At 41.5% G+C, this 144,179-nt stretch overlaps 3 protein-coding genes across 4 annotated transcripts in view; 2 read left to right on the top strand and 1 right to left on the bottom strand.

Moving 5' to 3' along the window:
- KALRN (kalirin RhoGEF kinase) overlaps positions 1–20,325 on the top strand; it is a gene marked incomplete at its 5' end in the record, with an annotated part of 302,460 nt that extends 282,135 nt beyond the window's left edge. Inside the window, 7 exon segments of the mRNA XM_032209049.1 lie at positions 1,169–1,219; positions 1,222–1,311; positions 6,888–7,052; positions 9,024–9,102; positions 11,416–11,616; positions 13,482–13,620; positions 15,000–20,325. Coding sequence (XP_032064940.1) covers positions 1,169–1,219; positions 1,222–1,311; positions 6,888–7,052; positions 9,024–9,102; positions 11,416–11,616; positions 13,482–13,620; positions 15,000–15,545 — 1,271 coding nt within the window.
- Positions 20,326–24,829: 4,504 nt separating this feature from the next.
- Positions 24,830–37,567, top strand: UMPS (uridine monophosphate synthetase). Its single transcript, XM_032232230.1, has 6 exons — positions 24,830–25,501; positions 27,116–27,269; positions 27,756–28,424; positions 34,364–34,539; positions 35,355–35,469; positions 36,622–37,567. The coding sequence occupies exons 1-6, from the start codon at positions 25,088–25,090 to the stop codon at positions 36,801–36,803; spliced, it is 1,710 nt and encodes a 569-aa protein (XP_032088121.1). The 5' UTR covers positions 24,830–25,087; the 3' UTR covers positions 36,804–37,567.
- Positions 37,568–43,239: 5,672 nt separating this feature from the next.
- On the bottom strand, positions 43,240–134,484 carry ITGB5 (integrin subunit beta 5). Of its 2 annotated transcripts, XM_032222232.1 has the most exons (16): positions 133,999–134,071; positions 128,876–129,049; positions 118,848–118,933; positions 114,871–115,075; positions 109,942–110,191; positions 102,871–103,039; positions 100,510–100,671; positions 98,330–98,425; positions 97,692–97,781; positions 93,558–93,692; positions 91,689–92,118; positions 62,349–62,571; positions 60,030–60,133; positions 48,570–48,686; positions 45,229–45,395; positions 43,240–43,870 (listed from the first exon to the last, which is right to left on the bottom strand). In XM_032222232.1, exons 2-16 carry the CDS (start codon positions 128,964–128,966, stop codon positions 43,775–43,777), a joined length of 2,421 nt encoding a protein of 806 aa, XP_032078123.1. In that variant the 5' UTR covers positions 128,967–129,049; positions 133,999–134,071; the 3' UTR covers positions 43,240–43,774. The 2 variants fall into 2 exon arrangements, with proteins under 2 accessions (XP_032078123.1, XP_032078134.1); XM_032222243.1 differs by lacking the exon at positions 128,876–129,049 and having other exon boundaries at positions 43,243–43,870; positions 133,999–134,484.
- Positions 134,485–144,179: the final 9,695 nt, after the last annotated feature.

The following is a 144,179-nucleotide window of genomic DNA, read 5'->3' as shown; positions in this document are numbered from 1 at the left end:
CTCAAATCCATGAATACAGTCATCAGAAGTCACATTCAGGGAGTGAACCTATAGTGAATTTAGAACAGGGGTGTCAAACTTGTGTCGTCACATGACGGATTGCAACTTTTTCCCCATTCACTAAACCGGGCTTGGGCATGGCCAGTGCATGATACATCCAAGTTTGACAACCCTGCTTCTTCAGCACATGCCATTTGAAATGTTATCAACTGCATGTTTAAATTCTTCCTTTTCATGAAAAAAAATCCCTACTTTGAAAGGCTGACATGCCAGTTTTTACATGTAAACCTGTTTTGAAGTAAATTTACACAAATTATTGTCACTGAAAATTGATAGTACTTTATTTTCTACGATGTTTTAGCATTAGTAAATAGAGGACACGTTTAATCCTCTCCTCGCCTGCTAATTTCAGTAAAACTCCACCTTTCCACACCCATACAACTCTACATTAGCAATTTCTCTCTCTCTTTGTATTCTTCTGCCAAAAAAAGAACATCTGAGAAGCAAAACAATCAGGGGAAAATAAAGTCATGGGAAAGAATTAATTTCTCCCCTAAAAGTGTTGCTTTATTCCATTTAAAAAAAAAAAGAAATTTAACCCACAGGACAGATTAAGTTTCTTATTTAGCACAATCCAATTTTAAAATGCATTATTTTTGGTGCAGTTTAACATAATTGCTGATTGTAACTAATAATCTCTGTCAACCTAAATATTGGAAAGGTATAACTTTTAAAGGGTATTTGAAAATTCAGAAAACAAAGAAAGTGGAAGGAGGCAGGCAAGCCTCCAGGAAACTCCCAGCGCTGGTATGGTTTCCTGCTATATATTTACCGTATGTTACTGTGCCAAGTTATTACAGTCATTAGGCATTTTGTTGATTACCTTTTTATTTAGAAGTATAGCATACATGGAGGGGCTGATCCAATTATTTGGAGGAAAAAGTGATTAATCCTTTAGTGCAGTCTAATCTCAACAAATTTATGATGTGTGGTCTCCCAGATCGGGAGAATTCTGGAAGTTGAAGTCCACACACCTTAAATTGCTGAGGGTGAGAAAGGAAAAAGATTTGATAGTAATCTGTTTGCTGTTTGCCCCTTAACTGGGACTCCAAGTTCTTCTCTAATCCTCTGCTAATTTGCTTCTTTCTTCTCTCTTTCCTCATCCCAGGGGTTCCAGCTGCCCCAAATCGCCCTATTGCTCAGGAAAGAAGTTGCACTTCAGGATTCTCCGCTGGCTGCCTCCATCCAGCACAGGCAACTGTACCATTTCAGGCTACACAGTAGAGTACAGAGAAGAAGGGTGCAAACATTGTGAGGCTTTTGCGTGGGAAAACCTGAATTGTGTACCTGTCATATGTTTATTTTGCCACTGATTTTGTAGTTAACACAGTCACACTTTCCCCCTGCACTGTAGTGATAGGCAAATTTTCATGGCCTTACATGTTGACTATTTTACTAGCACCATCTAGCACTGTTGGTAAGGCCAGAGAAAGACAAGCTGCCATATAGCTATACAGGTAGTTCTGAACTTACAAATATAATTGGGACTGGAATTTCAGTCGCAAGTAGAGTCATCATGGGACCAGACCCATTTTGCAACCATTTTTTACAATGACTGTAAAACAAGTCTCCGTGGTCATTAAGTGAATCACATGGTTGTTTAAAATAATACAACTTCCACAATTGACATTTTTTTGCTGGCAAAACATTGCAAAATTATCTTCCTGTGACTGCAGTATATTGCAAACCAGTCATAAATATGAGCTGGTTACCAAGTGCCCAAATGGCAAGATGGACAAGGAGGTGGTACAAACAATTTGTACCACCACCACATGTTTATAATGCAATACAAGTCGTAAGTCCCTTTTTCCAAGGTAATCGTAACTTTGGACCATTGTTGAACAAATGATGGTAAGCTGAGGACTATATGTACTGCTAGCTTTTACTCTACCTATTCTTTCTTTCTGCTGTGGCTGCAAGCAGGAACAAATGGTATCTAAAGCAGGCAAAGGTGATGAGAGCTTACTCTAGGTTTTAAACCTCTGGATGTATCTTAGAGGGAAAAGAAGGCAATCAAGTAGAATAGTTGGCAGCACTAACTGCTCATCCTCCCCTTTCCTACCTTTTGCTCTCAATCCCCTAATGAAAGAATAGAAATATCTATATAATAAAAAGTAAATGTTCTATTGTTCAAAATCTTAAATCTCCTAAAGTTCTTCATGATTGCTTTGAAATTTTGACACAACGTTGCATTCGAATACACACGTGTTTTTATATACCTATATTAATAGATGTCACATCTGTGACAGGTGAAAACATGCTTTTTCGAAAACCAGTGCCATCTGTTGGATGTAAAGCAACACAAGCTATACTAAATATTTCACGATTCCATTTCAATGTTTCCGATTGCATTGTTATATTGAATTGTCATGGATTCGATTTATTTCATTTTGATTTAATTATTTCATGTGACATTGCATTGGAATTGAGCTGTGTCGTTTACCATAGTGTTCATTTCATGAGTATAGTATATTCGGAACAGTTCAGCCTCTCTCCAGCTTCATCCCGATGGTCCCTTTATATGTGTGGCTGGGCTGTGGCCACACCTGCCCCTCCTCCAATGAGCTTCGGCCATTTCCGCCAAGGGGAGCCGAAGCCCTTTGGCCTCCTTCTCCGCTCTTTCCCCTCCCCTCCCGCTGGGTCTTTGCTGTCTACGACGAGGCAGTGCCTGCGCCATCCTCGTCCACTTCCCCCCACCCTTAAGCCAGCTTCCCCATGCCCAGCCCAGCGGAGCTCCAGAGGAGGCGAGGCAGAGCATCTCTTCAGCCCGCCCAGCCACACACACTCTCCACCCCCACTCACAGCGAGCCAGCTACGCCCTTGCCAAGGCAGCTCTGATGGGGGCAGCGGACGGGTGTCAGCCTGAAGTGCAGTGGGGCTGGGGTGGCCGCTGGGTGCCCCATGAGGAGGCGGCTGCAGTGGCGGCAGAGTCTCTGGATGTGGGCCGTAGCTGCCATGGCTGCCTCACGTCCAGGTCACCAGAGGCAGCTCCTTCCTCCTCCTCCTGCTCCTCAGGGGACGCCAGCCTCCTTCTCTGGCTGCCGCTGCTGAGGAAAACCGGATCAGGGGCGGTGGCCACCTCCTCGTCCTCTCCTCCTCAGCCCGGCTGGGCCAGCACCTGAGGGAGGCGGCATAGGTGACGGCATTGGGCCTTCCTTCTGCCAGCCCCAATGCAGCAGCAGCTACAGCAGCAGCAGCAGAAGCCTGACTCAGCAACGGAGGCGTGGGAGAGGAAGAAGATGGTGCAACCCGCAATGCTGCCTCGGCGGGCCAGCAGCAGCAGCAGCACCAGCTTGGAGGACTTCCCGCCCAGCCTGCTGGCCCAGTTGACACCGGATCCCCCGGCCTCCGCCGCCACCTTCATCTCAGTCTCCTCCTGCCCTCCTGGGTCACCTCCACCGCAGAGCCTGGCGCTGCTCTCGCAGGGAGGAGGAGGCGTCGGGGGTCTGGTGGGCGCCCAGTTGAAGAAGAAGGGCAGCTTCCAAATCACCAGCATGACCCCAGCGCAGATCTCGGCCAGCCTCAACTCCAACAACAGCATCACCGAAGACATGGAGAGCTACGACAAACTGGACGAGTTGCACACCGAGAACTTCTCCTCCTCTGAGATCCTGGATGTCTCGCTCTCCCGGGCCACCGACTTGGGGGAGCCCAAGCGGAGCTCCTCCGAGATCAACAACTTCCACGATGCCAACAGCCCCGGCGCCATCTCCCCCAACCAGCCTCGCCTGGCCCAGCAGCCCCAAGGCCTGACCAATGGCAGTGCCCACCCGCCACCACCCCACTATGCCCATGGGGGGACACCCCCAGCCTCCCTCCCACTCTGGGGTCCCCCGCCCATTCCAGAGGGGCCCCATCCAGCCCTTCATTCTGGAGGCTGCCCGTTGTGAGGAGCTTGGAGGGTGCCAGGCCGGGGCCTGTGGGAGCATCCTCCGTGGCTGCTCTTGCAGGGGCCACTGTGGCTCACTTCCATGCAGGGGCCGCCTCTGCCCGGGGAGCCGTGGCCAGTGCAGTGAGTGGCAGGGCCCGCCATGTGGGCAAGACCCTCACGAACCTTGCCACTGCTGGCAACAGCATGACCCTGCCCGGAGGTAACCACCCTGGGAATGTTTCTTTCTTTGCATGCTGTTGGTAAATGTGCCTGGTCCAACATCTTTCCAGCAATTGAAGATTGTTTCTCACATACATTGCGTGTTCTAGAGTCGACAAACCAGACAATCTCTATATCTGCACAGACAATGGAACAACAAAAAAACTTGCACTTTCTCTTTTCTTTCTTCTCCATTTAACCAGACTGCGCCACAGCAACGCGTGGCTGGATACAGCTAGTAATAATAATAAAAGAACAATTGCAGGACCATAAAGTCAGCAATGATTTCTAGTGCTAGGCTCAGAACTCCAAGGAAGCTTCATTAATGTTCTCTGTTCCTCAGTGGTGTATTAACCATTAAGCAAACTAAGTGCTTAATGCTTAGGGTACTAGGCCCAAAGGGGGCACCACAAAGTTGAGAAACGGAAAAAAAACCAATGAAGATGTATACAGTATATACAAAGGAGGGAGAGGCACCAAGATTTGTCAGTGCTTAGGGCACCAGTGAGCCTTAATCCGTCACTGCTGTTCCTGATGAAACGCTAAGCACCTAGATCAGGGGTGTCAAAGTTGTGACGACCTATTGTCACGTGACGTATCACAACTTTTTTCCCCTTTGGTAAACCAGGGGTGGGCGTGGCCAGCATGTGATGTATCTGGTCCATGGCCTACAAGTTTGACACCCCTGAGCTAGATTAAATCTAGCATCCTCATTTCCAATTGTTATTCCCCTCTTGCAGGTGTGCAAAAACATCTGATGAGCTTTGTCATTAGTGTCTAATCTGACAATATCTAAGGCTGATTGCTTGATTTCAGCCCATTGATATAACTAGAAAGAAATGAGGATGAGGTTGTGTGGGGAGATCTTCTACCCAAAACATCTTGCACCTTTACATCTTACAATTTAGTAACTGGAGAATTGCTACCTTACTGTAGCCTCTTTATTTAAGGAACAGTTGCCCTGCATTCTTGTGTTTCTTTCATCTACTTTCCATTTTGTTATATTTCCAATTTGTGGCATGTGTGCACCATACATCAAAAGTCCTGAAAAGTCCTTTGTAACTAGAAAATATCTGATGAGTTTCAATAAATTGCAAGCATTGTTCAAGCTGCATTGTCTAATATCATTCCTATCACTATTCAGCTTTCTATACTAAAATTTTGTCAGAAGGGTCTCGGCAAAACTGGAGATGAAATTACAATAGTCCCCTTAGTATCACTAAGGACATGGATTTCAATTGACTCCATGTCTCCCTTCATCGCAGAATTATCACAGCCTATCTTCTCAGTCCTTGCCTTCCGTGCTCTTTCATCCATATCACTCCAAGTCTAACATATTCATGTTTCTGTTAGAAGAAAGTTCTATTCTATTCTATTCTATTCTATTCTATTCTATTCTATTCTATTCTACTCTACTCTACTCTACTCCTGTTCTGTCATGTGCTGTTCTGTTCTGTTATCTTTTCCTATGCTTCATTCACTAAAATGTTGGATGTGGTTCCCAAATTACCATTATTTCTGTAGTATTATCAGTGTGACACAAATGCCAGATGCTCCACATATACCTGGACAGCTTCTTTTTCTCTTGTTCCCCCTCACTTTCTACGCAGGGCTCTTCCACCCTCTTTCCTAACCAAGCAAAGTCACTGAAACATTTGATATTTACCTAAGTTTTAAAGGGGCTTAGGTATCCTGCAGAGCAGAGCTTCAGATGCATTTGGCATCCTGTTTCTTAAAGAGAATGAGGGAGTGGGAAAATAAATAGACTGTCATGACAACAAATGGGCACTCCCAAGGTTGTATGGCTCCATGGCTGGGCCTATAATCTACTCTTAAGACACACCACTAATAAAAGACTGGAAGCACCACTTCTTCTGTTTAATCAGGGGTTTCAAACTTTTTCATAAAACCAAATCCCCAAACCCCTGATCAAGGGGCCAAAAAGAGTTCTCTGCTACCCATTTGAGAGTTTGTTGAGGTAGTGGCTATTATTTGTTGCCTTAACCTTTTCACACATCTCAGTTAACTTCTCACAGAAGAAAAACTTCTATAGCAGTGATGGTGAACCTTTTTGTCCTCGCGTGCTGAAAGTACACACACGTGCACACACCCATAATACAGTGTGTACCCCCCGCCCCCCTGCACATGTGACCCTCCCATGCCCCATTTTGGGCCTAGCAGGCCTCGTGTTCCCCCTGCCCCCTCTGCATGCCTACACTCTTTCAGGTGTTATATCAGCCTTGTATGCCGCTTTATTCCTCTCTAGCATTCATCTCCATTGTTCAGTGATGCATATCCTGCCTCTCTAGGATTTACCTCTATCTGCTCCTATGAAGAACTTCCTGTTCCTGTTGGATGTACATATAGTTATATTCTCGATGGCTTGAAAATCAGCTGGCCGGTGGGAGGCACATGCACATGCTTGGTGGAGCTCAGCTTGGCGACTGCTCGCATGCCGGCATACGTTTGCCATCATGGTTCTATAGAACATCCTTTTAAAAACCCTAAATTGATGAATGTTTCGGTTCTATTGAAACCAGGCTGAATACCGAGGTGAAAATCCCTCTACTCTTCCTTAGATCAATTTGTAGGAACATTTTTTAACTGGAGTGCTTTCTTTCTAACCTTCTGTGATTGACGGCTAGTCGCCTATGTCACTAAGAAGGGAATGTGCAATTGCATTTCAATGTTGGTTATTTTCTCTCTTTTGCCTTTTGTCTTTCTTCATACCACACAGGCTCCCAGGTCTGGCAGCAGTCTGTTGCCTCAACTTTGGACACCTACCTCGTTATTGAAGACCTCATGCCTGGCTGTCAGTACCAGTTCCGGGTCAGTGCCAGCAATCCCTGGGGAATTAGTTTACCCAGCGAGGCCTCTGAATTTGTGAAACTCCCGGAATATGGTGAGCCTATATTCACAAAGGAGAGTTGACTTTCAGAATGGAAAACTTCCCTAATGTCACACTTTAGAGTTCTAGGCTTTGTTGAGAATAAACATTTCCTGGGAGTTCAAGCGTCACATGGTTCATATTTTGTTGCCCGCTATGAAAAATTGGAAAGCGGTGTATGCTAACAAGTCTTCCTACGTTCAGATCATTTTATGTTGGTGCAGCTGGTCTTCTGAGAGGAGGGCAGCACAGGGTTTATAATACTTACTTTGCTTGCAGCCATCCTGTGAATAACTGAAGAGTTTCAAAAGAATGCTTTGATTTGGCAAAACTTTGATTGACAGCTCCCCCCAAAGAGAAACAACATCCTTGATCAAATTGGCCCGGGCCCATTCATCTGCAGACTTTTCTCCAGACTAAAGCTATGGGTTGTCTTGAATCAAACTCCACCCTCACGCCCCCATGGATTGAAATGTCACAGTGGAGCAATTTGCTTTTTTGAATGGAGGCATTGCTTTGAATCAGATTACTTCAATGACCCAACCTGAAGCGATACTTCAATTAGATCATAGCCAATCTGTACTCTTTTAGATCTGAAACCCAGAATTTTCATTTGAAAAGGTCTCAGGAGGGCTGGTTTCACCATTAAGCAGAGTGAACCAGCCACCTTAGGCAATAGATGTTTAGCAGAGCGAAGAACTGTTCCTTGCAGGTATTTCTGGAGAGGATTTTTTTTTTAAAAAAACCTCAAAATAACCTGACTTTGGTAAATGATGGCATCAGGATAGGGAGCCAAGTATCTTGGGCCACTGCCGGCTCAATCAAGAACTGTTGCCAGTCAAAACAAGATCTACGGTTTGAATCGGAACAATAGTATAACATGGTATCTGAATTCAATTTTATTTAATAGCAATAGCCCTTAGACTTATATACCGCTTCACAGTGCTTTACAACCCTCTCTAAGTGGTTTATAGAGTCAGCATATTGCTCCCAACAATCTGGCTGCCTCATTTTACTGACCTCAGAAGGATGGAAGGCTGAGTCAACCTTGAGCCTGATGAACAGTGATTTACTGATCTTACAGAAACACAGTCATTGGTCAGATAGTCTTGGTCCATACTAATATTAATTTTAATCACTATAAAGCATTCCATCCCATCTTAGGCATGTAGTTCTTAATACAACAATTTGCAGTTATGGAAAGGAAACTTTCTAACAAAACCCTGGTCTAAAGTTGAGACAAGGTGTTCTTTGCTTTATTCATCTATGGATATACCACCTCAATCCAAAAATTAGGTGGTTTACAACTCATATTAAGTTACAGTAATATCAATATAGTAATAACAAACAGCATGTAATTATAATCAAAACTAAACTAGCCCTTCTCACCCCTACAGAGGGTACCTTTCCTTTGGCCTTCCTTGCACTGCACCTCCAGGACTCTGAGAAGGTAATCTCTGACTGTCTAGGTTAGAGGAACAGATTTGATCATAGAAAGGTAGTGTCCTAGAGAGAACTGATTAAATTTTAGAAGCCTTGTGATCTTCCTGAGCCTTGCTAAGACACAAGAGCAACAGGCAAACACTGCATTCACTCTTTAATGTATTTGCATGATTAAATCAACACTCACTGCCATCATTATGAACGACCGTGGCGCTGTTATTAAGAGTGTAGTACTGCAGGCTACTTCTGCTGCCTGCCGGCTGCCTGCAATTTGACAGTTCAAATCTCACCAGGCTCAAGGTTAACTCAGCCTTCCATCCTTCTGAGGAGGGTAAAATGAGGACCCGGATTGCTGGAGGCAATAGGCTGACTCTGTAAACCACTTAGAGAGGGCTGTAAAAGCACTGTGAAATGGTATATAAGTCTAAGTGCCATTGCTATTGTAGTTTGTTATAGCTGTTGTTGCTGCTGCTAAAATAATTACCTAACATTGACTGTATCTGTTTTATAATTCTATTTCCCAACCCATCTGGTTCCACCAAGACTCTGCAGCGGATGGTGCTACCATTACTTGGAAAGAGAATTTTGATTTTGCCTATACAGAGCTGAATGAAATTGGACGGTAAGGAAGTAATTTCACAAAAGCCAAAAGGCATCAGAAAATGTAGAGAAAGTATAATTGCACCTTTTAAATCATATTATCATTGCAATGGGAGTCTCTCCATAGCAACCACACAATCTCTGAAAAAGTCAAGGCTGCTTTAATCAATCACGGAGAGTCACCGCATTCACACTTTCATGGGTTGCAAAAACATATCTTCCCAGCTGAGTTAGAAGCACTGCATTGCACAACATTGTGCACACAGACACACACACATAGTATCTTCTCTCTATGTATCCCAATTCATTTATTAAATTGCTTAAAATCTTTGTGGGCTTGGATCTAGTTCCCAATATGATGAGCTCCATTCACCAGAATTCACTTTTCTTTTCTTCCTTCTCTTACTAAGCCCCATCACTACTGTACATGCTATCATTTGCAACAGAAACCAGTCTTTTTTTAAACCATGACTAACTCACAAGTGGATAGTTTAGTACATTGCTCTAAGCTATTAATCAAATGTTTACAAACCACAGTGGTAGGTTTAGTGAAGGAAAACATGATGATCTAGCATGATATATAAATGCAGGCTCTGTGTTACTGCTTTTTCTAAGCTCACCTTAGAAACCTTTTAATGCTAAAGTCAAATGAAGAAATAATCACCTGGAGATATAGAACCACTAGAAAGTTACAAAAGTGCTTTTCCAAAAGGCAACTGGACTTTTGGGGATTTTTCTTTGAAAATGTTTCCCTCCTCATCCAAGAAGCTTCCGAGCCCTAGTGGTATAGTGGTTAGAATGCAGTATTGTGGGCAAACTCTGCCCACAACCTGGAGTTTAATCCTGACAGGCTCAAGGCGGACTCAGCCTTTTATCTTTCCAAGTTTGGTAAAACGAGGACCAGGATTGTTGGGGGCAATATGCTGACGTTTGTAAACCGCCAAGAGTGCTGTAAAGCTCTATGGAATCATATATAAGTCTAAGTGTTATTGCTATTCTTCAGTTCTAAATGGATAATTGAAGAAGCTTCTTGAATGAGAAGTAAAACGTTCTTAAAGAAAACCCTCCTAAAAAGTCCTGTTGCCTTTTAGAAAAAGAAACGTTGGACATTCATGGCTTGGATGATTAAGAATCTCTATGGACAACCACTAGAAAGAAAACAGTGCTGACTAAATCTGGGCACAGGATTTATCTATGTAAAAATATGGAGAGAAAGATTTGCCCTTTCTGATGAGCAAATTGTGTTCATGATTTGTGACTGGCATATATATTGGCATCCTTCAGTCTCAAAAGACTATGGTATCGTGCTCTGGAAAGAGGTCATAAAGCAGCATCTGGTGTGGCTAAAAAGGCCAATTCGAAAGTGGCAATCCCTTCCATACTGAGGGCAGATATATTTTGTCCCCTGCCCAGCCCCTAGATTTCGCTGGTTCCAGGACTGCCTCTTTGCCTCAGCCTGCCAAACAAGTGTCTCTTCAAATTGAAGAAGGTCATGCTGCATCTTTAGCCTCCAAGCTGAACGATCAGAGGTCAAGGTTTCCCAGCTGTTAATGTCCGTTCCCAAGGCCTTTAGATTCCTCTTGCAGATATCCTTATATTGCAGCTCCCTCTGGGGCACTTTCCCTGCACTAATTCTCCATACAGGAAATCTTTCAGAATCCGACCATCAGCCATTCTCACAACTTGCCCAAGCCAGCGTAGACATCGCTGTTTCAATAGTGTATACATGCTAGACATTCCAACATGTTCCAATACTGTGCTATTTGGAAGTTTGTCATACCAGGGATGCCAAGGATATGTTGGAGACAGCGCATATGAAAGGTGTTCAACTTTCTCTCCTGCCGTGTGTAAAGGGTCCATGATTTGGGACTGGCATATAGTTCAGTAGAAACTATGTATGTCCACCTGTCTCCTGGCTATGGAGGATACAAAGTTATCTTGAGGTTTATGATAGAGGGCTTGAGTATTCTTATAGAACCTTATCCATGGTATACATTTGTGAGGATATGTGTATGGAGATGGACAAAAATGTTAACTTTAAATTTTTACAATTTAATTTTGGGAAGAGGGAGTTCTTCCCACACAAAGCTACTCAGAATTCAGCTTCTAATTCATAGTTAGAATCTCTTATAATAGATTCATTGGGAAAAAAAATGAATATAGTTGTATTAGTTTTACTTTTCCCAAAAGAATATATTGCCAGGGCAAAAAACAATAAATTACATGTAAAGTTAATAACTCAATGACTTTAGAAAGCTCTTAAAATTTATTGATATTGAACCAAAATGGATTCATCCTTTATTCACAAGGTATCTTAATGGTCTTAATTTTCCAGGGGGCGATTTGCTGTCGTAAAGAAATGTATTCACAAAGCCACAAGGAAGGATGTTGCAGTGAAGTTTGTCAATAAAAAAATGAAAAAGAAAGAGCAGGCAGCACATGAAGCAGCCATGTTGCAGCACCTACAACATCCTCAGTATATCACCATTCATGACACTTATGAGTCGCCATCTTCCTATATATTAGTTTTAGAACTGTAAGTCCTACATGGAAGCTAAACTTCTTATTTCTTGAAACAAGTCACTTACCGTATTTTTCAGAGTCTTAGACACACCGGAGTATAAGACACACCAAGATTTTGAAGAGGCAAATAAAAAAAAAGTTTTTGCACTCTGCAGACCTCCCAAAAACGGCCGTTTTTTTGCAAAAAAAGGCCCATTTTTGTCAAAAAAAAAGGGCATGCATAGCCTTTAGGAGGCTTCCAGAGTGCTCCTGGGGGCTGGAGGAGCAAAAATGAGCAAAAAAACAGCCCATTTTTCGCTCATTTCTGCCCTCCCCAGCCCCCAGGAGCACTCTGGAAGCCTCCTAAAGGCTATGCATGGCCATTTTGGTGAAGCGGGTGGAGTTTCAGAAGGCAAAAAAATTCAGTGTATAAGACGCACCCAGATTTTCAGCCTCTTTTTTGAGGGGAAAAAGGGGCATCTTACTCTGAAAAATATTTGTTTTTTTTTGTTTTGTTTTATTTAGCATTTATAGGCCGCCCTTTTCCCTGAGGGGACTCAGGGCGGCTTACAATAGTAAGGGAAGGGGAGTGAAAGACAAAATACAGAGAAAAAAAAAAGTGAGATAACTAAAAGGTACTAAAACACAACATTCACTCAACATTCGGGAGGCGCAAGAAAATTTATCCCCAGGCCTGACGGGCTAGCCAGATCTTGAGGGCTGTGCGGAAGGCCTGGACTGTGGTCAGGGTACGAATCTCCACGGGGAGATTGTTCCATAGCGTCGGAGCAGCAACTGAGAAGGCTCTCCTCCGGGTGGTCACCAGTCGGCACTGACTGGCAGATGGAATATGGAGGAGGCCCGCTCTATGCGATCTGATGGGACGCAGGGAGGTTATTGGCAGGAGGTGGTCTCTCAAATAGTCAGATCCACTACCATGGAGCGCTTTATGGGTGGTAAGTAAGACCTTGAATTGCACCCGGAGATCTACAGGCAGCCAGCGCAGCTCGCGGAGGATAGGTGTTATGTGGGCAAACCGAGGTGCGCCCACAATCACTCGCGCGGCCGCGTTCTGTACTAGCTGAAGTCTCCGGGTGCTCTTCAAGGGCAGCCCCATGTAGAGCACATTGCAGTATTCCAGCTTAGAGATCACAAGGGCTCGAGTGGCTGTCGTGAGAGCCTCCCGATTCAGGTAGGGCCGCAACTGGCGCACCAGGCGAACCTGGGCAAATGCCCCCCTGGTCACAGCTGATAGATGGTGATCAAAACTCAGCTGTGGATCCAGGAGGACTCCCAAGTTGCGGACCCTATCTGAGGGGTATAAGTTTTGTCCCCCCAGCCTGATTGATGGAACGGTGGTCAAATATGGTATTTATCTGTTCTATCATATTGTACATCTGACTATTTTCACAAAAGCCATTTCATTTCCTTACAGGAAGGAAATGAACATTTTGTATATGTCTGGTTCCAAAGATGCATTTTTAAAGTTTCTATGAAATGCATGGTCTAAATGTAGAGTTCCTTATATTAAGTTGGATTTATGAAAATGTAGTATCACAAGCCTTTACTGTAGTATTTTTTTAAAATAATTGTCCACCTTTTTTCTTTTTAAAAATACCACTCTATTTAGGGAGATATCCCAGTATTTATGATTGATTGATTTCCCACCTTTATTATTCTTATAAATAATTCAAAGTGGTGAACATACTTAATATTCCTTCCTCTTCCTATTTTCCCCAAAACAATAGCCCTGTGAGGTGAGTTGGGCTGAAAGAGAATGACTGGCCCAACCCACTGACTTTACCCAGCTGTCTTTCATGCCTAAAATGGGACTGGAATTCACAGTCCGCTTAGATTTCATGAGACTTATTTTTGTAATGGAACATTTTTGGATTTTAGGATGGACGATGGCCGCCTCTTGGATTATCTTATGAATCATGATGAACTGATGGAGGAAAAAATAGCTTTTTATATAAGAGATACGATGGAAGCTTTACAATATCTTCACAATTGTCGAGTTGCTCATCTGGATATAAAGGTAAGGAGGAGAAAAGAAGAAAATATTAACTTGTGCCTCTACAGTCTTACCGTATATACTCGAGTATAGGCCGACCCGAATATAAGCCGAGGCACCTAATTTTACCACAAAAAACTGGAAAAGTTATTGACTCGAGTATAAGCCTAGGGTGGGAAATGCAGCAGCTACCGGTAAATTTCAAAAATAAAAATAGATACCAATAATGTTTTTGAATATTTATTTCAAAGAAAAACAGTAAACTAGCGGTGTATTCAATGAAATACTTCACTCACCTCATGATGCTGATGTCCCGCTGTGATGATGATGTCCCGTGCAGCCGCGGGAGCGATGTCCCGCCTCCTATGACACACGGCACAGTGATTCCTATCATTGGATCACTGTACCAGAGGAGGTGGGACATCGCTATGTGGCTGCTTGCCATAACAAGGAGGAGGTGGGACATCGTTGCAGAGCGGCAGGAGGGGGAGGAAGGGGAATCGTAAGACAGCCCTGCATTACATTAGAACGTGAGGAGGGGGGATGGTGCGGTGCGCGCTGCGCGGCAAACTGACACAGAGGGAGGGGAAACTCATAGGGGCACTGGGCCATTCACGAGTGTCACCCAGCGGCATGGCCCCGCCCCTTTTTCTCCTCCATTTCTGGCAAATTTTTCACTGACTCGAGTATAAGCCGAGGCGGCTTTTTTCAGCCCAAAAAGTGGGCTGAAAAACTAGGCTTATACTCGAGTATATACAGTAAGTACCCATTTTTGCTTGTTCATCTTCACAGCAAACCCAACTACCAGTATGCAAAGTTGCTTCCCAGCTTTAACTATTTGAAATTAAGTTAGTGTCCACATACATTTGAGCCATTCTGCAGGATGTATTTAACTGAAATCTTTGTAGATGAAGATACTAACCATCACACAACCTGTTAAGTATTTTCCATCTGCCAGTCCCAAATTGTCTTTCTATATTATGTTTGCTTTAAATAAATCTATCCTAATAAAGACAACGTTTTTAACTGTCTCAGCACCCATCACATTCACCTCAGTTCATAACTGTTTAAACATATTAAAATTTTTATATTCTGTTGGTGCCTTGTGATTTTTAATTACCTGTGACAATTGGGTTAGCAATATGGTCTGATAAATCATATTTCAGTAATGTGAGGATTCATGCTAGATGCCCTCTTGAATGTAATGGGCCACAAACCTACCAGACAATACTTTTGTGGATTTATTTTCTATAAAAAAGATATTTGTTTGAGGAGTAACCCCAGATATAGGCATGTTTCTCTTAGCATATTGGCTATACCAGTATTGACTGAAACCTGTTTTTATCACAACAGAAATATACGATACACCTTTTAAAATGTGATTTAATTTTCAATTTCCACAGCCAGAAAATTTGCTGATTGATTTACGGATCCCAGTGCCACGTGTTAAGTTAATTGACCTTGAAGATGCTGTTCAAATCACAGGCCATTACCATGTCCATCATCTGCTTGGAAACCCGGAATTTGCTGCTCCAGAAGTTCTCCAAGGGGCTCCAGTGTCCCTGGGCACTGATATCTGGAGTCTGGGAGTGCTCACCTACGTCATGTTGAGTGGCGTTTCCCCCTTTCTGGATGAAAGCAGGGAGGAGACATGCATCAATGTGTGCCGAGTAGATTTCAGCTTTCCCCACGAGTACTTTTGCGATGTAAGCCATGCTGCCAAAGATTTCATCCACGTGATCCTTCAGGAAGATTTCAGGAGGAGACCTACTGCTGCCACTTGCTTGCAACACCCGTGGCTGCAGTTTCACAATGGCAGCTATTCCAAAATACCTCTGGATACCTCACGCCTGGCGACTTTCATTGAACGCCGCAAACACCAGTTTGATGTGCGCCCCGTTCCCAACGTGAAGAGCTTCATTATGAGCAGAATGAACCCAGGAACGTAACACAATACAACTGTGGTAACAATGACGGAGCGCTACAGCGGGTGAAAATGGAGAAAGCAGATTCACTGCAACTTTTCCTCTATGTACAGAGTATTACATTTGATGTGATTGTTGAGGAAAGTGTGTACTGTTTCAGCAGTTACATTATCTAAGTAGTTAGAATTAGACGCTTTCTCAGGTTGCCTCAGCTGCAACGTCTTGAGGGGGATTTGTTGTAATTACATGGTCATGTTCAATAAGATGGCATCAGTCAAAAACGGGAATCAAAACACAGTTATCTTATTTCTGAAAGATTTGAAGATCTTCAACCATCTGAAAGATCTAGGCAGTTTTGCTAATTATATGAATAGTTGAGTGATGTATCTGAAATTCAATCAAAAATTGGAAAAAACAAAACTAAGTGACTATTTATAGTCAACAATTCTTAAACTGGAGTGGATAAATATTGGCTTCTGTGAAAATTGCTATCCTTGTGTTAATTAAGGATCAGAGCTTTCCTGTAAGGCAGATTTCATTAATCTTGAACTAGAATTAAGCTTGTGGTAAGTGTGCTATACTTGAGATTCACAGTAATACTGAAGTGATAGATAAGTGGCATTGATCAAGATATCAGCAGATCATTGCCAATAAGTCCTCTTGGGATGCCACACTTTGTTTTGTTCAACATTAACTTACTAGAAGGTAGCAGTGTGCTACTAACAAGATGGTAAAGTAATTGAGACATCAAAAACATTTAGATGAAGCACAAAAAGGTGATTTTTTTAAAAATTAAAGTTTTATAGCTCTTGTACAGAAAACTTTTGTTGAGAAAAAGCTATCTTAAAATAAGTGCTGTATCTGTAAACTAGATGTCAAAGACTTTTTCTATTTGAAGAATGTTTGTTGAATCCTCATATTCTCTGTAACCTAAAAAGGATCTTATTTCCCTTCCACTTATAAAAGTTGCTCAGTTGTGAATTCAAGCCAAAGTTGGCCAAAGTGTGGTAAACATAGTCGGTCCATCATTATGCTTATGGCTCTGAAATTGGTCTTAGTACATAAGGCTAATAGTTTACTATGACTGTATGCATTTACCTTCTTTGCTCCATTTCTCAAATATGTTTTTTTTGTTTAATCCCAAAGCATAGTATGAAGCAACTCAATGATAATATTAAAAATCATTGCAATCAATATTACTTTCTGATTAGCCAAGGAGCCCACAGTGTGACAGCCCTTTAACAACCATGTCAAATTAAGTGTTTTTGAAATAATAGTTCCAGGCTGAAGTGTTCTTTCATTATCTTTGTAAAACCATTCCAACACTGAACACCCCAAGAGTATTTTAATACAGTTAATGAATTATTCATGGCCTTGCTGTATGACATTCTTTAGAAGTCAAATCAATCAAAACATCCATCTGGTTTTCCCCACTCCTTTTCCCACTTCCCCAACAATTAATGTCCTGCATGCCTTAGGGTAGGCTGATTTATTTAGTGATTATCAGCAGATATGATGGTTGCTACTTCTTACATGCAGAGATAATGGGCTCCTCTTGTTGGATCACAAAGTGTCAATGATTTGAGGGTGTCCTTTCACTACTTGTGATATAAAAAGCTCCTGGTACAATACTTTCAAGGCCAAATGTATTGTTTAGCTAAAAGATAAAATAAATCTCATCATTCTGGGAAAAAGCAAGGAATAATTTAAGCTTTCATCCTTGGCAAGACGATACAGATAACTGGTTTTCCAAATAAATGCATAACTCCATGACAAGCTGACATTTGGTAACTATTTGTATTCTGTCAGTGGTGCCAGAGCCCACAAGATAGAGTACTCTTGTACAATTGAAAGTTGGGGGTGGGGGAGGAAAAAAGAACTGGCAACAGTTCTTGCAATTTTATCATGAATACTGTGAAAGAGAATTGTGGAAGACAGACTCAATTCCTAAAGAAAATGTGGGGCAAAGATAATACAGAGTGAGATTTCTGTTCTGCAATGAGCACTGCTACTTTTCTCCTTATTCTTTTCCAGGAGTGATTAAGTATCAATATATTTTTTTTGGCTTAAAAGGATTGGGCCTGGGGTCAAGAATACCAAAACAGGAAGAACTCTAAAACTTTAACATGTTAGATTTCATGGGTTGGATTAATATATTTTTTTAAATTGTACCAGCGGATTAGTGAGCAAAGTTCTATCTCAAAGGTTTCTGCCACAGAAAGGTGTGTGACTCTTGCTGATTCCACACTTTGTCTAGGGCAAAGCTTATAGTGTTGTTTCTTTAACACTACTATTGTTTTTTTCCAGGGGTTTCCGCCATCTTGTGAAATAGGATTTTTTTTTTTCAGGGGAGAAATGGAATTGGGGGGAAATGGGGATAGATTTTCTTCCCTACTCTTCTGATAGAAACTCTTTAGTGGGTTCAAAGTCTCCTCTTTAATTAAGGAATTTATAAATTCAAACAAAGACCCTATCATCTATTTCAGACAGAAGAATCTCAGTCTATTAACATTTTGAACCAAGATCCTAGTCCGATCCCATTTTATCTATTTTATTTTTTAGAGAGCCTACTTCATTTTTTTCAGACATTGGGAAATAATATGCCTTAAGAACCAAGAACACATTCTCCAAATGAAGAAAGGGAAATTAGAAGGATTAAATTCCCAGGCACACAGGCCATCTTGTCTGAACTGGCAGAATATTGGGGCTATGATAGCCTCCATCCCAAAGGCATTTGCAGTTTTTCTTGGAGATTCCCTCTCTTGCATCTTGTTTTACTTGGTGCATGCTCTTTACAATTAACAGAAATAATGGTTTTGTAAGACTCATGTCATGCTTAATAATAATTCTAAATCAAATTAACAGGGCTATTTCCCTAATATTTTCCCTTTTCCTACCAAACTTCTCCAAACAAGTGCTACAAATGTTTTTTCCACCTTGCTTCACTAGATAAGTAATAATCAATACAGGAAAGCAGAACAAACAGTACAGAAAATGATGTTAGGAGGTGGGGCTATTAAGTATATATATAGAGTGCCTTTGCTAGGAAAAAAAAGGCAAAGCCCTTTTCCTTTAAATACAAGATGTTCATTTTTTTCATAATTCATTACACACACACACACACACACACACGAACCTTGTTGTACTTAATATCAAAGCAACCATCATATGTTGCAATGCTGCCATAATATGGAATGTAAGATAAGATCAATTCCTTGTTGCCTTTAGCAACTATTTCTAAAAGGCACTGACAATCATCTAAAAGTGTGGCACGTGGGGCTCAGGTAAAAACGAAAGCCACGATTCAACTGAAGTTGGATCCTAAAATCACACCTATTCCTTTTCTTAAGATCTATGCTGCACTGCTAATATATTTACTAATGAGTAAGTCTAGCTGAAAACAATGCCACATATTTCCAAGTAAAGGTATATTTAAAAATGTGGCACATTATGGGGAATTTTTACTAGACCTGAAACAATTTAACAAAAGCCCCACCATTTTATTTATGGATGCAATTTGTTTAAATCTCCTTTCTTCAAGCTGTGGTAGCCATTAGATTCACAATTGCGAACCTGCGTATCCAATTCTGCTACTCTATATTTACATCGATCAGATGTTCACAAATGCTCCCAATTTGAGTCTTTAATGTGTGATTCTTTTAAAAAAAAGTACAGCTTTTATACAGAGTAGTTTGCTATGATTTTTTGCTGAAATCACTGCAAGCAAACGTTGGGATAAACCCTGGTGATATTGTGACTGGTGTTTCATAGAATAAGCATAAATTGTGACACAAATCAGACAGTTGACTAAGATATTAAAAAAACTGTTACTTCAAAGGGCTCTGTAATGTGGATGTAAAACCTATCTAGTCCAAATACCTTTTTTTTTGCATCAGATGCTACACAAATAAAAGAGGCGGGGAGGTTTTTTTTTAAAGCCCATCTGTCAAAATATGAAAATCTCATTTTGTGAGACAATGTTAGCAAAGTAGTTTGAGACTGGCTGCGAATGGATGTGTTATTCTGGCCCTTATTCAGTGTCTTGGATCTGCCTGGCACAGCTACATGTTCTTTCTTAAAGAACCTCTGATTGATTGCATGTGGTCAAGTGGGGCTAGTAATGATTTGGGTCCTTTAGAATAAAGCTCAAAACGGCTGTACACCATTGGAATCTCAAAATATTCTGAAAGTGCCATTTCCATGGACCTTTTTTTCTTTCCTATTCATTTCGAGCATCTATGATTCATCAGATGATGGTGCTTTCTCAGCAAAATTAAATCAGACGCACCCCTTTTCCTCCTAAATACTTGTTCTAAAATCATTATATTAATGATTATCAACATAATGTCAGGATTAGTTGGGTTATTTATACTTTCAAAATAGCAAAACTCTTGTTCTATTTAAGCCATATTTTACATTCTATTTTTATGTGCTAGTGTTTTAATCAGCTCTTTGTATTTTGCTAGCAAATTATTCTGATTTTGTCCACGTGACTCCACAATAGACATATATTCTGTCATGTGAAGAACATTACATGACATTTCCATATTTACTTAGTAGTAAGCCCCAATGAATTCAAAGATGAACAGTATGAGTACAGTCCTACAAACATTCTGGTGTATGACTCATTCAACTCAGTGGGACTTGTTCATAAAGAGATATACATTGGATTACACTATTACTACAATGGACTTGAAGCTGCTGTGTAAGGTCCCACCAAGTGAGAACTGTAGGAAAGGTAGTATAATAATGGGTTTTTTGTTTTTTTTTGATTGAGATAACTACTATATACTCGAGTATAGGCCGACCCGAATATAAGCCGAGGCACCTAATTTTACCACAAAAAAACTGGAAAAGTTATTGACTCGAGTATAAGCCTAGGGTGGGAAATGCAGCAGCTACCGGTAAATTTCAAAAATAAAAATAGATACCAATAATGTTTTTGAATATTTATTTCAAAGAAAAACAGTAAACTAGCGGTGTATTCAATGAAATACTTCACTTACCTCATGATGCTGATGTCCCGCTGTGATGATGATGTCCCGTGCAGCCGCGGGAGCGATGTCCCGCCTCCTATGACACACGGCACAGTGATTCCTATCATTGGATCACTGTACCAGAGGAGGTGGGACATCGCTATGTGGCTGCTTGCCATAACAAGGAGGAGGTGGGACATCGTTGCAGAGCGGCAGGAGGGGGAGGAAGGGGAATCATAAGACAGCCCTGCATTACATTAGAACGTGAGGAGGGGGGATGGTGCGGTGCGCGCTGCGCGGCAAACTGACACAGAGGGAGGGGAAACTCACAGGGGCGCCGGGCCATTCACGAGCCTCACCCAGCGGCATGGCCCCACCCCTTTTTCTCCTCCATTTCGGGCAAATTTTTTCACTGACTCGAGTATAAGCCGAGTCGGCTTTTTTCAGCACAAAAAGTGGGCTGAAAAACTAGGCTTATACTTGAGTATATACAGTATATATCTGAGATGCTGTCAGGATTTCCACAAAGGAAATAATCAGACTAAATAATCCCTATTCCCATCCTTTCAAAGGTCAAAGTGCGAACTTATTTCACAGCCTTAAACAAATTTCAGTCTTTTGCTGGTCTGCCTTAAGTGGTATTATTTTATTGTTAATTTCATTTTGTATGCATATGTGTTTTGTAAAGAAGCATTTTGTAAATATTTTATTTATACCTCTTCATATGTAATGTTGTAATGTTCCTATTCTTTGGCAACGTATGTTCTCTATGGATAAAAAAAGTACATTTTAGGCTACTACCTTCCTTATAAATGCAATATATATAAAAAGAGTTAGCACTGGATTGTTTTAGAATATATAATTAATTGTTCTGATAAAATCGACTAAGCCATATATAATGCATTCGGTGAGTAGAAGTGTTTATTTTGGCCTGTATCGATGATCCTCAACTTGTGATCTAGGACCCATTAGTGGTCTGCGAGAATATAACAGGTGTCCATGACACTGACAGAAAAAGAATAAAAATGCCCAAAATCTCATGATCACTCAATATTGCAATATTTTGTATTCTCAAGATCTGACGGCTTTTTAAATTAAAAATAGTTTATTGAATGTAGGATCCTATAGACCCCAGCAGAGTGTGGTATTTATCCATCATGTAGTGGTCATTAAAAGCTTTGAATGATGGTCTACATACAGTAGGGATGTCAAACTGGCAGCCCGCAGGCAGGATGTGTCACACACAGGCCACACCCACCCCAGCTCCGCGAATGGGGAAAACGTCACGAAACATCACGTGATGGCAACATGATGCGGCGAGTTTGAATCCTGTGATATAGAGCAATACATTTGGAATCACTAGTACATCGCAATACAGGTTGCTCTCTTGCCTACACTTCCTTAGAAGTAAAGTCAATTCAGTATAACGGAAATTATTTCCGAGTAAACATGTATAAGATTAGACTAGCAACATACTGACGGCATACGTATTTCAATAGAATTGTTTTAAATTCCAGCATGTTAAGTTTAATATACCATGATTTATTCTTTGCAGCTGAAAGAGGACAGCTGCATTACTGTCCCCAACTTTGTCTCAGAATTACTTACCTACAGGTACTGCAAAAAAACACAAAATTGTGTACAACAAAGCAGCTCTTTCAAAAGAGTATGTTACAAAGTTTCAGAGATGCAAACTGCCACATTTAAAATACAAATGTCTGACACTTCCCTCTTCTGAAGTTTCTTTAATTTCTACAATTCCGTGAACTACAGTAAAAATACATTTTGCCATATAATGAGTTAGGAAGTTATAGCTCTACTATATTTGGGCAAACAAAAAGTGTACTAATTGACCTTCACAATATATTAAAATAAGTTGTCCCAAAGGTGTTTTTCTCAAGAGGCAACTGAACTGGATCCTAGGGACTGTGAGCTCGGCCACCTGTGGTTTGGACTCGTGCTCCTCCTCTTTGTGAAGGACTCCCAGGAAATATCATGCGATTGGGTCCAAGAGGAAGTTAATGCCTCAGTGTGGGAGTGGGAGGTGTCCTTAAAAGAAGCAGCTTTATCATTGTTGTTAGACACCGCAAGATGGGTGGCCATATAAATGTAATAAATAAACAAATTATCCTATATAATGTAATTGGAATACACCAGAAGTGGGATTTAGCCCGTTCTCTCAGGTTTGGGGGAACTGCTAGCAGCGGCTGTGGAAGGCTCTGCCCACCTACCCTGACGCACTGGTGCATGCTCACATTTGCAAACCGGTAGGGAAAGTAAGTGAATCCCACCTCTGGAATACACCACCTCAAAGCATTTTCACAAAAGTACTATTAAATATAATATTAATGCTGTTATAATTATATTTTCTATAATTATTATATAAATTTATAATATTATAAATATAAAATATAATAATATTATGTAACCAGTTTGTTCTAGTGTTAAGGTGGAACTCACAGACTAGAGACTATGAGTTCTACCTTAGGCATGAAAGCCAGCTGGATAATCTTGGGTTATCTTGGGTAATCACTTTCTCCGTGCCATGAAATAGGGCTCAAGTGATAAACTGGCCAGTCAATTTATATTGCGATCATATGGATCAACATTCAATTGATCTAAAGACAGCGGACTCTGCACTTGAAGAAAAACTCTAGGAACAAAAAAAAGATCCTTCCATTCCCCCCCCCCCCCCAATCCAGTGGATGAGAAGCGAAACGTCTTCAAAGAAAAACCAGAAAGTCCAGTTGGCTCTTGAAAAAAAGCACATTTGGGTCTAGGTACAAAAGAATAATCCACACTAAGTGTAGATCAATGAGAGAAAAAATGAATTTCAACAACTGTAGAATAAGGCTGCAGCACAAAAAAATTGACAAAAGTTAAGGCGGTCTGAAGCCTTTCTGAATGCCTATATCAAGGCCAAGATAAGCTGCTGAGAGAATGAGGGAGCAGCAGAGATGGAAGAACAAGCAGAGGAAGCACCATAGCAAGATAATGCCCTGCATGGGAGGTATCATTGATGAAAGCCGAGGTGGGAGACATTGGGAAATCTTACCAATCCCTGGACGAAAAGGTGGAACTGATTACAGTCAGGGGTGGGCTTCAAAAATTTCAGCAACAGGTTCTCTGCCTGGTTGCTGGGTGGGTTTGGCCATGGTGGGCATGGCCTAGTCGGCCTCCTGCACCACAGCAGGTGGACCATTTTTCCTTCCCTAGGCTCTGGACACTTTCCTTGAGCCTCTCGGAGGGCAAAAACTGCCTTCCCCAGGCTCCAGAGGCCTTCTGGAGGCTGGAAATGGGCCTGTTTCTGGCCTTCAGAACTTCCCAGAGGCCCGTTTTTTCCCCCTTGCTGAGCCTCCGCATGGGCCCTGCACTTACCTCACATCCAAAAAATGGAGACTTCTGGGAGGGGAGGGGCGGCAGGGGTGGGTGGGGCCAGCCAGGGGTGGGATTTGGAGGTTCTTCGAACCGGCCATAATGTTAGCTACGGGTTCTCCCTAACCTGGGCGAACCTGGAGCAGCCCATCCCTGATCACAACTCTATTCTACATCAGATGAACTTGTATCCAGTGACACAGTGCATTGACTGGCAAGAGAGGACCCTGACTTCACAAAGGCAATTAGGGATTAGATAAAAAACAGCCCTGAGTTTACAGATTTTTTTCCCCACTTACCTGGACTTTGTACCAGATTATTGTATCTTTAGTACATTAATCTTACCCAGCTGTATACTGAAACTTTAGACTTAAAGCTTAGGTACATGTTTTATCAATTGTAACTAAACTTGGGGCGGGGAGGGGAGTTAGTATTATAAGGTGCGGCTATCTTAAGTGGCAATGTGTAAGACTATGTCACAGTTCATTCTCAACAAAAAGAAATGCTTAAAATACCTTGTACAAATACAATCAGATTTGCAATACTATCTCAACATTGACTCAGAAGGAAAGATGCACTGACAGCAATGATTTTGAAGCATAGAGCTTCAAGGCTCAGAGCAGTGTTTCTGAATCTTGGTATTTTTAAGATGCATTGACTTCAATTCCCAGAATTCCCCAGGCAGTATTTGCTGTGGAATTCTGGGAGTCAAAGTCCACACATCTTTAAAAATGCCACGGTTCAGAAACACTGGCTTAGAACGAACTTTCCTTGAACTAAATTTTGTGCATTTCCCATTCACATGTGCACTTATGATACAAACCCACTTTTCTAAATTTGGTTCTCTCCTATTTTGCTGTTTATCAATACCAGTTGGGAATTATGAGCCCCAAGTCTCAATTGGTTGTGGCTGCCCATGTGTTATTTTTAATATAATGATAATTATTATTTCTGCTTCCGATGAATGCAGTCTCTACATTTACTGTAAATAAATTGACATTTAAAAGTCATCATGTTAGGACAGTTCGGACTCTTTAAGAGAACACCAAAGCGGATGTACAAAAGGCAACATACGCAAATCATGTCTGATTTTCATCCTCACAAGAGTTTGAGATAAACATTATCCAGAACTGAGAGCACAGTCAAAGGGGAATTTGAACTGAGATCTCCCCATGACGACCATTTTCCAAATCTTGGCGTGTTCGGGGTAAAACTATGATTTGTGAACTGAAACCCGTAGCAACACACTTAGACTCTCTTGTTTTACCAAAGCCTCTTCGGCAATGCGAAACTCTCCAGCCACGCCCATCATCGGCTCCTCCACGCCGGCAGAGAGCGCAAACGCAATTTTCTGCCCCGGTGCTACGTCACTTGCCACTTCCGAGTCCCAACTCGACCGCTTTGAGATCGTCATTGGTTCGGCGACAAGGTCCGGGACGCACGCGACGTCTTCTCTGTCTCTTGCGCGCGGTAACGGAGAAAGCGCAAAGCGCTATGGAGTCGCTGGCGTCTGAGCTGTACGGAGTTCAGGCTCTGCGCTTCGGGGAGTTCGCCCTGAAGAGCGGCCTGGTTTCCCCGGTCTATGTCGACCTCCGCGTCATCGTGTCGTATCCGGCGCTGCTAAATAAGGTATCCGTCCAGCCCGCGAAGCTCGACCGGCGTGAGCGGTAAAGCGGTTATTGTGAGGGGGCGGGTCTAAGAGAGATTAAAAGAAAAGGAGGCGGGGCCTGTGAATGACTTGCAGCATTTTCCCTGTGGTCACGTGATTTACGTTTGGATGCTTGACAACTGATTCACATTTACAAAGTTTGCAGTGTTGGGGGTTATGTGATCACCTTTTCTGATCTTCCGGCAAGCAAAGTCAATGGGGAAACCAGATTCACTTAACAAGAGCCTTATTAATTCAACAGCTGCAGTGATTTTACTCACCAAATGTGACAAGAAGAGTCATAAAATGGGACAAGCCCACTTAAATGTTTCACTTGGCAACATAAATGTTGGGCTCAATTGTCGTAACTCGAAGACTACCCGTATTTGCATCCCAAATAATAGCAGCTGTAATTAAATGTAATTTAAGCTAAAGTTAACGTAGGAATGGCCGCATATTGTTTGCTGGGCAACAATATATAAGTGGGTAGGATTTTTAGATCAGTCAGGCTTAGGCAGGCCCTTTTGCTCTGAGAAGTTTCTAATTTTGTTGCTTCGACTGTAAGCATTGCTCACAGCCAAGATTATGAAGAAATTCTTCTCCAAAGATCACAAAGACTAGTATTTGTAGACTTTGTAGGAGTTTTTCAGCAAAGTTTGGATTTGAAGAGATCGCCTGGACAGTCCCTGGGGAATAGTTACAGCTGTGTCTTGTTTTCCATGCCGCTTAGTCCTTTTAAGAAACAGCAATATTTATACTAGGTAAAAGTTCCAAACCATCTCCACAGGGTAATAAGTTAAAACAGCACAGATGTGTTACTAAAATATGAATAACTCTGACCAGACTATCCTAGTCCAGGAAAGGTCACAATTTATGTATTGGCTAAAGCCGAAAGTACAAAATAGATTTTTTAGCAATATGGTCCACCTGGTCCTTGGAATAAATTGAAGTTAGTTCTCAGCTACATAGCTGACTTTTTAAGAAAAGCAGGCATCTCACTATTTCCCAGACACAATTGTGACATGCTGATGATGTATATGTTAGAGTAGTGTGTGAACCCACTGAATTGCTAGAAGTCAAAATGCTTACTTTTCCTTGACTGATTGGTTTGGTTTGTTCTTGAAAGTCTGTAGAAAATACTTAGAAGTTAAGGGTAGATACTATTATGAAGTTGGGTGCTTTGGAAATGATTGTCCAAGGTAAGGAAGCTTTACTTCAGAAATTAAAATCTGAAGAGTAAATGGTAAACACAAATTAAGGATTGGGAACAAGGGAAAGCTATATGTGAGGTGAATAATTTTTGCCCATACAAATCAAAGACATATTTCAGATGATTATTTATTGAATATTTGATAAAGGAGTGATTGCTTCTTTGGTCTCCATTGTGCTTTAAATGATGCTAAAGAAACAACTAATATAACACGGTCTTAATTATCCAGTTGTTTAAGCTGATGAATAAGTGATCATTCTTTCAACTAGCAGCTGAGATCAAACTTTTATGTTGCCCCAGGAAAATTTGGAAAACTCCTTAAACTTTCACTTATTGGTAAATATATTGTGTGCTAATAAAATAAATTTTAAAACCATTCTCTCAGGTAGCAGATCTCCTTTTCTGTTCAGCGAAGGATGCCACACTCAAGTATGATTCTGTCTGTGGAGTTCCATACACAGCTTTGCCCTTGGCGACAATAATCTGCTCAACCAACAAGATTCCAATGCTTATACGGAGAAAAGAAGGCAAAGATTATGGTAAAAAGAATAACATTTAATTTAAATTTTACATATTGATAGTATAGGTCAGTGGTTCTCAACTGTTTTCTTCACCACCGACCGCCTTTAAATATCTTTTGTGACCATGGGGCATGGGCATGAACCCCAAAGACTTAGCTGAAGATTTAAATCATAACATTTCTTCAAGCCTTTGCAGACTTCCTGTGATGACATCCCCCCCCCCCCCAAAAAAAAGAGGTCCGCAGACCGCAGGTTGAGAATCAGGAGTATATTAATAGTAAATAAGCAAGATGTGACTGACAGTGAATTGCTATCAGCTTATTCTCTTTTGGTAGAAAAGAGTTTTGAGGTAAATTTTGTGCCCACAATTAATAAATATGCATGCAAATGTGTTGAACTGAAATGATTTTTTAAATGATTGATGTGTTACCATATATATTTATTAATGACAATAATATTTTAGGGTTTTATAATAATGTTCGATCCTTTCTATTCCTCTTAAAGGAACCAAACGCCTTGTGGAGGGCACAATTAATTCAGGAGAGACTTGTCTGATCATTGAGGACGTAGTAACCAGTGGTTCAAGTGTCTTGGAAACGGCAGAGGTCCTTTGGAAAGAGGGACTCAAGGTTACTGATGCCATTGTGCTGTTGGACAGAGAACAAGGAGGGAAAGCCATGTTGGAAAAACATGGAATTAGGCTGCACTCCGTGTGCAGCTTGTCTCAAATTCTCAAAATCCTTGAACAGCAGGAAAAAATTACCTCTGAAACGGTGGTAAGAGTGGAAAAATTCATTCAAGACAATATTTTTAAACCATCTGAGCAAAATGGTACCGCTCTTGTGAAAAGGGTATACAAAGAAATAAGTTACGCTTCTCGGGCTGAGCTACCTGACACTCATCCTCTGGCTGCTCGACTTCTTAGGCTCATGGAGAAAAAACAGTCTAACTTGTGCCTTTCTGCTGATGTGAACAGTTCCAAAGAATTGCTCCAACTGGCTGACACTCTGGGACCATCCATCTGCATATTGAAAACTCACATTGATATTCTGGATGATTTTACTCAGGAAGTAGTGAAAGAGCTGTGTGTTCTTGCTGCTCGGCACGAATTCTTGATTTTTGAAGACCGAAAATTTGCAGACATTGGAAATACAGTGAAACATCAGTACAAAGGTAAATTTGACTTCCCCGACTACACTGTAACCTCTCCAGGGCTTTTTCACTTGTTGGGATATTTTGAATTTCAAACAATTGCTATGTATTTGATTGAGCACTAATTTGCTTTTTATTTTCCAACCTCCTGAATTTCTCTTAACATAAATTTTATTCTAAGTTTTGACCATTATCAAAACTTAGTGCTGAGCATGTAGAATTAGAATAAATTAGAATAAGTTTATTTATAGGCCGCCCTTTTCCCTGAGGGGACTCAGGGCGGCTAACAACTTATATGGGAGGGAATACATACAATGACATATAACATAACATGTAATTAAAAAATAAGCAACATTCATTCAGCATTCGGGTGGGGGCCAATTATAATCTTTACCCCCAGGCCTGACGGGATAGCCAGATCTTGAGGGCTGCGCGGAAGGTCTGGAGGGTGGTGAGGGTACGAATCTCCACGGGGAGATTGTTCCAAAGGGTCGGAGCTGCTACTGAAAAGGCTCTCCTCCGCGTAGTGGCCAGCCGGCACTGGCTGGCGGATGGCACTCGGAGGAGGCCTAATCTATGAGATCTAATGGGTCTCGAGGAGGTAATTGGCATGTATGCTTTTCATTTCTTTATTTTTACTATTCCACACCTATGTCATGGGAAATGCTTTTGTGACAAAGTGTTTGGACATTGAAATGTATTTATCCAACTGAGCCTTTCCGCACTGGCGCTAACTCTAGCGTAAACACATCTCAGTAATCTTTTTTTGTGCCAGATCTTCATAGCATTGCTTTCTGGTCTACAGCCAATAATAGACTTCAATGATTTAGATGCTTTATTTTTAAATCAGGTTTCCCCTCTTGTATGGTCTGGTTTCTGCTATTCTTGGCTGACTATTCTCTTCTTGATACAGTTAGCTGACACCCAGGTGCTGGGATCTATTGGTTTTAGGCTGAAGAGGGATCTTTCCCCTCCAGCCCATAGGATTGTCTTTCAGGGCTATTTTGATCCAGATAGCCAGACAGATTTTTTTTTTTAATTGTCATTTATAGGCCGCCCTTTTCCCTGAGGGGACTCAGGGCGGCATACAATTCGTGGGGAAGGAGTGCAAGACAAAACATGAAATAATATGTGAATAAAATAAAACAATAAAACACAACATTCATTCAGCATTCGGGTGGGGCGGATGAAAATCTTATCCCCAGGCCTGACGGGATAGCCAGATCTTAAGGGCTGCGCGGAAGGTCTGGACGGTAGTGAGGGTATGAATCTCTACGGGGAGATCGTTCCAAAGGGTCGGAGCTGCTACTGAGAAGGCTCTCCTCCGCGTAGTCGCCAGTCGGCACTGACTGGCGGATGGAACTCGGAGGAGGCCCAATCTGTGCGATCTGATGGGTCGAAGGGAGGTAATCGGCAGAAGGCGGTCTCTCAAGTAATCAGACCCACTACCATGGAGGGCTTTATGGATGGTGAGTAGCACCTTGAAGCGCACCCGGAGATCAACAGGTAGCCAGTGCAGCTCGCGGAGGATAGGTGTTATGTGGGCGAACCGAGGTGCGCCCACTATCACTCGCGCGGCCGCATTCTGGACTAGCTGAAGTCGCCGGATGCTCTTCAAGGGCAGCCCCATGTAGAGCACATTGCAGTATTCCAGCCTAGAGATCACAAGGGCTCGAGTGACTGTTGTGAGGGCCTCCCGATTCAGGTAGGGTCGCAACTGGCGCACCAGGCGAACCTGGGCAAATGCCCCCCTGGTCACAGCCGACAGATGATGGTCAAAGGTCAGCTGTGGGTCCAGGAGGACTCCCAAGTTGCGAACCCTATCTGAGGGGTATAGAATTTGACCCCCCAGCCTGAGTGGTGGAACACTAGCCAAATTATTGGGAGGGAAACACAACAGCCACTCGGTCTTGTCCGGGTTGAGTACCAGTTTGTTAGCTCTCATCCAGTTCTTAACAGTCTCAAGACCCTGGCTCATCACGTCCACCGCTTCATTGAGTTGGCACGGGGCGGACAGATACAACTGCGTGTCGTCCGCATATTGATGGTATTTTATCCCATGCCTCCGAATGATCTCGCCCAGCGGTTTCATGTATATGTTAAACAGTAGGGGGGATAAGACCGAGCCCTGCGGCACCCCATAAGTTAGGGGCCTCGGGGACGATCTCTGCCCCCCAACCAACACCGACTGCGACCTGTCCGAGAGGTAGGAGGAGAACCACCGTAATACGGTGCCTCCCACTCCCACCTCCCGCAGTCGTCGCAGAAGGATACCATGGTCGATGGTATCGAAAGCCGCTGAGAGGTCAAGGAGAACCAGGATGGACGCATGGCCTCCATCCCTGGCTCTCCAGAGATCATCGGTCAATGCGACCAAAGCGGTTTCTGTGCTGTAACCAGGTCTGAAGCCGGACTGGAAGGGGTCAAGATAACTAGCTTCCTCCAAGGACCATTGAAGCTGGAAGGCCACCACCTTCTCAACAACCTTCCCAACAAAGGGAAGGTTGGAGACTGGACGGTAGTTGTTAAAAGCGGCTGGATCCAAGGATGGTTTCTTCAGGAGGGGTCTCACCACCGCCGCTTTAAGTGTGGCGGGGAAGTGCCCCTCCCGAAGGGAGGCTGTTATGACCGCCTGGATCCAGCCTCGTGTCACCTCACTGCTGTTGGCAACCAGCCAGGAGGGACACGAGTCCAGTATACAGGTGGAGGCACTCACAGCTCGTATGGCCTTGTCCACATCCCCAGAGGCAACATCCTGAAACTCAACCCAGAGATGGTCTGCCAAGCTATCCCCTTGTGTCTCGGCTGGATCTGCAGAGATGGAGTCCAGGTCCGACCGAAACCAAGCAACTTTGTCCGCCAAGAACTGGACATACTCCTCAGCCTTACCCTGTAGGGGTTCCCCCGCATCCCTCCTATTTAGGAGGGAGCGGGTTATCCTAAACAGGGCGGCTGGGCGGGACTCAGCGGACGCAACCAAGGTGGCAATATATGTTCTTTTAGCTGTCCTCAATGCCCTGATATATTCCTTGGTGCATGTTGTCAGAAGTGCTCGGTTCGATTCGGACTTATTGGACCTCCATAGGTGCTCTAGGCGTCTCCTCCAGCGCTTCCTCTCCCGGAGCTCCTCGGTGAACCAAGGAGGTCTCCGGGATCCGCCGACCCGGAGGGGCCGTAGTGGCGCAATCCGGTCAAGGGACTCCGACGACGCCGAGTGCCAGGCAGCAGCCAGAGTCTCCGCCAAACTGTGGGTGAGAGTATCAGGAATTACCCCAAGCTCTGGAACCTTAAAGGGTCCATAAGACGCCTGGGGCGGAACCACCTGGTCGGTTCCTCCTCCCTACAGTGGGGGTTTGGCCTCCGGAAGTCCAGCCTCAGTAGGCAGTGGTCTGACCACGACAGGGGTATGATCTCATTACCCCTCAGACCAAGATCACAAGTCCACTGCTCCGAGAGGAATAAGAGGTCGAGCATGTGACCCGCTGAATGAGTTGGGCCCCGAATTACCTGGGTCAAGCCCATGGCTGTCATGGAAGCCATGAACTCCTGCGCTCCATCAGAGTGTTCACCGAGCGAAGGCAGATTGAAGTCCCCCAGAACCATAAGCCTGGGGAACTCAATTGCTAGCTCGGCTACTGACTCGAGGAGCGAGGGGAGGACTGCTGCAACGCTGTTGGGAGGCAGGTACGTTAGCAGCAGACCCACTTGACCCTTGAGGTCCAACTTCACCAGTAGGGACTCACACCCGACAAGCTCCGGAGCAGGGATCCTACGAGGTGCTAAGGACTCCGGGATAACAATAGCCACACCGCCACCCCTTCCCTGGGCTCTCGGCTGATGAAGCACCTGAAATCCGTCTGGGCACATCTCTACGAGGGGGACTCCTCCCTCCGTGCCCAGCCATGTCTCAGTAATACATGCCAGGTCTGCCCTCTCGTCTAAAATTAAGTCCCGGACGAGGGGAGACTTGTGAACAACAGACCTGGCATTTAGCGACAACAGCCTGAGACCAGGGTCCTGATTACTCGCACCATCTGACCTCGGAGTGGGACTCATAGGGCCGGAAGGAGGGATCTCTGTGATGTAGCAAGCCCTCCTTCCCCGGTAATGGCCAGCCCTAAAGTCCCCGCCGTATCTGCCCCTCCCTGTTATGATCGCAATGCTCCGACCCTCTCCCGTGGCCGTAGTCCCCCCAACCGCCCCACTGACCCCCGCATTCCCCGGCAGGTCCTCCGAGTCAAACATACTCAGGCACTCACACAAACAGTCCCCACGCAGTAGTTAAAAACACAAAAAATACAACAATAATAGTAATAATAAAAGTGGGGTCATTCACACTCTCACATGCAATCTCATACACTCAACATACCAGATTAAAAAAATTGATTAGAATTGCGCGGGCACACAAAGTCCGTACTTGGCTTATGTTAGCTACCAAAGCCGGTAGAGAGTCCAATATAGCAAAGATGGAAAATATAAGTCCAGAGGTGTCTTCCGCCCTCTCCTAAGGGAGGGCCACACCTTGAGAAAGGCTGAATTGAATGGAGCAAAAGAAGGGGGGAATCTAGGCAGGTCGCAGCAGTGGTGAACCAACTTCCAGATCTCATCGGGCGACCTGTCATACCGATCACCCCTTCTAAAAAGTTCAGTACAATCCAAGGGGGGGGGATGGCTGAGGAATGAGGTAGGTCCGAATGTCAGTTGCAACAGCAGGGGCCGGGAGGTCAACCATGATGAACAAGGCCTGATGCGTGGGTTCATTCCCAACAACCCCCCTTAGTATCTTTTCCAAGATCGAAAACAAAAGGAAAAAAAAAACTCGTCTCAGATGGGAAAAGGAGGGGGGGCTAATGGTCTCAGAGGGCCCCAACGAGCCAAGGAGTTAGACGTGGGCCCAGAAGTAAGCTCCCCTCAAGGCCACCAAATCGTGTAGTCTTCCGACTCGCCAAGCTCGCCCGGCGCGGCGTGCCCACAACGTTCCACAGACAATGAGCCAACAAGCCAGCAAACGACGGGGCGCAGCAGCAGGAAATAGGGGGAGATCGAAAATCCCCTGATAGTTCGGCCACAAGTCCTAAGAGCCGAATAAAGCTGTGGCGTCCACAAGTTGCGGCGTTTTTTCGGCCGACGGTAGCAGCCAACAGCCCAGCGGCAGCGGGCGGCGATAAACACAAAGGGGAGGTCGGGCTGTAATATTTGGGCGGTGTAATAGCCAGCAATGTCGGCGTCCTTCAGGGCTGGCAGCTCGGAGAGTTGAAATTTTACCGGTCCGCTGCCAGCTCTAAGTCACAGGACGTTCGCATCACCCCCTAACTCCCTCGGCTCAGTCCCAGGGGCCAATTCCTCCTCTCAACAGCTTTTCTTTTGTTTTTTCCGTCTCCGTGGGTTTTTTCCAATCTCTCTGTTCAAACCGCGGTGTTAGGCGGCGTCCGCAACCAACAATGCCGGCGTCTTTCGGGGCTGGCAGCTCGGAGGGATCGAATTTTTCCGATTCACTACCAGCTCCGGGACCGCTAGACATTCGGATGGCCTCACCTCTCTTGGGTCAGCTCCAGAAACACCAATCTCCTCCTCTCTACGGGATTTTCTTTCAGTACAGAAGCCGAGCGGCGAACCCGGCAGCCATCTTTCTCGCCCATGCGCACAATCCAGGTTTCAAGACAGACAGGTTCTTTCAAACTAGGTTTTATCTGAGTACCTGAGATGATCCCCAGCTTCAACACAGTCATCATTCACTTATGGTAGAGGGCGGAATAGCACGATGAAGCAGAAAAGAGCCACTCCCTCTCTGTAGGTGACTATTGTAGTTTGGACTGTTTTGGAACATGGATTTTTGATCTCAATCCTTGGCAACATTTCCATTAAAATAAGAAAGGTGAAAGAAGGTTTTGGTCAGTTTGCATAGCTTTTTCAGCCACACCTATTCTCGTAATGGTTAACTTCCCTATTCTTTCTTTCAGGTGGTGTTTTCAAAATAGCATCCTGGTCAGATATGGTTAATGCCCATGCAGTTCCTGGCCCAGGAGTTCTTAAGGGGCTGAAAGAAGTAGGACATCCTTTACAACGCGGGTGTCTCTTGATTGGTGAGATGAGCTCCAGCGAGTCCCTGGCCACTGGGGACTATACGAAAGCCGTCGTAAGTTGGAACTTTCATCTGAATAGAATTGAAAGATAAAAGCATCTCAAGTACCTAAATGCATCCATCTTTCCCCCCATTCTCCAACAGTGTGAAAAAGCTGCTTAGAATGGAAATGTAGCTTCATTTCAGTACATTAGAGAAATCCTTGCCAGAAAAGGACAGTGAAAACTAAAATAATTTTAGGAAGCTTGGGAGTTTGTAGGCAAGAATGGAAGGGGATTGTGAAAAGATTCTGACACGAAGAAAGGATGATTATATAAGAGCTAGTGCAGTTTTGTGATTGAGATATTCTTTCTTTTACGAGATAAATACAGGTAGTCCTCAACTTAACAACTATCTATTTAGTGACCATTCAAAATTTCCGTCGCATTGAAAAAAGTGACCCATGACCATTTTTTACAACACTTATGACTGTTGCAGCATCCCCATAGTCGCATGATCAAAATTCAATTGCTTGACAACTGTTTCATATTTATGATGGTTGCAGTGTCCTGGGGTCATGTCATCACTTTTGTGGCTTCTGACAAGCAAACTCAAAGGGGAAGCCAGATTCACTTCACAACAGTGTTACTAACTTAACAACTGTAGTGATTCACTTAACAACTGTGGCAAGAAAGATCATAAAATGGGGCAAATCTCATTTAACAACTACTTGTCAAATCAAGGATTACATGTATTATTGTTATTATTATTTTTTTGCAAATAGGGAAATGTGCATAATAGCATCACAGTTTAGTATTCTTCCATTTTATAATATGTCAAAGCAAATTTACTGGGTTGAGTGACAGGCCTTGTGTCTGCATGTTTTTTAGGTCAAAATGGCTGAAGATCACTCAGATTTTGTTCTGGGATTTATTTCTGGGTGCAGAATTACTGAAAAGCCTGAATTTCTTCACTTAACTCCAGGTGTCCAGATGCAACCTGGAGGTGAGTATTGTAATCACAGTGGGTCATTTCAAATAGATATATAAATAATTTTTTAACAGGACAAAGTATTTTAGAATGTGTACTTAACTGGAGTAAAAATTGTCTAGATTCCAAAATTGTCTAGATTAACAAATACAAAAGTTTAGTATTTACAATAGAATTTAATTGGAGAACAATCACTGTAACATGGATTTCAAAAGTGGAGCACATTTGTGTGATATAAATATTCCTTTTTTGATTAAAAGAAAATATTAAAAGCTTTTTTGCTACGGGTATTTCTCCTTTTGTGGAGTGAGTTTTTTTCTTTAACGTTGGTGGTAAGAAAAGTCTGTTAATGACCCCATTACCATGGAAAGTAATAAACAGCTCCTTACCAGATGTATTCATGCAGAGATTGGAGTTCCATCTATTGGCTATGCTTTTCAAGATCTAAATGGCATGGGGCAACAAGAAGATCTTTAGATGGTTATGTTCTGTTGCTACTCTCCTGCTTTAAAGGGGTACTTATGAAGTATTTTTATTTTGCCTGTTAATTTCAAAAGGCAATCATTTTTAAAAACATAATAGGAAGTCTAAGCAATGGAAACTGTTCCTTTTGTCAGCCTATATTTGAAAAGAAAAAATTCAAAATGTTTTATTGGAGAAAGGAGTATTAGTTCACTGTCTTGAATTATTTATAAAAATAAAGGCTGGGTTAAAAAAAAATTCTTGTAACTTCAGAATATTTCTGATATTCTGTCTTTTTTTCAGCATAAGCCAGAACTGATTTTATTATAAATGTAGATACATAAAAGAGTTGTGTAAGGATTTTTTTCCATGCATTTTCTAATTGTTGTCTTGAAATTTATTTTTCCCCTGGTGATGGACTTTGTCTGAGAAATTATTTTTTGCCATCTCTTGCATTATTTTATACTTATATTAAACCTATATTGGCATTTTATTACCTATGCAATAAGGAAAGGGATTCTTTGAAATAATTTCCCCCAATTCTTTTATGGTTTTATAGTTTTCCCTTGTACTTAAGCAGTATCAGGATGGATCTATTCATTTTTATAAAGAATTATTTTTGTCTGAATTTTTCTGTCATTTTTTTTAAACTTTACCAAAATGAAAATAGCTGAAAACAATAAAAATATATGTTGTTCTTTGCAGGTGATAGCCTCGGGCAGAAGTACCTAAGTCCACAAGAGGTGATCAGAAAACGAAATTCAGACATCATCATTGTAGGACGGGGCATTTTATCTGCATCAGACCGCCGAGCTGAAGCAGAGGCATATAGGAAATTAGCCTGGGAAAGTTACTTGCAGAGGATTGGTGTTTGTACCCAAAATTAGCCAAGTTGGTTTCTACTAAACAAGCCCTTCCAAGAAGCTAGCCCAATTAAAATGAATGTGTTTTGTCCACCAAATGTTTTTGTATGTTAAAACAAATTTGCCACTGAGGGATTTGCAAGCTGTCACACAAATAACAGCTATGGCACCTCTTGACACTGAAATCAAGCAATCGGTTTTTATATTGAGATGATTTTGGAATTGTGTCCTTGTTTTTAGAGTAAAATAGAAAACCATTCACAAGTCTTTAAAACACCACCATTAGGTTTGAAAACATCAGTAATATAAAAATGGAGAGAAGTCAGAAAACAAGATATATCTTTATATAGCTTATGCACTTCTGGTTATCAGTTCTTAATTGTTTTCTGTATTAAAATAAGAAAAGGAGAGAGAGAGGGCATTTCAGTCACATCTGGAATATGCTTGAAAGCCTTGTACTGACAAAAGAGCTGCCTTTTCAGTATAATTAATACACTTAAATGTTTTAGCAAATGCTTTGCTAATGTAGAGATAACTTAATGTTACATACAGAAAACGCATTTCTCCTCTTGATAATTATCTGGAATGTGAGATGTATGAACATCATTTACAATATTAATTTTAAATATGAACATATGAATATATCAGTGATTTGGTATGGGAATAGTAGAATAATATGTACATTGTCTTACATAAAACATTACATTTATAAATGTTAGGGGTCTTATGAAAGATTTGCGGCATAAATGAGATATTAGTACAGATGTAATGTTTCTTGTTCTGAAATGGTCCAGAATTCTCAAGAACTTGTCTTAACCAGCCACAGGGTTTTTTTTCCCCCTTATTCAGTTGAGTCATCAAATTCTTTCTTAAAAGTCCTTACATATTTCAAATGAGAAGAAAGTTGATTCTGATGTATAAGAAGCCGCCTATAATGTTATGATTCCTATTTCACCATGTTTTAAACTCACAGTTTACAAAGTATGTGAATAAAATAATGTTTCTTTCATAAATGTGTGTCATTTTCTTTTCGGAAGTTTCTACCATCTTAGACTTCAATTTTAAACTTTTCTGAGGTTCTAAGTTATTACAAATTTATTTATTTATATGTGTTCAAAAAGAAGGCAATTATTCAAAACAACAGCAGAAAAACAAGATGGATGTGTCACAATCTGCGCAAGAAAGTGCCTGGTAGTAACAAATAAAATAAAACTTAGTTCAATAAAGTCGACTGTTGCTGTGTTTTATTGCAACCAGCAAATATTTGCCTTTCCTCCTTGTATCTTGATATCTTAAGAAGTTTAGTGTGCGTGACTTCTCCCCAAGAATTGGTGGAAGATAGGTGTTAAAATTTATGACAGTCTCTAAAAATTGTGATATACTAGATATAAAAAATTCTAGGATTCCCGGATGTTGGAGAATTACATCTTCAGAATGACACAGACCTATATGCTCAGGTACAGGGGTTTTATTATATCTTACTTAAAAGGGTTGAGGGTTAAGACATGCCAGTTTTGAAAAAAAAACATTTCCCCAAACAGAGATGATTATTTTTTTGGTCTAAAATGTATTTTGTCTTTGTCTTTTAATGACCCCGTAATCTCTTGCATCGGGGTCAGGGCAACTGAATGTAGCTGAGTGTTTACTGGCCAGATGCCCTTCCTATTGCCAATGCAGAGTTTGCAGCAGATAAAGTATATTCTCATTGTGCCCAGAGAGAGAAATATCTCTTGCTACCTAGGATCAAACTCACAGCCACCTGATTGTGGGACGAGAGCTCCACCTCTAGGCCACCACACCACTAAACTCTGAGAAATTAATGTGTTCAGGTAATTCACAGGTTTCCACAAATTCCTACTAATGAGCACTGCAGGGCTCCATATTAAGAAGCCAATTTTAGTTTAAAGTTCTGTCATCTCCAGCCTTTGATAAATAATCCTTTTGGCCTGATCATAGCCAACCAAAAGAAGGCAATTTTTGGGTAATTAAAAAAAGTTAAGTTTTAGCCGGTATAACATTAACTTTCAAACTCAATATTCAATCCCGAGCCTCTTTCTCTCAAGACCAACAGCTGTATTGATGTTTTTAGAAAGAGAGATTGTGATCCTATAGAATTAGTTGATGTGATCTCTTAAGGGATTTCTTTTGACCTGTGCTACATATCAAATCAGGGTCAGGATTTCGGCCTCAAAACGTTTTAAGAGCTACAGATACAAACTCCTGTTGTTTCAAAAGAATCTCAAGGATTTAGGCACTGTTTCCTTGAGGTATTCACAGTGAACTTTCCAAGATGGCAGCATAAAATGTCATTCCAGAGTATAGGTGATCCTTGACTTACGACTAAAATGGAGCTGAAAATTTCCATGGCTGAGCAAAACAGTTGTTGACTTTCGTCCCATTTTATGACCTTGCCACAATTGTTAAGTGAACCACTGTAGTTGTTAATAATAACTTGGTTACTTGAATTTTGTTTGATTTTGCTTGTCAAAAGGTCATAAAAGGAGGAGCCTGTGACCCAAAGGACATGGCAACCATCATAAATATGAATCAGTTGCCAAGTGTTTGAATTTTGATCACATGACCCTGGGGAGGCTGCAACAGTTGTGCGAAAACCACGGGTCTCTTCAGTGCCATAATTTCAAATGGTCACTAAATGAATAGTTGTAAGCCGAGGACTACCTGTATTTAAAGTAAGAGTCTTATATGCTATTTCCATCCACAATATTGAGCTGCTTTGGTTTCTGGAAAAAATACCATTCTCTTGCATTTTTGATTTAAACTATCTTAAAACAGTTCCAATGGGACATGATTTATTGAGATTTTAGGATGAAAGAGGGATATATCACAATTTTTGGATGACACCGCTTACTTAAAGGTAAAGGTAAAGGTTCCCCTTGCACATATGTGCTAGTCGTTTCCGACTCTAGGGGGCAGTGCTCATCTCTGTTTCAAAGCCGAAGAGCCAGCGTTGTCTGAAGACAACGTGGTCATGTGGCCGGCATCTCCGTGGTCATGTGGCCGGCATGACTAAATGTGATCCCTTTTGTGGCCTTCTGACAAGCAAAGTCAAAGGGGAAGCCAGATTCACTTCACAACAGTATTACTAACTTAACAATTGTAGTGATTCACTTAACAACCATGGCAAGGAAGATCGTAAAATGGGGCAAATCTCATTTAACAACTACTTGTCAATTCAAGGGTTACATCTATTATTGTTATTATTATTTTTTTGCAAATAGGGAGATGTGCATAATAGCATCACAGTTTAGTATTCTTCCATTTTATAGTATGTCAAAGTTAATTTACCAGGTTGAGTGACAGGCCTTGTGTCTGCATGTTTTTCAGGTCAAAATGGCTTGGGCAGCTCAGTGTCTTAGCCACTGAGCCACCGCGTTTTACCTTCCATCAAATTCTGCTTCAGACTTTGTAAAAAAAAAAAAAAAAACACATGCTGCTGTGGTCCACTTAATGGAAGACCTGTACTGGATAGAAATGTGAACGTTCTCCCAGCCTGTTCTCCGCACCTCTCAGCAATTTTCAGAATCATCACAGTGGTTAGTCTTTGAAACCCCTTCCTTACATTTGGACTAACAGTAATGAGTAGCTTTTTTTTTTTAGAATACAGGATAACGAAGTTGGAAGGGATCTTGGAGGTCTTCTAGTCCACCCCCACCCCACCCCTGCTCAAGCAGTGGACCCTATTTTTTTCTTGTAGGGATTAATTCAAAAGCTTGTGTCAGATTGGCCTTGAAGCCATTGTTTTATAGCAATGATGGCTAACCTTTTCCAGACCGAGTGGCCAAAGGGTGCCCCAAAAGCCCAAAATGCAATGTACATGTGCCCCCCCCCCCACATGCCCCCTGCATGCATGGCAGAGACCTAAAGGCCAGTTGGCTGGTGGGCGGCTTGGTTGCCCACAAGGAGGCTTGCTGCATGCCACCTCTGGCACAGGTGCCATAGGATCTCCATCACAGTTCTATACTGTTCCTAATGGTCCATCTGGTTTCTTTTGCTGTTCAAGGCAAGAGTTCTAGAGTTGGTGCCTTTAGAATGTTAGCATCCTTCTATTTCTCTTTCCCTTCAAAATCAAAAGAAGCTATTCCATATCTCAATTTGTGTCTGATGTTTGTAATGGGAGTGAGCTAAATCCAGACATCCTGGATAGAAAGATTAATGAATAAGGATTAAGGGTTAATGTACACAGAAATACTTGACCTAGTGGCTCAAATTTGCATGCTGGCTTTTTTTCAGGACCTAGTGCAAAAATCAGGAGACTCATCGTCAAGCATGTCTTTGCAGAGTTAAGCTTTGTCTGCTCGCTGTGTCTGTTTCCAGAATTATCAGAATAGATTGCTGTGACATCTCATCTGGACTGTGATAGCTGATGCTGCCTTTGTAAATGTTTGGACATCTCTTTTGGTTTAGATCACTGCTGTCAGTCTGTTTGAATAGAACCTTATAGTATGCTTTAGGTTTGCTCTGTGGATATTGCGAGGCCTGCCATTAATGGATGACACACAATTATGTGCATGCAATCAATCAAAAATAAAATAGTGAAAAAGTTGATTACAGTTTTTCTGCCTATAATAAGTATTCCTTACAAGAATACTTACAAAAGAATGATTACAACTTAGTAGCATCTTTTGGAGAGAGCTGGAAAGCCACACCGAAAGCACAACCAGACACGGCATCCCAGGTTGTCTTCTCTGGAGCTACAGTGTATTAAATTAAACATGCTACTTATGATCTTTGAAGTAGATTACACATAGACCTGTTTATTCCATTATGTTTCGTCTGGGTTTCGGATCTACTGCAAAGTCCTTCTCTTAGTTCAGCTAACCTCTGATGCTTTTGGAATTTGCCAAAAATTGAACTAGCTCCTTCCTCTGCATCAATCTGCAAGCAGGAAAAATATGCAAATCTCAGCAAATTAAGTTTGGCTTGACTGCTGGTTTAGGGAGGGAGATTTTTGACACTGAAAACATTTTTCCTGAAGTTCTTATCAGTCTGTAAAAATTTCTGGCCAAAGATGTAACTGTGTTTTACTAAGATATGAAAAACATTACAAACAGTACATATCCTTTGGAGTTTGAAAAAAATGTCTTGAAAGTATGAAAATGTGTACCTCTGTAAACTTTGTTTTCCAAAAGTACAATTTCACAAAACCATTATTTTATCCTCAGCCCTACTGAAGGCAAAGCAATTAATTCAAGGTTTAGAAGTTAAGAAGAAATTTTCCTTGAATCCTATTGGGGAACTAGATTTTGAAAAGTCATGTCTGGTTACTTTCTAAAATCACTGATAGGCAGGACTACTGAATCTGGGCTGCAAAGATCCGGATAATGAATAATGGTAACAAAGAAAAATAAGGACTCTTAATTCTTGGCTACTAGATAGATTATCCAGATTTTGCAGCCTGGATCCTAATGAGGATTGGCTCCAAGCTACAGCACCCTAATTTTTTATTGCCTATTCCCATATTTATTAGTTAAATTTCCTCCAGAAGCTCTAAATGGCAGTCATATAATTTGAAATGGATTCAGGGTTGTAATGAAAGGATTACATCATACCGCAATAAGTCCCAGTAAGATTCGGATTTGTCTTACCAGGTTGGGAAGAAAAATAAAGGAATCATCATCATCATCATCACCACCACCACCACCACCACCACCACCACCATCATCATCATCATCAGTCTTCTCTGTAATGCTATTTCATTTTGAAATAAAGCAGAACCTGGAAATTGCCATTATGTTACTGAGATTATTCATATCTTCAAGTGATTTGTTTTATTTCTGCTGCTTCTGAACTGGTCCTAATATGCAACAGTAGTTTTGAGAAATCCCAGCTGGGCCATGCATGAAAATTCATTACAGCTCATTACAGTAACAACTTGCCATTTCTATTAATTGCAGCTAAGCTTCAAAGACAACACTAAATCTATGCATGTTTATTTGGAAGTGCGCAAATCATAAAGGCTACTTCCATGTAAGCATTTTTTAAATGACAAGTTTTAATTTTGTAACTCTATTTTCAAGTCTGGGGCAACTACATTATTGTGTTCAGGCTCAAAATAATTCTCTAGGCCAATGGGTCTCAACCTTCCTAATGCCGCAACCCTTTAATACAGTTCCTCATGTTGTGGTGATCCCCAACCATAAAATTATTTTATGTTTTCTGTATTTTTTCAAAAATATGTGTTTTCCGATGGTCTTAGGCGACCCCTGTGAAAGGGTCGTTCGACCCACAAAGGGGTCCCGATCCACAGGTTGAGAACCACCGCTCTAGGCAAACAAGCAGCTTATTTTGGCATTCATCTATTATTTGATGCTTTTTTAAAAACGTTCTTGGCTGCTTAGAGTAATAATTTAAATTCAGGGAATGTTTATTACAATCATTTAAAGTCCTAATTGTCCATGGAATTTGTAAATAGTACATGTGACATTCCACAGTACGTGTGCTCAGGGGGAAATAAATGTCTAAATGACACTGCATATTTGTATATGCAATTGTTTTATTTTTTTTATAAAAATTACTCTAAAGACTGCATAACACAGGGATCTTTTAAAAAAGTTTTTACCACCAAGATCTCCATTGCTCGATTCCCTCCCCCAACCCAGAGAAATTGTCAGTAACACAGCATCCCAGTGAATTGGGGGCTGCACATCGTCGACCACAGAATATGGATGAAACTGTTCAGCGGTATATTCAGTCTGAAGGCGCTTCCCAAGAGTCCACATCAGAAGAGTCTCAAATCAGCAACGCCTGGTTCTGAGTACATCAGAATGGCTTTGAGTTAGGAATCTGAAGAGCAAGTTGGCTGCTGGCCATTTGTCCTTAGCATGCAACTAGAAGCTGTCTCCTGCTATTTGTGGCATTTTCAGGGTTTGTGCAGCTGCCAAGGGCTCCCTCTTCCCTTTGGCAAGTACGGAAGAAGGAAGCCAAGCAGTTCTCAAGCTTTCCATTTTTTTCCCATCCAGACCTGAGTAATCCCATCAGTCAATGGTACCATTATAGGACCTGTTGAGCTTGTTGAATGTGAAGTCTAAACTATGTGAGGATATGGGCTTGCGGTAAAGAGGATTTGTAGCCTTAAAAGGAAAGGAAAAGAAAATTATGAAACAGAATGCCTTCTTGGTAAAATTAAACTGTACACACACACCAGTAAACATTATTTTTTTTTTATTTTTTGTGACGCTTTAACCCCTTTAGTCAGGGTGGAGTCAGGGCGACTGAATGGAGCTGAGCATTTACTGGCCGAATGCCCTTCCTGACGCCTATGTTGAGTTCATAGCATATATTTTCTCTCTGTACCCTGATAAACATCTGCCTCTGCCTAGGATTGAACTCTCAACCTTCCAAGTGTCTTCACCTTTAGGCATTGCACCTGCTCACACCAGTAAATATGATTAAAGATAGGCTAATCTGTTAGCCGTTCACACTGGTCTCCTGTAATATTCAAGAGCCTTGCTTTATTGATTAATAGTTTAATGATTCTTAAAAATCCTGTCCTTTAATGCCACTAAATTTGCACAAAGTAGCCAGACTACAAAAATTGATTTTGTCTAGTTTGCACTGGAAGACATTTCTAATTTTATTGCTATATAAAGTGTTAATTGAAGAACGTTAATGTTTGAGGGATTATGGAAGGATCTTGCTTTCTATCTTACAGTGATACATACAGTATAAACAACCTCACCAATCAGTAAAAGAGCATTGTGAATGTACAGTGAAAAACATTATGGTTAAATATCAATAAAAATGAAATGGAATATTCTTTATAATGCTCAACTTAGTTCCACATAAAAACAAGTTATGAAAGATGGAATAATATAGTTTCTCATTCAAAGCAGGAAACAGAAACATGGTATGTTATCTAACTATTTAGTCATGCAATGCACTTTCAGAGGTGTTTCATTTTAGTAACAATTCTGGTGGAAATATCATATATGTGCACTCATCTGCCCAGTTCATACTGGGTGAACTTTGAAGTGCTGGGGTGAAGATATGAGAGAATGTAATCCTTCAAAATTTTGAGCAAAATATTTTTGTTTGGCTTCACTTGCTTTGCTAAATACCTTTTTAAATAATCCACACAACCCTAATTTCTACCATCTTTCATCACAGTATCTTGAATTCAGGTATATCCAGGTAAAAAGATCTTGACAACAGACTGATATACATTGTTATAATCAAAGTTAGGAGCTACTGTATATGTTAAAGAGGCCACTATAAAATACAATTCTCAAAAAGGGCCTGAATAATAAAATCTAATATATTTTCTAAATACATTCTTTCCCTTTCAAGAAGTAGGACTTCTTGATTTGAGGTCATTCCCGAACAGCAAAACTTTCCTTCACAGTCTCCGTATTCTCAGCATCCTTTTGTATTTCTTCAAACCACTGTAACTTTTTCTATCTCCTCTTTGTTTTCTTAATTTAATACTTACCATTTCGTATCTTGCCCGGGAACGCTCACTCTGGAATTTGGCAAATTCCCGTCTGTCGTGAATAGTAACCAACAGCTTCCAGATTGCCAAAAGGACAATGCCCAGAAGCACAATGCTGCCTACTACAGCGAGTAATATCGTCATGACATCAGGAGTGGTAGTACACTCTAAGAAGAAGAAAGAGGGGAACATGATTCATCATTGTTGACAAGGTCAGTATCTTCAAAACAGGCCTCATCACATAACAACAGAATACATTGCTCCCAAAGTATGTATGAATCAAATTGGAAAATAATTGAATGTAACTGTTTTCAAATGTTATTGTCCATTTTTAACATCAAAAGTAGGCCTGAGATTTAAGCAATGTCTATTGCTTAAATTCAGTACCATGGATTATTTTGACGCAAATTGAGTTCATATGATTCATGTGGAGGTGCTGGCTGTGCAAACGCCATTAAGCAGATGGGAAACTGTTTTTATCAGCAGTTCCCAAGTATGATCCTAAATCAGAGCAGCCCATGGAACTTTAAAATGAAATGTTTATGCTGAGAGCTTTATGGGCACACAGTGCATGACTGATGGATGTAGCCACATTCTTTTGTGTCAGAGACATCTCTTTGTAGGGAAGGTTATATGCATAAGATAAATTTCTGGGAATTATCAGCTAGATTTTAATGTACACATTTTCATTTAGAGAGCCAGCTAGCATTGGATTAAGTGTAAGTGTTATTTATCTACAGGATTGCTCTATGTAACCAAATTGGCCTCTGCAGAAAATTCTAGCAATGCAAAAGGGACTCCTTAGATGGGTATTAAAGGAAAAGCTTTTTCAGTGCCAGGAATCTTGGGTGCCAGGTGCACTTTATATATTATTTATTTATCTGTTTATTAATAACATTTGTATTAATTACTTCGTATATTTCTCAAGCTGTATTTTTTATTTTATTGCTAAGCATTTGTGAGATAATTTTTCACAGCAGATGGCAGCATTTAGCCAACTTTCACCTTGAAAAAGCTAAGCAGGATCAGATTGGGTTAATTCTTGGATGGGAACCACCAGAAACACTCCCCACTGTAGACTAGATGTGAAGTAAAGGTCACAAGGTGTCACTTCTATATTATTGCAAAGAAGACAAGACAGACTCATCTATATTCATCTATACAGCCATCTTGAATCAAGTTTGACCCAAGGGAACATTTACTGCTTACGTTTTGCTGTTCAAAATATGGAAAATGAGAAAATAGTTTCTCATAGTTTCTTACTCCTGGTTGGAAATCCAGCTTACATCTGATTACACCTGATTTAACCAAAATGAATATTCAATTACAAATGGGGTTTCTCCAATGTTTTCCATTTAAACTGCTATTTTATACATTGGATTATCTAGATTCTTTTCTATCTGGTGATAATTATATTTAGCCTAGCTAGTATATGGAATGGGTGGGGATTTCTATCCAGTTGGTCAGATCTTGTCCCAAATGTTTTTTCTGGCAATAGTGCTTCCAAACTGGACTGAGCTTATTTCAACAATCCATCTCAACAAATATAGTCTTTTCCCATTACTGGCATGTTGAAAATTCACAAGAGACCAATTTTATATAACCTGGAAGGTGTGAAAAAATATCCTCCTCATAAATCATTTTCAAATAGAGAACTAATTTCACCATGCTATGTGTTAAAATAAGGTGGTGCAGTAGCTCAGCGGTTGCTGGGTTTGCTGGCTGGAAAGCTGGCAGCCTAGGTTTGAGACTCCAACCTGATGGAGCGAGCTCCAATCCTCACCCCAGCTTCTGCCAACCTAGCAGTTCAAAAGCATGCAAGTGTGAGTAGATAAATAGGTGCCTTGGTGGCACAGTGGTTAGAATGTAGTACTGCAGCTACTTCTGCTGACTGCTGGCTGCCTGCAATTTGGCAGTTAAAATCGCACCAGGTTCAAGGTTAACTCAGCCTTCCATCCTTCCGAGGTGAGTAAAATGAGGACCCAGATTGTTGGGGGCAATATGCTGTCTCTGCAAACCACTTAGAGAGGGTTATACAGCACTGTAAAGCGGTATACAAGTCTAAGTGCTATTACTATTGCTACCACTTTGGTGGGAAGTTAACAGTGCTCTGTGATGTCATGCTGGCCACATGACCATGGAAATGTCTTTGGACAGCCCTGGCTTAATGATCTTAAAATGGAGATGAGCACCACCCTCTCAAGTCGGCAATGGCTAGTGGAGCAAAATCTGTAGGGATTCCTTTATACTTTAGCCGTTACCCTTTACAAGAGTAAAGAGCTAAACTAATTCAGATTTTAATGTTTCAATCTATAAAATGGGAAAATATATTCATGGGAGGGAAAGCCTTAAACGAAAAAAACCACATAATTCCAATAAAGGAAGAAGACAACAAATATATGGAACTCTGATTGGAAAAAAACTGATATTTTATCAGTAGTTTGGATAAACGTGCCTTTCTGTCTAGAACTAATGGCTGAAATCCAAAGACACAACATACTAAGATACTCTTATTCAACAATAAATTAAAATGTAGATATAACTTGTAGTGTCATGTTAAGAATTTATTTTAGGTAGGTAAAAATAGATAATGGTTGATTCTGCTCTGTGCCACCGTACTATTGACTGAAATTACTTAGAATCTGTACTTTTCTTTATTATTTATCTACATATAAAAAGTACAAATCTTTATGGACCTTTTTTGTAGCATAGTCAGTACTAAGAAATGAGTTTGCTAACAAATACGTATGCAAAAAGCTCAAACTAATTGGGTGCAACAGTTAGACAATAAAGTTTGAGCCATAATGTTTGCCCTAGAAGCACTTGACTAATTAAATGAGCAGATTTCCATTGCTAATTTATATTTGATGATGAAGTCCTATGCCTTCATTTTAAGTCTAAATCAGTTTATTACTTCCAGACTGAAATCTTCCTGAAAGTAACACAAGAATGCTAAGAAGTATGATATGCCTTTGAAATTATCTTGTCATCCCAGGTACACATGACCTGGTGATGGACACCAGCTTTTCAAATGCTGGAATTAATAACCCCACTTTTTCAATAAAGTTTCTGAATTTTATCTTATGGATCTGTGGATCTGGGTTTTTCAAATGCCCTCTGTGTTACCAATAACCATCTTTCTCTTCAATATTTATATATCACCCACACTCTGTAAAAAAAATGGAGTAGAATTGATCCACATATATTTTTCTACATAAAAACTGTGTCCAAATCTGTGTCCTGCACCATTCTAAGACATTTTGTTTGTTTTAAATTCTCAATACCTTGATGGTCTGAAGAGTTTACATCAATAAGAAAAAAGCAAGCAGATAAATAAATACCTGCTTCCTTCAGAACGCTGATATTTGTCTTTCCATTGGTGAGTTCTGAGTACGTGAATTTCATCACACAATCCTTCACGGGATAAGCACATAAGATTGAATTAGTGTCATCGGTTTCTGAAATAAGATTAAAAAAAAAACTCAAGTGGAATAAAGGGCATCAATGCAATACATTCAAATGCAAAACTCATGTTCCGTGTTTGCGTTGTTGGCATATATTCAGCACATCGCGATGTGTTTAAAATACCTGTTATTTTGGCCTCTGCAATTGAAGGATACCCTGGGATTCTCACGAGACTGGATTCCTTCAATATGAGAGGCTTCTTATTAGTACATATGGAGCACATTATGGAAGTGTTCGCATGTCTAAAATTATACAAACTATTAACATAGAGAGTGTGCTGGATGAGATGTCCAACCCAATTGCTTTACTTCATAACTAATTGTTTATAAATCTATGGGTAGACATCACTCAAGGAACACAGAGGAAATGTTGACGTGGTTGTACTCTACTAAAACCGTAATTATTATGAGGTCCTGAAAGAAGGCCAAGGAAACCTGGCCTTTTGGAGTAATTTCTTTGGAGGAGGAAGTTTCATTTCCTTCTACAAATCTGCATAAAGGAAGTAATTGTCTAGAAATGGGTTTAATTTTACAGCCTATTTCTGGGCGTAGGGAGTTGGAAGTGAGGAGAAGTACAATATGGAATGATATGCATTACAGAAATATATGATGCGAAAATGCTATGGAGGGAACAGACAGCATTAAACTAATCTGTTAATTAAAGCTTTTCAGAGATATGAGGTAGGTTGAGACAGGCAAGTGATATGTTTTCAGGTAGGTCTTTTTTTTTTTTGTACTTGTACAGACTTCAATCCTTTTAAAAACTATTTAGCCCTTTGGGAAATAAAGACACCTGGCAGCTGTTTCTAGTTCTGACAAGAAAACATTAAGCACTGCTATTACTAAGTATATTATTATCTTAAAAATAAGATACACACTAGGCAGGTTCCAAAAAAGAAAACTAAAATTATTTTTTTTAAAAAATCTAAAAAGCCAACACAAAAAATTGCTCTGACCCCCACAGAGGTGGTATTCAGCAGGTTCTGACCAGTTCTGGAGAACCAGTAGCAGAAATTTTGAGTAGTTCGGAGAACCGGTAAATACCACCTCTGACTGACCCTGCCCCCATCTATTCTCTGCCTCCTGAGTCTCAGCTGATCTGGAGGGAATGGGGATTTTGCAGTAATCGTCCACTGGAGTGGGGAGGGAATGGAGATTTTACAGTATTCTTCCCCTGCCATGCCCACCAAGCCACGCCCACAGAACCAGTAGTAAAAAATGTTGAATCCCACCACTGAACCCCAACCAAACTATATAAAGGCGGGGATCTTGCTTCAATTGCAGTTGCAGTTTATTTGCTAGCCCTCTAAACCAGGGGTGTCAAACTCACGTCATCACATTGTTGTCATGTGATGTATCGCGACTCCCCCTTTGCTAAAATGGGGGTGGGCGTGGCCAGTGCGTGACGCATCCAGCTTGCGGCCCGTGAGGTTGAAACCCCGATTTAAACAAAAAAAGCAGAATTGAGGATATTAAAAGTACCTATAATGAGATTGTGAACAAATCCAGTAACAGTGCTCAAAGCATGGAGCAGACTCAAGGAGGCATCAGTTCTACAGGTAAAGTAGGGCTTAGCCTATATGGCTTGAATTGGATGACAAATAGTTGATAATGCCATTATTTTACCACACTTCCACAGAGTACCACTTGTCTGCAAATCTGGGCAATCTTTATATAAATAAAGAGGTCATTTAAATATTCTTCAGTATGTTGTGTCTGTTCCTATAGTGACCCCATGTTGAGGACTCAATTTTTTCTCTGCTCATCTATACACTGGGTGAGCCCTTGCTACTTGACAAATAGGAGCTGGCAAGCAGACTGAGCACATAGAGATCCAAACATCTCAATGAAATTATAAATTGATTGCTCCCATGGCACTTGGCACCGAACTCACTGCCTTTGAAGCTCAGTGGATCTTTGGCAAGTTCTCATCGTTTTCCTAAAGGAATCCTGCAGGATTCTAAGAGTTCTTGCAAAACAAACACGGAACTTTATGAACAATAGTGGATTCCCATTCAGTCTTAGTTCGTACAAACTCAAACTGCAATGGAAATGCCATTGGGAAAAGTTGTATTTTAGGAAGGCAGAGAACAAAACAACTGTATTTATGGAAGAGAACATTTTTTAGCTCAGGATTTAACTGTGGGGTCCTTGGTGTTTTCTGAGCTTGCTTGTTTACCTGCAGATGTTTCATTACCGAACTAGGTAACATCATCAATTGAGTAATGAAACATCTGCAAGAAAACAATCAAGAGCATCAAGGACCACTCACTGTCAGGAGAGGAAATATGTACCATGTGGTTCTCAATATAGTACCTAATAAATCAAGCCCTTTGAAACCACTGCAACTCTCCCCCACAAAAGCGGGTTCATTATTATGTGAACATTTGCCAACAGATATAAGAAGCTACTCTATTCTTTATTAAATGTATTGTTATTTGTTATATAAAATAATACATTTTTCTACACAGGCAGATATAAATTTAACCAGCAGTGGCTCTTTAGTCTTACTACCAAGGATGTTTTAAGAGCAGTATGTGGACAATGCACACGTAGTATTCAACTATCTACTTATAACCACTGATTATCTTCAGAAGGAGATTGGTGAACAAGTCCCACTTCATTCTCTGTATGTTTTTTTTTAAATGCATAAAATTTATAGAGTGGGATACACAATAAAAGAATGTGGCATGGGTGGTTCAAATTCTATAAATTCTTGCAGGTAATTTAAGATCATTTTCCTCCTTTATAATACCCTGAAACAAGATTAGCTGTACAAAACATGAAAAATTAGATGGTAGGTATTTGATAAATTCAGCAAAGATTTTATCACAGGGCAAAAGCACTTTCCTAGCCTAGATTCTGTTTATTCATATACTCTCTGGGCACTATTGCATTCCCTTTGGTTTATGCAGAACTCTTGTTGCCTATAAAATCAAAAGTTTTGGGTGCATTATTCTAGAAATGTGCATTTAAAATACAATTGATATAGCATGTAGACTTAATATACCACTTCCTAGTGCTTTACAGCCTTCTCTAAGTGGTTTACAGATTACCTCCAACAATCTGGGTCGTCATTTTACTGACTTCGGAGGAATGGAAGACCGAGTCAAACTTTGAGCCATTCAGGATCGAATTGCTGGCAGTGAGTAGAGTCAGCCTAAAATACTAAATTTTAACCACTATACCACCGCAATTCAAATGAAACAATAATGAACTGGGCAGAGTTTTGGCCAAACATCCCAAGCACTGTGTATCTTTCTTTGTAATGTTAACTGTGCTTCTCTTGTGGAATGCTATTACAAGTACCATTCCAAATTAAACTGCGATTCATTGATTGTAATTATCCTATTTTTTCTTCTCTTATTTCTTCATATAGCTCATCCAACTACAATTGTCTTCCAAAAGCTGGTGCTTCCATCTCCAAGGACCAAACCAAATGTGAAAAATATGTTATATTTAGTATTCTGCCAGTAGGGCAGATAAGGAAATAATTCTGTAGATTTGGCCTTTGAACGATTTGCAATTTTCTTCTTGTACTGGAAGGCCTTTCTGTGCAAGCCAGCACAATATTTAGCTAGGTTATTTTTGCAGAGCTTAAACATGTGAATTTAGAAAACAGCCTTAATCTAAAGGCTATCATTTAGGGTTATCTACATTCAGCTATTGGAAATGAAGTTTAAAACTTGTTCACTTTTATATTTACAGAAAAAGGAAGATTTCAGCTAGATGTTCCAGGTAAAGTCATTATTAAAATATGCTGCCGCAAAATCTCTACTGCACTTCTGGATGAAGAACGATATTTTCTTCAAAAGACTGAAAGCAGAATTGATATTAAAACCCTGTGCAAATAGCCAAAGGAATGTCAAATTCACCCTTGCCCTCAAGAGCGATAGAAACATGTCTATTGTAGATTAAAGAAAGAAAAGAGTATTGCAAAACATTTACATTAGCAAATACTGTTGCTTGTGTCAATGGAAGAGTGAAGAATGAGTCGAAGAAACAGAAGTCATGCATGTATGAAGAGCAACACCAGAATTGTCTGAACAAACAATAGGTAAGAAAAAAAAAGATGAGGCCATTCTTTTTAAAGACAACTGAGTTGACCTTTGAACATTCTCAAACATGAAAATATTTAAACTCAATATTGGAATAGACCAAAAATGTCATCTAGCCTCACCTCTGTTTGGATATTATCTGTGCACATCCACAAATATCACCTAAACCTGTGATGGCAAACCTATGGGACGCGTGCCAGAGGTGGCATGCAGAGCCCTTTATGTGGCCAAACATGCCATCGCCAGCTGCTCTTCTGGTTTCCAGCACACACATGTGCGCAAGCCAGCTGGGCTTTGTTCAGGTACTGGAGTGCTGGAAAATGGCCTGAAAAGAAGCCAGAAAAAATGGCCGAAAACAGTCCGAAAAACAGCAAAAAATGGCCAAAAAACACCCAGCCAGCTGGTGTTTGGGTTTTTGGTGCTCTGCTGTGTACACATGTGCACATGCATGTCTGCACGTTCCAGTTTGGGCACTTGGTGCTGAAAAGGTCTGTCATCACTGAGTCCTAAACAATCCAGAAAGGTGCTGGATTGAGGCAGTGGAACATAAATGAGCACTAAGGGCCGTTCAATGCAGAACTCTCTGCTTCGACAGTCTATAGCTGTGATGGTGAACCTATGGGGCACGTGCCAGAGTTGGCACACAGAGCCCTCTCTGTGGGCATGCGTGCCATCGCCAGCTGCTCTTCTGTTTTTCAGTGTGCACATGCGCACTAGCCAGCTGGTATCAGCCTCTGTTTTGCTGCTTGCTTTTTCGGCTGCCATTGAAACGGGGAGGGAGGGCATGGTATTTGGGTGAGGGAAGTAATCTGTACAGGACTGTTAATTGGGAGTTGTTCTCTCCGTTCGTTTGCGCATGTGGAAGGAGAGGAGTTTCTCGCCAAGGCCAACTGTCCGGCATACCAACCTGATGATGATTTTTGAAGATGTCTCCATCTGACAGTTGTGGAGATATATGATTGGACTATGGACTGGGGTACCAAGGGGAGGGGAATGAATCATGTATTGATATCTAATGCTTTCACGCTCTTTTGCTCAGATCCAGCTTTATGTCACGGCTCCTTCACTTAATAACCAAGAAAGAAATCACTCAACTACATTTTGCAGAATTAAGTGTACTTTTACTGATTATAAGTAATGAGAAGCTAAGCAAAGCTGGATCTGAGGAAAAGAGCATGAAAGCATTAGATATCAATACATGATTCATTCCCCTCCCTTTGGTACCTCAGTCCATAGTCCAATCAAGACATTAAGCTGGATCTCACCTCGCACCCATCCCGGAGCTGACACCTTCCGAGGGGGGTGCACCCAAACGCTGAAGAATGTCCCACCAGGGCAGTGATCAAGAAGAAGATATGGGAGCAGCTGCAGGCCCTTCGGTGGTGGAGCAGATGGCTGGCCTGCAGTTGGAAGAACGATCTGTTCGACCCAGGTGGACTTGGGGAGTGGGACAGAAAGAGGATCCTGAAGAACCTTTGACTGGGATTACTATGAGGAGACCCAGAAAACCAGCAGCTGACTAGCGGGATCCTAAGGAGGAAAATCTTATGATGTCCCAAGCCATGAAACTTCTCGAAGGGGCGTGGGAGAGATGCCGGACTCGTGAGAGTGGAATGGAGAGAGAAATTGAGGCAGAGACAGTGAGAAAATATATCTTGCCTGACCTGAGAGAGACTGGAGGGGTCGAAGGGGGAGTTGAACAAGATGACCTAGCGCCAACCCCAATCACCGCGGCTAGAAACATTCCAAGAGGGGGGGGGGCTTGCAGACGCCGGATGGCTAAGGTTCTTCCTTTAAGTGTAAAATATGGAGGAGAACCAAAAGAGTTAGGTCTTTTTCTTGTTCAACTGTGAAACTACATGCAGATGTATGGCGATGAACTGGGTTCTGATGAAGCCAAGGTAAGAGTTATATTGATGGCTTTGGAGAAATAAGCGGCAGATTGGATGGTGCGGTTGCACAATGCCGACTCCCCACTTTTGAGAGACTTTAATGGGTTTATGACCGCTTTGAGGAAACGCTTTGATGAGTCCCTCACAGAGCGAAGAGCCAGAATTAAATTTACAACTCTTACCCAGGGGAAACGGCCAGTAGCTGATTATGTACAAGAATTTCGGGAGCTGTCAGCTTATATGAGGGGGTGGTCTGAAGAAGCATTGTTAGACCATTTCGCTGATGGGTTAAACAAAGAGATTTACCAGCATTGTGTGAACAGGAGACCTCCCCGTAGATTGCAACCCTGGTATGAAGCAGCTGCTGATATGGAAATTGACTTGGCCAGGCTGAATTACAAAGGGGAAGGTGAGGGCAAAGAATCCCCCCTGCCAACCCCCCCCCAAGAGTTCCGAAAGGGGGGAAAGGTGGATTTGCAAGCAAGCCCAAACCCTTCGTGTGCTTCTGCTGTGGGAAGGAGGGGCATTGTGCCATGAATTGCCGGGTCAAGATGAACCAAAAAACCCCACCCCCTCGGAAAGAGAAGAGGCTGGAGAAACCTCCCAGCAAGAGGAAAGAATCTGCCTTGAAAGGGGAGGAACCTTCTTAGCATTTCAACCCTGTGGAAGGAGGAGGCGAAACCCCCAGCTCTTCGGAAGGAAGTGACTCTGATGATGAGGAATGCTGGGTAAGTTCCCATTCAGGACCCATGACTATTCCAGTTGAGCTTAGAGTGCCCTCTTCTGGCGCACGGGAGAAAATTCTAGCTCTTTTAGATTCCGGTTGTACACGATGCATTATGAGCCTGGAAATAGTAGAGAAATTGGGATTGAAGCTAAAAACTTTAAAAATCCCAATTGCATTTTGCCAATTGGATGGCTCTATTGCGGGAGGGAGCCCTGCTCATTTTGTTACTGAGCCTATTGAGATGTGGATGGGAACCCACCAAGAAACATTAAGATTTATTGTAGCTCCAGGAATGGACCAATCCCTTATATTGGGATTGCCCTGGCTGCGTAAGTGGAACCCACACATAAATTGGAGAAAAGGTTGGTTACGCATCCGGTCTGCTACGCCCCCTGAAAGGGAAGAAGGGGTTCCTGAACTGAATAAGCCAGACCCCAACCTAGCAGCCAGGGGACAAGAAAAAATTGAAGGGGAGGAAAAAATCCCAAAAGAATACTGGGACCTGAGAGATGTTTTCAGTGAGAAATCTTCAGATAAATTACTCTCACACAGACCCACTGATTGCAGCATTGACATTCTCCCTGGTGTAAAACTCCCTAAGCCTCAAATTTACTCAATGACCCCTAGAGAAATGGCCGAACTGAGGAAATTCATTGACAAAAATTTGGAAAGGGGTTTCATTGAATCAGCTAGACCCCGAGTGGCTGCTCCGGTCTTATTCAGAGAAAAGAAAGATGGCTCCTTTCGTCTATGTGTGAATTTTAAAAACCTGAACGGAGTATGTGTCCAAAATCTCTACCCTTTACCACTGATGAAGGACATGCTGGGTAAAGGGAGGATTTTCACAAAGTTAGATCTATGAGAGGCCTACTACCGTGTCAGAATGAAGGAGGGGGATGAGTGGAAAACTGCATTTAATTGCCCTCTTGGTTGTTTTCAATTTCGAGTTATGCCATTTGGACTGCAGGGGGTGCTGGCTGTTTTCATGCAATTAATTAATGAGGTTTTACATGACCACCTTTACAAAGGTGTGATGGTCTATCTGGATGATATCCTTATTTACACGGAAACACGTGAAGAACACGTGAAACTTGTTCGCACAGTACTCAAAAAGCTTTGTGCAGCAGAACTATATGCTAAATTATCTAAATGCGAATTTCATCAGGAGAAAGTAGATTACCTGGGGTATCGCATCTCTCACGAGGGAATAGAAATGGACCCAGCAAAGGTTCAAGCAGTCACAGAATGGGCGGCCCCCCGCACAGGCAAACAATTGCAAAGTTTCTTAGGTTTTGCTAATTTCTATTGTCAATTTATTCCTTCTTTTGCCAAGATTGCCTTGCCAATTACAAACCTCCTGAAATCAAAGGGGGAGGCAAGACCCAAACCGGGTAAACCCTTGAACTGGACTATGGAATGCCAAGCTGCGTTCAAGAAATTAAAAAGCCTGTTTGCAGCTGAACCAGTCCTGAAACACCCGGACATGGATTCACCTTTTGTAGTCCAGGCGGATGCTAGTGATGTTGCAGTAGGGGCAGTGCTACTTCAGACAAATGCACATGGGAAGTTGCAACCCTGCGCTTATACTTCTCGAAAGCTAACAGAGACTGAGAGACGATGGGCTATTTGGGAAAAGGAAGCTTTTGCTGACAGGTGGACTTTGATGACCTAGCGTCATTTTTTTGGAGGGGGCAAAACACCCTTTTGAGGTATGGACTGATCACAAAAACTTGGAGGCTTTGAAAAAACCCCGAAAACTATCCCCCAAACAAATGAGATGGGCACAACACTTCAATAGATTCAATTTCACTTTGAAATATATCCCAGGAGGGAAAAATTTTATGGCTGATGCTTTGTCCAGACTTCCTCAATATAACAGTTCAAAGCTTAGTCTTGTCCAACCTGTCATGCCAACGAGAAGCCTCACCGCTCTGGTTGTCACCAGAAGCAAAACCACTTCCAATTTAGAAGTCACACAAGACCTTATTGCAAAACTTAAGAAAGCCCTTGAAGTTGATGAGTGGTTTCACCAACATACAGATGAATGCACCATGAAAGATGGCATGGCTTGGATCGGAGCTAAATTGTATGTTCCTGCGACTATTAGAGCCATGGTCCTTCAACGTGCTCACGACTCACGCATGGCTGGACATTTTGGTTTTGTGAAAACCCTGCATCTCATCAAGAGACAGTTTTTGTGACCCTCATTAAAAAAAGACATTGAGTCTTATGTAGCTAGTTGCCCTACTTGTGCTGCGGCAAAACAACCATCAGGGAAGCCTCAAGGATTGCTCCAGGTAGTGGCCCGTCCTGAGGCACCATGGAAGGAGATCTCTATGGATTTCATTGTTGAATTACCAGAGAGTCAAGGAAATACAGTGATTTGGGTGGTTACTGACTTGTTCTCCAAGCAGGTTCATTTTGTTCCTTGTTCCAAGATCCCTTCCGCTAAGTCCCTAGCTAAGTTGTTCATTACACATGTCTATCGACTGCATGGAGTACTGGTTCGCATCATCTCGGATAGGGGGGTGCAATTTACCTCCTTGTTTTGGAAAGTTTTTGAAGTTGATAGGCTCCGCCCAAGGGTTAAGCTCCACCCACCACCCTCAGACTAATGGGGCCTGTGAAAGGACTAATTCGGTACTGGAACAGTATCTCTGATGTTTCATCAATTACCAGCAGGATAATTGGGTGGAATTGTTGCCTCATGCTGAGGTGGCGTATAACAACTCGGCACACAGTAGCACGGGATTTACGCCCTTCAACATGGTGTACGGACATGATTTTGTGCCTATCCCGAGATACCTCGAGAAAAACCGCAAGTGCTGTCCCTTTCCGAGTGGAGTGACCAGCTCCGGGAGATATGGCCTTTGGCGTACCAAGCGCTGGATGCGGCACATCAAGCACATAAGAAGCAGGCGGATAAAAAGAGGGAGAAGGCAAGGGAGTATAAGGTTGGTGATCGTGTATATTTATCCACCAAATTTCTCCGAACCTCTCAAAAGTCTAAGAAATTAGACTAACTAGTATGTTGGCCCGTTCCCGATTATAAAGGTCATCAACCCTGTGTCCGTACATCTGGAACTGCCTAAATATCTCAACCGTGTTTACCCGGTGTTTCATGTCAATCTCTTGAAGCCTTCTCCACTTCTCCATTGTGGGGTCCTTTGGTGGCTCCGCCCGCACCGCTCCTGATTGAGGGTGAACAGCATTTTGATATTAAAGAAATTTTGGACTCTAAGAAGCTTAGAAACCGCGTTCAATGTGACCTGGAAGCATTTCCCTCCCTCTCATGCTGAATGGGTCGATAAGTCCCATGTGCAGGCTCCTCGACTTCTTCGTAAATTCTACTCTGCCTACCCGGACGAGCCTTAACCTCGATTGATTTCTCTTTTCTTTCCCCATCCCTTTGTTGTTCGTCCATTTGTCTGTGTTCTTTCGTTTCTACAGGGGTGATCATCCTTTTTCTGGAGGAGGGCCAGATGTCAGCCTCTGTTTTGCTGCTTGCTTTTTCGGCTGCCATTGAAACGGGGAGGAAGAGCATGGTATTTGGGTGAGGGAAGTAATCTGTACAGGAGGACTGTTAATTGGGAGTTGTTCTCTCCATTCGTTTGCTCATGTGGAAGGAGGGGAGTTTCCCGCCAAGGCCAACTATCCGGCATACCAACCTGATAATGATTTTTGAAGATGTCTCCACCTGACAGTTGTGGAGATATATGATTGGACTATGGACTGGGGTACCAAGGGGAGGGGAATGAATCATGTATTGATATCTAATGCTTTTGCACTCTTTTGCTCAGATCCAGCTTTACGTAGCTTCTCATTACTTATAATCAGTAAAAGTACACTTAATTCTGCAAAATGGAGTTGAGTGGTTTCTTTCTTGGTTATTAAGTGAAGGAGTCGTGACAGCTGGCCTTTGAGCTTCTGGGGCTCCGGGGCGCGCACATGCGCAGGCATACATGCACATTCCAGTTTGGGCACTCAGTGCCGAAAACGTTCGCCATCACTGGTTTATGGCAAACAAAAATCTCTCAACATTCTGCGGTCCAATATTCAATTAGGTGGAAACATAAGAGACATCAGCCTTTACTTGACTCTCCCATCTGTCCTATGTGATCTGGCAAGAGGGTACCGTCAGCCAAGGAGTGTTAGTTGGCCAAGCCCCATAAGAGTCCCTTCTGCCACTGTATCCACCTTCTGGAACATAATCTCTCCAGAGATTAGGCTGCCCCAACCTTGCTGGCCTTCTGCAGGGTCCTGAAGACTTGGTTCTGTGCTAGATCTTATGCTACAGGTATGCCATACAGGGGCACGTTTCTTGGCTTAAGGGCTTTTTAATGATTTGTGTGCCTTATTCCTTGTTTGTTTTGTATCAAATAGATGGCTATATAAATAGATTTAATAAACAATGAATGCAGTGTTTACTTCTGTTATTGTCACGCAAAGGACTCTAAATACTTCAGGAAGCTTCCTCCAGTTACTGAACAGCACAAAAGGCTAAAAAAAAATCCCATTTAAATGAGCCAAGAATTTACGGCATTAAAAACAAATTATGGCAGCTTTGCTCAAGTGTTCTCCCTGTTGTCAGAAATGCACCTATGATTCACACATTTTATATGTGCAATGTTTCCATTGTTTTCACTTTGGTGGTACTTACTGAGAAAATCTACTCGCGTTATTATTTCATCCCGGCAGTTTTTTTGGCAGGTTTGGTTATCAGCCAACCTTCCTGAGTTGAACAGGATACACTCAATGCAGTCTCTGGGAAGGAAGAATTGTTGATAAGCGTGATCTTCAAATCACATTTAAAACATGATAACGAGGCTTTTTTGGAAAATAAAATCTCTTTTGATATAGACTACATATTACAGCATTCGCAGATAAATTTACCCCTGTGGCTGTTACAAAATGCAAAGAGAAGAATGGGCTTCAAATATTCCAACTCAAAATAGGTTTTTATTACAATTATATCAATATTACAAATTCAAGTGAATATTCCCTTGAGTTCAACATCTAACACAGGGGTCTCCAACTTGGCAATTTTAAGACTTGTGGACTTCAACTCCCAAAATTCCTCAGCCATCCATCCTGGCTGGGGAATTCTGAGAGTTGAAGTCTATATTGAAGTTGCCAAGTTTAGAGAGCCCTAATTCAACACATGATGGAGAATAAAGGAGAAATGAGTCTTGATATTCTAACTGTAGCACCAGGACTCTGAATGAGTCCCTTCTTTAAAGTAATAATGGCCCTGATACAGGTGGTATTCAGCTGGTTCTCTCCGGTTCAGGCAAACCGGTAGTGGCAGCTGTGGGAGGCTCCACCCACCCACCCCAATGTAATGCGTGAGCACTGAGCAGGTGTAGAAGGCGGTGCGCATGTGCAGACATGGCACGTGCGCTCACATTTGCGAACAGGTAGGGAAGGTAAGTGAATTCCACCACTGCCCTGACAAACTATTGCTCTAGAACAGGGGTGGAGAATTATGGTCCTTTTATGACTTGTGGACTTCAACTCCCAGAATTCCTGAGCCAGCAAATCAGGAATTTTGGGATTTGAAATCCATAAGTCATAAAGGGACCATCGTTCCCTACTGCTGTTCTAGAGTCGGTTCAAATTTAGATTCAGCTTTGTGACAGGACTATGCTTCTACAGAAGACCCACCAGATTGTAACATTTGTGTTCTTTTGAACATCTTCCATCGGATAAAACGGGCCAGCTGCTGATGTGTGGGTCAAGAACATTCTTAACATATAGTATAATGTGTACCACAATATTATCTCAAACAAAGCTGTTTTGATGTTTTTAATTCTGCTTAATCTACATAAATTATGTATTATTTGACTGTTAAATCTTTCCAGGAAGTGATTTCAGCTTGGTTAGCCTCCCTTTAAGAATATTCATAAAAAGGATAAAGGCACTTCAAAGAGAAATCATTCAAGAGAGGACTTGCTTTAAGGAACAATTCCTTGGAATAGTCCCAAACTGGAGTTTTGTTTTGTTTTTAATAATTTGAGGCTGAATAAAATTGGAACTAAGGATAGAAATGCAGGGTAGGGGTTGTATTAAGCAAAATAGAACATAGTATACTAGTGACTTATCATATCTTCATTCATTACTTGGTTTTCTCAGCTGTGCAGAGCTAAACAAACTGGGATTTCTGACAAGGTTCAATGTATGAACACTATGCTGTTTCCAACTTGGATAAAGGGTTACAGATCTGAAGCAAAGTTAGTCAATCAGATTCCATTACGTGGATCTTGAACTATTGGAGCAGAATGAGAGAAGATAAGCAAATGACAAACATATGAGCCCCGGGGAAAGTTCTATTCCATGTTCTATTGTTAAGAGGTTTTTTTAATTGAAAAGCCAAGCCCCAACATTCACCCTACGAAGCACTTTAGAAATGATCTCCTTTACAGTAACCTCTGTCATGCTTTGATAATCAGCACATTTTTTTGTACTTGCAGAAGTAGAGGTAGTCCTCAACTTACGACCATAATTGAGCCCAACATTTCCGTTGCAAAGTAAAATATTTGTTAAGTGAGTTTTGGCCCATTTTACAATCTATCCTGCCACAGTTGTTAAGTGAATTGCTGCAGTTGTTAAGTTAGTGACATAGTTGTTAAGTGAATCTGGCTTCCCCATTGACTTTGCTTGTCAGAAGGTTGCAAAAGGTAATCACATGACCCCAAGACACTGTAATTGTCATAAATATGAGCCAGGTGCCAAGCGTCTGAATTTTAATCACATGACCATGGGGATGCTTCAATGGTCGTAAGGGTAAAAATGGTCATAAGTCACTTTTTTCAGCGTCTTTGTAACTTTCACTAACAGTCACTAAATGAATAGTTGTAAATTGAGGATTACCCGTGTTCAGATTGGAAAGGCAGTAATGCAGCCAAGAAACCAAAAAAACCCCACCCCATGTTATGACGTTGCTCTTTGAGTGATTTTGAATCTAGATATTGGCACATACCTTTTAGTACTGCAGACACCTGGGCAGGTGGGACATTTCTCACAAGTCTCCCCAAAAGCTCCAGGTTCAGTGCATTGGCATTTTCCACAGATGCAGTTGCCTCGGCCACTGCACATTTGGCCATCTTTAGAAAGACACCGGCCTGTGTCCGTTGAGCAGTTGCAGTTATCCCCAATATAGCCGTTGTGGCACTTACATTCCCCACAGTGGCATTCTCCGTGACCTAAATATGAGTTACACAAAGGAAAAACAATCATTTGCATTGCCAATGCAATGGGCCACAGTTCCAGATGCTCTCTTAAAATCTGATTCAGAAATAGAAAGAGACATATTCAATCATCAACATAACCCCTCATCCAATGATCTTGTATTTGTATTGGTTAAAGTTCATTTAATTGTTATGGAATTATTCGGTGCTTTGGGGCACACTTTGCTACTTCATCTATACCAGGGGTGTCAAGCTCAAGGCTTGGGGGCTAGATCCAGCCCGCAGGGTGCTTAAATCTGGCCCTTGGGACCGGCCCATGGTGCTTTTGCCAGTGAAAATGGAGCTTGTAAGGGCCATGTGAATCCCTCACAAGCTCCCTTTTCACTGGCAGAGGGTTGCACGAGGCAGTAGCAGCTGAAAACGGAGCTTGGGAGCCCATTTTCGCTGACAGAGCACTCGGGCCACCACAGGTGCTCCTGACACAAGTGATGTCGAGCTGGCCATGCCCCCTGCGGTCAAACATAACCATAATGAGGCCCTCAATGAAATCAAGTTTGACACACCTGATCTATAACTTCTTCTAAGATCATTATCTTATGAGATAAAAAAGACATAATATACTTTATACATTCATGTTGTTGTAGTAGTAATATTGAGAGCCAGTTTGGTTTAGTAGTTAAGAGCATCTGACTAAAAACCAGGAGATTGTCGCGTCTTAGGTCCAAAGTCAACTGGTTGACTTTGGACCCATCTCTTTCTCTTTCTCTCTCTCAGTCCTAGAACAGAGTTAAAGGAAAAGTACTTCTGAAAACATTGCCAAGAAAACTGCATAGAGTTATCCAGTGGGTTGCTAGGAGACAAAACTGGCTCAAAGATACACACAAAAAGAAAAAAAAGAAAAATAGTGGTGGCAGCAGAAGACATTAACTGGATTAGAAACAGAGATGACTAAGCACAAAACTGAGCATGAAAACAAACTGAAGGCAACTAAACGGGGGGGGGGGATATATGGTTGGTATCTACATTTCATAACAGACAGACTTGTTTCTCCACTATTGCTTCAGGTGGCAAGTGGTCAATTATTTTATTCAACCTTTCCCTCAGAAACAAGAGAATAACATGTCCCCCGAAAGATCCATGTAGATCATTTTTAAAATATATGTATTATCCACAGTGCTTTAAAAAGTTGATGGTAGTTTTTAGGTTTCCAAACCAAGAAATTACTTGAATAATCAGAATGTGGTTCTGTAGAAAGAAAGCCTACAGAGGTCTTCTCTTTCAAATAATACAATTCTATCTACATTGTAAAAGATTGAAGGATGGACGAGACGTGAGGTGGCTGAAGTAAGTTGAACAGTGGTTATTGCAAACAGAGCAAGAACTATGTACAAACGGAATTCAGCACCTCACCCTGCTTGACAGCTATTTATACGGAGCTGTCAAGCAGGGCGACCAATGGGAGTGCTTCTGGGAGCCCATGCTCTTACATGTAAAGCCGTGCTTTAGCCAATCAGGCGCAGCTTGGCTGTTTCCGGCTGTCAGTCGTAAGTTGAGGATCTGCAGCTGGTCATAAGTCGAGGACTTTAGGATCGGTCGCAGGTCGAGGACTTAGCATAAATCTACTCAGAACTCCCACTGAATTCAGTGTGGATATACTCCAAAATTATGGGCCTAGAACAGTGGTGTAAAAGAACTTACCCAACATAAACCTTTGGAAGAAGACAATGGGCCAAGTCATCATGTTTTCAGCCCTGAGGAAAACGCTTTTCCAGTTATTTTATCTATCAAATCAGAGGTGGTATTTCGGGGCCTACGAGATGGGTGCCAGCCACTGTGACTGCCCTGACTGGCCCGTGTTCTTTTAGAGTCGGACTGGCTGACGGATCCCAATGGAGGCGTCACCTGGATCAATTGAGGAGACGCCTTCCACCGCCAGCCGGCAGCCCAGGCCCAACCGAAGCCGGCACCGACTGCCCGGAAACCCAGCGTGAGGCCTTCGCCGCTCCAGGCCTCTCCTGCCAACAACCGAGAGCTCAATCCGGAGAGAACACACCACGGGCCTTCGCCACACCAGGCCCAACCTGCCCGAGCGCCCCGTGCCGGGAACGCCCACAATCAGCTCAAGCCGCCGCAGAACAATTCCCACCTAGGCCTTGGTTCCTCCCTCCCGACACGCCTCCTAAACACAACACTATCACAGTGGACACGCCACCTCGCCCCTATTCACCAGGACAGTTGAGCCCTCCTTCTGGGCCATCACAAGAAGGCGTGCCTTGGAGCTACACCCCCTTCCGGGAGGAGCTACCACAAGGAGGTCCTCCTCCGCCGCCGACTAGTGGAGAACTGCGTAGATCAGGGCGGGTCCGGCACCGCCCCGCCTACCTGCAAGACTACGCATGCTCCACCCGCGGAGCATGCGCAGAACTGGGGGGAAGGGGTGTTAAGTATTCATAAGTTCATGAATATGTATGAGCCATGCAAATGGCCTCACTGTCTTGTACTTCAGCACCTTTGTGCTGGCCAGCAACAGCCTCCTGCGTCTGGATTGGATAGGACGCGAGGGAGGCTGTTGCCGGCTGAATGTTTGTTTCTGATTGGTTGAAGCCCGTGTATATAAGGTTTTGGCGGGCTGGTTATGAGGGGAATCGCTGTTATACTTAGCTTGGAATAAAGCCTGTTCCGTTGTTCACCCTGTGGTCGCGTCCCTCATTCCGAACCTCTAAACAGGTGACGCCTCCATTGGGATCCGTCAGCCAGTCCGACTCTAAAAGAACACGGGCCAGTCAGGGCAGTCACAGTGGCTGGCACCCATCTCGTAGGCCCCGAAAATGCCCGGGCCCATACCGCGTCCCCTAATTTAAATGAACGGGAAGGGATAACCCCCAGGTTGCTCGGCTGATCCCCTGAATACAACGGATGTAGCCGGTCCAGGGGAGTCCGCAGGCGCCTGCCCATCAAGAGCTCCGCGGGGCTTCGGTTGGTCGTTGGGCAGGGAGTGGAATGTTGGCTTAGCAGGTAAGCCGCCACTTTCTCCTGCCAGTCGCCCCGGTCCATGCGGCCCAGTGCCTCCTTTGCTGAGCGGACCGCCCGCTCCGCCCGGCCATTGCTGGCCGGGTGGTACGGGGCTATGGGCGCATGTCGAATCCCTTGCATGGCCAGGAACTCCTGGAACGTGGTGGACATAAATTGAGGCCCATTATCAGAAACTATCAGGTCCGGCAACCCATGGGTCGCGAACAGCCTTCTCAAGGCCCGGACCGTACTCTCAGCTGTGGTGGAGCCCATGAGGACCAGCTCCACCCAGCGGGAGTAAGCGTCCACCACTACCAAGAAGTTCTGGCCGTGAAAGGGACCGGCAAAATCTAGGTGGAGGCGCGACCATGGGCCTCTCGGAGCCTCCCACTCACGAGCCGGCCCGGCTGGGGGATTAGGCCTAGATTGCTGACAGGGGTGGCAGCGGCCAACATAGGCCGCTATCTCTGAGTCCAGTAAGGGCCACCAAACATAGCTACGGGCTAATGCCTTCATTCGTGCTATGCCCGGATGATCCTTATGGAGCAGGGACAGGACTTGTGGCCGCAGCGCGGTGGGGATCACCACTCGATCCCCCCAAATAAGGCACCCCCCGTGGAGGGAGAGCTCCGCCTGCCGGGTTTTAAAGGGCTTGAAGCCCTCTGCCACTTTGTCCACTGGCCATCCCCTCGAGACCCAGGAAGCGACCTGGGAGAGGATCGGATCGGCCTTGGTGCAGGCCGCGACATCCGCGGCCGAAATCGGGAAACCGGAAGACGCAATAGACAGGACTGAGAGACAGGGCACTAGGGCGGTGTCGGTCTCCGGTAACGGGCAGCGGCTTAAGGCATCGGCATGCCCCAGCTGCTTGCCTGGACGGTACTGCAGCGTATAAGAATACGCTGCCAGGAACTCCGTCCATCTAGTCATTCGGGGGGAGAGGATGGGGGGGGTCGGCTTGTCACCTGCCAGAAGCCCAAGGAGTGGCTTGTGGTCAGTGACAAGGGTGAAAGGCCGACCATAGAGGTAGTCGTGGAACCTCTTAATCCCGGACACTGCAGCCAGAGCCTCCTTGTCTATCTGGCTGTAATTACGCTCCGCCGAGGAGAGTGTCCGGGAGTAATAGGCCACAGGGGCCTCTAAGCCATTTGGGAGGACATGGCTTAGAACGGCCCCGACTCCATAGGGGGAGGCGTCACAAGCTAACGTCAGTGGCATCCTGTCATTGTACTGGACCAGGACTGCCGCTGACGTCAGAGCTTCTTTGACAGCCACGAACGCATGCGCTTCGCGGCTCCCCCAGCGCCAGGCCGCAGATCGGTCGAGCAACCGATGCAGCGGCTCGGCTAGTGACGCCTTGTGCGGAATAAAAGGGGCGTAAAAATTCAGGAGCCCTAGGAACGCCTGCAGCTCCGCCTTGGAGGTGGGTGCAGGGGCGTTCCTAATGGCAGCGACTTTAGAAGGTGTGGGGTGGATGCCTTGGGCGTCAATCATGAAGCCCAAGAATTCCACCCTCGGAACAGCAAATGAACATTTGCTGCGTTTCAGTTTTAAGCCCGCGCCCCTGAAACGACTGAGGACCTTCCGCAGTACTTCGATGAGTTCTGAGCGGCTGGAAGCAGCGATCAGGACGTCATCGAAATACGGAACTACGCCCGGCAGCCCGTGGAGCAGCCGCTCCATCAGGCTTTGGAAGATCCCCGGGGCTACGGAAACACCAAATTGCAGGCGGCGACAACGGAAAGCCCCACGATGGGTGACGATGGTCTGGGCAGCCGCCGCATCGTCATCCACCGGGAGCTGTTGATAGGCCTGCGCCATATCCAGTTTGGCAAATGTGCAACCCTGCCCCAGGGAATGGAGCAGGTGTTGCACTACAGGGACTGGATAGGGGTTTGCCTGAAGGGCCAAGTTGATCGTCGACTTGTAGTCGGCGCAGATCCTCACCGACCCGTCTGGTTTGATTGGGAGAACAATGGGGGTCTCCCAAGGGGAGTGATCTACGGGCTCGATGACTCCCTGCGCCAACAACTTGTCAAGTTCGGCGTCAACCTTGGCCCTTAAGGCAAAAGGCACCCTGCGGGCTTTCAGCCTAATGGGAGCAACCTGAGGGTCTAAACTTAAAGATATGGGGGTCCCCTTATAACAGCCCAACTGGCCGTCGAAAATGTCCGAAAATTCCCTTAAGGTGTCCTCGAGTGTGCTAGGAACCACCCGGTGGACCCCCCCAATGGATAATCCCAGGGCTGGGAACCAGTCCAGGCCCAGGAGGGCCGGCAGGTCATCCCTGACTATGAGGATGGGTAGCTTCCCCTGGAAGTGGCCATAAGATACAGAGATAGGGAAGGATCCTAGAGTAGGGATCAACCTCCCCTGGTAATCCCTTAGGGAGACCTCAGATTGCTTTAGGCGTTTCTGGGGCACTTTAGGGCATAGCTTGGCGAAAAGTGACCAGGGCAGGAGGGACCGGGAAGAGCCAGAGTCCACCTCCATCCGGCACGGCTGACCTTCCAGCTGGACGGAGGTCGAGACCTTCCGGGCCCCTGCAACGGCGTGGCTCGCCGTACTGTCAAAATTAGCGGGTTGGCTGGTGGACTGGTAACAATCTTCCGCTCTCTTCGGTGGCCGCTGCTGCTGGCGGCGCGGTTGCGCCTGGGGACGGCTGGGCGATTGAAGAAACGAGGGTGCCGGCAATAGGGCCCTGCAGACCTTGGCCAGGTGGCCTTCGCCCTTGCACCGGTTACAGATGGCATTTAAAAATGGGCAAGCCTGGCGCTTATGACGGCCTCCGCAACCCCGGCAGGGCACTGCGGACGCCTGTTGGGCTGCAGGTTGCGGCTTTGGCTTTCTCTTAGGCACAGTCCTCATTTGGGCCACTACTTCTTCTTCTGGATCCTCATAAGCCAGGTCGTCCTCGACCATGTGGGCTTGTGGAGATGCGTCCGACGAGGCTCGCTCTGGTGTGGCAATCTGCAATCGTTCAATGTCGGCCGTGGACTGCTCCGACAGTTCAGCGGCTCGGGCAGTTTCCACGGCCTGCAGCAGTGTAATTCGGTGATTTCGGAACATGCGGCTCCGCAGGTTGACATCGCGGACCCCGCACACAAACTGTTCCACCAAATTTTCTTCAAGGTTGGAGAACTCGCACTGGGCAGCCACCATCCGCAGAGCCTCCAAAAATTGGCTGATTGATTCATTCTGTTTTTGGACTCGTCTGCGGAAGGCAAAACGGCGGGCAATGACTGACGGAGTGGGTGCATAGTGGTTCTTCAATCTGGCCATGAGTTCGTCCCACCCAAGCTTGTATGCTGGCCGTGGGGCTGCCAAGGCTCTTGCTGAGGCGAACATAGATGGCTCGCAGCATGAGAGGAAAAAACTGCATTTTTCCTCTTCGGTTTGCGCCTGATTTTTGGAAGCGATCAGGTAACATTCGAACCTTTCCATAAACCCCTCCCATGATTCCCCGGCGGAACCAAAAGGGGCGAATGGAGGCAAAGCAGATGTCATCCTGAGGGAGAGATATCAAGAGGCCACAAAAAAAAATTTTTTTTTCCTCTTCAGGCAGCGTTCGTTGCCGGTCTGGAAACGGCAGCTAACTGTCTGTCTCTCTCTTTTCACCCTAGTGTCGCGGAATCGACAATCCCACCTTCGTCGCCAGTTTAGAGGTTCGGAATGAGGGACGCGACCACAGGGTGAACAACGGAACAGGCTTTATTCCAAGCTAAGTATAACAGCGATTCCCCTCATAACCAGCCCGCCAAAACCTTATATACACGGGCTTCAACCAATCAGAAACAAACATTCAGCCGGCAACAGCCTCCCTCGCGTCCTATCCAATCCAGACGCAGGAGGCTGTTGCTGGCCAGCACAAAGGTGCTGAAGTACAAGACAGTGAGGCCATTTGCATGGCTCATACATATTCATGAACTTATGAATACTTAACAGTTCTGACCAGTTCTGGAGAATGGGTAGTGGAAATTTTGAGTAGTTTGGAGAACCGGTAAATACCACCTCTGACTGGCCCTGCCCCCATCTATTCTCTGCCTCCCGAGTCCCAGCTAATTGGGAGGAAATGGGGATTTTGCAGTAACCTTTTCCTGCCACGCCCACCAAGCCATGCCACGCCCATCAAGGCACACCCACAGAACCAGTAGTAAAATTTTTTGAATCCCACCAGTGTACCAAATGTATATAAAAAGGTTTATGTTGGGTAAGTTCTTTTACACCACTTTTCTTTCAGGATTGGTGTGTAGACAGAGATGTTCCATTTAAGCTGGGAGAACATAAATTGCTCAAGGCCGCCCAGTGAATGTTTAGGCTGAGTTGTTTTCAACCAAAGCCTTACTGGTTCAAATCCAAATCTAATTTCACATGGGTTATTGGAGAAATCTCTTTGTCATCCTAGGCTGGGGTTGATATTAGGGCTGCCCTTTCCGATATCCCAAGGAAAAGCATGTTTTGCTGAAAAAGGGAGACACTTTTTCAAATGGTTAGCATCTTACATGTAAAGCTTATATTCAAAGTTTAAGGTCTACTTTTGCAAGAACAAGGAATTATAAGGGAGTTAAGTGCAATATCAAAACAGAACAATAAGTTTCTTAGTTGTTCTGGTCGTAATAGAAAAAAAACATAACCAGATGTTTTCTTTTCAATTCTGGATTATTTTCTGAGTCTGCTTATAGTCAAATCAGAGCAGTGCCAATGTCTCGTTTGTTGCCTTCTGTCTTGCACTAACAAATACTTCGTGGTAAATATTTTCATCTCTAGTATCTTTTTGCTGGTTGGAAAGAAATTTTACTTTCCGCCAAAAAGAACAAAAAGTAAATAGCTACTGCAAAACTTGCAGGATTGCCACTAACAATATTTTGCAACAATTTATCCCCAGAGGAATCACTTCCTAGAGCTTTGTAATACAAGCCATGTGATGAAGGCTTGATATCAAGGGCACTTGGAAGTAACAGAGTCTTTAAAATGATGCGTTCTTGTCAAACTACTTGATGTGACGGAACATGTTTGCAGAGTAAAGGTCATCAGTTCCCTTTCCTTATATTTGCAGAAAAAGCTGCAGTCAATTCTAAATGGTAATCCAGTAAGGTTCCATCTAAAAGGAACCGTAGGAAATATAAAGGATTTAATTGAATTAATTTCGTCCTAACCTTTCCTTAAAACATAAAATTTGTTATACCATAGTTTATTCTCAAAACAATTTTTATCAGGAGTTTTAGGCCAAAATGACTCACCCGTGAGGTTTTATTGGCTAAACCCAAGTCTTGCATTCCGTTTCTTCCATATAAACCTACTGTAGCTATTACCTGCCTTCCTAAGGTTACACACCAAGCTTGGTCTTTTTGGTGTGATGGGGTATTGCCAGTTTTGACTCCTGGACAAATTCCTGCAGTTTTCCTGGCAAGATTTCTGAAGTAATTTGCCTTCTTTGTAGGGCTGAGAGAGAGTGACTGGCGCAACTGTTAACTTTTGCCTGCCTTTTTTATTGTCATAGATACTATAAGGCAGCGATGGAGAACCTTTTTGGCACCGAGTGCCCAAAACGGAAGGCATGTGCATGCATGTGCATGTGCGCCGGAGTGCCGGAAACCTGAAGACCAGCTGGGCAGCACACATATGCCTGTTTTTGGCTGGGTTTTTTGGCTGTTTTCAGGTCATTTTTGAGCCCTTTTTCAGGCTGGTTTAGGCCCAGAAACCAGCCCAGAAAATGACCTGTTTTGGGACTTTTTGGGGGGTTGTTTTCCGGCACTCTAGCACCCGTGAAGACTAGCATGCATGTCAGAAACCAGAAGAGCAGCTGGCAACAGTACACGTGCTTCTGCACCTGCGCACAGCATGCATAGCGCCTGTGCGATGCTCCACTGAGCAGATGGAGCTTTGTGGAGGCTCTCAGAAGCACCAAGACACATGCGCGTGCTGCGCGCGTCCATGTCGATGCCGGCAAGCCCGTTCCCACCCTACTGGTGGGAACGGAATCTGCAACCCACCACTGCATGTAATGCTCAACCAACTAGGTGTATGCTGCTCTTCTTTTCCAGACTAATTATCTGGAAAATGTACAGAAACTGTGGGTCTTCATGGGACTGGCCAAATAGTTAATCTGGGTATGAAAATGAGATTTATAATCCAACATATTTGGGAAAGTCCACACTGGCAAAAGCTCCTATTATCTTTGGATATGTTACTAATTTGAACAACTTTTAGAGTTCAAGAAAGGCAGAAATTCCCAAACCTAGGTAATATTGCTTGATATTCTTATGAATCAATAGGCCTTTTGTGTTTATACGATACTTTCAGGCACTAAAAATTAAAGTATTTTAGCATTATTCAGTTGGAACAGGATATAAAGCACAATGTAGACTCCCCTCTCCAAATATTAAATGAAAGTATGTTTTCAAAATGAGGATCAGTTAGCATGCAATTTAGTTCTGTAATATAGCAAGGTTTCAAAAACTTGGATTTGTCACAACAGCAGCTCTTTTCTACTCTTAATTAAAGCAACCCCAGCCCCATTTTTTTCTCATTACTCTGCAAATATGAAAAAAGGTGCACGGCTTTAAGAGCTAAATTGGGTTTAATTAGCAAATCTGGATCATCTTCACATAGAAAGCTGGAAAAGATCAGGCTGTTTTAATGAACACCAGAGAAGTGTCGCACTCACACTAAATATAAAACAGTTCTCCCCAAACATTTAAGTGCGTGCAGCAGCCCTACTACTAACGATAGCCCAAGCAGTTTCCAGAACTGCTATTTTGGTTTTGGATCATATTTACTAAGTAATGTTTGGTGGATATTTCATTCACTTTCCAACATCATTACAAAAACACTTCTTCTATTCCAACAAAACATTAGCTATTTCCAGCTGTTCAACTACAAAGAAAAAACCTCGTCATTTGCTTAAAAGCATTTATTTTATTAACTTTTTTTTAAAAAAAAAATCAGATTGTTAAATGTTATACACCCATACAGTATTTTCAGAAGCCCTTTGATAGATGAGCTTTATGCTTTATTGATGACTGACAAGTATCAAAGAAATCCCAACAAGTAATTTCTAATTGCTCTGATTTAGAAAGGGTTAAGCAGACAGAGAAATAGGCAATTATTTATATTATAGAATGGATAATAACAAAGTTGGAAGGGACCTTGGAAGTCTTCTAGTCCAAGCAGGAAACCCTATGCTATTCTGGACAAATGGCTGTCCAATCTCTTCTTAAAAACCTCCAGTGATGGAGCACCTCTAAAACTTCTGGAAGGAAACCGGTTCTCAGTGTCAGGAAATTTCTCCTTATAAAGGAGAATACTTGTAGCTCAGGGTTGACATGAGGGGTCCTTGGTGCTCTCTGAGCTTTCTTTCTTTTTTCTTGCAGATGTTTCATTACCCAAACTAGGTAACGTCATCAGTGCTAGTAAGGGGCACAAATTGAGAGATATAAACTTTGAGGAATGTGCTTGGCTTAAAGAAACACAGGGCACAATAATTACACTGAACAGCTCAGCTGGACAGCCATTTATCTGAAATGGTGTAGGGCAGGGCTGTCAAACTCCTGGCCTGGCCACGCCCACACTGGTTTAGTGAAGAGGGAAAAGTCCCAAAACGTGATGATGTGAGTTTGACACCACTGATTTAGGGTCTCCTTCTTGAGCAGGGGTTTGACTCAGTGGTGGGTTCCTGCAGCTGCTAATGCCGGTTCGCTTAGTGATGCGCTGCATGTGCATGCATGCTTGATATGCACTGTGTGCGCATGCACAGAGCAAAAATCAAGATGGCACTGCCTACGGCGCCGCCAGGAAAACCAGTTTGGAGGTGTGGCAGGCCTGGGTCAGAGCTGGTTTCAGTGACCCAGGCTGCCAAGCTACTACCGGTTCGGTCAAACCTGTAGGAACCCACCACTGGTTGGACTAGAAGACCTCCAAGGCCTTTTCAACTCTGATGTTCTATGAAATCGTTTGCTGTCAGCCTTATTCAAGAGTGACAGTGTCACTCTTATTATTCAAGACACATACAGACAGGCATACAGACACCCCAATTTATATTTGCAATGAACTATTTAGGAGGGAATTAAATTATTAGAAGGTGTTTGCTGATCCTGTCACACTACACACCACAGGAAAGAATGGTAACCAACTACCGTTGCAAGTCGTAGCAAGAATCTAAGGACACCTGTTAACTAATTCTTTTTTAGAAAAGTTAGAAAGCCTTAATTAAGAATTGGTGACCATTGTGCATCAAGAATAAAACAATATTCATATTCTTTTGTAACATTTTCTTATTCTGGCACAATGCAATGGAGGAGGGGCTAATGGATGGATCATCTTTCTAACAAAGATGTTGCAAGCACAATTACAAAAAATTAAATGTGGAAAAAAGTGAAGTAGTCAAGCACAAAAAGCTTCGAGAAGATGCGGTTGTGGTGGGAGAGAGTTTAGAGATCTTAGGGGGGAAAATATTGCATTTATCGAAATTACACCCTGCTTCTACTAAACTAAATGAAACATCCAAATTCTCACCATCGATGCTGGCAGTCTGCTACTATGAACACCAGCAAAGAGCAAATAGAAACTGGAAATATATTATCCTGTCTTGTTGTCCTTCAAGAGCCTGGCAGGATATTGTCTTGGCCTCCTGTGCCCCTTTTATGCATTCATGCTTATTAAAATGCACAAAGCACCACAAAAAGGCCCACTCCCTTCATCTCCTCCAACTCTGGCTACATCCCAAAAACGTCAAATGTACAATTCAAATTAAGCGATTTTGGCACACAGCTAAGATGGCAACCTTCATGCTGCGGTTTTCTGCAATTTGTTCACACGGGCACATACTGTTGACATCTTAATTCAAATTTTGTTTAAACTATCAGGTAAAACTTGGCCAAATAAATATTTTTCTTATATTTTGCACAGAGGAAACAACTACAAAAGTATCCCATTCTGTTTATATACATTAATTACAGATTTAATATTCTCACTTCACTCCATAGACTAGTTTGCTAATTGGCATAAAAGATGCTAATTAGTCATCCAACTATGTAACATAGGTCAAGGACAGTAGAACATCAACAATACGTAAGTGTTATAAAGTGAACCCTAATACATACGTACAGTCACTCTTTTATTTTTAAAAAAATGTGATATGGATAGATAACAAATCATTTGTGATATGATATATTCTCAATATACTCTTAAAATATTAGGATTGTAATAAGGGAAGGTTCATTATTGGTACCTTTAAAAGTAAAATTAATATCTATGGCCAGGTAGGAAATCAAGAATGAGAACGCAGGGCAACTTCTGAGGAAAAATAAAAACTTTGGCTCAAAATACTACAGGTAGTCCTCGACCTACGACCACATTTGAGGCCAGCATTTCTGTTGCTAAGTGAGACATTTGTTAAGAGAATGTTGTCCCATTTTATGACCTTTCTTGCAACAACTGTTAAGTGAATCACTGCAGTTATTAAGATAGTAACTGTTGTTAAGTGAATCATGTTTCCCCATTGATTTAGCTTGTCAGAAGGGGATCACATGATCCTGGGACCCCCATAAATGTGAGCCAATTGCCAAGCACCCAAATTTTGACCATATGACCCCAGGGATGCTGCAATGGTTGTGAAAAATTGCCTTTTTTTCAGTGCTGTTGTAACTTAAAAGTGTCAGTAAATGAACTGTTTGGAAATCAAGGACTACCTGTAGAATTTAATTCATAGAAAGATTTTTTTTATCCTTTCATGTGCTTTTTTTAACATTCAAGTGCTGTTGAAGGCCTAAATAATCTTCATGCAGATTGATCTTTGTCTAGCCTGATGTTTTAAATGCTTTGTGTAATCAGATATGGGGAATTCAAACACAAAAATAATTTTGTGTAAATGTAAGTTTTCTTAAACTTTGAAGGTAAAGAAAAAGCTTGGAAGGCCTTGAATGGTGGGGTTTCTATTTCTCAGATGAAACATGAATATAACCCTAACCTAGGGGTGGGCTTCAAAATTTTTAGCAAGGGGATCTCTGCTCGGTTGCTGGGTGGGTGTGGCCATTTTGTTGTGGCCTAGTTGGCCTCCTGCATCACGATGGGTGGGACCTTTTTTCCCTCCCCGAGCTCCAGGGGCTTTCTTCAAGCCTCTGGGAAGGCAAAAACGGCCTCCCCAGGCTCCAGAGGCCTACTAAACTTCTGGTAGGCCTGTTTTTCACACTCCCCAAGTCTTCACACATGCCCTGCACTTACCTGCATCCAAAATGGGTCATGTGGGGACTCCTGGGAGGGGAGGGGTGGGCAGGGCCAACCAGGAGTGGGATTTGGGGGTTCTCCGAACTGCACAAAATCTTAGCTAGAAGTTCTCCAGAACCCCTGCGAACCCCCAGCAGCCCACCCCTGCGGCCTAACCCTAACCCTGGCAAAGATTAAGCACGAAGGCTTTCTGGGATAGGGTTAATCAGTTTTTCCCTGCAGGGACAAATAATCAATGTTTTCAAATATTTGGTCAAATGTTAAAAGTATTCTGCAATTTCTATTTCTCAGTTTCTATTTTAGTCTTAATTGCAATACTTCACAATAGAAGTGCTATTTAAGAATGACTTATTATATGCGTGTTTAAACATCAGGTTATCTGGAGGCAAGGATGACATTTCTCTTCTCATTTCACCATGTCAATTTAATTCAACTAGGCGTGCTTCTATCTCAATCCAGCATACAAACCATCTTTTTCATTCCACTTCATCTCATATTAAAGGATCACTGATTTCAAATATTACTGTACTTGTGTTAACAGCCCATTTAAACTGTTACAAAGGAGCACAAAAGTAACAATGTATTTGCCCTCTTCTTTCATTATCTCTGGAATGAATTCAAAGGTTCCAGAATAAGCACAATGGAGAACGATTAAAAAAAATATCATTAACTGGAAAAAGAAACTCACATTTTTCTCAGTTCTCTCCCTCGCATCTACACCTACACATTCTTCCACTTCATTATTTTCCATCTCCAGCATAAACAATGCAATGGAAAAATACAAAAACAGAAACAAAGGGCCCCTTGGTTATATAGGTTTGACACAGAAGAAATAGTGAAAAGTTGATTCACTTATTTCTTTGTTCAATAACAACTTGTTCACAGAATTATCCATACTTTGCACGCATTGTACAATGAGGCTGACTGCGCCTTGTCAGATCTGGAACACATGAGCGTGCCAATACAGAATCAGGATTGCAGAAATCCCTATATGCTGAGAAGGCCAAAGAACTGGTGATTATTAATTAATTAAGAACGCTTTTTTTCCTTTGTAAAGAAACCAAGCCTGTTGGGTCCTCTAGAATACACTGCTCCAATCCCCTCAAAGGTTCAGAGCATGGTAGCCATTCCATAAACAGATATAAATGGCCGCTCCTGTGGTAATTTTAAATACTAAAATCTATCCTCTAGTCTGCTTATGCAAAACAGGGTTGAAAGAAAAGTTGGAACAAGAAGATGGTCATCAGCCCTTGCAAACATCAGGGCCTTAAGAACGTCCTTTTCCGATCTCTCATTGGCACATTCTTGGATCTGTAATTGGATAAGCCAACAACAGCCAAGTTGTTTGCACAAGAAGACAGAGTTTAGTACTCCTTGGAGTAACAATGACGCTTATTGAATAATCAGCGTAGGGGTAGGCTTCTGGGGGTTCGCAGGGGTTCAGGAGAACTTCTAGCTAAGACTCTGTGCAGTTTGGAGAACCCCCAAATCCCACTCCTGGCTGGCCCTGCCAACCCCACTCCTCCCCTCCCAGGAGTTTCCACGTGGCTCATTTTAGATGCAGGTAAGTGCAGGATGCACATGGAGGCTTGGGGAGGGCAAAAAATGGCCCTAACGGAATTTCAGGAAGGCTAGAAATGGGCCCATTTCCAGCCTCCAGAGGGCCTCCGAAGCTTGGGAAGGTGGTTTTCGCCCTCCTGGAGGCTCAAGAAAAGCTTCTGGAGCCCGGGGAGGGCAAACCCCCACACACCGTGTTGCAAGAGGCCGACTAGGCCACACTCACCATGGCCACACCCACCGAACAATTAGGCAGAGAACCCCTTGCTAAAACTTTTGAAACCCACCCCTGAATGAGAGGTACCAGTAGAGGGCACAGCTAAGAGACTCAGAATATCTGCTTTTGACACTTTGCTATGTAGTCCCAGGGAAGAGTCATTTACTTAAAACATAGTATAACTGCACATGATCCTCAGTTACAAAAGATGCTACGATGTCTTAGTAGAAAATGTACTGCTCAACCACCATCAATATTTTAGTTGTTTCCCCCCCGCATTCCAGGAGAAATCAGCAAAGAGGTTAATGCTGGGAGGGATCAGGTAGCTTTCCAAAGATTGCTGGGCTCACTCATCAGCCTGGCTGGTCTAGCCAATGCTCAGGGACAATAGCTAACAAACATCTGGAGGCCATATGTTGCTCACTTTTCTTTGGAACCTCAGCACAGAGTTCCAAATTCTTGTGCCTCGGCTTTACCAGTAGAAGTCATCCGTTGCCCAAAACAATAAGGAGAAATCAGCCAACAAAGCACAAAGAATCATCTTAGGTTATCTTTCGGTTTAACCTGAATGCTCATATATCCTGTGCTTAATTTAATAAATTTGCACATGAGAATGGGTTTAAGAGTGATGCTGATATTCTTGTAAGGAGTCAGCATATCTGTGGGAAGGCAAAAGTGATGGGCGGTAGGAATGAAGTGACAAATCTTGGTGAATTTTTGTTGCCTTATATAACTCAAGAATTAACTCAATTGCCTGGCAAGCTGCATGCTGTGCATTAGCTGACTGGATTTAAATAACCCAAAGTAGATGGTTAAGTTGGAAGCATCACGTAATGCACTCAGAGAATAACCTTGGAAGATGGGAAGAGGAGCCACAGCTGAGACAACAGTCTAATAAATAAAATCTGAGTCCAAAGGAGGGAGGGATGGGGTCAAGGAAACAGTCTCAAGAGACCCTCCCTAGTTCCCGCAAAGTAAAGGCGGGGGAGGGGGCTTGCAAGGCTTGAATATTACTGCAATTTTACAATAAAGGTTGTGTTAGTACTCATGGTTTTGTATCCCATCTGAACTACCTTGAAAAGATGACACATTGTGAACGGAAGCAGAGGGTGCCTTCCTACCTCTCTGCGCCTGCCATCATTGTAATTGCCATCTCCTTCTGGAGCCTCATCAATGAAACGGCTACAGGATCAATTGTGTCATGATTTTACTGGGAAGGATTTTTCCCCCCCTCTTGGGATTGGATCTCAAAGATTTTGATGTTCCAGAGATATACTGTATTTTAATGTGCTCAAACAATATTTCTTGTCAGGCACAAAGAATCAGGACCATGCTTAACTTCCAATTAAGCTGATTTATTGCTCATGCCTATATACAAGAATCTCATTGAACTGACAGTCAGCACTAAATTGGTGCTAGATAAAAATTAACAGAAGTCAAGAGGGGCTGGATGCGGATCGCTTGTGAGAATGTAATGTTTCCAGGCTGATTCCTCTCTTGACTCTGCCCTCAGGCTCTGCCTCTTCTTCTCTTATATTTCTAGACTGATGTAATCATCTGGGCAAACAACCTATTTGGGACCAGCCATATTAAAGTAAATTAAAAGCAGAACAAAACCATGACCACCCAAAGATTTGAAGGCAAAATGTCCAGTTGACATTTATCTTTTGAGGAAATTGGATTTTAAAAACAAATAAGCAGAGCCTGATGCAAATTCAACATGTCCGTTTTGTTTGTTATTGTTTTTTAAAGTTCTACCCTAACAAGCTGCTGCATTTCCTCATTTGCTTCCAAACATTGAAGATTAAATCTGGGGCAACTCCACGGGTTGCCAAAAATGATTTGGCTATGTTATGTGCTGCCATTCCTGCATCCTATTATCATTTCCACAGATGGCTTTCTAATTATCCACAGATAAAGACCAGTCATTTAAAAGATTCTGTATATACAGAATCTGTATATATACAACTCATGCGTGATGTTGACAGATTCATCCAGATGCTAGACAGTTGCTTCTCCTTTGAAAATGAGCCCTTTGTTTCCTGGATAGTGCTTTGGTACCTTTTTCATCTTTTTTTTTTTAAAAAAGCTGTCCGAGATTTAATTCTTCCTGCTATATTCATGCGAGCTTCAGTTAGATCCCTTCTCACACAACAAATGGGGAAATACTTCTCTGCTATTTTTATCACTCTTTACAAACAGACCTACGATGAAGAGTAAGCATTATTGTATTAGCTTAGAAAGCATCCAGCATATTTTAACACATTTCTTTTAAAGAGTGAATTTACAGTAAAGGTTTCTGAAAAGTTATGGTAATACTACAGAAAATGTTAATTTGGTGATTTTTTATTTTATTTTACAGCCAAACAGAATAAATCTATTGAGAGCCCTTTGGCCAATGAAACTTGTGTAAAATGCAGTATTAATTAGGAAAAGATTTATTAGCTTCAATCATGACAATATTAAAAAAAACATGCCTTAAATTCATAGGTATGCAAGGGACAAAGTTCTTTATTATATATGTCAGGTTTTATAGGTATGGAAATGAGGTACAAGTTGCATTGCATTTGATACAAATACAATTTGCTTTAACTTTGAAGATTATTTAAATTAAGAGACGAAGTGGAATTTGAGAAACATATTTAGCGATGGAGTTGATGTTATTGTAAGATATTAGAAATTAAGGGTGATTAGTGATATTGTTTATGTATTAAGAAGAAAATAAGTTTAAGATATGGGAAGAGAATAATATAGCTGAAATTGGAAACAGAGATATGATGTAAAATGGATTATGTATATGAGAAAATGTAAAAGAAAACATTTGGGCAACACTTTGTTCATAAAATATGTAAAAAAATTACAATAAAAAACCTTGGGGGAAAAAAACAAATAGTGTTTGTTTTGAGTGGAAATGTTCCCAAGTTTCTACAGAATAGAAAATTCTGAATTTTGCATAGCCCAGATCTGATGAAATTAGCCACGCCCTCAGTGTTCCTGGAGCTTCATGGGCATGATATCCATCAACATGATGTCTTGCTGGGCAGGAAAATATGAGAAGGGAGAAAGCAGGAGGTTTCTGCACTGAAGAAAGAAAAGGAATCCCAAAAGGGTGCATAGTAACTTAATATTTTTATTTATTAAGCATAGCGGGAGGGGGAGGCAAGATAGGCAAAAGAAAAGAAACAAGAAAGAAAAATAAAACTTGGAAGTAAAGAGACCAGAAATTTATCAGCAACATAGAATTAGGTTCTTTTTTCCCCCCAGTGTTTTATTAATTGGTTTTAAAGAGAACTTTAACAGGCTGCTTTAGGGCAGCGATAACTCCAGACAGTTCTCTTCTCTGCTCTTCACTCTGAAGAAGACGGGGAGATACGCGAGTGAGCAACTTGGAGTGAGAAAGAGATATTTGCCAGATTGGGATGCTAACAAATTGTTTGCAAGAACCCAAGAGCCAAATCACACTGACAATCTCAAGACAGACACACACACAGAGCATTTTCTTAAAAAAAAAAAAAAAAGGAGAAGGACATAACTCAACAATATTGAAACTCCAAGCATGGTAGTATTCCCTTCAATCTAATGCATACAATAAAAGCCTCCTTGCTATAAGTAAAAACCAAAAAGAGTATGCCACTTCCTGCTGTTTATGTCAATGCTCATTATAACTGAGTGGTCTAAACTTCTCATATTTCACGATGTTAACCTCCTTAGCAATATGAATAGAAGCACGCCATGTCTAACCCCTTTTCAGAACCCCTGAAGTGAAATTATGTTAAAACAGACTAACACACCTCACTTTTGCTCACAGTTTTTAAATAGTTTTTAAACAGAAATCATAAATAGTTTGCCAGAAGTGTCATGAATTAGAAATATCCCAAGCATAAGAAAGAACTGATAATATCTAGATATGTTAGCTATACAGATCTTCACAAAGAGTTTATTTTTCTAAGAAGCCAATAAAAGTAGATATTTTTCCCTATTTCCTTCTTATAGCAGCGCTGGAATACTTGAGATAAAGCAATTCATAGATCAAGGCAGGGATTTAAAACTACTACTTGGTTTCATTGATTCAGAAATGAAAAAAACTAAAATCAATATGGACCTATACAAGAACAAACTTACTGAGTGATGTTATCAAATCACCGAATCAATGCAGCAGATAAACTTAACTGAATTATATAAAACTTCCTTTTTACAACTCTGTAGTCCCTATTTGGGTTATGGAGCTGAGCATTTTATTGGGCAGATATCCTTCCTGACATCTACATGGAGTTCACAGCAGATATTTTCTTTTTGCGTCTTAGGAGAGAATATCTGCCACTACCTAAGATTGAACTCTCAACCTTCTGAGTGGGAAGCAAGTGTCTTCACCACTAGACCACCATGACACTCAATTTAACTGATTTCTATAGTTGAACAAAATGATCAGAATCAGAATTTTTAATTAAGTGCCACCGAATCAAATACATTTCCTGATGGCTGCATGGACAAATAGAGGTGCTTGCCATCTCATTGTGCTTTAGTGACTATCTATCTGCAGCTCTTCCAGGGACATTCATGAAATCTCTTTGATTCCATTCAACCAATTTATCCATCATCTTCATCTCCTATTTGCCCCACAGAGTCATTTGTAATAGTCTGTCATCCACTGGCATTGAATACCCAAAGTATGGCAGTTTCTGCTCGCTCACCATCCCGTTCAAGATAGGAGTCAGTGCTTATTTGGTCCATGATTATTGGGTTCCTCTTGCAATTCACAGCATTCTTTGTAACCAACTTCAGATCTATACTTTGAAGGCACCTTCTCAGTCTTTCTCAGTGTCCTGGATTCCCAAACATACATTACATACATACAAGAAATACTATTGTTTTAATCACTCTGTTTACCACTTTGTCTTCTTCATTGTTAACCATAAGACAACAAGGATATTACCTTCAACCTGTTAATATTTAACATTTACATGAATTTTTCATTTTCTATTTTACTTTCTGAATATGTTCCTACAGATTTCTTTATTATTGACTACAGTAAGTACACAATTCTGATTATGTACGTCCAACTGTTGTCACTTCAGCATCATAATTTGATTCCAACTATCATCAATTCCAATTCTGCTATTATTATATTTGTTGTCCAGGAGGAAAACATGCAACCTTATTCTCCTTTTCCTATTCTGAATCATTCTGTATCAATTCGATTTTCATTGTAGATTCTTGTTCATTGTGCTGGTTCTTCCAAACAGTAATCATGTGTTTTTGTGTGCTTATGAACTTTAATATATTCCACAATCCAAGATAATCAATTCCACAATCCAAGATAATCAATGCAGTATTATTAGGTTCAGAAAGTTTTAGAGAATGAGAAAGTCAAGATCTTGTGGGACTTCAGAATCCAGACATACAGGCACTTGGCCCACAACACACCTGACATAACAATAGTTGAAAAGAAAAAAATATGGTTCATTGACATTGCAATACCTGGAGATGTACGAATTGAAGATAAACAGCAAGAAAAAATCATAAAGTAGCGGGACTTGCAAATTGAAGTTGAGCGACTGTGGAAAAAGAAATCGTGTGTTGTCTCGATTGTAATTGGAACCCTTGGAGCAATACCTAAAGGGCTACCTCGCTATTTGGAAATTTTAAATTTATCAGACTTGAACATTCTGATTCTACAAAAAAACCACCCTACTTGGAACAGCTTATATCCTCCGACATTACCTTAACAGTTCCTAGGTCCTTGGCTAGGACTCGAGCTGTTGAGCTACCAACCAGCCCCAAAGGCTGTGAATCTCACCAAAAATTAACAACATAATAATAAATTAAAGCTAACCCTCCTGTTTACATTCTCCATAACTATCTGGTTTTGTGTTTAACTGAGATTATGGGGGGTGGGAGTGGGAGAGAGAAAGAGAAAGGAAGGGAGGGAGGAGGGAGAAATTATTGAAATAGGATGATAGATTGCACATTCCTTGACATCTCTGATCTTTTTTTCAGTCTCTAGACTGTACTGTTTAGTTCACTATGTGTTGATGCTTTATCTTATCTCCAGCAACTTTAAACAATTTAAGGTTTACTTCATTTTCACCTGATGCTTTCCTATATGATAGCTGGTCTATTGCTGTCATACCTCATCTTTTGTGTTTATTATGTCTCTTTTGGGATTATTCCTGAGTATGCCAAGCTTCAGAGCCAGTTTGGTGTAGTTAGTTAAGTATCTGGTTAAGAAAGCTGGTGAGTGTGAGTTCTAGTCCCACTTTAGACATGAAGCCAGGAGGGTAACCAGTCACTCTTTCTGGAAGGAGGCAAGTCAAACCACTTCTGAAAAATCTTGCCAAGAAAACTTCAGTGATTTGTCCAGGCAATCTCCAAATTGGACATGATTGAATGGCCAAAAACAAAATCCAAGTTTCACTCTAATTTCCCCCCCTGTGATTTCTTTGAACTTTTTAAAAGGGGCTCTCATTTTCACTGTCTTGTTATTTTCCTATGTGGATCTTCTTGATTAAGTCATTTTTCCTATTGCCCTCTTGCTTCAAATTAAAAACTGGTGTGCATCGTGCCTTTTTTATTGCACAGTGCTTTCATTTTCTGCCTTTATTTATGATATTTTTCTCTGTAAACCACTGGATCTTCTCCTTTATGAAATTATGAGACTATTCTTTCTTGCTCACTTTTCAAAATAACCCTAATCTCTTCTTATAATTTTTCAGGTTCTCTTCTGAATAATTTAATCAATTCCTGATAAAGGCCTATGATTTGACTGTATGTCTTCCAGGTCAATTCTTGCTGACACAGGTACTTTTTAATTTGCTAAGTTTAAACTGTGTACTTCACACCTGTAATTTGTGGTCTGTTCTATAGGTAGGATTAATTTATGTTGACATAATATCTACAGAATTCCCTGCAGTATAAGATATGGGTAACATTTGCTAACAGTAGATATTATTATTATACAATTGTATCATAGCGGCCAGTTGTTTCACCGGATTTGGCATTGGTTACTAGTCGAGCCCACCCAGGGGCCTAGGACGTCGTAACGTATTTTCGTAATATGCGTGCAGATCCAAGCAGTGCGGCTTTTTGCATTTGACTGATGGTGATTTTGTCAATTTTTAACTGTTTTAAATGTAATTCCAGTGCTTTTGGTATAGCACCCAGTGTGCCAATTACCACTGGAATTACCACTGCTGGTTTGTGCCATAGTCGTTGAATTTCGATTTTTAAGTCCTGGTATTTTGCGATTTTTTCATGTTCCTTCTCGGCGATCCTGCTATCACCTGGTATTGCGATGTCTATGATTGTGACCTTATTTTTCTCAACCAGTGTGATTTCTGGTGTATTATGCGCCAGTATTTTGTCCGTTTGTATACGGAAATCCCACAAGATCTTGACCATCTGATTTTCGGTGACTTTTTCAGGCTGATGTTCCCACCAGTTTGTTGCTGTTTTAATATTATAATTTTTGCACAAATTCCAATGGATCATTTGTGCTACTGAATTGTGCCGCAATTTATGATCAGTCTACGCAATTTTTTTACAGCAGCTGAGTATGTGATGAACAGTTTCATCAGCTTCTTTGCAAAGTCTGCATTTGGCATCATCAAAGGATTTTTCGATTTTGGCCTTAATGACATTTGTGCGGATAGCTTGTTCTTGCGCAGCCAGGATTAGTGACTCTGTTTCTTTCTTTAATGTACCTGTTGTTAACCATAACCAAGTTTGTTCACTGTCCACTTTATCTTTTATTTTTTCCAGAAATTGGCCATGCAGTGCTTTGTTCTGCCAACTCTCCATTCTTGATTTTATCACATCTTTTCTGTATTCTTGTTTCGTCTGTTGGGCCTTCAGTAGATTTTTGTTCTTTACTTCGATTAATAGATGTTCTTGACTTTCTTTTAAATAATCAGCCAGTGCATGTTTTTCTTCTTCAACTGTTTGCTTCACTTGTAATAATCCTCTGCCACCTGATTTTCGGGGCAGGTATAATCTATCAGTATCACCACGTGGATGTAAAGTGCATTGTCATTAGTTTCCTGGGTTTCCGGTCCAAAATGTCCAAATCAGCTTTTGTCCAGTTAACTATAACAGCTGTGTATCTTACAACTGGTATTGGCCAGGTATTTATGGCCTTGATTGTATTTCCACCATTCAATTTAGATTTCAAAATTTTCCTAACTCTGTTGGTGTACTCTCGCCTGACAATAGTTTTTACTTCTCCATGCTTGATGTTATCCAACTGCAGAATGCCTAAGTATTTGTAGGCTTCATTTTCATAGCATTTAATTAGCTGGCCATTGGGCATTTCAATTCCCTCACATGCAGTGATTTTGCCCCTTTTTATGGATACAGTGGCGCATTTTTCCATGCCAAACTGCATTGAAAATATCAGTGCTGAATACTCGGACTGTGTTTGTCAAGGATTGGATTTCTATTTCTGACTTTCCATAGAGTTTCAAATCATCCATATATAGTAAATGCGAAATTTTTTCAGCTTCTTTGGCTGTTTGGTAGCCTAATTTCATTTTTTTTAAGATTACTGATAGTGGGATCATTGCGATGATGAAGAGAAGAGGTGAAAGTGAATCACCCTGGAAAATTCCTCGCTTGATATTAACCATTCCGTAGATCTCATTCTCTACTGCCAACTCAGTTCTCCATTGTTTCATCGCCTTTTCAGTAAAGGATGTAATATTTTTGCTAATGCCAGTTGTTTCTAAGCATTTTATGATCCAACTATATGGCAGTGAGTCAAATGCCTTTTTGTAATCAATCCAGACCATATTCAAGTTCGTTTTTCTGTTCTTACAATTTTCTAATATCATTTTATCAATTAGGAGCTGATCTTTTGTGCCCCTGCTCCTTCTTTTGTTGCCTTTTTGCTCTACTGGCAAGATGTTGTTTGTTTCCAAATAATCCATCATGTTATCTGCAATAATGCCTGTGAGTAATTTGAAGGTTGTTGGCAAGCATGTTATTGGTCTGTAGTTTTCAGGTGTTGTTCCTTTAGTTGCATCTTTCTGAATCAAATATGTTTTTCCAGTTGTCAAACATTCATCAATTTGGCCCTTTTGTAAAATTTCATTCAGTTGCCTGGCCAATATTGCATGTAAACTGGTTTAGTGGTTTAGTGGTTTAGTGGTTTATTAGCATTTGTAGGCCGCCCTTTTCCCTGAGGGGACTCAGGGCGGCTCACAGAAAACCAGGGAGAGGGGAATACAATATTAAGACAACAACATATAATAAAAATAGTAAGCAACATTCATTCATCATTCGGGCGGGGTAGCAACTGGTCAGATATTTGAGCCAGAAACCATGTAATTGGTCCTTTCCAGGTGATGTCCAATTCTTTACCTTTTTTACTCGATTTTTGACCATCTTAGTTGTTATTTCTAATACTTGCATTTGTTTGTTGCCAATGCTTTTCTCAAAGTCATGTATCCACTTTGCTTCCTTATTGTAGTCCTTTGCATTTTCCCACAATTCTTTCCAGAATTCAACTGTGGCCTGCTTTTCTGGTTTTTCACTTTTGGTGTCACCATTCACATTAAGACTTTGAAAAAAACGCTGTTGGTCTGATCGAAAGTGCTGATTTTGTTTATATTGGATGATTCATGCCTCATATCTTTCAATTTTTCTAGCTGTTGCTGTTATCCGCTGTTTTACAATCTCTATAGCTTCATTGATGTTTCTTGTATCCAATCTATATCTTCTGATTAGCCGATCTATGGTTTTGTTGTTTTTAAGCTGTTGCTCATGCATGTTCTTTAAGTTACTAGCATCTGCCCTTAATTTTTTGACTTTTTGTTCTAATCGGATTTTCCACTTTGGCTTTGATGCTTTTTCTATTGTGTGACTAGGTACTTTGATTTTAATGCCTAGTTCATTAGTGACTATTACAGCTGCGCTGTACATTAACTGGTTCGTTTCCAAGATGGATCTCGATTCAATTGTTGAAAACACTGCATTAATCATTTTCATGATAGGGGCCAAAATTTTCTTAGGCACAGTTTTTAGTGATGGTAAATGTTGCCTTTCCTCATTAAACAGAAAATGCTCCATGATCTTATCCTTCAATTCTTTTTGTTTTTGAGTTAGTTCATCAGTTGGTTCAGTGATAACTGGTTCTAGTGGTGGTGGTGTTATTCCCCCCCCCCCCGAGCTTCTTCTGGGGGTTCTACTATAATGTCTTTAGTTGTGTCTTGAATATCAGTTATTTCTGCTTGTGATATTGTTTTTTTGGTTTTGCAATTTGCCTGAATTTCCTCAAGTTCAACTTCACTAAACACTTTATTCCGTATAATAAATCGCCTTTGATCTGGTAGTCATTGTTCACTAACATTTGAATCTGGATATTGTTCTTTCCATAATTTATACATTCGTTTTAAATAACCTCTTTTTTGTGGCTCTGAGTTGTAGTAACAGGCCATTATGGCACGGTTTTCATCTGCACTATATTTTTGTCGTTTTGTTGGCTGGTCCACTTGTAGCCCACTTGTTGACGGATGTCCAGGGACCCCAACATCAGCCGCAGCCCTTGTTAACCCGCACGACGACCGATGCAGTATAAAATTTTTATTCGTTTCTTTCACCATATTGTATGGGTTGGCGGGGTTTTTTTATGGGGCCAGTTGCCAACCTGACCCCAACCCTCCTCCTTTCTCATCCGGGCTTGGGACCGGCAATGGCGGAGTTGTTGTTGTTGTTATTATTATTATTTAATGTGTTCTGACCTAGGCTTCCCAAGAGCATGAAGCAAACTCCTTGCCCGACAAAAAGCCCTTTTATTAATTTACTGTGAATTCTGCTCATTCACATCCAGCAAAGGGAAGATTTAGCTATTCCCTTCATCTGGCAACTCTGTGCATGCGCACACTGGGAACAAGCTCTAGCTGTTCGTCTGCCTCACTGATGTCAGACTTGAAGGCAGCTGATAACTGGCATACAGCTCTGGCCCCTTCTCTGCCACCAACACAGTTCCTCCCCAACCTACTCACTGTCCGAATCTGCTGCCAGCTCCGCTGGCTGCTGGCGGGCCACAATGGCACTGGTAATAGAGTACTATAGCATCCAGTACTCCATTCCATTGCTAACATTTGGCAATGCATAAATTGGTTCAACTTCTCCCATTTTTGTTGCTCCACCAATGATCTTCACTTTTTCTACTCAGCATATGAATATTTTTATTTTATTTGCATGACTGAATATGCCATGTGTTGGAGGATTTATTCTACCCATGTAGACTGTTTTCATCTATAAACCACAAGGTCTCATGTTGTCTTGCATGGCATTTGAAGTTCTACTGAATCACTCTGGGAATGTTTCCAGACAGCCAAGTCATCAAACTATAAAACATATTTTCCCCCAAACCAAAAAACAAAACAAAAAATCCACCCTTAAACAATACTGTACAATTTACAGTCCAAACCTCCAGACAAGAACATACAAGCTTCTACCATCAAGTACTGAGGGGAACTTCTTTATCGTTCTATTATTAATATTATTTTGTGCAGAACAATGCACTCATTACCATGTTCTCTTCATTGTGTCTAATTATTCTACTGCTTCACTGTCACTGATTGCTTTTACAAACCCTTTCTTTCCCTCAGGGAAGTCTTGTTTTCCTGTGTTTGAATGCCACTGAATGTAATCAGAGCCAGATTTGATGCTTCTAAAACTAAGCGGATTTTATCAACTTCGTCTGTCATTTGTAAAAAATAAAATAAGTAAAAGGAGAACCCTAGGAAAAGGAAGGATTCCTAACCTGTAGCTCTCTAGATGTCCTATGATGTTTGGATATGGTAAAACGTTTTTATCCAGCTAATTTGGAGAAGCTTAGTTGGCTTTAAATTATAGTCTAATAAGTGCAGAACTGTTGATTCATTCCTTTCCCTACTTTAACAATTTACTTCTCCTATCCCCCATACTAGTTTAAAGTATGCTATTATTTCCATGTTTATTTGAGAACAGAGGGTGGTGAGAGCAACTTTTAATAAACGAAACAAACCAACAAATCAACAAATGGTGATCCTTCCTATCAAACAAGGCTTTGGTGACTTAGGAACATCTATTCTTGTGCAGTTTATCTCACATTCAATAGGTCACTTTTTATGGGGTTTGCCAAAGAGATTTGTCTGATACGAATAAGTGTTTCTTACACCAGTGTTACTAGAACTGAATCAAATTTTTTTCTTTTCTACTTGCTAGGAACAGGCTCACCATATAATTATTAAATAAAGCAGTAGTGTCCAACCACGGCAACTATAAGACTTGAGGACTTTAAACCCCAGAATTCCCCAGGTAGCTATGTCTTAAGGTTCCAATATTGGGCACCCATGCTTTAAGGGTTATTGTTTGAACTTTTCTGTTCTATGTCTCTCTCCTTCTTTTCCAACTTCCTCAGCAGGAATTCTTGAAAATACATCTAAGCTTTCACTGTAAATAAAGGTTAGCATCCCATAAGGCCTTCTGAATGAGGGTGGTGAGGAGGAGGAAAAGCGGAAACTGAGTCATCAAAGAATCTTTTTGCATTTCCTCTCAGTTTTCTCCGCAGCCATTGCTATAGTTTTCAAATCTTTTTTTTTCTCCTTTCATTTAAACTTTGAACTGTGTCTTTACAGGAATCATGTGTGGGCAGCATGACTCAGGCTCAGCTGATGATATAAATCTATTTTTGTACGGTTCATAAAAACCGTGTGCAAGTCCATTTTCCTGTATGATATTTTGTTCTTTGACCTTAATAGTCAGCAAGATTGAATAAAGTCCCAAAAGCCCTGGAATCAGGCCACTACATCTTACTCAAATTCATAGAAGCCCTTCCAACCTGCCTCTTTTCATGTCCATTATTTCTGGGAATTTTCATGTCCCAGAACTGTAGACACAACATCCTCTGCACAATATTTCCATGCATTTCACACAAAGTGTCTTTGCCAAAGGAAAAGCATGCTCATAAAATCTGCAGCTTGCATTCCCTTCTTGCATATAAAGCCAGTCTAAGACTATAACCTCAGGCAAGCGAAAACATTGTATACAGCATTCTCCCTCATATTGTTGTGTGGGTTCCCTTTCCCTTTCATGTATCTCTTAATCTCATTACCTATCAGGTAATACTTATTTCCAGGGAAGAAAAAAACCCATCTAATTTCTCCTTGATTAATGATAAATTTTCTCGCCCAATGGAAAATATTACACTTATTTCGTGTAGTGAACATTAAATTTAAGTCTGACTCCACTTGATGACAATGCACTGTAGGTACCAATGTAGTAAGTAAAAATGCATTAACTTATAACTTTAGGAAACAATCCCGTTGTGTGGCTCCCAAATGAATATACGTTTAACATAGCAAAGAGAAAGGATAAGAGAAACGTAAAGTCTCAATCTTTTATTCTTATGATGAACTAGCACCTTTCGTAAGATGTATTTGAGTGGTGGTCAATAAATCAACTAAATTAGCACAATGAATTTTAGGAGGGGCTGCCCTTGAAGACCATTCAGAAGTGGTCCCAAATGCAATGGCTCAAAAGGTAATGGAATCATCTTGATTTGTAACACCTCCACTGAGATAATACCTCCACTGAGAGAAATAGGCTTCCAATATAATTCAAGGTGATCTTATACGGTCTTTTATAGCTTAGGATCTAGGCATCTTTGAGACTGCAATGCCCATTTGTAAGATCTGGTGGGGAAGGCTTGTTGTAGATCCCAACCCGTAGGGAATGGTACCATTATGGACCTTGAGGATTACTCTTCTTTATAGCCGAGTCTACCTAGAACTGCTTACTTACTCTTGGATATAAAGATGTCTCTATCTCTTTCTAGTGTCTTTTAGAGGGGCTTTGGAAAGGACTTGTACAACTGGATTGCACTGGATGACACATCCCCAAGTGATTCCTAATTATTGTGTGTGATTACTATGATTGTAAAGTCATAGTATGTTATGATATCTATTTTAGCCCTGTTGTTATGTCATGCCATGCCATCGCACACTATGCTACACTATGAAGTATAAGATGCTCAAAGTCATATTGAATTGTAGCAGCATTAGCAAGCAAGCAAACAAACAAAAATAACTGAGGTGCCCCCTGCTTACCCAAATGAACTTTGAGAAAATCTAACACATACCTGAGCAGAGAATGCCTTTATATCTTGGACAGGAGAAGTCGTCACACTCACAAAAGAGCCCGTAGATCCTGCCAAATTCACTTTTGTAGCACACGCAGCGGTGGCAGGAGCACTCCCCACGGCCACTGCAGATACGTTTCCCTTCAGCTTCTCGGCACATGTTGTGGTACATGGCCCCACTCTCTCCTTCCTCGCATTCACACTTGGCTCCTACATGGCCTGGGTTACAGTCACATAATCCACACACGTGTGTGCCATTTCCACTACATTTACTGCTGTTGTGCTCTATCTGTTTGGTACATCCACATGTGCAGTTGTAAGAAACAGTCACCTCTACAGTGTCCCGAAACCAATCTGGTTTGATAGTGAAGGTGTGTGAGATGCTCTCAGCTGGGCATGTCCGAGCCTCTACTGATATCTCAAAGGAAACCTAAATAGGAATAGTAAGAAGCAAGAGTGAAAAGGCAACAGAAACCTGAAAATTTACTTATGTGTAGATAGTGTCAAAGACATTATTAGCATAATTGTAAGCACCTATAATTCTGGTTAATAGTGCAAGGTAAATCTTTTTATACACATCTCTTAGCATGCTGGCTTCTATATTTGTGTGTGTGTGTGTGTGTGTGTATGTGTAACCACACATATATACACATGTGTGTGTACTAACTAGAATATAGAAGCTAGCATGCTAAGGGATTTGTTGAATTTAAAAATGTATTCTTAAAAATTTTCATATTCTATAAAGAGTTATGTAGAATGTTGTTCTTTAAAACAAAAATTGAGGAGATGATACTATATGTTCAGTGCCATTCCACTGTTAATAAATCCAAATCAGTGAATTTATTTCTGCATAGACATGCATGGGACTGGGATGGCATTAAAGAAAACTCATCAGACAATTAAAATATTTTATTAACTGAGAGAGGAAAAATACATATGGTCTTTTATAAGCGAGTAGCTGCTTAGTTTTGTAATTGTCAAATTCTACAAACAGCTAAATAGTATTTATCTCAATATTATTTAAAGACCCCTGGCTTAGACTACAAATAAGTGCTGCCTTTTCTTTTTTTCTACAGGAATACAAATTTGCAAGCTGCTTGGAGAATGCAGAACTGTTGCTAAAAAAATAAGGGAGAAACTTGGTTAAAAAAAAATCTGCTGCTATAGCCCGTCCTTGCCCAATAGAATGAAGGAAGAGATTCTAGCAACTGAAAAGAAAGTGCTTTATGTATGCGGGTATAAGCACTGCCCCAGGTTTATTCAAAAGCCTGTTTCTGGGCCTTTCTCATAATGGGTTTTGTTTGAAAAAGATGAGGGCAAGGGAGAACTCATTGTTCTTTTGGAGCCCTTATGATTCTGTGCTTTTCTGGATAGCAGCCTGCTCTATTTCCACATGCCAAATGGCAACATACAGATGGCACTTGCAGCACATTCAGCTACAAATAATACCAACCACGCCATTCCCTGATTTAGCACAGAATCAGCCCCCCTTAACTAGAGAGTAGAGGGGATTCCTCCTAATAATTTAATACTCATTATTAAATATTTGCAATACTACTACAATGCTAAACAATGTGGCCCAGGCTGGCTCGAACAGGGTAGCCCCCACCTGCAATTCCTTGAGATCTTGAGACAACCTTAGAAGACACCAGAGGAGCAATCTCCCCAACGAACAGAGAAAAAAATATGTATCAAAAAGTCAAAGAGAAAAAGACTATCAAAAAATTTACAACTGATAAGAGATTCCCCTTCACTACCACCATTGAATTACAATAAAATAATGTTACAATGGCCAGTTTCTTCTTCTTTAAAAGAAAGATCATAGAAAATACCCACTTTTCCCAAAATGACAAATGGAGGTAAACTCACCGTGTCTCCCATCTGTAGGTCTCCACACTTCCTAACTCTAGGATGTGGTAAACCATCTTGACATGTGGCTGTGAAAGCCAGGTTAATGTCATCAGGACTATCCCAGACAGTTAACTCTACTTTTGATCTAATACTCTAGGAAAGAAAAATTAATTAATTGAACTGATTTTTAAAGCACATCTATCACTTTGTGAACATAAAGCTGTTTTGATTTCTAGCACTTATTCAGAGATTAAGTAAAAGCGTATAAACATTGTAAATTAACAAAGAAGATGAGCTGTTTTCTGAGAATTTATTTGGGGAAGAGAATATAGTTTCCAGCTATTCAGAAGCTTCCTCAGTATGAAAATATTAGAAACTGTTTTCTTCATGAAGGCACCACATCAATATATCAGGGAAAGTTGCAATGTTTAACATAATTTTCATAAAATTTAAAGCATGCAAATTCTATTTTCAATATTATGCAGCTATGAAGCATCTCCTCCACATAACTTCTACACAAGCTTAATCAAAATAAATTGAATACATCTACTATGATAAACATCTGCTAAAATTGTCTGTTCTTGCAGACTAAAGAATCTCAGAGAATCCTCCATTATTCTGGGGGACTGTCTATGCAGGGGTGTCAAACTGGGGAGGCCAGATGCATCGCACGCAAGCCATGCCCACCCCAGCTTTACAAGTGGGAGAAATGCCGTGAAATGTCACAGCAATGAGACGTGGTGAGTTTGACACTCGTGGTCTACAGTATCAAATAAAGTTGGGAATGCTATTGGAACCCTGGTTGTTCTGTAGACTGTAGAGATATGATCCAGATGATACACACAATTATTTATATGAATTATATTCAATCACACAGAATCCAGATATTTGAGATGCTTGGCTCAAGGAAATGCTAGAGAAAATGGCTAGATTAATGCTGGAAAACAAGAAGAACTCAAACATAGATACAGTGGTTTATTCCATGACAATGAAGAAACAGTTCTTCTCTGCTGTCATTTCATCAGTATATCTTTCAGAGTAATCTCAAGCAACTAAAATCCTAAGGGTAAATTGCTTGCAGCCAAATCAACTAGGTCTCGGCATTTTAAGTGATGTGGAGGTGCAGCTGATTGTCCTGTTTTTATAGTCAATTGGAAAATAGGGACAAGTTATTTGGAAAGGTGAAGCCAACTATTTGGCTAATAAAAGCTGCCAGAATGAGATTGGCTAATTAATGAAAATTAATCAATTACCGTAATTCTTATTAGTGGTAGGGCCGTATGTTTGTGATTTACAGGAGGCTATTTAAGGGGAAACGTAATCAATCAATCAATTAATTTATTCTCTCTCCCTGTTTGTCAGTGCTCCTTTACTGAGTAAAGTCCAAGAATGTACATCAGCAAATCAATTCAAGATTTCTTGGATAATGTAGGTATTGGAAACTGCTACATATAGACATGGTTCTGTAGCCGAAATCATTGAAGGCAGGCACCTTGAAAGAAGCTGGGAAGTATGATCCAAGCATATTTTCTTTCAGGACTCTCTTGTGACCTTTCATAGCATTACCCATGTATCAGGTGCAAGCAACTAGATCCATACATGAAAGGTTCAAGTTGATTACTTTACTGTATTGTACCTATAGTATAAGAATCACCTCAGACTGCTTGCCTTTTCTTGAGAAGAGAGAAACTTCCATGGAACTGGGGGGAGGGGAGCTGCCAGGCATTTTATTTTATGCTATTGTGTGGGTTTTTTACTTTATTATTTTATTTATTATTTTTATTTATTTCCCATTTCTGAACAGCCCATCTCCCATAAAGAGGGACTCTGAGCGATGTACAATAAAGTATGACTAAAGCAGCTATGCAGGGATTCAAAGCTAGTTCCCTGCTTGATCCCTCTTCCCTGCCTGGCTTGGAGTTTCCCAACACCACAGAATTATTCTGGGGCATTGGCTGTTTAAATCTGGGAGCCACATTCTAATTCTATGGGACTGAAAATGTTACTCGCTTTATCAGTCATTATCTATAATACATATGTTGGTCTTATTGCTGTTACTGCTGTTGCTCTATCAAGATGAGATAGCTTTGGCTTCCCAAGCCATAGCAGCTGCAGAGCTTTAGATGTTAACTGTATGAAATCTCAGTACTGCTATTCTGGCATTCATGAATGGAAAGGAAGTAATAAACTTTCTGGCATAACACTTATCTGTCTTAAAACAATATAGAGAAAGCATTCTAAAACAAGCCAAGCAATGAGCAGCCAGTAAAAATTCAATCCTCACTATACAATTACCACTGCTACTGTAGTAGGTTATTCCGATATATTCAGCACTCCCTAATGTCATAAAGTGGTACCCTCTCATCAATTTTTTAAAAAAATATTCAAAGAATCATGATTGTGATCAACACAATTAATGGTACAGGCACAAGCTAGTATGACCACAAAAGGAATAGTTTTATATGTCATCACGGTTTTCTGGTTTTAGTCCTTCCAAAGTAAACCATTCAAAATAGCTGATTTAGCAGCGCCACACAACATTAAGAACACACAAGGCTTGAGAAGGCCCAACCTTAACTATCTCTTACACAAGCAAAAAGTTGGATGAAATCATAAAAACTTTGAATTATTGAATGAACTGGGAATTGTTTTGTTGAACAGCAGAGCGATACACTAATCTTTTCTTAGGAAAACTGAATGTGGGGCGCAGCCAAGAATGTGCAGCTCCAAGTTAATGAAGAATGTGTGAAGTATGAAGTAACAAATGGTCTGTCAAGAGGAATTGCACACAAAATAGAGAGAATCCATAGTAGTAGGAAATATAAGTGATTTTTTTCAGTCTCCCATTGTCTAGTTTCTTACCATCTGGATGACATTCTCAAATTCTTTAGTCTTTCTTCATTATTAGAACTTAGCTGCTAATTTGAAAATTGTTATAGCAACATTGTTTCAGACTAATTTCAACCTGGTTGAAGACTGCTGTTTGTGGTTATGATTGCCACCCAAACCAGTTTCTGCAAAATTGGATTTTTAAAATAAATATAATTAAACTAATCTAGCATCAAGGTAGAATTGTGAGAACCTTCCTGTAACTATTGCTTACACATATACTGAAAGGAAGACAAAACAGAGAAAACCTGTTTTGGTAGCTCTTAACAAGTTGAGAATTTAAAAGCCCAGTCTGGTGCCAACTACTGTCTCACAGTTTGTTGTTATGTAGCAGGGATTTTTACTAAAAGTGTACATTGCTTTGTGAGGTACATGTGATCATTAGATTACAGTCTTTGAATGAATCTAAGTTCTATATACCACGGAAACTCTCATGTCTGTTTGTTTGTAACCTTTAGTTGGACGAAACTGGAAGGTATATAGGGTCACAATTATTGAACTAAGGTAACTCCAATGGGTGAATTTACAAAAATGCCAGGATCCTTGACTCCTGTGGCAATGAAAGCCATTTCAAAAGGTCTAGACTATGTACAATGATACGAACAGTATTCTAAAACAAGCACCAGGTAAAAATCAAAGAAAAAAGTAGAGCTCAATAATTTATTTATGTTTAATTTTTTTTAATATTTCACTTGGAATGTTTATGATTCTATATTTTGAATAATGTAAACATCCCACTTGGGGCTTTGGGAACTGGGTAGCCATAAATGACTTTATATGCAAATACTGGGTGACTGTAAACTCTAATATACTTCGAAGCCTGGTAATATTTCAACTAAGAATTTAAGAGAAAAGATACACAAGAGAAAATGCGTAAGAGCTTTCTAGAAGAATTTTGTTCAGGAAAAAAAAACTACCACTGGTTATATTCTGATACTAATGGCTTGAGTTATGATAAGAAAATACTATCAGGTTTGGAAGACTGAATCTAAAAAAGCAGGAGACTAAAAGAATCCCATGAAGTGTGTAATTGACAAGAACAAATAAAAGAAATATAATATATACCCTACGCAGAAAGCTGATTAGCTCTACTCTCTCAAAAGAAATATATGTCACACATACACACTCAAGTTAATCCCACGAATCAAGTTTGAAAAAGAAATGCAAATGAAGAGTACACAAATGATAAGAAATGAAATATAATCTTTCTAAGTATGCCTTTCATTGATCATTCACAGTTGAATTAAAAAGTATGAAACTTACATTGTAGGCTTTGACTATAAGCTGGATGATATTTCGGGAGTCTTGATACAAAATCTCTACCGTTGTTCCAGGAATTAGGGCCGTGAGATTCTTTTTAAAACAGAGCATACAAGAAAATTGAAATCTAAACCAAAAAAACCTCCAATGCTCAAAAGTTCATCCATTTTAATAGTTCTTTCAGTCTTTTTCATGTTAATTGTTATTAAAGAATGAGTAATAAAAGGGAATAATGCCACTGAGAAATTACTTTGCAGACATTAACTTTCATGTAATATAATTAAGTAATAGTAGATTGAGTTATACAGAGTTCAGAAGGATTAAATCCACAGCTATTTTTGGTGCTATTGTGGTCAATGTTTGTCCATTTGCTTTAGAAAACTTAAGTTCTTTGAAGGAAAGCTTCAGCTTGAAATTAATAAAAGAATCAAATAGGAAAAGAAGGGGCTATACGAGCAGTTAAATTTCACGCAATTAGTTCTGGTTGCAAAATCCAATCATAATATTATTCTCAAATGCTTTTTAATTTAATGCTGCTATTCTTTGCAAAAAAAACCTAGCCTTTTTTCACGTTCAGAAAAAAAAATTCTGACACTTTGACAAATGTTCTAAAAAAAGACATTGATTGATTTAGCATTTACCTTATAAAGCATATAATGATTTTTGGTCACTGCAAAAATTACATGAATGTTGTTCTCAGCTAATTTTTCTCCAAGAAGTGCAAGTGAAGGATAATCCTAAGAGGGAAAAGGAAAGCAAAGTAAGAATATGATAATGTAACATTATTTATTATGCAGCTTTTAGCCCACAAATCTGTAGATTACCTTTATTACATTGACTTGAATGAGATTTACTAATGAATAGACTTTAAAATTCTATTCACTGTATGTAATCAAGAATTCTTTTTGATTGTGGAATTATTCTCTAATCATTTGCCAAATAGTTGAACTCAACTATGAATATGAACCAAAATATGTTTCCTACTATCAGCAAAGAAAAGGATGGATCATCACCTGTAAAATTATGACACTTCATAGGTCTGTTGGAATAGGTTACAAAGGTGTTCCACATTGTAGAAGACAAAAGCATTTCAGTGTACATAAGAATGTAGCTCTTTAGGGAGAGATCAACCGCTAAATAGCTATCATTTTCTACATGCTAACGTTTTTCTAGCAATTTTTCAAAGAAATTTATCTGTATCTTTCTTTGGAAAGGAAACTGATGTTCTCCTAAGCCTGTCTGCCATACTTTTGAGCACCAACTTTTCACTGCATTCCAGACTAGTATATTAATTGCAGCAATGGTCAACTAAGATGTATATTTTTTTGTTTACTTGGGAAACAAAGGATTGTTCTGTTCAAGCGCTCCGGGAGGCTACCATAGGACAACTAGTCAGAAAAGCTTTCCAGCAAGGAGGAGGGGCACGTTACAGGCTCATTAAAGGGCCAAAAAATCAGTGTGAGTTGGCATTTTGCTTGGCCTACAGAAAGGCGGCCACGGTTATGGAAAACAAAGCAGTGCTTCATTCGGAAAGCTGAAGCACTCTCTGTTGATGTTTCATCAGGAGCTATTTGTCCTTTGATATTATTATTACTAATTTGTCAATGAGAATATTTACATTGTCATTATCTGAGATAACTGAGGCTGATATAAGCTATTGCATAATTAAACCATGTTAATTTAGAAATCAAAATCCCTCTCAGTCAAGCTTGATTTTGGGTAACTAGCCAGATCTAACCATACTGTTGGCTGGGGAATTCTGGAAACTGAAGTCTACACATCCTAACGTTGCTGAGACTGAGAAACATTGGTCTAATTATAACCATGGATCTTCTAGTAGGCTTTCATCCAAGCACTGAGCGGCCTCAACTTCACTTAGCTTTCCTGAGATCAGTCAAGATTGGAAAAGGGATTTTGCATCCAAATCAGGCATATTAACTTGCATTAATCATAAAATAATAAGCATTGTTTAGAGTGTCATAATATCCTTTCCAATACTGGGGGGGGGGGGGGAGGAAGGATTGTAGGAAATGCAGGAATCCAATGTGCACCATGTATTTCTATTATGTCCAGAAGGAATGAAAAGTTTTTATTTATTTATTTATTTATTTATTTATTTATTTTGTCAAGTGTGTATAAGATAATAGATATAAGTATATACCAGATTATGAATACATGAAATGGATACAAATAAATGGAGGTGTTAGGACAGGTACATTGGTGCACTTATGCACGCTTCTTTACAGACCTCTTAGGAATGAGGTCAACAGTAGACAGTCTGAGGTTAAAGTTTTGGGGGGTTTGCGAAGAAACCACAGAGACAGGTAGAACATTCCAGGCATTGATCACTGTTGCTGAAGTTGTATTTTCTGCAATCGAGTTTGGTACGGCTCACTTAAGTTTGTACCTATTGTGCGTTTGTGTATTGTTGTGGTTGAAGCCGAAGTAGTCATTGACAGGTAGAACAGTGTAGCGGATAATTTTATGTGCTATGCTTAGGTCAGACTGAAGAAGGAGGAGTTCTAAGTTGTCTAAGCCCAAAATTTCAAGTCTGGTGGCATAAGGTATTCTGTTGCGAGCAGTGGAGTGGAATTCAGATATTTAAAATATCAATGCAAGACAATTTTCTTACACATTTTCTTTCTTTTTTGTTTAAACAGCACTATATTTTAGAGTGCATAACTACGTAGACAGAAAGATATTTTGGGTCTTGAATATGTGTCCAAGCTCTGCAATGGACAAATGCACACAGAAGTAAACCGCAATTCTGAAACATCTTAGTAAAGGGAAAAAGAAAGAATATCTGGCTGTGCATTCTCACCAGCTGATTGGAAGCTGTGTATTCGTTGGCTTCATTCAAATGACACAGCCCATCATGTGGTTGCACCAAACCACCCAGCTTTCCATCCAGCGCAATGTGTGGGACATCATCAGTAGTGAAGACCAGCAAGTGCGAAGCCTCCTTCCGCCACCCAATCTCTTTCTGTATCAAAGTCAAGGTAAGAAATAGAAGTTCTGTCACACTCTTTAAAAGCTTATGCAGAAAAGGGAATGTAAGTAGACAACCCCCTCCTCCTCCTCCCCAGCGAGAACAAAATAGGTTATAAACCCAAGTCTTTAAATTCTGCAATCAGATATTCTGCACTGAAATAAAAAGGGACAGTACCAAACAAGTAAATTCATTAGCAGGATATAATTTTGAAACACTTTTGAAAAGACGAACAGCTCAATGTAATGATGCCCAGCATACCATTGCAACAAAAGAGGTCAATTATATTTCAAGAGTTCAATTCAGTGAAACCGCGAATGGTCTTCTTATTCTCTTACACCAGGGGTCTCCCAACTTGGCCACTTTAAGGCTTGTGGAATACCTCAGCCAGCATAAGGGATCCTGGGAGTTGAAGTCCACAAGTCCTAAAGCTGCCAAATTTTGAGACCCCTGTCTTAGACATTATCAGAGGCCAATGCCTGCACAGTGGGAATAATCGATGGTGGATTTTTATCCTGTACTAGTAGAACCCAGCAATTTTTTTAACAGCTAAATATCTGTTCTAAATAAACTACCGAATGTTCATCAAACAAAATGCCACAATGGATGTGAGGCTGACAGAAAAAAAGTGAAGCATGGTGTGCAAGAATCAGCCAACAGTATTGGGTTAACACAGGATAAAGAATAATGTCTCTTCACTTCAGCTAAGATGAGGAGAAATAAAGGAGGCTGGGAACTGTAGTTCAGCAACAATCGGTGAACCAAAGTTCCTACCCTGTAACAGAAAAAAACAGGCTGGGATAACTACTGGCCGGCATTTTTTCAAGGGGACTGTTGATTCAGAGCCAAACTGTTTATTTTGAAGTTAATATGGGCTGAACATACGGGAAATAAATGCTCAGCCTATATTTTCATTGGCCATTCTCAGACTGAAACCGCAGTAGATGTTAAACTATTACCGATCCCACCCAGCTCTGGAACAAAAACTGAGTACTTTATATTTTTACTTCGCAATTTTTTGGAGAGCGATATAAATGTGAAGAGAATATCAAAAAGAGGCATGAAAAACATTATTAGTAGAAAGTGCAAAAACACAGTTCAGTCTTTAGTTTCTCCTAAAAAAATCATGCACCTTCCAAGAAAGTGATAGATATATTATCATTTGATTTTACAAGCAGCAGTTTAAATTGTAATGGTCATTTTGCCAGCCAAGGAATCTCTGCCGAGCCAGCTAACAAGAGACAACTGTTCCTGAGCATTTCAGAAGCAGACCCTGTTTTGCTCAATGCAGAGGTTTTTAAAAAAAACATGAAGGGACAGCAGGCAACAGAAACAAAAACACAAGTCAAAGACATCCAACGTTACAACAGGTCCTTCACAATTAAGTCCTAATGCTACACAGCTCAGCAAAAGGCAAAGGCAAAAAGAATGCACATTTTATCAAAACCCTTGTGTGCAACCACTGTTTGAAGAAAGAGGCAAGAAGAATAACTGGTACCCAGTGCATTTTGCTTTTCTTTCATTTTATTCATTTGATTAATGTAGCTGCACAACTCACATAAGTTACTCTAGGCAGCACACAATAGGATAAATTGAAGAACAGAAAATTCGTAATATGAGATAAAAAGAACAGAATTCATAATATGAGATAAAAAATAAAAACATAGGAGCAGAGCTTCATAAACGACAAAGCTAAGACATATATCACACTCCTCGTGCCCCAAGCCCCAAACCATTTTTTTCGGCCAGTAGGGTTGGATTTACCCTAATCTCAGATGGAATTATCTTCCATATGGTGGGTGCCTTGGCAGAAAAATTCCTTCTCCCAGGCCCTGCCAGCCTTCACTCCTTAGCTGACAGCACTTGGAGCATGTCCATCCTTCAAGATGGGATAGGTAAAACAATTGTATTTCAGATACAGATAGATATTAAGAAAGGAAAACAGCAATAAATACAGAGGGAAAAATATATTTCCTCATACTGTACAACCAAAATGACATGGAAAAGCAACCCAGTGCATCCTTACTACGATGCACTTATACCATAACCACAAATATAATAAGAATTCTTGCATCAATTTCTAAAACAAAACCATGCCCATGTATCATTTTCTATTGCTAATCGTGCTGGCAATCAGCATGCCATGCAAAATTGCTTTCAATTATTATTCCCACAGAGGCCCAAATTACTTACTTCGCACACAGCAGCTTGCAAGATTGCATCTAAGCCACCCTCTGGAGCATCTCTGTTGCGGGAAACTTTCTGTTTCTGAACTTCTTCATTGAATCTATCTATTTCATCTGTGAGGGATAAAAGATGGCGGAACCCAAAGGATGGGACACAATTTGGGAACAACTTATATCTAAAAAAGAAAGAAAGAATACACATTGATGTTACAAAAACATCATAACATCTCATACATCCCTCATCAAAGCTGAAATTTAGAAATTTAGATATATCTTACTCTTTTAAAAAAATGAAGTTTCTGACTCATGGAGAACAGAATCTTTTTAAAGAATTGTTCAACATTATGGATGGATGAGAACTCCAATACATGAGGAGGTCTCTAAAGATAAAATAATCCATGCAAATAGAACCACTGAAATGACACAATACTGTATTCTCCAAAACTAAAAAAACCAATCAGTCAGAGCTAGCAACATATAGGAAAGAAAGAAACGTTAACACAATTTCATGGCTAGACTGGTTACTCATTATTACCAATATAGTAATTTTACAAAAGAAAAGTTCCTCTATTTTGTTAATCTCAACCTTCTGCAGCTTTTTGGAGAAGTCTATTTTAGTTAGAGGCAGCTGCAGAGAATGAGAACACTGTCCTTTATTTTAAAAAGGACCACACTTTTCCTGTCTCCATTAGAGGATGGAGCTGTGGTCATCCAATTGTGTATGTTCCCAAACATCCGGACATAGATGGATTCTGACAGAGAGTTGAGGGATGAAATATCTTAAATTCTCCCAACCGGCAAAGGAACTATATTCACAATAATAATAAAAATAAATATTTTAAAATTAGCTTAAGAATTTACGAGTTTCTAATGCTATATGAGGAATAGTGTGATTGACTATTGAATTAAATAATTACTTGGGACAGAAACTTCAACCTAAATAGGCCCACAAGATTAATGCACCATTTCAGTAAATGAATTCGCCTTTTATAATCTTATTTAAACTACTGTCCCCAGCCTACATGAGCGCAATATACCTAATGAAAATAGCTTGGTTTTTGTGTATGCTCATAATGTGTATGCTAACAAGATTGAAACCTTTCTTCTTTGTGATGATCAGAATAATATAAATGTTGTGGATAGATTACAAGGTTCAGGATCATTAGCTGGATCATTGCAGTAAGGAATGTTTGAGTCGTCCTTCTTTTACATAAAGCTTTACAATTTGAAAAATGCTGAGATCTACTAATAGTAATTTAAATAAACCTAATTCTCCATTTGAAAAGCAAAACTGAAAAATAATGATGGTTAAAATAAATTCGTCTTGTGTATCACCAGTTTTACACCATAAAAAATATTTTGCATTAATCTTCCTTTCTCTTACAAGTAGGCACAGGAGTCCTCAGACCTTCCACAAGACTGTAATTCTGAATCTTAGCGTACAATCTGCAGAAGAAAAGCTGGCAACTCGAAGAACCTGTTTGAGTGCTGTACTAATAATATAATATGAAGGTGCTGATTCAGCAGTTAAGCAAGATTCCACCATAAAGAAAGAGTGACTTGCTCTTCAAAGCATGCCAGAAGCTGGTCCACACCCCACCCAAGCATATACAAAACAGTTATGGAATAAACATCAGAGTCAGTCTTTTAAAATATTGCTTCAGTATCACCCTTTTGTGATGCATCCTAGGAGATGCCACAAAACATTGAATCTTTTCTTCAAGAGGAATCATTTTCTCCTGTTTCATAACGCTCAATACTTGCTACTTAAGGCAAGAGTCATCCACTGGTAGGGCCAGTCGTTCCTTGAATTATGACAGAGGATTCCAGTCAACACACCAGGATTAATTGTGATCTCCTACCAACTGTTAATGGTCCTATTGTTATTGAAGTACTTTGACCAAAACACAATGTTCCAAGAAATATTTTGCATGTTGTTTTGACGAATCAATGGCTTTCTGACTTTTTTTTTAAAGAGCTAGCCATTGTAGAAACAGAAACAGATAGGTCTTGGTCTGATCCCAGGTTGGCTCTTCTTGAACTCTCTATTTGCAAACTAAACTATTCCAGAAGCAAGTTTTAAATATAACTTGGCCAAATGAAAATATGATTTTTGTAGAAGCCTAAGAAGGAGGCGCTTAATACAATGATACAATAGCAGAGTTGGAAGGGACCTTGGAAGTCTTCTAGTCCAAACCCTGCCTAGGCAGGAAACCCTATACAGTTTCAGACAAATGGCTATCCAACATCTTCTTAAAGACTTCCAGTGTTGGGGCATTCACAACTTCTGGAGGCAAGCTGTTCCACTGATTAATTGTTCTAATTGTCAGGAAATTTCTCCTCAGTTCTTAGTTGCTTCTCTCCTTGATTAGTTTTCACCCATTGCTTCTTGTTCTACTCTCAGGTGTCTTGGAAATTAATTTGACTCCCTCTTCATTTGTGGCAACCCCTGAGATATTGGAACACTGCTATCATGTCTCCCCCAATCCTTCTTTCTATTAAACTAGACATACCCAGTTCCCGCAACCGTTCTTCATATGTTTTAGTCTCCAGTCCCCTAATCAACTTTGTTGCTCTTCTCTGCACTCTTTCTAGAGTCTCCACATCTTTTCTACACCATGGTGACCAAAACTAAATGCAGTATTCCAAGTGTGGCCTTACAAGGCATTATAAAGTGGTATTAACACTTCACGTGATCTTGATTCTATCCCTCTGTTTATGCAGCCTAGAACTGTGTTGGCTTTTTTGGTAGCTGTTGCACACTGCTGGCTCATATTTAAATGGTTGTCCACTAAGACTCCAAAATCCATTTCACAGTTACTACTGTTGAGCAAGGTACCACCTATACTGTACCTGTGCATTTCGTTTTTGTTCCCTAAATGTAGAACCTTACTCTTTTCACCATTGAATTTCATTTTATTAGATAGTGCCCAATGTTCAAGTTTGTCAAGATCCTTCTGTATCTTTAGCCTATCTTCTGGAGTGTTGGCTATTCCTGCCAGCTTAGTGTCATCTGCAAATTTGATGAGTTCCCCATTTATTCCCTCATCCAAATCATTGATGAAGATGTTGAAAAGTACTGGGCCCAAAACAGAGCCTTGGGGTACTCCACTGCATACTTCCCTCCATGAAGATGCAGTTCCATTGAGGACTACATGTTGAGTGCGGTTGGTCAGCCAGTTACAAATCCATCTGATGGTAATGCTGTCTAACCCACATTCTTCTACTTTATCTAATAGTAAATTATGTTCTATCTTATCAAATGCCTTACTGAAGTCCAAGTAAACTATATCAATGGCATTCCTCTGGTCCACTAATTTTGTCACACTATCAAAGAATGCAATAAGATTAGTCTGGCATGATCTGTTTTTGACAAACCTATGTTGGGTTTTGGCTATTATTTTGTTTGCTTCTAGGTGTTCGCTAATTCGTTGCTTGATTATCTTTTCCAGAATCTTTCCTGGTATTGAAGTCAGGCTGATAGGTCTGTAGTTTCCTGGATCTGTTTTTTTTTCCTTTTTTGAAGATGGGAACCACATCAGCTCTTTTTCAGTCTTCTGGTAGTTCCCCGGTGCTCCAGGATCTCTGAAAGATGTAGTTCAGTGGTTCTGAGATCTCGTCTGCCAGTTCCTTCAGAACCCTGGAGTATAATCTTTGGGTATAATCTTTGGGGTGTAAGCTTTGAATATCTCAGACAGTCCTCTGGTATATCTTCAAATAATTGCATTACATATAGTAGTAGAAGCATTGTTCTAATTAAAATTGGCTCAAGTTTGTTTAGGAATTTACCTCCCTGTAAACTGGTTTCTAATATGTAACATATAACCCAACCTCTTTTATTGCAAAGATGTTTTGCAATATGTAATTATCTAAACTTCCAAAATGGTTGTTGTATATGATTTATTATAGGTTGTTCCATCAGGCACAGGAGAAGAGAATATCGTAAGGCAGTGTTTCTCAATCATGGCAACTTGGAGATCTGTGGACTTCAACTCTAGGGGTTGAAATCCACAGTCAAGTTTGAGAAACATTGTCGTAAGGAAAGCTTAGAATTTCACATATGTTCTATTTATTATTTTGATATTGTCAATTCTGTTTATTTAATTGGTGGGATTGTTATTTGACTTTTTGTTTTAGGTGGGTCTTGATTGTTAGTTGCCCAAAGCCTTTGAGAATGAAATACAAAGGGAATAAGCAAATAAATAAATGTTAAAATGCAAAGGTTTTTTTTTTTAAATCTCAGAGCAGATAATCTTAGAAATCTTTTTCAGCCCCTAAAATTTTACGGTGTTGTCCTACTGTTTCAGAATTTTGACAGAAGATTCCTAAGAGCAAGGAAAACAAAACAGGCATACTGCATTGCTTTTCAGCAATACTGTGTCAAAGAAATTGTAGGATCTGGTGTCCTCTATAGCTGTGTGCATCAGTGTTCAAAGAGGATGAGCAGTGCTTAATAGCTACTGATTTGAGTGACACAAAGCAACCTTCCATGCAAAAAGCTTCAGTTCTAGAGCCAAGTATTCATTTGTTGCCCATTTCATTTCAGCAATGAGGTAGTGTCCCTTATGCCCAACCTTATTTAAAAGTGGATAAAACCTCTTTGTTATAAATAGCAAGAGTCCGTGGAAAGAGAATGCTTCAGAAATACAACAGAACTGATCCATGGGCCTACAACTAGGGTTGAAGTCTTAAACATGCTTTCTTAAGTATAAATCGTTTCAAATATACTAAGTTTACATTGCAGGACTGAGAAATTATTTTCTTAACTGGTTGCAAATCCTGAAAGCAGCTATTTCTTGCTGACGGTATAAGAATCTTTAAAGAGAGATATAACGAATCTTTAAATAGAGAGAATTTTAAAGCTTACATTAAAAGGACATACAGACATCTTAGTGAACCATTTCTTAGTGAACTAAGTTGATGAGTTCAGGTTCATTTGTCTTTTTCCTCTTCTTCAGAACCAACATTGCTGTAGAAATTCAGTTTTGGATGTGGAGCAGATAAATGATAGGTTTGCAAAGTAAATGAATAGACATTAAGCAATTAACAGCAAAAGTAAGGTACGGTGGACATATCTATAAGTAGTTATACTTCTACCAATAGGTTTGGCCATCATCTGTAAGTCTTCATCGAAGACAATAATGGGTACATAAGGTACTAGTAGAGATATGAGGCATAATTCTGTTATACAAAAGCAAGATGAGTGACAGCAGCTTGAAGGATGTGACCAATACAATACAATAGCAGAGTTGGAAGGGACCTTGGAGGTCTTCTAGTCCAACCCCCTGCCTAGGCAGGAAACCCTATACCGTTTTAGACAAATGGCTATCCAATATCTTCTTAAAGACTTCCAGTGTTGGGGCATTCACAACTTCTGGAAGCAAGCTGTTCCACTGATTAATTGTCCTAACTGTCAGGAAATTTCTCCTCAGTTCTAAGTTGCTTCTCTCCTTGATTAGTTTTCACCCATTGCTTCTTGTTCTACCCTCAGGTGCCTTGGAAAATAGTTTGACTCCCACTTTGTTGTGGCAACTCCTGAGATATTGGAACACTGCTATCATGTCTCCCCTAGTCCTTCTTTCTATTAAACTAGACATACCCAGTTCCTGCAACCATTCTTCATATGTTTTAGTCTCCAGTCCCCTAATCAAGGTACCACCTATACTGTACCTGTGCATTTCATTTTTGTTGCCTAAATATAGAACCTTACTCTTTTCACCATTGAATTTCATTTTATTAGATAGTGCCCAATGTTCAAGTTTGTCAAGATCCTTCTGTATCTTTAGCCTACCTTCTGGAGTGTTGGCTATTCCTGCCAGCTTGGTGTCATCTGCAAATTTGATGAGTTCCCCATTTATTCCCTCATCCAAATCATTGATGAAAATGTTGAAGAGTACTGGGCCCAAAACAGAGCCCTGGGGTACTCCACTGCATACTTCCCTTCATGAATATGCAGTTCCGTTGAAGACTACATGCTGAGTACGGTTGGTCCCCCAGTTACGAATCCATGACCAATCTGTGACCAATTTTCCATGTCCTTATAGTAATCTCCTGTTAATATCCACAGCTTTGCTTGTTGTTCTACTAATATTAGAATACCATTGTTCACGGATCAAAGGACCTACATTAGGAGATGTGTTACGCAGTCTTCAACTTACAACCACAATTGAGTTCAAAATTTCCATTGCTAAACAAGACAGTTGTTCAGTAGGTTTTGCCCCATTTTATGACCTTTCAAGCCACAGTTGTTAAGTGAATCACTGCAATTAGTAACACAGTTGTTAAGTGAATCTGGCTTCTCCATTGACTTTGCTTGTCAGTAAGTTGCAAAATGTGATCACGACCCCAGGATACTACAACTGTCATAAATACATGCCAGTTGCCAAGTGTCTGAATTTTGATCATGTGACCCTAGGGATGCTACAATAGTCATACACTGTCTAAACAAAACAAAAGGCGCTTTTTTCAGTGCTCTTGTAACTTTGAATGGTCACTAAATGAATGGTTTTAAGTCAAGTATCTGTACTTTTTTTAAAAAAAACCCCACAAGATTTTGAAAAAAGATTTGTTCCATAATTAGAAATCAATTCATATAAAAATTAAGATTCATACAGGATCTACTCATACAGAATTCATACAGAAATATAGAATTCTGTTAGCATCCCAGGCAGTTCTTAGAGTTATTTTATCTTCCAGGTTTCAAGCAAACGATCTCATTAGAAATATTTAACCGTCCAGGTTCCAAAGATCCATTCTTTCCTGCACAACTGATCTATATAAGAACACAGCAAAATAATATTTTTAAGAACACTATGAATCTGATTTCAACTCCCCAACATTTATTTACATTAATGTAATTTTAAAAAGTGAGATCACTCCAAGAAAGAAAAAAAATATTAATGCCAATATCAATATTCTGAATGGGGAAAAAATCCTAGAATTACCACAAATATTTATGTGTTATGCTTACTTGGAAACAATTTTGAAAACCGATGAACAAAGTTGACCAGCTGTTGCTCAATGCAATACATATATTTGGCATTTCTTGTGAAAACTGTTGCAAAAGGCTGTTGCTTACCCAGTGCAGGGGTTATTCTGGTATCTTGGGGCCGTATAGGAGAAGGGAGAAATGTTCTTGTCTACAAAAGACCCAAAACCAAGCCGGAAATTGCTGGTGAGCTTTCCCATTTCTTCAGCCAGCTTAGTTCCCAAGTTCCGAATGGTGTCCAGATCATCCTTCATGGAGAGGGAGAGATCCATCAGATAGTACAGATCTACGGGATAATCCTCTACCTGTCGCACCTGCACGTGGAAAGAAGCGGGGTCACCTGTGGAGGTAGATGATTATTGGCAAGTTAATAAGCAAAAGGAACAGGTTTTATTTTGGCCTCGGTTTGGCACAGCTCCTAACACAGAGATGTCAAACTCAAGGCCTGTGGGCCAGATCCGGCCCGCAGGTTGCTTACATCTGGCCCACAGGGCTGGCATGGAAATATCAAAGGACCAGCCTGCCGTGCCTATGCCAGCCAAAAGAGGCCACATAGGCCATTTTTGGCTGGCAGAGTGCTGCTGGAGGCCGGGGAGGGCAAAAATGAGGTACGGGGGCCCTCCGTGCGGTCTCCCCATGGCTTGTTTTAGCCAGTGCTGCAGGATGCCATCCAGGCTGAAAATGGGGCAGAGGGCTGTATGTTTTGGCCAGCTGGCTATTGCAGGAGATGTCTGTCTCTCCCCCCCCCGCTCGCCCCCCCTGCTGGCCCACGGAGAACTATAATGTTGATCCAGCCCTTGAAGAAATCCAGTTTGACACCCTTGCCCTAAAACATCCTCTTAGCTTCCCTATCGCCGGAAATAGCCACAGTGTCCTGGCTAAAATATGAACACTTCTGCACAAAGTTTCCTGTTGCAGCATAGACACCTCCAAAATCTACACTGCATTCTTTCTTTTATATGAATCTCATGTCAGTCATTCCTTCAGTTAAGGCTGCCAAAAGGGCAGCTTTCAAATGGTGGGAAAGTGAGAATAAAGAATGAAAGCAGAAGACATTCCTCAGGCATTTTTTTGCCGAAAACCTCTACAGCTGGGCTGTGGTAGACCTAGGCAGCAATTCTTTATCTAAGGTTCATACTGATTAAGGAAGCGGTGACAATCCTTTGGAATGATAGCATGTTAAATGCAGCCAGTCTCTTACACATTTATATGCAAAGCACCAACCTCTGTGTGAAGAAGATGCGTTCACACAGAAGCCTCTACTCCTCTGCTATCACTGATTGGATAAAGATACACACAAAGGCCTCTTTCTGACAAATGTTCAAATTCTGTGTTTGGGGATTTAGGGCACAGATTATATAGAAATACATTAGGGCTGCTCCAACTGATGGGTGTTATGGACCAGGAAGGCAAATAACTGAGACTATTTGAAGTTTGCTTTGCACTACCCGCCCAATGGCCTTGCCCAAAAGTTCAAACAGGGGGATGGGGAATTAGATCAACAGAATAATATGTATTAGTCATGTTAAAGACCATAGTTGGCTCCATGAGTAAAATTTTAATGCAAAAATACATCCTGGGATTTAAAACAGCAGGCAACTCCCTAAGACAGGGGTGTCAAACTCACATCGTCACAGGGATGTCATATGATGTATCAGAACTTTTTCCCCCTTCGCTAAACCAGGCAGTAGCGGGGCCAGCTTATGACGCAACCGGCCTGCGGGCTGCGAGTTTGACACCCCTGCCTTAAGACATTAATTTGCTGCTAAATTGCAATTTTTAATATAATCAAATGGAAAAAAAATTAGAGACACTGACCACCAAACCTACTTTAAATCTGAATGAATATCCAGCCCTGATAATATTATCCCAGGATGCCACTGAAAAGGCAAGATCACCCCTTGTCCCAAAGAAGACTATGAACTCCTAAATCAAAAGCAGTCTCAAGTGCAAACAATTCACACCCACACCCACAGCCTAATTAGTCAGCTATTTCTGGGGGAGAAAAAAATCAGAATAGTTAAGGAGGAAGTCAACATCCTTACATTGCAATGCATATTCTGCTGGCTTTGTAAAATATGACTTATATTAAGAGCTGTTTCTAAACAGGAACTTGGCCTGGAAACCTCAATTCCATCCTATTGCAGCTTGCATCATAAAGCCCAGGAATAAAGATGCAACAGTAAAAAATAATTTTGTCTAAGTAACAGCTGCACAACCCAAGCATGTAGCTCTGAGATTATGGTGTTTACAGTTGTAATCCTCCTCCTGTTCAGAAACCAGGACAAAGAGCTTTCATGTACTTGGGATGACATTTTTTTCAGAATTTTTCATCGATAAATGGTCATGGAGTTTCAAGCCCTTCCCAGACGAAAACAAAATAAAGCAAACAAAACAGGAAAACCAATTTCATAACTAAAGCAATCCCTGATAGCTCTAGCAGAACTGTTCTCTCCTTAAAGTATGCAAAGCTTTTGTAAATACGGTTTAGAATGACAGAAATATTTCAGTTATACGTGCACAGAAGACAATGGGGTACAAAGTGTTTCTTCCATGCGTACATATTTCCAGTTAATGATGACACTGGAAGTAAAGTGACGATGGGAGAGAAAGAGAAAAAGACCATAAAAACGTTTAATTTTTAAAAAATTGTTAAATTGTTAATCCAGGAACTAAGGCCAACTAGGGCCCTATAGACAGAGTCTGAAATGGAAGGAGGAAATAGAAGGAAAGGGACTAAATGAAAGATATGGGTGAAGACATTCATGGAAGGGACGGATAAAGAAGGTCAAGAAAAGGAGGGAGAGAACAGCACAGAAGAAGGTTACAAGGTCAGGGAAAATGGAGGTTACTTTAGGCTTGAAGTGAATGCCCTTAAGTTTTCCCTACAACTGAAAGTCAGTGCAAGGTTTGATCAAGATTTCTCATTAGCACAACCAACAAATTAATCACTGCAACATTTAGGTAGGCACAGAACGTGAAGTGTTTCTGCAGCTATACTTTCTCTAAATTCCACATTTTGTGACTTCTGCTTTTAATGCTATTTTGATTTCATTGGGTTCTCTGCTAGGAACATAATCCTCTAATTCTGTCCGTATAAGAATTTCACTTGCTGCCTAAAGATTCAGAAAGCATAAATGATTGATGTGACAGGGAGTTCAGCTGAACAAAAAGCTGTTCTCTCCCTTTCGGCACCGTGAGTTTGTTCCCATTGGACAATTATTTTGTCTTTGCAAATGTATTCTCCAGGAAAATCAGCATGCACCACACAGAGGCTGATTCCGATTGCATGAATTTACTGTGAATCAAATGTGAGTCCCTATTAATAGAGAGCTATAAAATATGGTTTTAAATCTAATTTGACTATTTTGCCCATATATTATGAACCCCTTTGTTGTCACATCTACTTTAAAAGCACCCTTATTCAGATGATGAACAGGGAAGCAACTTATAACTTTTGAAAAACATGTAACCATAACTCAGAAGTATAGTTCTTGAATGTACAGATTTAGACAAGTGAGACTGAGAGGTGACATAAATTGGCAAACACTACCTTTATTAATAGTATAAATGCATGAGAAATCACCATAAAAGATAAAATTACCTATCACTGCCCAGAAAGCTTTTTAAAGCCTAATATAAAATTACTGAATTGATGTGAAAATCCAAGGCATTTATACTTGTAGTGGGAAAGGAAAAAAACCTCAAAGGGCTTTGTGGGTTTATGCTAAGCTAGGTTTAACCCTGTTAAAGTTCTTGATAGATACACAAGGAGGGGCATCATATGAACTCGAGCTAGAAAAATAACAAATGGCTCACCCCTTAGTACATGCTTATTTGCAGAAAGAGGGGGACGCAAGGCAGAAAAACATTCGTTCTGTCTCTCATTTGATTGAATTGTTGTACAACACAAACATTCCATACAAAACTGTTTGATGAATTCAAATTTTATTTTGACTTTTGGCTACAATACCAAGTGCTTTTGAGAAAGTATGAAAATGAAAGGCCAAATATGTATAGGCCAGTGTTGAAAATCAACCAAGGTCTCCTTTCTGCCAATTAATTCCACAGTAAAATATCCAGCTTTAGTACTCTAACTTCCATCTTGGCAGGGAACTAATAATAGGGAGGTCTCTAGTTTCTAGATCAGAACTTCAAGATTCATAATGGCAAAACAATCAAAACACATTTGTTGTTTCGAGCAGTACAGGGAAGGGGAAGATATTTCTCAAGATTGGAGGGTGGGAATTCACAATTTCTGGAAGTGAGTCAGTTACGAACTTTAGGTTTCTTCAAATTTTGATCTCACATATTCAAAGTTCAAAAAGCAAATTTGATAACCCTGTAAAACAGTTGTATCACCATAGTCTATTCATTTATTTAGTTATTTATTACTATGATTTCTATGCTGTCTACTGGTGGTCTGCCAGAAAATAAGCTAGGAGTGAGAAAATTTATCAAGACAACTCTATCTTTACAAGAAACTTAAATTAGTTGGCCTAACTTGGATCACATCTTTTTAGCTATGAAATATTATCAATTTGCTCCATAATGGTTAGAAAGCCACTACAAGTATTTAACTTATGACTGGTCATTTAGCAACCATTCAAAGTTACCATGGATCCACCTTGGGATTATATACAAAGCAGATTTGAAGTTCTGATGGTCACACAGCACCCCACAGTCACATGACCAAACTTTGGGCACTGAGCAACATGGCTGTATTTATGGCAATTTTGCAGCATCTCACAGTTGTGGGGCACCAACTGGATCTTCACTGGGAATCCTTCATTGCAGCCTTCAGAATTAAAACACAAACTGTGCTACCAGCACTAGATTATGTAAATAGAAGAAGAATGAGGAGCACACACAAGGCACAACTTGCTCCCTTAATGCCAAACTGTCCAGCGTTCTTCACTCGTCTCAAAAGAGTGGAGGACCTGGGCTTCCAAATGTTGCTGAACATTAACTCCTAGTCTAAATTAAACTAAAGGATGAGAAACACTCGGTAACACTCACCAGGCCGCAGATTCAGAGAGATCTTTTGAGGCATTATTTGGATCACATCTGGATTAGTCCCACTAGAGCTCTTACTGCTCAGTGGAAGGTTTTTAACTATATTAACACTGCTTTTTGTACTCTCAAAATGCCCTGCACAACCATTGGCAATGAGATTCTCAATAAAGTCACACCTCGAAGTGATGATTTTTTTGTTGTCAAATTCCTGTAAGAGAAGAGAAGAATGGAGAAAACGTACATCAGTCTGCCCGAGAACTATCCTGATGCAAAAGAGAATTAGCAAGAAAGTCATTTCTCTCTTGTATAATTTCAGTGTGACTATTTTACAAAGGGATCATATCAGGAAACTTTTCAATGTATTCCATGTTCATGGCTTAGAACCATCCTACAGATTGGCATGAAATGCAGTGATTAGCTTGGTTGGGGATTGCAACGGCAATAGCACTTAGATCAGGGGTGGGTTCCGGCTGCCATTACTACCAGTTCGGTCGTAAAAAAAATGTGCTCCATGTGTATGCGCATTTTCATTTTAAATGATCTGAGCATGCGTACATTAAAAAACAAATAAAAATTATATATTTTATATGAAGATTGTTCTGCACATGTGCAGAACAGAAAATCAAGATGGTGCCGCCGATCATAGAACCGTGTCCACCTGAGTTACTACCTATTCGGCTGAACCGGACCGAATAGGTAGAAACCCACCTCTGACTTAGACTTATATACTGCTTCATAGTGCTTTACAGCACCCTCTAAGTGGTTTACAAAGTCAGCATATTGTCCCCAACAATCTGGGTCCTCATTTTATTGACCACCATAGGTGCCCTCGACATGAGTGATATCAAGCTGGCCATGCCTCCCTCCCCCGGGGCCCCCAAGGTCAAACACAACCCTGATGCGGCCCTCAATGAAATCAAGTTTGATATCCCTGCTGTTGAAAGATGCTCTTGGTTTGGTGTTTTGCTGAGGCACGGAGAGAATGAACCATCCGAAGATGAACCATAGCCAGATGAAATGCCCTTTTTCTGCAGAATGGCTCTTTCTGATCAGGTGCTACCTATTGGATGAAGTGTCGTTTCCCCTGAATGGGCGGGGATTGGGGTTATCCTAGATTCATGCTTCACAGACAGCAGGTAGAATTTGTGACTGATGGTCACTCTTGCTTAGCTCTGGCTGCTTATTGTTTTTTGTGCTAACTGCATTTTATTTAGCTATCTTATTTTCATGTTATTGTCCTTGGGTATTGTTTTATGTTTTCTATATAATGCACTGCCTGGGAACATTTGATGTCTGGTAGTCTAAAAATACAGATAAATAGGTAACTGAGTCATTGTGCAACATTCTTTCATGCAATGCCTTCTCTAGAGCCCAGTTCAACCTTGAAAAAGTACAAATTGCTATATGTTTTAATTAAGAAAAATAAATATCAGGCTGCCTGAAAATTTCCCACTGCAATTTCAACATATCTCTATTTTGCCAGTTTAGGAAAGGGTAGTTAAGAGAAACATCCACAGATATAATTCCTCATCTTTATTTTCCTGTAGACCCTGGAGATACAGATTTGGTAGAGTTTTGAAGGTCGTTGCACGTCTCTTTTTGATTTTAAACTTTAAGCGGCTCAATAACAAAGCATTTTTAACTTTATTCATATCAGACAAGGCTATTTCGCAATCTGAAGAACCACGAAAGTAAAATAGCTCTACCAAATTTAGCTAATCCATAATATGAGCTAGAAGTGTACATTGTCTATTGATTTTTCCATCTATCTATAAATTACAAAGAGAGACAGGGCACCCATCACACACTGAGTACTCCTTTCCACCTCTTCCAGCACAATTTTTAAAAACACAATAAGCACTGCATTAATCTCCGCTCTTGAATTTTCTGATTTAAACTCATCATTTTGTAATAAAAAAAATTCAGCTTTAAAATTACTTATTTACTTTAATCATTTTTCTTGGAATGTCATTCCTTTTTTCACATCTTAGCCTCAAGGGATGCATATCACCAAAGCATGGCATTGCCATATACCACATCTGTTTTTTCTCTGAAATCAGAAATATAAGGGAAGCTTTCATTTCTTTTTTTTCTAAAAAGGCCTCCAGAACCAAGGATCTCAGATGAAGTATGTTTTTCATCAAAATACCATCTAATTATTTCATGAAATACTGGTATAACCTGTTAGAGCCTAAGCTTCATAAGCTCATTAGCCTTTGTTAGAACTGGTTTTTAAAAAAGTTCTATCATTAGATCAAAATTATATAGGTATAATTATATTGGTAACTGGTAAATTGGTAAAATCATATAACATAATTGTCTAACTATATTGGTAAATGTTCTTGAATAGGAATACCTAAAATTTCTTCTTTTTCCTTTCTCCCCAAAAAGTATTCCTTCTGAATTGTAGATTAAAGAGCGTAAGAATCTCTGCATGTGCAGTAGAGGTAGTCCTCAACTTACGACCACAATTGAGCCCAAAATTTATGTTGCTAAGTGAGAAATTTGTTAAGTGAATTTTGCCCCATTTTCGATTTTTCTTGCCACATTTGTTAAGTGAATCACTGCAGTTGTTAAATTAGTCACACGGTTATTAAGTGAATCTGGCTTCCCCATTGACTTTGCTTGTGAGAAGTTCGCAAAAGGTGATCACATGACCTCAGGACACCACAACCGTCATAAATGTAAATCAGGTGTCAAGCATCTGAATGTAAATCACGTGATCATGGGGATGTTGTAATGGTCATGTGTGTAAAAAATGGCCCTAAGTCACTTTTTTCAGTACCGTTGTAACTTCAGATGGTCACTAAATGAACTGTTGTAAATCGAGAACTACCTGTATTATTAAGCACCTAGCTTTTGAAACATATTCAGAAAATCATAAACATGCCAAAAGGTGATTAGACTATGAGTCTCTTACATCTTCATAAAGTCATGTATTCTGATGGCACCATTTCAAATGAAACTTTTTGGAAAGCAGAGAAAAACAAAAACCCATTATCCAGAAAGTTTTTCTTTGCTACAAATGAAAGGAAGATTAATTGATGCAGAACTCTGCCCCTGGGTTAGATATTTCCATTCAGCAACTTGTGGAAATTGTATCCTAGAAACTTGGATGCTAGATGCAAATTTTAAAACCCAAACTTTATTCCACAAAAATCCAAACTTCATGAGACATTTTTATGAATAAAAGTATATAATTTTGTGGGATACAGTATCTTAATTTTTCCTCTGCATAATGAGTACTTGAGTTAAAATGAGGTGAAGACATTTAGAATGTCTCCTACAACTGTTCATAGCTAGTATAAGATAGTCAACTTTTCCAGCCTAGCTCAAAAGCCTTGCTGTTATTGGCAGTGGCATCATTCAAAGAGGATGTTTAAATGAAAAACTACTGTAGGCTTCAGGAATTATTTCATATAAAACAGCCCTTTAACCTCTAGTCAAGTTTGAAAAGTCTTCACAACTGATTTGACTATGCTTCACCATGAACTACTGATGATTTTTCCCAAAAGAGCAGCCACAACAATCTCTGTATAAATATTTGTGTTGGCAGGGCTATTCAAAACACTTGCATTTTCTGTGCCAAGAAAATAATATAAATTCATTTTAATATGACTGTATCCTCACCAATATTTTCTGCCTTTTAGATGTCCCCACACTAGTGGCTCACTTGTCTTAAACATTAGCTGCTTACAAGGGGGCTCCAAGCCAAAGGTTTGGAGGAAGCCAATATTCTCCTAGGCTGGTAATGTCAAATTTATGGCACGTATGCCACAGACCTCTCCGCGGCCAAATGAGCCAAGCCAGAGCCAAAATAACATTTAAAAAGTCAGGCATCTTAGCTTAAGGAACAAGATGTATCTACCCTACGATGTTTTTCTTTAAGGGTGAAAACTTGGCGGGGGTGGGGGAAATCTGAGGTTAGAAATACCCAGGATGCAATTTACTTTGTTGGGGAGAAAGAAAGGGGAACGTACCTCTTTAAAGCACCAAGCACACTTGGGATGAATGAGCAAGCATTCTTCACAGGAGGTAGCATTGCCGCTTGAACAAACACTGAGACCTTTAAAGAAAACAAAGAAAAACTGAAAGAAAGCCCATGAAAAAAAAAAATGAAGATTTTAAATGCTCCTGCCCTGGAACAAAAGTAACCTATCAACATCACGTACAAGTTTTACTTCGCAACAGAGGAGATAAATTTATCTTCTCCAAAGTTCAAAGGTGGCTAAATAACAGCAATAATAAGAAAAAATAAAAGATACGTGAATGGAAACATTAAATATATATTACAGATAGTGCTTGATTTACAACCACAATTTAGCCCAAAATTTCTGTTGCTAAATGAAACTTTTGGTTAAGTGAGTTTTGCCCCATTGTACAACCTTGTTGTCAAGTGAAACACTGCAGTTAACATTTAGTTAACAGGGCTGTGAAGTCAATGAAGCTTCCCCATTGACTTTGTGAGAAGGTCGCAAAAGGTAAACACATGACCCTGGGTCATAGCAATTGTCGTAAATAGGAGTCAGTTGCCAGGTGTCTGACCTCAGGATGCTACCACCGTCATAAATGTGAATCAGATGTCAAGTATCCGAATATAAATCACCTGACTATGGGGATGCTGCGATGGTCATAAGTGTGAAAAATGGTCAAAAGTCACTTTTTTCACTACCGTTGTAACTTTGGTCACTAAATGAACTGTTGTAAGTCAAGGACTATCTGTATTTTACAAGTTAAATAGCATGTAATGGCCTTTTTTATCCACTATCTGAATAACAATGCCTATAAAATAAAGAATAAGGATAAAGATAAGCTTGAGCTCCTTAGGCAGGACATTTCAAAGTCTGAGGACTGTAACCAGGAAGGCATTTCATTATATACTTCAAGCAGGGATGGACAAAAGGAAGATGCAGTCACTCAAATATTCTTAGCTAGCTAACTCGTATGTGGCCTACCAAGTTGACTGCTTAAAGAGATATTTTTTAATACCAGGTGCAAAACAGCAAGCTGTATGTAGCAAATTCTATTTATTTGTTTGTTTATTTATAGCCATTTCTTTGGGCTCTTCAAATACTCCATTGTGTTCATAGAGAACATGCTAGTCAGTGGTGGGTTCCTACCGGTTTGTACCGGTTCAACCGAACCGGTAGTAGTTTGGCGGCCTGGGTTGCTGGAAACAGAAGTGACCCAGACCTGCCACACCCTCGAACCGGTTCTCTGGGTGGTGCCATAGGCGCCACCATTTTCTTTTTGGCTTCTGCGCATGCACAAAACAATTTTTATTGTACTGCGCATGCATGTGCCACATAGCAACCAGCGAACCGGCAGTAGTGAGTGCCGGAATCCACTTCTGATGCTGGTTAACCTTCTGACAAATGGAATTTTTAATTAATTATGTCTATCTAGCAAACACCCAATTTGTGCAAAGATACAATCAAATTGCAGTGATTTGGTCAGCCATCAAATCCTTAATAATATTCCAAATGTATTCCTAAACCCTAAAAGGAAGTCTATCTCTGGGCTGAAGCCTTGGCAGACTGATAAAGGAGAAGCAGCCTTTCAAACCTCTGGGTTTTAAGACACAATGTAGCCATTCCAAGTTATTGTGCAATCTTTTTATACTTAAAATAAATCCATCATATTCACAGGGCAACACACTAGATTCTAGTAAGAAACATTGTATTACATACACAGTCATTGCCCTTTTATTATTCTCTGTGCAAAAGTAATGAAACAAATACTGCTGTTTAGAGCATTTTCTGAATTTGAGGTTACTGGTCAATTATGCCTTATTCATCTTTGTTATATTGTCTCCTTGGTTATTCTTCCTTCTGAGCTGGAGGCTCCTAAATTAGTCCTTTGACATGCAATATATAGATTTAAACTAGTAGCTTTAACCAGTGGTAGGATTCAAGTAATTTAACAACTGGTTCGCCCAGCGTCAGGTTGGCTGTCGTGGGAGGCGTGGCCCATCTCCATCCTCCAGTTTCGCTGCACATGCAGGACAAGCCTCCCATGATGGCCAACCTGACCCGGGGGGAACCGGTTGTTAAATTACCAAATGGATCCTGGTCACTGCACTGCAATAGAGAAACAGAAAACGTAGCGGCCAGACACAAGGGAAGGAGGAGGAACAGGGAGAGGGAAAGTGGCCTTCTCCTTCCCTCACACTGGCCGCTCCGTTGCCCTTTTTTCCATTGCGGTGCAGTGCTCAGGATCCATTTTGATAGCGGGGGTGGGTGGGGTGGGGGTAATTTAACCACTGGTTTGCCTGGACCAGTGCAAACCAGTTCTATCCCACCACTGGCTTTAACCATTGCAGCTAAAACCAAGGAGAATTCATATCCATCAATAGCTGAAACTTGTAAAATTCTATTATTTCCATTTGAGTTATGGAATACATGGTTCTGACATAACGGCACATTGAAAACTGAGATATGAATCAAACTCCAAGCGCTCTCTCTCTCTCTCTCTCTCTCTCTCTCTCTCTCTCTCTCTCTTTCTCTCTCTCTCTCTCTCTCATTCTCTCTCTCCCTCTCCCCCCCCCTCTCACAGCAGTGAGCTATTACCATTACAGATCTTGACACTTCCTAGCTAGACTCTGGATATATACAAGTACATATACATATTTGATATCTTTGTGTTAGTGTTGACTTCTGGTAGCTTCCTGGACAAGTCCCTGTAGTTTTCTTTGCAAGATTTTGGAAGTGGCTTGCCCTTGCCTGTTTTCCAACAACTGAGAAAGCTCAAGGTCATCTGACTGGCTTTGTGCCCCAGGTATGCTGGAAGGAAAATCCATCTCGTTTAGTTCCAAGCTGGGAGAAAGATGCTAGAAACAACATGGAGGCTGGAGGCTGACTGGAAAGAAGGTCCATTTATTGGTGAACAGAACCACCAGGGTTTGTGGTTCTGGGTCAGCTGACCAAATGGTTGAAAGAGTGGATGGATCTTTATAGGTTTCTGTGACTTTTGAAGTTTCAGCTGTTCTGGGGGTGGTGAAGGGTCTTGTGTTCTGAAAGGGTGTTGGGAAATTCCTATTGTGGCTAATGGCTTTTGTCCTGTGTTGGATCTTGGGTGAGGGGTTGTTTTCTAATCCTACCCTTCTGCCTTTGTTAGTTGTGCTGCAAAAGTTTTGAAATATCTTGTCTTGAATAGATTTCTGCCTGCAATGTTTGCTTTGCTTATGAATAAAGCCATTTATTTAGTTGGTTTCCTCTTTCAATAAGCTCTTTATCTCCTTAAGTGCTGGCATCTGCTGCGGACTATAAAGAAAGACTGGGGGGTGCTTTCTGCCTCTAAAAACATGTTTCTCCATTTCTCCTTTATGGAAATAATATTCTGTCTTTTTTTAATATTTCCCAAAATATTTCATTCTTCTGGGGGACGGGGGACAGGGTGGGCTTCCCACAGGTGGTACCAGAGCTCAGGGTCTTTTGGTTTCTCACCTGGTATCTTAACCATTGCATAAAACTGGACCACATAGGAAAGCAAACAGAGAATAAAAAAGGGATTAACTTGCTTTCAATTGCCTAATTATAACAATGATCATTGCAGAAAAGGAAAAAGGCATTATGGGAAGGGAGCTACAGTTCTCACTGAATTCGCATTACTGTAAAGGAATCAAAGGAATGACTCTGCATTCATGCTATGCAGTCTAAAGAGAAAATGACCTGAGGCTGGATTACAAACGGATTTCTTTTCTCTCATACCAAAGTGTCAGTGTAATAACTGCATACACTAGAGGCGATCCCATTAAATCCTTCTTAAAAGATCAACAGAAGCATTAACCGATTTGGCTCCAAAATTTCTCATCAGCAACCATAAGTAAAAGCAAAAAAGAAAGGGTAACACTGAATGGCAGGTTAGATGTGGCTCAAACAGATTTGCAATTTCATCTGGGTAGGAATTTCAATTTCTCTTCATAACACTTTTGTGTTGCTGTTCTTGTGCAGCCTATGATGATTTTTCAAAATGCAAAATATGGGTGTTGTCTGGATGAATCATTCACTTTGAGAATTGAAAATTCCACACCCCACACACCACAAACTTGAAAAAATAACAATCTGCTCCCCCAGCAGCAGTTTTGTATCAAATGGTTTTGAAAATTGTCAACTTAAGACGTGTGGACTTCAGCTACCAAAATTCTGGAAATTGAAGGTCCACACAACTTAAAATTGGCAAGGTTGGGAAACACCGTTTAAAGGCAACTGGACTTTCTTTTTTGTTTTTATTTGAAGACATTTCGCTTCTCATCCAAGAAGCTTCATCGGTTCTGGCAGGATAGTGGGAGGACATGGAAGACTCCTGTCATCCTCCATCATCCTGCCAGAATCGATGAAGCTTTTTGGATTAGAAGCAAAATGTCTTCAAATAAAATAAAGGAAGAAAGTCAAATTGCCTTTTGAAAAAGCACCTTTAAGACAATCATGACCTGGGTGGCTGAGAATCTCCATAGAGTGCTTAAAGACATGTTCAACCTGTGGAACGCTAAATTCTCTAAACCATCTAAGATGCGTGGACTTCAATTTGCAGAATTTTGGTAGTTGAAGTCCATATGTCTTAAAGTTGATACCATTGGGAAACACCTAAAGGAGGATTTTTTTTTAAAGCTATGCATTGACTTGATTATAGAGATGGGTCTACAGAGGTTTTTGGATGGGAGAAAAAAGAGAGGAAGGTGTGATAGAAATCATATATGCCTACTTTTCTATTGATAGGGCGCTCCATTTTGATGGCAGCTGTGGGGAGAAAGAAACAAGCAGTTCTGTTTTCTTTTTGTAAACCAGACAAGTGTTAAAGCGATAAGAAAAAAATTAATCACCTGCTGACTTTGGAATTTAGGAGATGTGATGAAGAATATATGAATCTACAGAGAAGGCAGAATTGATTTTCAGAGGACAAAATTCCAGACATCAATTAAAAAAAACATTTTAGGCAATCAACTAACTTGGGCCAAATATTTCAAGTAGTAGCTTTCAAGCTATCTTAGCCTGCACAGATTCTTCCTTCTTTGGCCTTCTTTATTTTGCTCAATGCTGACCATTTCTTTCTTCTGTTCTGTCTCACAGTTTTCCCAGAGAATGTTCTTCCATCTTGTTGGACGATGTTATGGGAATTTCTTTCCCTACTCTAGGTTGGGTTACTGTCATAAGCAAATGACGCCATTGTTCAACAAATCAGTTTTCAAAATCCAAGCTAAATGTTACGTAGCAATGAAGTCTGTGTTATCCTCCACAGTTTCAAGCCATCCAATACCATCAAGAAGGACAGATTGAACTCTGGGTACCATCAATTAAAGCAGGGGTCCCAAAACTTGGCAACTTTAAGACTTATGGACTTCAACTGCCAGAGCTGGCTGGAGAATTTTGGCAGTTGAAGTCCACAAGACTTAAAGTTGCCAAGTTTGAAGACCTCTGAATTAAAGAACGTCATCTTGAAGGATCCAGAAAATGCACTTACTTTATCACAGCATCTTATCTCTGGAACAATATTACCCCCTTCCCCTAAGATTTTTATAACTCCTATCTTTACAAAATTCAAGAAATAGTTCAAAACCTGAGTATCTCCCCAAGCATTGAGGATAGGGTGATGGTGAGTATTTTTTTTTGGTTATGGTTGGCTCATAAGTGCCCTTTGGTTCTTGTATGTAGACAGTTGTGTTCTTTTAGATCTGTAAACCAACAGGGGTTGTCAAGGTGGCCACAAAATTTGAAAATAAATAAAGTCAATAAGCAAATGCCATGTGGTTTGTGGAACATGATGGGAAACTCTAGGAGAATTTTTGTCATGTCAACCTTAGCAGTAAAAGGTTAAAATAAAATGTGAAATATTGATTACCTGCCATCACATTGGTGTCAACTCTTAAAGAGGTCACATACACTTAAATGCAAAACATGCGTGATTTTCTATGCTGTTTACAAAACAGGTCAAACATCTCTCTGCCTAAATCCATCTTTCTCTCATTTTATCATTTTTATTTTATATGCAATGCTAACATGTGAATTATTTCTTCAAATAATAATACCGAAAAAATAAGGTAGTGCTACGTAATGAGAATAAAATATTTTTTTCAAAATAAAGATTATGAAAACAGCATTCCACATTTTTCCCACTCTTGTCCTGCATTTAAAGGCAGACAATTATGCCCTTTATCTATACCATCATGACTATCATAATGTAAACTCCCAGAATTTAATTCATTTATTATTTTTGTTACACAAAAAATTATTTAACAAATTTGTTACTTATACAATCCCCAGAAAGCCTTTTGATAGAATTCTGAATTCCACAAATTCAGATTTAAGATGAACTATGATGTGGGGGCAAATCCAGTATCAATTCTTATAACTAGCAGTTATAGAGGATGATTAGAACATGGTAGATTTGAAAGCTAGAAGGTGAAGTAGATGAAGGACAAGAAATAGAAAGCCACATTCATCAATTAGTTTGTTTTCACGAAGAATGAATAATTACATGGATGGTTATTTGGATAGATTTTTGATCAAGTAATGGCATATGTCAAATGTTCAGCTTCTGAATCAAATTTCAGGCAGTGATTTGTGATCTAGTACTTAATGTGTTAATAGACTGCACAGTATCATTCAGTTAATAGCATTCTGGGGAATACAATTGAAATATTAAGTTTACAATAGCATGTCAGTTTATACCCTGACTTGATTTCATCACTCAGAAATAAATACAAGTTTTGCTTGTATTTTACTTCCAGATTTCTTGGATTCAGTGCTTGTTATAACAATGTTTGGAAGGTTTTCACTGGGTTCTGCAGTTTTTCAATTCTTCGTCACAGGCTGCTTAATTTAGAAGATAGTTTGTTAACACTGCTTTTTAAATTGTAATTATAAGAAGGAAATCAACAAAACAGCTAAGAGCATTCAGATCTATTTCTGCTTTTAAAAGTGCACGATCATCACAATAAGAATATTTAGGGAGTGCATTTTGCAAAGTTAACACAAGTTTCTATGATAAGGACATTCTTATCTTTTCATCGCAGCTTCTCCAGTATTTTTTATCGCAGTAGTAAACATCTCAATTGCAGCGGTCTATGCTAGATTCATTTACCAGTTCACAGAATCCCACTGCATTATTATTTACCATAGATGTGAGAGGAGTATTTTCCTGGTTGTCCCTTGAATTTATTTTTTTCACAAACAAGCCTAGAATGGGGCTGGCAGGCTTAACTCAGCCTGAATTCTATTTGAGCCTTGAATGAGCATTTGCCCACACATGTTCAAGAACTTCATCATAACCGCAAGGAATCGCTTTTTCCTTTGTAACTAAGACAAGGAATTAAAGGACATGATATGCCTTTCCAATCTTATTCTTCTAGCCTCAGACCAGTTCTGCTTCCACATAAAGTTAGAAAACAACTCCAAACCAAGCTACATGCTTCATACCATGCTACATTCCAGAGTTGGACATTTTTCAATTTCATGGTGCTTCAAGAAAAGATGTATGAAGCTTAAAAGTGCAGGAATGCTGAATTACAGCAGCAGCTGTTATCAACTAAAGCACCGAAGGATTTTTTTTTCTACTAGAAAAATAACCAAATCAAATCCCCTTGTAAAGCAGGAAAAAGGATATTAAGACTTACCACCTCAGCCATCAACTTCCAATTATGGGCCTTAAAAAAATAGGTACCACAATGTGTGAGAATTAGTATATTCTGTATTTGGATAACTATGGACAGGGAATCACTGAGCTGCTTTTCTGAAATATAGATCAGGCTATAGATCAGATTTGTGCATATACACAAATGAGGTGGGAAGAGAGTTTTAATTTAATAGTAACATAAAAAGGTGCAAAGCAGGGGTGGGATTCAAACATTTTTTACTACTGATTCTGTAGGCGTGGCTTGGTGGGCGTGGCAGGGGAAGGTTACTGCAAAATCCCCATTTCCTCTCTATCAGCTGGGACTTGGGAGGCAGAGAATAGATGGGGGCGGGGCCAGTCAGAGGTCATATTTACCGGTTCTCCGAACTATTCAAAATTTCTGCTACCATTTCTCCAGAATTGGTCAGAACCTGCTGAATACCTGAATGCAAAGGCATTTTGAACACAAACATGTGCAAACTTCCTGGTTTTGAGTTTGAGTTATTTTGTATCTTCTGGAAGAATTTCACACTGAAAATGGGAGGCTTCAAAATGTTTTGAACTCCAAAGAGTTCAAATGGAAACATTTTGCATATCCCTTGTAAAACAGAAATGAGAATCCACAATACCCATGAGTTAGATCTTAGCTCAATATTACGTAGACCGATCTATGACAGTTTTGCATAACTGCAGGCAGGAATTGTCTTCACTTTTACTGTGAAGTGATGGGGCTTGAACACAAGAACTTCTGAGGCAAAGCGGATGTTCTGTCGCTAAGTTACAGTTTTGATATGATCTGTCCGTAAAGGATTTTCTAACACCAAGGAGATGCCCACATAGTTGAGAAGACATTAAATGATGCCAGAGTCAGCAAGGATAAATGTGATCTTTGTAGCAATAGCAATAGCACCTAATATACCACTTTACAGTGCTTTTACAGCCCTCTCTAAGCAGTTTACAGAGTCAGCATATTTTCCCCAGCAATTTGGGTCCTCATTTTACCCACCTCGGAAGGATGGAAGGCTGAGTCAACCATGAGCCAGTGAGAATCGAACTGCCAAAATGCAGGTGGCTGGCAGTCAGCAGAAATAGGCTGCAGTACTGTACTCTAACCATTGCGCCACTATGTAACTTTTTAACTAACTTGTATTGTGTCAAATAATAAACAACCAAACCATCAGCAGCGTGTCAGGACAGAAGTCCCCAACATTTCCAAGTTTGTGGACTGGGGGGGGGGGGGAGAGGAACGGAACTTAAATGAGCATGCATACATTCACCAGTTGCTTGCACAAGCAAGGATGCGCATGCATGCACACATACTTGTCAGCCATTTCTGTGGTCCAGTTGCAAACCCCTCACAGCTTACTAGTGAGTGGGCCACAGCCCACAGGTTGGGGGCTCCTGTTTTAGGACATTGATAATTGATAAATATAGTTCTGGGTAGAAGTAAAAAGAGCTGCCATCTGGCATGTATCAAACAGAGATTCTGAGAACTTTAAAAATATGATCTCTTGAAGAAGCAATATTTATAGTGTAAAAGTATGTCATGATCCAGGTTAGGATCAAGCAACGTATCAGCAAGAAAGCAGCCTTGTATCTATGTAGTTTTCCTGGAGGCCTGAAGTCTTGGCAAAAAAAGCCATGTTTAAAGACCAACTCTGTGCTACCTCAAGTTTTAAAGAGAAGTTGCTTCAAGAGGAGTTTTCTTAATGCTAAAAATGCTATGTGTAGGCAGAGATCTGATCCTTTTAAAGGAGTGCAAAGATATGACCGTCTATGGGAAGATTTACTGCTTCTATAAATGGAAGCCAGCTAGATCATTCAAGGAACTTACCCAAGGAAAGCATGATAGCCTATTTCCTGTTGCAAAACCTCTTCACAGAATAGTTGAAGAATTATTCCAGTGCAATATGCAATGTGTTTTCCTACCAAGCAGCCCTTCTCTGTCAACTATATTTATTCCTACTTCTATTCTTCAATAAAATATTCAAGGCCAATCCTGAGTGAAACGTGGCAAACACAAATTTAGCACTAGATATAACCACACCAAAGCCACTGAGTCAAAGGTGAACTCAGTGGCTAAGACGCTGAGCTTGTCGATCAGAAAGGTCGGCAGTTCAAATCCCTAGCACTGCATAACAGCGTGAGCTCCTGTTACTTGTCCCAGCTTCTGCCAACCTAGCAGTTCAAAAGCATGTGAAAATGCAAGTAGAAAAATAGGAACTAGCTTTGGTGGGAAGGTAACAGCGTTCCGTGCACCTTTGATGTTTAGTCATGCCGGCTACATGATCATGGAGACGTCTTTGGACAGTGCTGGTTCTTCAGCTTTGAAAGGGAGATGAGCACACACGCCCCTAGTCAGAAACGACTAGCACATAAGTGCGAGGGGAATCTTTACCTTTATCACCACACCTTTCATCTTGAGAAGGCGACTTCATTCCTGCATCTTTCTCCCAATCACTATATATTTTCTTCAGACACTTCCTCATAAAATTAAGTTTGTAGATCTCAAAACCTTAAAAATATTGAAACCAGCAGGGTGATTTTGAGCCAGTCACTATCTCTTTCAGCCCTAGAAGAGAAGCAAACCACTTTCAAATGTTGCAAAAACAGGTGTATAGATCCATGTAGATCTTCATAAGATGGTATAAAAATAATAATAATGTTGTAGACTTCCAGTTTGCATTTCTCCACATATTGAAATCTGTAGTGACAGATTGTAGTGGTACATCATCTGTTACAATGCGAGTTGTGCCCGTATTTTAAGAAAGGTGGAAGGAAGGCAATTAAAAACAACATTCGCAAACAGGGCAAGAACACACCTCCCCTTCGCTGCTAGCTTTGCTTCTTTCTAACCATTTTCTCCTGAAAATTGCATCCCTTTTGAAGCATGCATTGGAACAGCAATAAAGTATGCTCCCTTCCATATTTGAGCATACCAGGTGCTTTGACATAACATTATTTCCTTGGCTCAGCTGATAAGGAAGGAGAGAGTGTGGCTTAGAGGCTAATACAACTGCCTAACATGTAGAAACAGCCCAGGTTTGAATCCCAGTAAGAGTATGGCTAGCTGATGAGAGCTAAATAGTTTGAAATAGATCTATACTAGTCTCCCTTTATTTATTTATCAGCACAAATGCAACACACACACACACACACACACACACACCCTTGTGATCAACTGCCATATACAGTCACAAGCAATCACTTCTAAGTTACAATGCACTCCATGTGAAAACGATGAATAGATTGCTCTAAGATATATTATAGGGCAGTGAAGGCAAACCTTTTTGCCATCACGTGCCAAAAGTGGGGGGAGTGTAGGAGTGTCGTGCATGGGCATGCCCACACCCATAATTCTATGCGAGTGACCTCCCAATTTTCTCTTGCTGAAGCCTCAGGAGGGAGAAAAATGGCCCAACACGCAAACCGGAAGTTTGTTCCTGAACTTCCAGTTTGCGCGCTGGGTTGTTTTTCTCCCTCTGGAGGCTTCAGGGAAGCCTCTGGAGGCCGAAAAATGGTCGAAAATGATGGCTGAAGTCAGCTGGCACTGGAGCTGATAAGGCAACGCCTTGCGTGCCTTAATAAATGGCTCTGCGTGCCACCTGTGACACGTGTGCCATAGAATCGCCATCACAGTTATATGGAATATAATACTTTCTACTGTTTAGTTAGCTGTTAACTTAGATCCATGTTGTATTTGTTAAATAGGTAGATGTGTTTGTCCCATGGCTTGGACCCAATGGGAACCTAGCGAGTAAAAAGTGTTTTTGTCAGAAGTGAAAGCTGGGTATAACTTCAACAGGGGTGCAAATTGACATTTTAAAACATCCCACAATCCACGAATTGTTTTTTTTTTAAAACTAATTATGTAATTGAAGCTTATTTTTCAAATTGAGAGATGAAAAAGATCTGTTGCCTCAAATATACTGGGGAAGGTATCATTACAGCAGTGACGCGCGGTGAGCTTCATGGCCGGTGAGGCAAGCGCGAAAGCCCCGCTGAAGCCCCGGCACAGCTTTAAGATTTGTGGACTTCAACTCCCAGAATTCCTCCTCCAGTCATGTTGCGATGATGTCATCTGCATGGATCTGCTCCGCTTCGCTTTATTCACCGGGGAGGGGGGAGGGCTGCCGCTGAAGATACCGACAAGCCCCCGCCGCCACCAGAATAACTGCTGCTGCCTCCTCCTCCTCCAACAGCACCACCACATATGCTGCCCAGCGCTGCGGCCTTTTTTCCTGCTCCCGCTCCCTCCCGCGGACTCATGGCTCCTCAAAAGCACGGCGGAGGAGGAGGGGGCAGGGGTAATGCGGAGTCCAGCTCAGGTGCTCCGAGCAAAGGGGGAGACGCCGCTGCCACGGGCGGGGGCGCCGGTGGGACCTTTGCCGGCTTCACCTCAGCCGCAGCGTCGGGCGGCAAATCCGGCAGTGCTGTTGGAGGAGGAGGAGGTGGCAGCAGATATTCCGGTGGCAGTGGGGGCTTTGGGGCTTCACTTCAGCCGCAGTGCCGGGCGCAAGCGGCTAAGACTGGCCGCCCACAAAGGACCTCCCCGGGCTTGCTTTGCTGAACACCGGGCGACTGAGGCTAGTTTGAGGCTAGTTTGAGTGGGCGCAGCCGGCACAAACTACCGTCAGTCGCCCTGCACTCATCAATACAAGTCTGGGGAGGTCCTTTGCGGGCAGCCAGTCTTAGCCACCTACAAAGGACTTCCCCATGCTTACTTTGCTGAACATGGGGCGACTGATGGTAATGAGCAGCGCAGCTGGCGCCTAGGAGGTCCTAGGAGACCTGCTGTGCCGCATAAGCTCCTGCTGCTGTCCCCGCACCCGTGCTAAGCAGATTTTCTGAGGCCCCTCAGCTTCTGGAGCCTGTGACCACCCCTCGTCCCCCAGGCTGGCTCAACGCCTGAGCAGCCTCACTTCGCCGCCCACCCGTTGCCTCCAGTCCTCCCTCGTCCTCTCCGCCCACCGAGATGGAGCACATCAAGCATGTCTCGCTGAATGGCCGGCCCAGAAGGCATGCACTTTAAAGTGCATGCCGCTGCCCTGGCCATACAGTGGGGTGGCGGCATGCACTTTAAGTACCAGCGTGCCTCCCAGCCACAAACCAGGACATGTTTTGCTCTATGGCGGGCCGAAAAATGAAAAATAAAAATAAATGTGCCAGCCCGCGCACCAGCAGAGGTGGGTAAAACACACACATACATACACACACACACATAATAAAAACAAATTACAATTACTTACATTACAAATAATTTTGAATTCCTCCCCCCTGTCCCCTCCCTCTGACCCACATACCTTCCAGCTGCATCAAAAATGCAAGATTTGGTCTAGCCAGGGCCAGGCAAGTTAGGATAGTTGCTGCTAGAGTCACCACATGGATGACTCTGCTTAAATGTTTTTTAAAAAAGCCTCTAAACAAAGTGCCCTCTGCAGGAGGAGGCGAGAGAACTATGGGCCTCATTTGCATAAGGAATTTTTCGCTTTTTAACCTTTGCTTAACTCTTAAAAGGCGAAAAATTCCTCATGCAAAGGAGGCCCATAGTTCTCTTGCCTCCCCCTACAGTTAGCACTAAGCAGACTCAGAATCACTATGACTTGGAGTCTGGCAGCAACTACCTTGGCCTTTTTAATTATTTTAAAAATTCTTTCCTTTTCCTCATGAGACTGGTGAGGCCCCGCCTCCCCTGCCTCCCCTGACTGCATGTCCCTGCATTACAGTCTCTCTTACATCTCCAGCTATTCAATACTACTGCTGGAAGTGATACAGGGCAACCATACTTGCTAGTGTTATTTTCTCTGCTGAGTAATCTACGTCTGCGGTAGGAATGGAACTAGCATTTAAAGACCAACTTGTTTCTAACTTTCCGTGGAAGCATCTTAAAGGTAAAGAGAGGGAAGCAAAGAATAAGCTAGTAACAAGCCTATTTCAAAGATACAAAAGAGCTAATAAGCATGTTTGGGGACTTGATATTAACAGATTAACAGAGTTGGAAGGGACCTTGAAAGTCATCTAATCCAACCCCGCACCCAAGCAGGAGACCCTACACCATTTCTGAAAAATGGCAGTCCAATCTGTTCTTGAAAGCCTCCAGCGATGAAGCTCCCACAACTTCCAAAGGTGAGCTGTTCCATTGGTGGATTGTTCTCACTGTCAGAAAGTTTCCATCAATTATTCCTTGTCTGGCCATCAGGTGCCTTGGAAACTAAGGACTCTCTCCCCTCTGTAGCAGTCCCTCAAATATTGGAACACTGCTATCATCTCCCCCCTGGTGCTTCTCTTACTAGACTAGCCATGCCCAGTTCCTGCAACCACTCACTGTATGTTTTAGCCTCCAGTCCTCTAAACATCTCGGTTGCTCTTCTCTGCCCTCTTTCTAGAACATATAAACAGAATATGAAGGAGAAGCCTTCTTAACTTTGGACTGCCTGCATATTATCACCAGCCTACACATCTATGGAAATCTTGCCCAACTTGGCACAATGCTGAACATCTTGAAAGCTGCATTCTCAAGGCGCCACACTGGGAAAGCTGAGCTACAGCTATTTCAAAATCACTAACCACCTTATAAACACTTTAAAAACACTGTATCAGCAAACCAAGTCCATACACTCCTACAACACCCACGTCTGCTTGGCTCAGTTGGGGGGAAAAAACAAAACACTAGAGAGCCTTCTCTCATACTGCAGAAGTAAGCTCCAAAGCATCTGAAGGCAGGACAAGAAGCAATTGATGGAAACTAATCAAGGAGAAAATTCCTGACAGTTAGGACAATTAATCAGTGGAAGGCTGGATTCCAGGTTGTGTGAGTGCTCCAACAGTGAAAGTTTTTAAAAAGAAACTGGACCACCATTTGTCTGAGAAGGTATCTAGGGCTTCCTGCCTGAGCAGGGGGTTTGAGTAGAAGACTTCCAAGGTCCCTTTCCAACTCTTGTCATCCTGTTCTGTTAAAAGCTTGGGGTGTCCATTCTTCAGGCACCACTACCAATTCAGGTTCTGTTTCTTCAGCTTTTATTTCACGTGGCATCATCCGAAAGACCTGGCAAACTTTAATCAATCCATTTAGCCACTTCTTCACTGCAGCCAAAGCAACCGGCACCTTCCAAAATGTCTTGGCAGCCGGTCCCATCCTCCTGCAAGTGCAGTTGAAGACCATACATGGGGGGGGGAGGGATGTTGAATAACCGCCCATCTATTTACAGACCTCTGGGCTGCTGCTGCTGCTGCTGCTGCAATCGAAACACTGGTATGTTTACAGGGAGTTCTACACGTGCTACGTTTATTGTTTTCCATTAACTCCTTCTCTTCCCCGCTTCCCCAAGTCCTGCCTGCCGCGAAAAGCAGCTTAAAGATTCACAAAAATAAATAAAGTTATCCTTTACTGTGAAATGGGCGGCCGTCTGACACAACTCCTCCCCACGCAAGATTCACACAACTATGACACCTTGTCACCCCCCGATCGTCCCCGGCGCGACATAAAATATATTCCCCAAGTCCCTTTTGGTTTGCACTCACCTGTAACGCCGGGGCAAAAGGAGAGGATCCAAAGGCAGGCGGCGGCGGCGGCGTACCGCGGGAACCCTCTCCCCAGGGCCATGACGACGATCGCCGCCGCAGACGAGAGGACTAAAAAGCTTTGTGGGGGGGAAGCCCGGCGGGAGTCCTTAACAAAGGCCACCGCTGGCACGGGCGCGATCCTAAGTATTACTGTCTACGGCCACCGAGTCCAAGCCAGCCAGTCAGCCACCCGGAGGAAAGTAAGGCAAGAAAGGATCGGCGGCTGGCTGTTTCTTCACATCGTCTGGCTGTTTCTGTCCCGGGCGAATCTGGCCGGTCGCTCTCCAGGGAATCCAAAGTTGCGGGCAGATCTCCCAGGCCCTGGAAGCAGCCACTGTCTCCTTCTCTGCCGCCTGGACCGGTTTGGGGGTTTGGTTGTTGGTTTTTTTTTTTTTGGCTGTGTTTGTTTCTCCTCAACCTGCCCCCCTCCCCCTTCCCCTCCTTCCCCTCCTTTCCTGGATGACTCTTCAGCTCTCTGGCTGGGACTCTCTTCCCAAACTCCTGAACTTTCTTGCTGCCCGGGCTCTGAATGGTAAATCTCCGCCCAGCCCGGCCAATCGGCGTCCAGCAGCGATTAACTCTTTGCGGCCCTGACGCGAGGCCTCTCCCGGCTTTTTTTAAAATTGGGGTCAGGATGGATGGGAATGAAGGCAGGACTGAATGCAGAAATAACGGAGTCGGAAGAGACCTTGGAGGTCTTCTAGTCCAACCCCCACTCTCCCCGCTGAAGCAGGAGGCTTTATACCATTTGGGACAAATGGCTGTCCAATCTCTTCTTAAAAACTTCCACAACGTCTGGAGGACAGATAGTCCTCGACTTACAACCATTCCTTTAGTGATCATGAGCCGTGGGCCCATGTGGAGTGGTTAGAATGCAGTACTGCAGGCTAATTCTGCCAGCAGTTTGACAGTTTGGATCTCACCAGGCTCAAGGTTGACTCAGCCTTCCATCCTTCTGAGGTGGGTAAATTGACCACCCAGATTGTTGGGGGCAATGCACTGACTCTGTAAACTGCTTAGAGGGAGCTGTAAAGCAGTGTGAAGTGGTATATAAGTGTTATTGCTATTCAAAGTTAAAACGGCACTGAAAAAAAGTGACTTATGATTGTTTTGAACCATTATGGCCATTGTAGCATCCCTCTGGTCACTTGATCAAAATTTGGACACTGGGCAACTGGCTCATATTTACCACAGTTGCAGTGTCCCGGAGTCATGCAATCATCTTTTGTGATCTTCTGACAAGCTAAGTCAATGGGGAAGCCAGTTTCACTTAACAACTGTGGCAAGAAAGGTCATAAAATGGGGCAAAATTCAGGTAACAACTGCCTTGCTTAGCAATGGAAATTTGGGGTTCAATTGTGGTCGTAATCCGAGGACTATGTGTACCGTAACATTATTAAAACATAGTGTTTTCTTTTCCAAGGCTCAGAATTTCCAGCTGCAAAGCCAATTTGTAGCTTTGTTTGAACTATACAGTAAATTTAAGGCATGGCATTCGAATATTCTGAAATATTAGAGTAATTCTGATATTCAGCAATAGAGGAAGGCTGTATATCTGTAGGTGGGGTTTATTGATAAACACCCTAGAAGAAGTGTAAAAAAATTACTAATAAACTGTTTTAATCTTTCAAATCTCTTTGCTAGTTCCTGGTACTAGTTTTGGGGTGGCACCATCTAGAGCCTAGACACAACTGTTTCAGAAGCATCCCTGATCTGTTGGTAGGTGGTTTCGTGAGTAACAAGTAGTTAACATTTATTTTCTCATCGTGCAAGCTATAAAATGCTTGTATCAGTGCTGGAATCAATGCTTCTTCCTGCTTCTTCCTGCCTCCTGCCGATTACCTCCCTCAGACCGATTAGATCTCACAGGTTAGGTCTCCTCCGGATTCCATCTGCCAGCCAATGTCGGCTGGCGACCCCCCGGGAGAGAGCCTTCTCTGTTGCAGCTCCAGCCCTCTGGAATGATCTCCCTGTCGAGATCCGGACCCTTACTACCCTCCCGGCCTTCCGCAAAGCCACCAAGTCCTGGCTGCTCCAGCTGGCTGGGGGGGGGGGCTGTGAAATATCCAGCCCCACGGAAATTGTGAATGTTGTGGTTTTGTTTTTAAAGTGTTGTCTTTGTCTAGTTTTCCCCCTTTCCCTTGTCTATTGTGAGCCGCCCGTAGTCCTTCGGGAGTGGGCGGCATACAAGACAAATCAAATCAAATCAAATCAAAATCATTGGAAAGCCCTTCTTGGGGAACCTCAGGCCCAAGTCACCTCCTGATTAAACTATTGCCATACTCTGTTTATGGAGCTGCCCTTCAAGAACATTTGGAACAGTGATGGCTTTCTCTTACCTTCGCTACCGGTTTAGAATTGGGAGCATGCGTGGACGCTTGTTTTGCTCATGTGCAGAGCGTCTGTGATGATGTCTTGGTTGGTGGGCAGAGCCTCCTGCCGCTGCCATTACTAGTTCGCCCGAACCGGGGCAAACTGGCAGAATACCACCTCTGATTTGGAAGCTACAGATAATTTGGGACAGAATCTGGTATATCAGATAACACCTCTGCTTCACAAGCTGTGTTGTCAGGTGCAATTCAAGGTGCTGGTAGTCTCCTATGAAGACCTTACTGGCAGAGGGCCAGGTTATTTACCAAACTGCCTTCTACCGGTATCTGCTTATTCCACCAGATGTGACAAAGTGTGTATGCTTTGGGTCTCTTCTCTGAAACACTGCCATCTAGTGGCATTGTGGAAGTGGGCCCTCTGATGCTGCCTTTTGGAACCACACCTTGCCTGAGATCCAGATGGCTCCAACCCCTGCTTAGTCATGAGGACATGATATTTCCTCCAAGCACTGGGCCAGGTTATTAGAAGATCATGCTGTATTTTTGGTGCAACTTGGTTAAAATTTTCAGGGGGCTCTGCTTTTCTGTAATATGATTTTGTTATATTTTCGGTTTATGTATTCATTGTGAGCTACCTGACATGTTAAGTCCCAAAGGTGCTTTTTCAGAAGGCAACTGGAGTTTCTTGTTTTTTCTTTGGAGTTGTTTTGCTTCTTATCCAAGAAGCTTCTTCAGTTCTGACAGGATAGTGAGGAATGGAAGGATTTATAGTCCTTGCAGACAGCTGGTCATTTGCATCCTTTTAGGGGGGCATTGAACTACTTGGAGCACTTTATCTGTGTCCTCAGGGTCACCCAAATAGTGCTCCTGGTTCCTTTAGTTTGCAATTTTTCCTTTGGAAATCCATTCCTACCCCCACACCGTTCAAAGGGTGTTCATCCCAAATTGTATAGCTAAAAGTATGTAGGTGTTCTTAGTCATCCATTGCAGACTACAGGAACCAGAATTTACAGAATTAAATCAGTAAAATCAAACCTTTATTGTCAATGCACAACATGTGTAGAATGAAATTGGATGAGCCTCCCTTGGTGCAGCCCCCCCCCCTGAAAACACAGAATCTATATAAATAAAAATGTAAATGTTTGTTTGTTCAAAATCTTAAATCTCCAAAACTTCTTCACCAATTGCTTTGAAATTTTGACACAACGTTGCATTCGAATACATGCGTGTTTTTATATACCTATATTATATAGATATCACACCTGTGACAGATAAAACATGATTTTTTTGAAAACCAGCGCCATCTGTTGGACGTAAAAGCAACACATGCTATACTAAATATTTCACGATTCCATTTCAATGTTTCCGATTGCATTGTTATATTGAATTTTCATAGATTTTGATTTATTTTAATTTTGATTTAATTATTTCGTGTGACATTGCATTGGAATTGAGCTGTGTCGTTTACCATAGCGTTCATTTCATGAGTATAGTATATTTGGAATAGTTTGGCCTCTCTCCAGCTTCATCCCGACGGTCCCTTTATATGTGTGGCTGGGCTGCAGCCACACCCTTTCCCTTTCTGCCCCTCCTCCGATGAGCTTTGGCAATTTCCGCCAAGGGGAGCCAAAGCCCTTCGGCCTCTCCCTCCTCTTCCCTCCCTCCCCTCCCCTCCCACCAGGCCTTTGCTGTCTGCCACAGGGCGGTGCCTGTGCTGTCCCTCGACCACCTCTCCCTGCTCTTAAGCCGGCCTTCCCAGCCCAGCCCAGCGGAGCTCCAGAGGAGGTGGAGGCAGAGCGTCTCCTCAGCCCGGCTGGCCGCATGCACTCTCCACCCACCCCCCATCATAGCGAGCCAACTATGGCCTTGCCAAGGCGGCTCTGACGGGGTGGTAGCGGCGGTGTCAGCCTGAGGCGCAGCAGGGCTGGGGAGCCACTGGGTGCCCCATGAGGTGGCGGCTGCAGCAGAAGTGGTGTCTCTGGATGGGGCCGCGGCTGGTGGGGGCTACCTCGCGTCCACGTCACCAGGGGTGGTTCCTTCCTCCTCTTCCAACTCCTCAGGGGACGCCGGATGCATCCTCTGGCTGCCACCGCTGAGGGAAGCGGGGTCGGGGGCGGCTGCCGCCTCCTCCTCCTCTCCTCCTCAGCCTGGCTGGGCCGATGCCTGAGGGAGGCGTCATCAATGTCGGTGGCATTATCGGGCCTTCCTCCTGCCGGCCCCAATGCAGCAGCAGTCGCAGCAGCAGCAGCTTGACTCAGCAGCGGAGGCGCAGGAGAGGAAGAAGATGGTGCAGCCCGCGATGCTGCCTTGAAGGGCTGGCAGCAGCAGCGGAACCGGCTTGGAGGACTTCCTGCCTGGCCTGCTGGCCCAGCTGACACCGCCTCCCCCGGCCTCCGCCTCCGCCTCGGTCTCCTCCTGCCCTCCTGGGGCAACTCTGCCGCAGAGCCTGCCATTACTCTCGCAGGGAGGAGGAGGTGTCGGGGGTCCGGCGGGTGCCCAGTTGAAGAAGAAGAGCAGCTTTCAGATCACAAGCGTGACCCCGGCGCAGATCTCGGCCAGCCTCAGCTCCAACAACAGCATCGCCGAAGACATGGAGAGCTACGACGACCTGGACAAGTCTCATACCAAGGACTTCTCCTCTGCAGAGATCCTGGATATCTTGTTCTCCCGGGCCACCGACTTGGGGGAGCCCAAGCGGAGCTCCTCCAAGGAGATGCTCAACAACTTCCACGAGGCTGACAGCCCCGGCGCCGTCTCCCCCAACCAGCCTCACCCAGCCCAGCAGCCCCGAGGCCTGATCAATAGCAGCACCCACCCGCCGCTCCACTACACCCATGGGGGACACCCCCAGCCTCCCTTCCATGCGGGAGTCCCCCCACCCATGTCCGGAGGGGCCCCATCCAGCCCATCATTCCAGAGGCTGCCCATCTCAGGGAGCTTGGAGGGCACCAGGCTGGGGCCTGGGGGGGGGCGTCGTGGTAGCTCCGTGGTAGCTCTTGCAGGGGCCACTGTGGCTCACTTCCATGCGGGCCCGCCTCTGCCGGGGGAGCTGTGGCCAGTGCAGCGAGTGGCAGGGCCCGCCATGTGGGCAAGACCCTCATGAACCTTGCTGCTGCTGGCAACGGCATGACCCTGCCAAGAGGGAACCACCCTGGGAATGTTTCTTTCTTCGCATGCTTTTGGTAAATGTGCTCGTCCAACGTCTTTCCAGCAATTGAAAATTGTTTCTCACATGGACAATTATATGTTGCATGTTCTAGAGTCAGCAAACCAGACAATTTCTATATCTGCACAGACAATGGAACAACAAAAATATTGTATACCCACAAGGCATTGTGAAATTAAACATATTAGAAACTTGTGCTTTCTCTTTTCTTTCTTTTCCATTTAACCAGACTGGGCCCCAGCAATGTGTGGCCGGGTACAGCTAGTACATAATAAAGAAAAAGAAATCCCTAAACCCAAATAAGTAGTAACTAGCACACATTCCCATGTACATAATATTATGTTACACCGATATAAACATGTTGCACGTTGCGCTGGCTCTGCAAGTCTATCATATTAGACCTAATTATTGTGTTATGTTATGTTCAGAAGGCTGATGGCCCATGGATAAAAGCAATTTTTCAGCCTATTCATTCAGCTTGCTGTGCTTCTATATCTCCTGCCCAATGGCAGGAGAGTAAAGAAGTTCTGACCAGGGTGTGAATCATCCCTGAGGATTTTTCTCACTCTGCTAAGGCAAAGTTGCCTCCTGAAAAAGCACCTTTGGGACAACCATGACCTGGATGACTGAGAATCTCTACTAACATCTTAAGGTTGACATGGGCAGTTCTCTAGCTTCTATGAATAATGCAAGGGAAGTTTGCAGATGATGTCTCCATATGTCCATTAGGTTTGTATAAAGAGAGCATAGTCGAATTTCGTGTGTCACATTTAGAGCATTGGAGGCAACACTTGGGAATCAAAGCTGTATCCAAGAGTGTATCACCTTCATGGACATCAAGGCTGGGCTGAACTATCTCAACCAGCTACTTTGCATTGTGCTAGCCATATTCCCAAAACAACTGAAGGAAAACTTTGCTCAGTCCTAATACACATTGTATTTATTGTGCTTATGTGGGTAAGAATATTAGATGGATGGATGGATGGATGGATGGATGGATGGATGGATGGATGGATGGATGGATGGGGGTGGGGGTGGACGGACAGATTGTAGTTATAATATGATATAGAAAACAACTCTTTGTGTTTAGTTTGTTGAATCACACTCTGTCTAAATCAAGAGATATGCTAGATGTACAATGTAGTTATATAATATAGATATAGAAATTCTGTCTAAAACAGAGTAATTGTTTCCAATAGTTACTTAAATCACACTCATGACATTTTATCCCATACTAGGAATCCTCCCCCTGTTCCTTTTCTCCTAGTAATCTGTTTAACCATATTTTTGCTTTATCGTCTAAACTTCCTTAAGCATTAGAATGCATTTAAACTGCAATCAATCTTGTATTAATATACAAATTGTACTGTACTGATTTTTATGTGTTCAGGCCACCTGTAGGAGGGGAATGTAGGTGACCCATAAGTGTTCCACTCCAGACCCTTCTCTGTTTAGCTGTATTAAACTCCCCCCCTTCCTTTACCCAGCCTTGTAAAGAGATTAACTTAGTCTCGCCACCACAACACAATGGAGCGAAAACCGTTGGGCCTCCCTCTTCAGCCAAGTGAGCTAGAAAGCTGCCTGTTTCCATAGGAATGATGTAGTTCTGAATACCCACTGGAGGCTCCATTTATTACCACAAGGACTCACAGTTTCATGAGTCGCTGGTCACTAAAGTCAAATGTCTAAACTCTATGAGGCATCTAGGTATGGTTGAATTTGTATAGATTTGTGGCTTTAAGCTAGGCGGTTGACTTAACATAATCAGGAACAGTTTAATAACCCCGCTTGCCAAGAAAAATAAAGACTGATGCCCTCACTTGCTTGTTGTGCTGGCTTCCTTATTCAGACACTGCCAAGTGTCTGAATTTTGATCATGTGACCATGGGGATGCTGCCAGGGTCGTAAGTGTGAAAAATGGCCATAAGTCACTTACAGTCACTAAATGAACTGATGCTGTACATACATATAGGGGTGAGCTGCTGTGGAGATCTTCTATTTAAGGATCTGCCCAATTAGGCAAATCTGCAAATCCCACCCCTGGCTGGCAGAATCCTGTTATTTTGACAAAATAATACGGTTGAAAGGGACCTTCGAGGTCTTCTAGTCGAACCCACTGTTCAAACAGGAAACCCTATACCATTTTAGATAAATGGTTGTCCAATCTCTTCTTAAAATACTCCAGTGTTGGAGCATTCACAACATTAGAGACAAGCCATTCCACTGAATAATTGTTGTAACTTTCAGGAAATTTCTGCTTAGTTCTAGGTTGCTTTTCTTCTTGATTAGTTTCCATTCATTGCTTCTTGTTCTAACCTCAGGTGCTTTGGAGAATAGTTTGACTCCCTCTTCTTTGGATCAGGTCCTGAGATATTGGAACACTGCTATCATGTCTCCCCTAGTCCTTCTTTTCATTAAACTAGACATACCCAGTTCCTGCAACTGTTCTTTATATGTTTTAGTCTCCAGTCCCTTTAGGGACTTAAGGAATAGCACATGTGTTTTTGTACTCAATGTGCCCTTGTCTTGCATGTGTCTATGGAATAATATTATTTTACTTTACTCTGGCCTTCTCTATTTATATTTGGTTTTAAGAAAGGTGCCAATGCTTCTTCCTGCCATGATCCACACCCCTTTGACAAATATTGAGCCTCTGTTAGGAAAACTGCCTCTTCCTCACCCTCCTCCCCAACACGCCAATGTACCTCTTGCAAACGATAAGGCAAATACAGTCTTCAACTTACAACAGTTCATTTAGTGACCATTCAAAGTTACAACAGCACTAAAAAAGTGACTTATGACCGTTTTTCACAGTTACGACTTTTGCAGCATCCCCATGATCCTGTGATCAAAATTCAGATGTTTGGCAATTGGTTTCATATTTGTGACCATTGCTGTGTCCCAAGGTCACGTGATCACTTTTTTTGCATAAGTTTCTGATAAGCAAAGTCAATGGGGAAGCTTAATTCACAATAAATCAACAACAGGTTACTAACATATCAACTGCAGTGACTCACTTAACAACTGTAGCAAGAAAGGTCGCAAAAAAAAACCCACCCTCACTTAACAAATGTCTTACTCAACAACTGACATTTTGGGCTTAATTGTGGTCGTAAGTCCACAATTAATGCTATTTAATTAAGTTTGGTCTTCCTAATAGCCCTGGTCCCTGGTTTTGCATTACTGTATCCTTGAACTAATGAAAATATTTTATACAAGCCCTTCACTGAGTCAGGAAATAGCTGATGAGCAACAGTCTGTGTGGCCCGGATGTAGATTCCCTTGAGTTATTTGAACAAGTCCTTCTAATCGCTGGTAGTGATGGAAGATCACCAATAAGCATATTGCTGATACTCTGGAGGTTTCAGGGGCAGGCTGAGAACAGCTGCCAGAGGCATAAACAGAAGAACTGTCCACATTCCAGCAAAACGATAGTACTTAAAAAGAGCCATTTGTCTTTATCCCGTAAAGGTAACTTTTGAGAAAGGGGAAGAAATGATGAGCAGATCCCAAATCTATATATGAAAACAGTACTGTCATCTTTCTTCCACATTAGTTTGGGGAACTGATTCTGGAAGCTCTAGATTTTCTTTAACAGATTTTTTTAGTAAAGGCTGCCCAGAATCACTGCATCAGTGAGATGGGCAGCATAAAAACAAACATACATACAGACAGAGATACATATATGCATACATACATACATACATGTTCTGAGTCCCCTCGTTCCACACCCAAGCACACTCCGAGCCAAAGATAAGTTACAGCATTTAATTAACAGACAGACAGGTCCTTGGCAGCAAACCGGCACAGACAAGCTTGGGCAGCAATAAACACAGATAAGGCTTGGCAGCAATCCAGCCTGCCAAGCTTCTAACAATGTTCTCCGACATTCGATCCTGTGTTGACTTCTGCAAAGAGGGGCGTGTGCACAAGTAGTCTTTTTATAGTCTGGAGAGGAGCCTAATGACCACCAGCTGAGTGCAATTACCTCCTGTAACTGCACAACTGTTCCTGACGCCTATTAGCTCTTCGATGCCGTGCATCCAGGAACATCTCACTACTGGTGTCCGGCTCACTCTCCCTTGTCTTCCCCCCACTGATCCAAGTCTCAGGTGCTTCCTGGTGGCCAACCAGCCTCTCTGCGCCCTGCTTGGAGTCGGAACCCTGTCCAGGGTCCTCCGCATCCTCCAGAGCCAATTCATAGGGCCCCTCGCTGTTGGAGTCTGGTGGCAGCTCCAATGGCTCCTGCTGGGTCACAACACATACATATAAATGTGTGTGTGTGTGTGTGTGTGTATGTGTGTGTGTTTTCCAGCATAACTTTGGAACGCCTAGAGCAATTTCAACCAAACTTGGTACAAAGATGACTTATTCTCTGGAAAAAAATAATGTGGGGGTACTGTGTTAAGATACAGCCTGTTGTGCCTTAAAATGGCATCTACTGTACTGCCGTAAAGTGGCTTCTACTGTTCAGTGCCGCAGAGTTGCTATGACAATGTCTTCACAGTACTCCACAAAGGGGCTCCTTCTGGTAAGGGGTAAAATCCAATATCAGAAATTAGATTTGATCCAGACATTTTCCCCCTATAAATAAATAGTTTTTCGATGGCTGGCTCAAGTTTTCCTCTTCTAAAGAGGGCTAC

This window comes from Thamnophis elegans, chromosome 1 (genome assembly GCF_009769535.1).
Source record: "Thamnophis elegans isolate rThaEle1 chromosome 1, rThaEle1.pri, whole genome shotgun sequence".
NCBI classification, from domain to species: domain Eukaryota; kingdom Metazoa; phylum Chordata; class Lepidosauria; order Squamata; family Colubridae; genus Thamnophis; species Thamnophis elegans.
The sequence above is the reverse complement of the archived record's forward strand: the minus strand, read 5'-3'. Positions and strand labels throughout refer to the sequence as shown.

What these genes read in the sequence shown, in the direction of transcription:
- UMPS (XM_032232230.1), top strand. Translation starts at nt 25,088, where the DNA reads ATGATTTGTGAACTGAAACCCGTAGCAACACACTTAGACTCTCTTGTT. An exon ending in AAAAGAAGGCAAAGATTATG is followed by an intron (nt 27,270 to 27,755) that starts GTAAAAAGAATA and finishes TTCCTCTTAAAG; the next exon opens with GAACCAAACGCCTTGTGGAG. An exon ending in TGTCCAGATGCAACCTGGAG is followed by an intron (nt 35,470 to 36,621) that starts GTGAGTATTGTA and finishes TGTTCTTTGCAG; the next exon opens with GTGATAGCCTCGGGCAGAAG.
- ITGB5 (XM_032222232.1), bottom strand. Translation starts at nt 128,966, where the DNA reads ATGAGGAAGTGTCTGAAGAAAATATATAGTGATTGGGAGAAAGATGCA. An exon ending in TTATAGTCAAAGCCTACAAT is followed by an intron (nt 93,693 to 97,691) that starts GTAAGTTTCATA and finishes TTTCTTTCCTAG; the next exon opens with AGTATTAGATCAAAAGTAGA. An exon ending in CCCGGGCAAGATACGAAATG is followed by an intron (nt 43,871 to 45,228) that starts GTAAGTATTAAA and finishes TTTCCTTTTAAG; the next exon opens with GCTACAAATCCTCTTTACCG.